Here is a 144,179-nt window from a genome sequence, read left to right as displayed (position 1 = left end):
AAGCAGTAGAAATACTGGGGAAAAAAGAATGGAGGAACTACTCAACGCTCAAACACTCTAATGGATTTGTGATTTCATCAGTTTAATATCCTTCCAGTGGTATAGACCAAAACTTATAGCCTGCCCCTCCTGTGAGACTCTTTTTCATGTCCTTCCATAAGTTCATCAAAGAGGGGCCAACCCAAAATGCTGGAGGACTTCAATTCTTTCAGCAGGCAGCAAGATGGAGCGTTCTGGTTATCCACATGTCATCCCTTACTCTTACCATGTAACTAGCTAATCTTCTTTTGCTGTTAGCTATTTCCATGATCAAATCTTTTACTCTTCATTGCTAATGTGTTGTCTGTACACATCATGTTCCTTTTTATCACCCTCTGTGTGATATATTAATTTTCAATTTTTTGGAAACGTACTTCATATCTTGCCATCATATAACAACACTGACAGATTACTGGAATTTAAAATACAGACCCTCATTTCTGGGAGAATCTTGGGGTCATTTGAGCAATTTTTCAATTTTCTAAAAGCAATCCAGTATGTTTTCCTCTTCCTGTTTAATCTTGGGTCCAACTCATTGTTTATTTTTACTGTGAGTCTCAGAAATGCATATTGATTGACAGGCATTCTATAGGTTACCTGTTTAACTGTATGTCGTAATTTGAACTACTTACCCTGTATTATCCTTGTGTGTGTATATATTATGTCTCCCAAATAGAACACAGTCTCCTTGAGGATAGGAATTGTTTTGACTTTATATTCCTAGTGCTTATTATGGTATCTCGTATATAATAGGTACTTAGTATTTGTTGGACTGAATTGAATAGGAAGACATGGGGTTGGTTGACATTTGGGAAATTATGATTTCTTTTGAATGATCCTAAATTACTGTTGCTACAAAAAGTCCACCTCTTTAACATCAATAATATTCTGGGAACAGGAAGAAGCTATGTCCTGGGGCAAGCTTGAACTTCTTCCTCTGAGTTCCAGACATACGTATTAGGAACAGCTGTAAGCTTCTCTCTCTTCCCCCCTTTCGTCTTCAAGAAGCCACTCAAGTCAAATTTGCATAACTTAGCCCTGCGGGCACAGAGGTAGGGTAATAAGCATTTATTAAACCTTTATTACACGGCAAGCACTGTGCTAAGTGCTGTTGATACAATTGGAAAGCAAAAGGAAAGATAACCCTTGTCCTCAAGGAGCTTAATTCTAATGGGGGAAGACAGCACATAAAAGTTTAGGGGGAGGAGGTGGGGTGAATATTAGTTCCATAGTCACCTAAGAGGATTCTTTCTGTATTTTGTATTGTGAATCTTAGTGGTTAAACAAAAAATGAGAGAAAATATCAAATACCTTAGGGGCATTTTGACCCCCAGAGAGTAAAAGAGTTTTAACATTGTAAACTGAGCCACTGGTATAACAATTGCATTGGTCTGTTCCTTAAGAGAGCTAGCCCAGTGAGGGAACTAGGAACTAATTTCTAGAAATGGAGGACAGCGGCAGGGACTGCTGCATGCTTGCAAAATGAAGCCACAGGGGAGACTGAGGGAGATTAGCAAAGCCTGACCTCCTCCCTCTTTGGAGCTTTACCTGGGAAGGTACTTTGAGTTAAAGGGGCTGCATAAATCCCTAGATAGAGGAAATCAAATTCCACTGGAATGGGGCATCTCTCTTGCCTTTCTTTTGGACTTGGTGTCCTTTACTGAGTAAATAAAACCTGATCTATGTTAGATGCCTTGTGAGCCTGCGGGTTTATAAAGGGAGCTGGTTGGCAAATGCCTGATACCATTTTTTACGGCTCCTATCTGGGTTGAGGCAAATAAGTAAGAAAAGTAAGAAGTCTTGGAAGTATATCCTAGGCCTTTGTTGCCAGATTGTAAGCAAGCCTCTGACACCAGAGTCATACCAGTCTATGCCTGGTGATCCTATAACATTCTGACTCTCACAAAATAGTAGGATCTCAGAAGATTGAAAGGGGCAAATAACCCAGATAGAAAATCAAGATCATCCCCATTCCCTTTTCTGTGAAACTGGCAAAACAAACATTCCATTAGCTCACAGAGTAGACACATGGTAAACATAAATAGATTGTAATATGTTACCAATAATGATGTGTGTGATAAGTAAGAAAAAAAGACATTCTCAGGGGTATATAGAAACAGTGGCCTGGTCATACTGTGAGAGTGAAAGATAGCAAATACAGACCAAGTGCCATATGGGCCCCTGTCCTATCCTCTGTCCCTTCCCAACACCTCCATACTAATGAAGAAGAAGAAGACTTCAAGTGCATTGAGGAAACCCTCTATAGAAGGGAAGATTCTCAGATTTTGTTTTTCCCCAACACTTGGCACAGTGCCTGACACATAGTAAGTGCTTAGTAAATGTTTATTGGTTGATTGAAGAATTGTACAGGATAAGAACTCTTGCAGGCATTTTCTCTATACATGTGGAAGAAGTACCTCTACGATGTATTCATGTATTCATCTAACAAGAATTAAAATAGTGAGCATCTCCTTGTCCGATGGGAGTGAGAGGGAGGGTTGTGAGGATATGAAGGACATTTTTGAGTCTGCACAAGCTAGAGAATCAGGATTATACTGGAGGGTGAGTGGACTAACTGGAAGATGAATTCAAAATGGAGTCTGTGAAAGCAAGAAGAGTCACTGGCCCCAAGGAAGCAAATTGTTTGGAGGTAAGAGAGGGAGGAGTAAAAAGGAGGTAGTGATGGCAGTTGGAGGCATCAATATCACATTTTGACAGGCTCGAGGTTTAGCCACTGGGATGCCCTGATTATATTATAGGAGTGTTACCTATGCCCTCTGTCTTTTTTCTTAATGGGCAGTAGCTGTGGTGTTGGTATCACTGACATTCCCTATTGCCCTTAGGGGACCTGAATTTTTGTTCCAGCTGTGTGCTTCAGTTTCCTCACCTATAAAAAAGAGAAAATTGTAAGTTTACAGTGAAATAATAGGTGATAGTTTAATGAAAGTAAAAGGACCATATGCCTGCAAAGTATTATTTACTCTTTTAAAAAACATAGATTCTTGGGGGCAGGTAGGTGGCACAGTGGATAGAGCACCAGCCCTGGATTCAGGAGGACCTGAATTCAAATCCAGCCTCAGACATATAACACTTACTAGCTGTGTGACCCTGCATAAGTCACTTAACCCCATTGCTTAACCAAAAAAAAAAGTTAAAAAAAAGAAAACATAGATTCTCATTGATATCTTTGTTTTTATATCACCCAAATTTCCCCGTGTGTTCCTCCTAGAGTCATAACTTGTAAGAAATATTTTTTTAAAATTAAAAAATTCAGCAAAATTTATCAATGCACAAAAAAATCTACATTATATGCAAAGTTTCATACCTGTGAACTAATTTCTCTACCTTGTAATATTTACTTTTTTTTTTAAAGACTTTTCATGTTTATTATCTCATTTGATTTTACCAATAGCTAGCATGATGAAACCTGACAAATCCTCATTTCAAAATCCCCTAAATGCAGCCATGGTGTAAAGGAAGAACATGAGCTTTGTAAGCACATCCATAGATAAACAAATTGAGACAAATACAAATCACAACAAAAACAGGTCCTTTTTGTGATACTTGGGGCACAACAAAGCATTAGAACCAAAGGAAGAACAGTATTCTTTCTGCCTGAAACCCATTCCAAAAATGTGTGTTCATGCTCTTTCCTCTTATTTAACCTTTGTCTAAATAAGGTTGTAGTATTTACTTTTAAAAGAATAGACATAATTGCTATGCCTATTTCTTTGCTCATAATCTTAAGTGATAAAAACAATTCCTTTTTTATAACATATATGCTGGCAGAGTACAAATGGGAAAAGGGAAAAATACATTATGTGGATATTATGAGTTTAGGGCATTTTGTTCCAAAGAGAATGAAACAATCCCTATACGGGAAAAGTGGTCCTGTCAGACAAAACCAGCTGGCTCCCCAAGGTCTTAAACTAGACTGTGTTTAGAACATTTTCTAAATCTTTTGTATTTTGGCACAGGAATCACCAGCTTCAGTTGAAAGAAGGTGTTTTTAAAGAACCTAAGACTGTGAACAACACAAGATATAATTGTAAAATAATGTCTGATTTTTTTAACCTAGAAGAACTTGTGCATCCAAATGAGTGTTACATACTGCAAAGTAGTCACTTGGGAGGCCATATACTTATTCCAGTGGTGCTGTAATTCTCCCGGCATTTTTTGGAATGTCTTTCAAGACAGCACATTCTTCTAAATATCCTCTGAGAGGATACTATAGTTTTTTCTTTGGGTAATAGAGAAATTGATAATAGAGACAGGAGGATGTTCAGAGAGAGAGCTATAGGAGCAGACAGGAGCTCACTCTGCTTAGTCTGGGGCCAATTCTCAACAGCCACCCAGTAACCTGATAAGCAATAGTTTTTTACTCCTTTCTGCTACCTGTTGATCAACATAGACCAACAGATCCTTCCTCAATGTTGTCTGCTTTCCCAGGAACACAGTGATAGGACCTGACTTGGACAGGTGTTTTAGAGTCTGATTCAGAAACTCATACAAAAGGTCAGCTAAAGAAACTCTCTACCTGTTCCCCCTCCTCTGTCTACCTGTACATATATACCTCTCTTTATGATACATGCACACATGTATATATGTGTACGTATAGTGTATGTATGCATACATGTATACAACATACCATCTAATACATGGATACATTAATATAAACACATATGTATGTATATATGCATGCATTTATCTGTGTTTATACACACATACACCTCAATATAGAGAGGCAGCTGGTGGCATTGGGACTGGAATCAGGAAGACTTGAGTTCAAATCTGGCCTAAGACACTTACTAGCTATGTGATTGTGACCCTAAGCAAGTCACTTAACTTGTGCCTCAGTTTCCTCAACTGTAAAATGAGGATTTTATAATACCTACCTTGCAGCCTTGCTGTGAGGGATCAAATGAGATAATATTTGAAAAAAAAATGCACTTAGCACAGTATCTGGCACATAGTATACACATAAATGCTAATTTCTCCCCTTCCCCCTATACAAACTGCACAAATCCCTTCCTTGATGATTTAAAGAATTCTCACTCTATAATGACCTCTCACTCCTAGGAAATAAAGATTGAAGAACCAATGACCAAAACCAAGTTTTGAGTGGAGAGATGGCAAATGATGAAAAATGTGGTTCTGTCTGAATCTGCTTTGCAGTCTGCTTTTGGGATGTTCTTCCTTTTTGCTTGCACCTCTTTGCTGGTTAAGCTTTGCTGGTAGTTGGTTTTCTTGACAATGCTTGAAGGTCTGACTAGCTGTTGTAGCAGGTCTGTGCTTCTGGTGCCAAAACAAAGTGCAAGATCCCACCAGTAGTGGCAAATCTTCTTTTGAGGGTGGAATTGACTTTTAGAAAAATTCAACATATATGGAGGAAAGTCTTGGGAAATAAGAGATTGATTCCATTGTAACACATACCCTGGGGTCTCTGGACCTTGCTCTGGGACTGATTATTTTCCTCTTAAGGTTATAGAGGATCTTGATGGTATGAGATGATGGTGATGATTTTTTAATTCTATTGCTTAGGAACTCCCATCAATGTGCTTTCCCTATTATCAGTTGGCATCAGTTAGCCAGTCAAGCTTGATCAGCTTTTAGAAATGGATATTTATTAAGGTGATACAAAAACAATTGGTATAAACATCTTCTTTCTCATAGTCTGTGACACATTATCCTACAAATGCATATACAGCCTAGTAGACCCATAGGATATAAGTTAGTTTAGTGCCTTTGGTTGATTAAATAGATACTTTTCTCACCTGATAAAAGATCAAGGCTAGAATACATATTTTTAGCTACTGTAAGTAAGAGTGAGGTGATTGATTGGTTGCCGTAATAGGCTCTCATTGTTATAACATTTTCGGTAAAAAATAGCATGTATAAAAATGTAAATCAAGCATTCTGGCCACTTTTCTTGCATGATTAATAAACTTCTCCTGAAGATTATTTCAAGAGAGTTCCAGAATATTTTGAATGATGGCAGAATGATTGGAAAAAGTTGTTAATGAGACTGTCTGATTTTCTCTACTAATTATCTGACTACCTTGCATCTTTTCATCAGAAACTTAAATTTTTCTTGAAGTTCTTACTTTTTATCACTTTTGCTTCTTATTTACTCCATCCATTTGAACACCAATTCGTAGCCCCTTTGTAGCCCACTTTTTTTTTTTTTAAAAAAATGAATACAGTCAAGCAAAACAAATGAATACACTGGTCATATCTGAAAATGTATGCCTAATTCTGCATTTGTAATCCATTACCTCTCTCTTGAGATGTGGGAAACATGATTTACAATCATATTTTGAAGTCAAGATAGGTTACTACATTATTCAGAGGTCTGAAATTATTCATTGATTTTTTTCCTTTACATGATGATGGACATCATGTAAATTGTCCCACTGGTTCCTTTACCTACACTTTGCATAAGTTCATATAAATTTCCTTAAGTGTCTCTGAATTCTTAGTATTCTTTATTTCTCATGACAAAATAAAATTCAATAAAATTATATTCATATACCACATTTTGGGTCAGTCATTCTTAAATTGATAATCACCCACTTTCCATTTCTTTGCCATTACAAATACGCTTCTATAAATTCTTCTGTTTGTGAGATCTTTCCTTTTTTTTAAGATAATTTTTTAGTTACACACCTAGTGGTGGTATTTCTGAGTAAATGTGTATATATTTTGTGACTTTTTATTTTAGGTTCCACTCCTTTACTCAAATTCTAAATTGTTTTACTTAATTTTCTCTTTTAATCCCTAGGATTCTTTATGTATATCATCATCTTGTATGCTAACAGAGATAATTTTGCCTCTCCTTTACCAATGTCTATTTCTTCAATCCATTTGTCTTGTTTTATTGCTATATCTAAGATTTCTTGAACATGTTAAATTATAGTGCTTAATAATATTGGAAAGCATTTTTCCTTTATTACATATTGTTTACTGTATTAAGGAAAGTTAACTTTGAATCCTTTTAAAAATAGCATTTTGATATAAATGGGTGATGTATATTATCAAAGACTTTTTGAATCTCCTGACTTGATCATGTGATTTTATAATTTGTTATTAATATAATTTATTAGGTATAAATTCAACATGGTAACAGCAAGTAATATTTTGATAATATTTCTGTAGCCTCTTTGCTAATATTCCATTTGATATTTTTGCATCATTATTCATTAGAGATATTGATCTATAGTTTTCTTTCTTTGTTTCTTCTTTCCTTGGCTTGGGTATCAGGGTCATCTTTATCTATTAGAAAAAACTTGCTAAATTGCCTTCTATCTCATTGTTTGTGAATAATTTGTGCACTTTTGGAGTTAATTGTTCTTTGAATGTTTGATAGAAATAGATGGTATTCAGGCCTTGGTTCATTTTCTTTGGGAGTTCGTACATGACTTCTTTAATTTCTGTTTCCAAGATTAGATTGTCTAAATTATATATTTCTTGTTATGTTAATATGAATGTGCTATGCATTTGTAAATATGCATCTATCTTATTTAATATTTGAGTTTTGTTGCCATATACTTAATCAAAAATTTTCTAAAAAACTTATTTCCTTTTAATCTGGTGTGAATTTCTATTTTTAATTGTTGACTCTAAGGATTTGGTTTTCCTCTTTCATTAGAAAAATCAAATTAGCTAACGGTTTATTCTTTTCTTAGTTTTTTCAAAAAATCAACTTTTGGCTTTATCAACTAATTTGTTTAAAAATTTTGAAATCTTTTCTTTTATTTCTAGAATTTCTGTGTATATTTTTGGGTTTTTTTTACATCTATTGAATTTTCTAGTTTTTTATTTTCATGCTTAATTCACTCATTTCTTCTCTTGTTAACAAAAGTGTTTATGTATATATGCATACATATGTGCACATATACATATATGCATGTATCTATTATGTCTAACACTGTGTTAAATTATATCGTATCATGTTACATTATATTGTTATGTTATATGTTCAACTTATATTGTTGGGGACCATAGTTCTGATTGGAAACCAGTAGTGGGGAGGGGTAGGGCATTAATCTTCCTCCTTGTTCCTGATAGCCAATTCTTTTTCTTTTCTTTTTTCTTTTTTTCTTTTTTGCTAGGCAATGGGGTTATAAGTGACTTGTCCAGGGTCACACAGGTAAGAAGGTGTCAAGTGTCTAAGGTTGGATTTGAACTCAGGTCTTCCTGAATCCAGGGCCAGTGCTCTATCCACTGCGCCACCTAGCTGCCCCACTGATAGCCAATTCTAAACAGCCTGACAGCAACTGGATGCTCCACATTAATTATTTTTCCAAGTATGGCAAAGCAGCAGGCTTCTAATGTACTCTATGATCTCCTAGGTTGACTACTTAGAAGGATAACAATAATTTAGAAGCTTAAACTCTTAGTTTTGTAAGAAATTGTATAGTCATTTGTATATTCACAAACTTCATATATCCACTTAGGCAGGTAGATGGCACAGGGGATGGAGTATTGATTGTGGAGTTAGGAAGTTCGGAGTTCAAATCCAGCCTCAGACACTTAGTAGCTGTGTGATCCTGAACAACTCACTAAGTCTTTATCTGCCTCAGTTTTTTTTTTATCAGTAAAGTGGAGTGAATAATAACACCTGCCTCCCAGAGCTGTTTTGAAGATTAAAGGAGATATTTGCAAAGTGCTTCACAAACTTAATGTGCTATGTAAATACTAGCAATTATATCACCACAGGTGGGTACAGCAGTTCCCAAAATGAATTATCTTAAAATTCCTTGTTGTCAGCTTAGTTCATCACTTCTGGTGTTTGTAACCCATGGAGAAGCAAAAAGAAAATAATTTTTTTTCTCTCCAAAGATCTTACTGACAAGACATAATCACTTTTAACGTTAGTGTTCATCAGCAGGTGGCAGGAATAAAATCCCCATCAACCTAAGATTCAATTCATTATATCAAAAATTATGGCCATAGGGCAGGACTTTCCAACATTTTTTGTTCCTTGAACTCTTTTTGATAACAACAACAAAAATACGTTGTAAAACTCCAAGGGTAGTTTAATATACTACTTGGAGTTAAGAAGATCTGAATTGAAATCTGGCTTCAGAAACTTGCCAGCTGTGTGACTCTGGGCAAGGAAGGAAGGTGTAATGCAGAAGCTTAGCTTCAGGCAGATTCACACCGGATTTGGCCAGACCAAAAAAGGACAGTGGAGCCATAGAGAAGCCATATTACTTTATTTTCCCAGTGGCTGGTTGAGATGAGGAAGTGGAGCATCTGCCCCTACAGAATTCTACCCAATCACTTTATTCTCATGGCAGATGGGGAGAGGAGGAGGAGAATCCACACTTACCAACCAGTGCTTATTTAATATTTAGGGAAACACGCAAAGAAGGCTACAGGCCAACAACAAGCTCCTAAGTGTACATTATCTTTGGTTACATAGTGATGTGTCAGCGGCACAAGTGCAGTGTTAGTGTTTATGGGCCATGGATCCTGGCTGCCAATATCAAAGCAGAGCCATGCCACATACAGAAGGAAACGAGTATTAAATGGCTACTATGTGCAAAGCACTGTGCTAAATGCTTTGCAAATATTATCTCATTTGGTGTTATTATTATACCCATTTTATAGTTGAGGAAACTGAGGCAGACAGAGCTTAGGTGACTTGCTCAGAGTCACACAGTAAGTTTCTAAGACCTGATTTTAACTCAGATCTTCCTAACCAGACTTATTGCTTTATACATTGCATGATCTAGCTGCCTTAAGTCACTTATCATCTATCTTCCTAATTTTCTTCAACTGCAAAATGGAGATAATAATTGCACCTACTTCACAAGGTTATTGTGAAGATCAAATGAAATAATATTTATAAAAGTGTTTAGCTCAGTGCCTGGCACATGTCACTATTGAGTAGTTTCAGTAGTGTCCAACTCTCCGTGACTCCATTTGGGATTTTCTTAATAAAGATACTGGAGTGTTTTGCAGTTTCCTTCTCCAGCTCATTTTGCAGATGAGAAAACTGAGGCAAATAGGCCTAAATGACTTGCCTAGGGTCACATAGCTACTAAGTGTTTGAGGCCAGATTTGAACTCATGAGAATGAATCTTCCTGATTCCAAGCCCAGTGCTATATCCATGTGCACCACTAGCTGCCTTCAGATAGCACATAGTAGACACTTAATAAACGCTTATTTTCTTTCCTTCCCTCTCTTTACTCATAATATTCTTTATAATATTTGCTGCTAAAGCCACCATTAAAGGATTTTTTGCTCAACCTCCTTGGAACATCATTACGAACCTCCAATTGCATCATGAACCACTAAATAGTAGTTTAATTACTGCCTTAGAGGTTCCCAAAACAAACAGAAGAAGAGTTGGGAAAGTTAGAGCAAGAACAATAGTCTTGAATATCAATAGCAAGACCCCTCTATGTGCTGGAGAACTAGAAGTCTTGTTCCCAGTTGGAAATGTAAGGGAATTCACAGTTCTTGTCATTATTCAGAGGAGTGTTTGGAGACCAGAGCTATTCTCTGAGACAGCCTGGCTCTTAAAAACCTTTCTCTCTGCATGTGTGCTGACCTAGCCTACAACTTGGCTTCCCTTGTTAATTTCTTCCCATTGTTGATGCCTGACAGCTGACATTTAAAAAAATACTCCCTCCTGTACTTATCACCTCACCTTTAACATCACTATAATTTCCTTCCCTTGCCTTTTTGTGTGTGTGTGTGTGTGTAACAGAGGAAAGATACTACAAGATTAGATACAAGGATGTTTAGGGTTTATAATTTTATTTATTTTTTGTGGAAGTGGGGGAGATTTTTCTAGCAGGGCTAGTTTCATGGTAAGACAAGGAGGAAGATGCTTATCTGAGAAGTAAAGTCCTCCCTGGCCCAAAACTGTCCCACTACTGGACCAGTCATGTGGTCTAAAGTCCTGCTGTTAGTCATACTTTTGTATAAAGGCCCTACTAGTTCTCATCTATTTACACCCGACATCACATATATGTTCACTAGTTTTTTAATTGAGAAGAGGGTTTCAAGAGAATGGAAATGAGGACAAGTAAATTTTAAGGAGTGGAGTGGAACCAGAGCTCAGGACATCTCTGGAGAATGTGTCAGTGAAAAGAAGGAAATGATGAGTTGCAGGAGTAGAAGACCCTGACTAATCTTAGCAGAGGAAATGGAAGGAAAGCACAAAAGAGTAGAAGTGGGGACCAAAAGTACAGATTGAAAGATTCAAAAGAAAGATTTGGTCCAATCTCCTTTTGTTCTTTACTCATTTTTATTTCCCTGCAGCACTTAGCAGAATATCTCGCACAGAGTAGGCATGCAATAAATATTTGCTGAATGAACGATGTACTTCAAAATATTGTTCCAGTTTCAAGAATTTTCATTTGAGAGTGGAGAGAGGAGGGGAGACAAGGAGAGAGGGGAAGAGAGAATGAGTGAAGAGGAGAGGGGCAGGGAGGAGATATATAGACAAAAACAGAGACAGAGAGACAGACACAGAGACAGAAGAAGATAGAAACAGAGACAGAGATAAAGAAAAAGGGAGAGAGGGGGAGAAATGGGGAAAAGAGAGGAAAAGAGATGGGAGAAGAAAAGCAATAAGAATGGGGAGAGAAGGAGGGAGGGAAAGAAGAAGATAAAGTCAGGGAGAGAGGTGGAGAGAGGAAGAAAAACAGCGAGATAGCAAATAAAGGAGAAAGAAGGAGGAGGGCAAGACAGGGTGAAGGAGGGAAGGAAAAGACAGGGACAGAGAGAAGAATGGAGAGAGACAGAAAAGGAAAAGAGAGGGAGTAAAAGAGATATAGAGAGGAGGAGACAGAAGAAACGAGAAGAAAAGACAAAAGAAAAGAAGAGGAAGAGAGGAAAGTGGAGGAGAGAGAGAAACCACAGCACAAATAGAATAAGAATAATGTTAGGATTCCAAAGTAGCCAACAGGAGAATGAAATAAGTCAAAGTATTCCAGATGATAGTTATTAGGAATAATAGCTCACATTTAGATAATAGTTTACAAAGCACTTTCTTCACATTAACCCTGTGAGGGAGGTATCAAAATTTTCATAATCTCCCTGTTTTAGAGGAGGAAATGGGCTTAAAGTGATTCTGACTTGCCTACAGTTTCAGGGCTAGTAAGTGGCCAAATCTCCCAGTTTTGAAGTCCAACATTCTCCCCACAGACACTGGCAGGAGTGTGTCTCAGACAATTGATAAAAATGTTACTTAACCTTCTTCTGTAAAGATTATTGCTCCATTTGATCAGAAATCAAACTCCATCAGCTCTAGCCTTAGACCATGGATTGAAAATTTTCAGAACTTGAAATTTTTCCAGTACCTTGGTTGACCATTCATTGACTATGATCAGCTATAATAAGGCCCACATGTTTTGCATAAAAAAAAAGAAGCTGCCGCATTTGAACATTTGTTTTTTTCTACCTCTTAACATCTGTTGCTCTGTAGTCTCATTTATTTGGTTACCTGGAAAAAAAAGCACATTTCTTGATCTTCATCAGGTATTTGTAATGCTTAAAGTTTCTTATGGGCCATGAAGCAAAGGTTTTATTGATGGTTTCTGATACTGTTTATTTTATATGTAGCTTCTTAATAACAATCCAAATTTGTATGTGATGCAGTGGACAGAGGCAGTGGAGTTTGAAGACTTGAGTTCTAATTCCAGCTCTGCTCCTAAAAAGCTGTGTTACCATGAGCTTTTCTTTTCAGGGTCTCAGTTTCCTTCCAAGTAGAAGGCTGAGATTGGGCTAGATTACCTTTAAGGTCTTTGTGAAGTCCAGATCCTATGGTCTGCATTTAATGTTTTACTGCTTACAAAGCAGCTCTTTTTTGGATAGCGTTCCTATGAGGCAGGAATTCAAGTTTATTTCCTAACCTGTTGTTGTTCATCCTTCATTTTCAAAGAGGACCAGTTCACAGGACGATGTCTTGACTTCTGTATGCTAAGCACTGCACAAAGCCTGGAATTTGTTCCATTGGAACAAATTATTCTCATTTACCAATTCTACCAGAGGAAGCCTTCACATGCTTGAGGTAGACATACATTCAACTCACTGATGAGTTTGAGGCCTGTTGGTTACCCTCAACTTGGTTTAGCCCATCTGTTGAGATGCTTTTACTGGGATATTGCCAGTTGTCCTGATCTATGTCTTGCCACTGGACTTCAATGACTCTCGAGGAGAGAATGAGGCTGATGCCTTTGCTCATCTCTGCCTCACTTAAATCCGAGTCACTTGCAAGTTCAGACATCACCCTCCTGATGTCATTGGTCCTGTTCGAGAATGAAGGACAAACAACAATTTAGTGGGGTATAGTCACTGTGCATGCTGCATACAGCTTTTTGAAGCCACAGGTTAGAGTTGGTCAAATCAGGTGGACACCAAAGATGGATAAGCAGCCCTGAAAAGAGCTCAGCAAGGCCTCATGTCAGAGGTGCTAGTCTTCCCTGAATACTTGTAAGATCTGTGAAGATCTTAAGTAGAAGACTGTAAGATATAAGTAAGATAGAGATAAAGATCATAGGTCTGGAGCTAGGAAGGATGTTAGAACTCAGCTGGTTTAATTCCTTTATTTTGCAGAGAAAGAAAACTAGTGCTTAGCTCAGTGCCTAGCACACAGTGAAGGCTATTAAAATGTTAGCTATTACTGTTATTATCTTGTCTCCCTATCTTAGCCAGACTGGAACTACAGTGGCCACTCATGGGCCCTATCACACTGCTGATTGGCAGAGGAGCTTTGCCCTGTACCATTTCTGACCTTGGCTGGTTTGCTCCATTTTAGGCAGCCTGACAGATTCCTGCTCTTAGGGGCTCACCATATTTGTGATGGATTTAATTTAGACACCTGATCAGGTTTTAGCCCACTGTAACTCCTGAGCTTGAGCAATCCACCAGCCTTAGCCTCTCCAGTGGCAAGGATTACAAGTATATGTCATCATACCCAGCCTCATAGTTATTTTTACCCCTGAGGAAAGTGCTTTGCAAAACTCAGTCTTACATAAATGTGAATTATTATGGTATCAGGCATGCATGAGGTAGGAGGACACATGTGGGTAGGGTTGGTGATACTGTGGCTAACTACACTACTGATGAGACTCTAGACTTTGTTGCTCATCTGAAACATTCTGTCTCCATTTTGGAGAGAGACAAATCCATCCTTTTGTATGCAAACTTATGGCTCCATCATCAATCCTTCCGACTCTTAAGCCAGTTAGTAAACTGTCTGTCACCCCAGAGCACAGGCCTCTCAGTTAATCATGACCAGAGGAAGACTTCCCAAGCCTCCATGTGTTGTATTAAAACCAGGAAGGTAATATACAGGCTCTTTAAATTAGCTACTCATTGGCCAGCCCTCTCATTATATAGTCATAAATGCAATATGTATATGTATGTATCTATAAAACTACATGTTAGGTAGCATCACACAGTGGATAGAGATTCATATTTAAAGCCATGAAGACCTGGGCCTCCAACACATACTGTCAGTGTGATTTTGGGCCAGTCACAATTGACAACTTTCTAAGCTGTAGAGAAGATGCTGTTAGGAAGTTACAAAAGGAATTTCTTCCCCCAGGAGTTTCTTATTCAAATGAAATTACAGGTCTAATCTCTATTCTTACGTACGTGTGTGTATACACACACGTACATAAACAGAACTCATATAATATAATTTTCTTTGCCAAGAAAATCCTAAATGGGGTCATGAAGAGACATGACTAAAATGACTGAACAAAAATGGTGGGAGAGAGGCATGGAATGCTCTATGTGAGAAGCCCCAAGATCAGTTTGGTTGGAATGGAGAATGTATGTGCACATTTTTCTTTTAATTGCAAAAATGCCATCATTTTTGGGGAGATTTGTGCAATGGCTTTTATATGTCCCTTTTAGATTTATGCCTTATATTAGATCTGTTAATTGATTCAATAATTTTTTCAAGGCAATAATAACTAAGGAGAAGTTGAATTATAAATTGATTACTAATTATAGTGATTTGGAGAAGTCTAGAAGACAGCCCTAGTGGCATCCTTTGAATGTGGATGCAGCTAATGTTTTCTATCTTCTCGTATAGGCTATGGTCTCTCTCTAATGGCCCTTGAAAGGCCCCTTGAAAAGGGGTTACTCCAAACATGTATGGATGGATTAACATGTGGAAGGCGATATGACTTAAAGTGGTAATCCAGTCCCCTGCAGCAGCCAGCAACAGTGATCAACTTGTTTTGACCTAAGAGACAGCCTAGAATTTACCTTTTATGATGCTTTGAACTGGAGTCATGTTTGAATAGGAGCAACGCTCACAACATACAACATGTTCTCATTTGACAACTTATTCACAAAAATGAGGCAAACAGATCTGAAGCAGCTAAGATCAATTGCTTTATATTGCTGGCAAACTCAAAACTAATTAATCAGAAATCAATCCTCATAACTGCTTATTTTTCATGATTGATTGTTTCCCCTCCATTGTGAAGGGATATTGTTCTTTTAAGATTCACTTATTTTCTACGTCCCTTAGAAGCCCATGTAGCTAGAAATTGAGGATCTTCTTCAAGTTCACAGAGAAATATCCTTCAGTGCCCTGCTATACAATCTTATTGCTAGGTTTTTTTTTCATATTTTCAAGTCATTTTCCCAACATAATCAAATGATTAGCCATAACCTAATAAGTTGAAATGGTATCTTGAATGAGTACATGCAGAATGTTGTCAAGACAGGAAAATTATCAAGTAAAATTATATTCTTGTAATAAACAAAAACCAACTTTCAAAAATCATTCCTGTGACATCAAAGAGATGGCTTTCATCATTTACAGAACTACTACATAAAAGTCTCCTTTAATGAGAATAGTGCTGCCTGCACCTATTGCTGTGTTTGAAATGATGCTTGATGAATCATATGCAAAGCAGCTTTGAATGGTCACAGTTGTAAAGAACATAATGGGAAGGAGAATTACTTCTATTTCTGAAGATATTGCCTTTCAATTAATTAAGAAACCCCAAATTTCCTATTTTGCATGGCAAATGGATGAAACAATAATTGTAGTTAAAGGTGCTCATGTGGTTGTATATTTAGGTTATATTGTTGAAACTTATGTTAGAAAAGATTTTTTGGTTTTACAAATGGATTGATGGCAACATTACACCAGAAGTTTTTAATGTAATTGATAGATTTTTTGAATGAAAATAACGTCATAAATTTATATTGAACACTTCTCTAGAATAGCTCAGTTGATGTTAAGATGAAATGAAAATCTCCAAGTTCTGGTTAACAAATGTTGACCCTTGTGAAATTGGGATATGTTACATATTTCACAATCACTTGTATCAAGACATATGAGTGAGGAAAAAGGAAAATAATTTATATATACAAAAATATTTATAGCAGCTCTTTTTGTAGTGGCAAAGAATTGGAAATTGAGGGGATGCTCATCAATTGGGGAACCACTGAACAAGTTGTGGCATATGAATGTAGAGTACTATTGTGCTATAAGAAATGACAAAGGGGTTGGTTTCAGAAAAAAAATGTCAAGACCTATATGAATTGATTCAAAGTGAAGTGAAGGGAACTGGGGGATGATCAACTATGAAAGACCTGGCTACTCTGATCAATATAATGATCTAAGATAATGCCAAAGAACTGATGATAACAAAAAATGCTATGTACCTTCAGAGAGAGAAATGATGAGCCCTGAATGCAAACTGAAGCATCATTCATTCTCATTCTCTCTCTCTCTCTCTCTCTCTCTCTCTCTCTCTCTCTCTCTCTCTCTCTTTCTTTCTTTCGCTCCCTTCTTCCCTCCCTCCCTTCTTCCTTCCTTCCTTCTTCCTTCCTTCCTTCCTTCCTTCCTTCCTTCCTTCCTTCCTTCCTTCCTTCCTTCCTTCCTTCCTTCCTTCCTTCCTTCCTTCCTTCCTTCCTTCTTTCTCTTTCATTTGCAATATGGCTAACATGGAAATATGTTTTGTGTGATTTCACATGTATAATTAATATCATATTGTTTGCCTCCTCCATGGGTATGGGAGGTGTGGGGGGCAGGGAAAGAATTTAGATCTCAAAATTTAAAAAATATGTTAAAAATAAATAATTTAGAAAGGAAATATGAGTGAGGAATTACATAGAATTTTCCAAGTTGCTGCAAGAGTAATCAAACTTATAAAAAAACCAACTAGATAATTAAAAGGGAAGATTCTGACAAAATTATGTGACAATATGTGACATAGACACACCTCTCTTTTGGCAAAATAAATTACCTTTCTCATGCCTAGGTATTTTGAAGTCCATTTGAGCTAAAAGAAGAAATTGCCATTTTTCTTCATGGTAATAAAAATGAAGCAAATTCATTTTATAACAAAAAATCCTCTCAAAAGTGTACACATTCAGTGGATAATAGGAAAATTGAGTACTCTAAATAAATCAGCATAAGGTCCTCTAATTCGTGCTCTGATCCAGAAAGATCAAGTGACTCATGAAAAAGTTACAGTTATGCAAAATAAATCTTAGGCTACTAGTCAAGAGATTAGATATTATTAGATATTAGATGAGTCAAGTTCCCAGATATTCCTAAATATGAATGAATAAGAAACTCCCTTGCTAGGGTCAAATGGGATACCTTTGGACTTAACTCCAGAGAGACTACTGCATTAAAAGGTTTAAAGACACATACATATTTGTTAGTCTTTAATCCCTTTTATCATTAATCATGCTGTCAAGTATCTACTCTAGAGAACTCAATTTTGCTCTTTCCAAGCTGTCTCCTCTATTCTGAGTGCATTTCTTCATTCTGCTAGGTCTTTTTCTTGATATTAGCTCAGTTTTACCTTGCAAATGGGTGGATTTGTTTGGTTAGGCTGATTCATGTATTGTTGGCTTTCTGGAATCTGCTTTTTCCAATTCTTAGCCCTTGTTGTAGGAATCTAAGGTCTGCGACCCAGATCTTGTCTCACGTCATAATTATTGTACTTTTTGTAAAACCGTGATGATACATGTCTTTACCTTGAATACCCTATGCAGCTTTAAAGTGATTCATATGTCTCCCTGAAGCTTTTCCTCCTTGCTTCCTTTGTTTGTTCATTCCTTCTTTCCTTTCCTTATTGCTTTTCTTCCCAGATCTGTTATTTTAACAACATAAAAAAATACTCAGCATGGAAAATCCCTCCACAGATTCTGCCTGGCCACTCATCTATGACTTCAAGTTTTAGATAGTTGCTTGTGACACTGGGAGATTGAAGGGCTTGCCTTTGGCCACAAGATTGTAAATGTCGGAGGCAGGGCTTGAATCCTGGTTTTTCTGCATCTAAGGATGGCCTATAACCATGACTTCACAGTAATTTTGAATCTCTGATACCTCTGTATTTTTAATACAATTCAACAAAATTATAAGGCTCCTACTATGTACCAAATACTACTCCAGGTACTGGAAATACAAAGACAAAATGAAAAAAAAAACCCAGTCCCTATTCCTAAGCAGCTTAGGTTTTCTTCCATATACTTCCCTCATTCTAGCTTCTATTACCTTGTGTACATAAAATCTTGGAAATCAAGGGCTGGAAAGGACCTCAGACGTCATCTAGTTTTACTCCCTCATTTTATAGGTGAGGTAAGTTAGGCCCAGAGAGCTTGAGCAACTTGCCTCAGGTCACATGTGTCAGGAAGTTGGATTGGAACCCAGGTTCTCTGACTCTAGAACCAGTATTCTTTTACTATGCTATCTTCATGATGTCCTTCATTTAATGATAAGTTCCTTAAAGACTGGGATCATGGCTTATCACCATACAAATGCTTCATAAATGTTTTCTGAGTTGAATAAAATCCTTATCTATACAAAGATAATGGAACTAAGCAGATCTGGGGTATCTACTGAAAGAAGATGGACTACAAGATAAAACTTTTTAACTCCAAAAACATGGAGGCTTATGATAAATCAATCAGTCAATCAATGAACATCTATTAAGTACTGACTATGTGCCAGGCACACTGCTAAGGCAGTTCCTGCCCTAAAGGAGCTTACAATTTAATGGGGGAGATAACAATGAAAGAAATGAAAGTTTATAAAACTTCAGTGTATTTGAATAAGTGGAATAGGTGGCATTCCAATGTTCACTTCATTCTCTGTTCTATTCATCCATCTCTGGACCTCTTTGCCTTCTCATACTTCAGATGCCTTTGCCTTGTGGCCTTCTCTTATGGGTGGTGAGTCCCTGGCTGGGACATGAAGAGCTCAGGCCATGTTAATTTCACTCCTAACTCCATTCTTTCCTCTCCGGACTTCTCTAGCTCCTTATTAATACCCATAAAGGTATCTTCTTCCTCACCTCCAGCTTTCTAGGACCCTTTTAGTTGTTGTCTTCTTCCATTAGAATATAAATTCCCTGAGGATGGGGACTGTTTGTTTTGCTTGAATTTGTATCTCTCCTCTTAGAGCTGTTTTTCTCTGACTATTTTTTTTTAATTGAAAGAGTTCATGCATTTTCTTTACTCAGGCTGAACAGCACTCATTTCCTGAAAACTAACTGGAATCATAATAATATTTTTTTACTGAACCATGAGTGAACCAATTTTTTGTCCCAAAAAAAGTAAATGAATTTGACCTATAATCAAACCTATGTCTTCCACCAATCTAGTAATAATAGACAAATAGATAGCACTTTTTGTACATAATCTCCAGCCTGGCAATGAGTGCTTAATACTCTCTCTGTCTCTCTGTCTCTCCCTTTTGGCAGCTAGGTAGTACAGTGGATAGACTGCTGGAGGGCCTGGAGTCAGGGAGACTGATCTTTATGAGTTCAAATCCAGTCTCACACTTAGTAGCAGTGTGACCTGGGAAAGTCATGAAACCTGTTTGCCTCAGGTTCCCCTTTTGTAAAATGAGCTGGTAAAGGAAATGGCAAGCCAATCTGGTATCTTTGCTAAGAAAACCCCAAATGGGGTCACAAAGAGTCAGAAATTATTGAAAAACAGTTGAACAATAACTCTCTCTGTCTGTCTTTCACATAGACTTGTTCTCCAAATACCAGTATATCAAAACTAGCTAGTTCCCCTAAGAGAACAAAGTACTGATGTATGTAGGAGATAATAAAATTATGGAAATCATTACTCCACAAAAACTAAGGATAACAACATAGTTTTTAAACATATAAAATGAATCCTCCACAAGGTGCTATTCCAAAGTTTCAGCATAGTGCACACCATGGGCTCTCAAATGTCATGGCAGTAAAATACAAGTGCTTCCAATTTCTATCATGATTGAAAGGCTTAGAACATATTTTCTGGCAACAGAAACTCCTCCTGTCTGAGGACCAGGCTAGCTAAAAATGGAGAGCTTCATAAGCAGTATGCCAGCCACTTAATGATAAAATTTTTGACTATGGCATTCATGAAACAAAGAAAATCAATGAATAAATTAGTCAAAATGGGAAGCATAAGACCTAATCATTTGTTAGGCACTTGACTATGTTCCAGACACTATGCCAAACAATAAGGATACAAAGAAAAAACAGAAAAAAACAGTCTATAACCTTAAGGAGCTTATCTACTAATGGGAAAGACAACATATACATTATTATTAATGAAATAAATACAGAATATGTGGAAAGTTGCCTTAAAGGGGAAGGCACTGAGAAAAGCCTTCCAGAATCGATGGAATTTGAGTTGAGAATTGGAGGAAGCCAGGAATTCTGAGATTTGGAGGTGAGGAAAGAGAATATTCCAGGTACAAGAGTTTGGAGCAACTGTCCACACAGGAAAAACTAAGTGGATGAAGAATACACATTGTCCAAGATAAGCAATTGTAATCTATAGAGTTTGTCTATCCAAATATCTCAGATAAACACTTCAAACAGCTGTGCTCAGAGTTTCACAGAAGGAATATAATAGCTGAAACACTTATCAATTGTTTACTGTGTACCAAGAACTGTGCTAAGTACTTGGTATGCAAATACAAGCAAGCATGATAGCCTTTGCCTTTAAGCAGCTCATATTCTAATGGGGGAGAACCAATATATGCACTGAAAATTGGGGGCAAGTAGGGAAGGAAAGGTACCCATGTGGGGCAAATGTGGCAGAAAAGGAGGAGACAGAATTTGGAGAAAGTGAGGAGAAGCATGGAGAGAGAGTCCCTTAATCCCTTCCAAAAATGGTGGCCATGGGGAAAGAGTCACTGACGAGGATTACTTTCCCAGAGACCTTTTAATATTTCCAAGCTTCTCTCTGAAATGAAAACTCATTCTTTCAATATTAATATTCTTCCCATGTTGTTATATAAGTGAAAGTCATGAAACACTGTAGTGTTCAGAAATTGAAGTCAAGGTGATCTGCAACACAGAAAAACATGGACTCACAAAGGAGAAGCAACATGAAGGATGTCATTAAAATGTATAACTAAAAAAAAGTTATATGGTCATGTATCAAGAGTGATAGATAACCAATGGAAAACCTAATTAGTATCCTCAGGATGTTAGGAGAACTCAAGGAAGCTCAGCATCATATTGGGAGAACACGGACAAGAGAATGACTAGGATGGACACAAAATGATCAGTCCTGATATATGCATCATTGGAGGGAACACACATATCAATGAGTTTACAGATTTGTCTGAGTATTTTTGTAAAGAAATTCATGGATGATAGATCCATAGTGGCTTACTAAATGAGACCAGGAGTTTGGGGGGCTATGTTTCATAGCGTTGAAGTTAAGGTCTAGGAGGACAGCCATGTTTTTCCATAATAATGCTCTTTGTTATGGAATCCAATAAGAGACAAAATGTTGGATTAACTGACCATGGCTCTGAGCCAGTGCAGTGAAAACATTTCTGTCATAGTATTTCTACTTTTGTGGTCCCCATAGTGCCTAGCTTAGTGCTTGGTCCATAATAAGTGAAAGGTCTGTGATTTCATCGCCATAGGGAACTCATGGTGTGGAAACTCCCTTCACCCTCACTGATCTTGATCTGTTTACCAAGTGACACTAGAGAAATTCCAGGGAGTTGTCTGTAGCACCTGTTATAGTCTAGCAATTTCCCCAGGGTCAGAGGATTATAAAAATACAAGATTGAGAGGTGGAAGAAATCTTGGAGTTCATTGAATCTCATCCTTGTGAGGAAGCTGAGACAGTGATCTGCCCAAGATAATACAGTGTTTTGAGGGAGGATTTGAATACCGGTTTTTCTGACTCTAAGCCCAGTGCTGTATCTGCCACTGCTACTGAATCCAGTTTTTTTCCATCTGTGAATTGAGGGTGCTGAACTTAATGATCTCCAAGGTTCCTTCCAGATGCACAGGCATGGAAGGCAGCATCTATAGAGGATAGAGTGCTAGGTACAAAGTCAGGAAGACCTTTTGAATACTACCTCTTATTAGCTGCAAGACCTTGGGTCTTACCTAACCTTTCTGAGATTCAGTTTCTCCATCTGTAAAAGAGAGATAATAACATCTGTGCTGTCTGTCTCACAGAATTATAAGTCTCAAATGAGATTTTACATATATATATGCATACACATATATATATATATATATATGTATATAGTGCTTCCCAAATTTTGAAGTACTTTATAAATATCAGCTATTATTAAATAAGTGTAAAAGCACAGATAGCAATTGTATTGTAGATTGATGAGGACCTGGTGGGGTAAGTAACTTTTGATGGCCTGTGACTCCACTCCTTTAGATTCTTAAGGGTCAGACAGATTATTAATCCTTTAATTTTAACTCCTTTGCAGGGAATGAGTAGAAAGAACTTTCTAGAAAAGATGAGTCAAGATATTTCTAGTTGTTGCAGGGGAAGAGGGGAGGATTGGCTATATAAGGACAAATTTTCCTGATAATTATTTTGAAATGATTCTTTATAGAAGAAAGGATAGTCACTAAGCTTTAATTGGTTTTACAATAAAAAATACTCTGTACTTAACTTGGACACTAATGAGACTCTTATCCTTTCAAAGCTGTTGTCTCTTTGACCCTATTTTTTTTTTTTAAAGAGACCAGGAGTTTACTTTACTCAGGTTACAGAATTTAATTAAGTTAATCAGTTAAAAACAGCTTGAAGGAAACAAAAAGTAAAATGAACAACACTGATTTCCTGAAAGCTGACTAAAACTAAAGTAATATTTTTACTGAACCATAAGTGAACCAAATTTTTTTTCAAAAAATGAACCAATTTGACTTAAAACCATATCTATGTATTCTACCAACTTAATAATAATAATGACAGACAAATTGGGAACACTTTTTGTACATAATGCATTGATATTATAACAAAAACCTTGTGAAATAAAGCACTATAAGCTTTTATTCAATGCTGTCTGTTAAACGTTGCAGGTATTATCATTCTCATTTTGTAGATGGAGAAACTAAGTGAGGTATAATGTCACACAGTAAGTATCCAATACAATTTTCATCTAGGTACTCTGACTTGAGTCAATGTTTTTTCTACTAAGTTTGCTGGATTGAACTGAATTATTGAACCAGAGGAAGTCTGGAACTTCAAAATAAGCTTTGAATGAAAGCCTAAACCTGATGGGCATTTGATTTGATTTGAATCCCTGGGGCACGATCTCTAAATATGTTTATTTTCATCATAGTCTTTCCTTTATTTTTAGCTAGCAATAAGAATGATTGCATATTAGCTTCCAGCAGCTTTGGCAACCACAATTAGTCACACCAGAAACACCAGGAAAAGGTCTAAGTTATATCATTCTGAAGGAAATAAGGAGTCAACACTGTTGAGGGAAGATTAGAGGCCATCAGAGTGGATGTACCACTCCCAGTTAATGACCGGGTTAGTCAATGATCAGAACTCATAACACCTGTTGCATTTTGCTTTTTAAAGAAGAACTTACTGTATATATCTAAGCTTCCAGGTCTTGCATCCCTATTGAAGTATTAAGAGCCCTAATCTTCTATCAATGCAATTAACACTATCCTGGACCCAGGGTACTCAAAGATAGATATGATACAGCTCCTTTTTTATTTTTTATTTTTATTTTTTTGGTTAGGCAATGGGGTTAAATGACTTGCCCAGGGTCACACAGCTAGTAAGTATTATGTGTCTGAGGCCAGATTTGAACTTGGATCTTCCTGACTCCATGGCCAGTACTCTATCCACTGCACCACATAGCTGCCCCTCCTTTTTTATTTTCAAAAACTAGTGTAATTTGTGCTGGTGGTGGGAACAAGGGACAGATACACAAATATAAAGGAATTCGGTGCAAAACAAAGCTCCAGTCTAATCCAATGCAATTTAATCTAATAAGGATATATTAGGTGCCTGCTATGTACATGTTCTATGTTTGGTTGGCATGGAGATTGCAGAGGAAAAGTCAAAACAGTCCCTGCCCACCCAGAAGTCTACATTTGACTGTTTAAAATATATAAAGAGGGTATAAATGTGATTATTTCATCGGGAAGGAGGAGGAAGAGGAGGAGGAGGAGGAGGAGGAGGAGGAGGGAATGAGTACTAACAACATTTTCCCATAGGAATTGATTCTTGAATCAAATTCTCAAATCAAATTCCCATGAATGATCCTTGAATGAAGCCAAGGGTTCTGAAGAAGGAGTGCATTCTTGGTATGGGAAGCAGCCCTTGAAAAGATGCAAAAGTAGGAAATGGAATGCTTAGTTTGGTGAATAGCTTGGTTGAGACACAGACTCTATGAAAAAGAGTATTGTGTAGTTAACCTGGGGAGGAGGCTGGAACCACTTTAGGAAGGGCTTTAAATACAAACCTGAGGTAATAGGGAGCCAATGACATTTATGGAGGAGGGAAGTGACATAGCCAGACTTGTGTTTTAAGAAGATTACTTTGGCAGCTGCATAGAGGGCAGATTGGGAGAAGAGATAGTTTGGAAGCCAGGAGTCCAATAAGGAGGATGCTACAACAGAACTGATGAGATATGGGGAATAATGGAGGTTGTGGTTGTGTGGTTGTGTGTCAAAGGGGACAATGACATCAGGAAGATGATGCCATGAGTTGCAAGTGAATTGTATTTAAGTCAGAAAAGGCTATGTAAATCACCAACCTCACTATATCCTCTAGAGCCATCTGGGTCCAGTGGCCAGGTATAGATTAGAATGACTGGAGATGGCTCAGCTATGAAGAGAGAAGAGTGAAAGATGAATCTCATTGCAACTTGGATGAGTAGAAGAATGGTGGTGCCTTTAACAGAAATGGGGGAATTTGGAGAAGGAGTAAGGTCCAGCAAAATGTTATGAGAAATCTTGAGGAAAAAGAGATTAATTACATATGGTGTAGGGATAAATGAAGGAAGACAGCACCAGAATCAGACCATGAAGAAAGGGGAACTTCAACAGGAAACTGGAAGAGGGCATCCTTTTTTTTTTTTGCCGTGGAAAACTGCATGAGTGAAGAAATAGAGATGGGAGAGGGTGGGACAAGAAGAGATGATAGAGAGTAGTCCATATGATTGGAACATAGAACTTGTGAGGGGGAATAGTATAAAGTAAGGCTGGACAGGTACAGTAAACTAGATTGTGAAAGAACTTGAATGCCATTCTTCATGGTTTGACAGGCAATGGGGAACCACTGAAAGTTTTGAGTAAAGGAGCAACTTGGTCATGAGGTTGTTATGAAGATAAAATGAGATCATATTTGTAAAGTGCTTTGTAAACCTGAAAGCACAATATAAATGCTAGCAATTGTCTTTAAGGATATGGTTGTTAACTTAGGATTTTTGTAAGCTGTAGAAAATGATTTGGTAGAAAATGTATCAAGGGAATATTGTAAACTCCTTAAGCAAAGACTTATTGGCTTTACTTTGCAGAGCGTGGCTCAGAGCTATTTTCTTAGCAGTAGTCAAGGTTTTTGAAAATAAAAAGAATTCCATTAGGAAAATTGAATTCTTATTAATGGTAAAGTCCCATAAGGGTCCTTACTCATGGATTAGTGCCCCCCTTTTTTATTTGAGTTTGATACCACTGCTAATAGACCATAGATTTATGCATTCTGAGTGGACAAAAGAAGGATGAGTGTTCCTAATCCTACATCTGCCATCTCATTTAGCCAATCATTGACCTAGAATGTTTGGAAACTGGAAAACTGAAAATCCCACCACTCACACATATCAAAGCTAGGACCTTTCCTGAATAAAAAAGTAAAAGCTGATGAGCTATCTTTGGTGTGTCCTGCTACTTCTCACACTTCTGGGCACCCATCTGGAGTGCCACTAGAAACATGATTCATTTTGGTGGCATTGCAACCCTGATTAGCCACCTGGGGAGCTGCCGCCTTCTACAATCTGATCTGATGGTGCATTTCTCTGTGTTGTCTAGATAGTTGATCTATTTTGATAGATCAATTTGTGATGTGGACGTAAAGAACCAAAGCAGCCCCACACTCAACTCTCCTGAGACTACTACTGACTGTGAAGAATATTTGTCAATAAACCTCATTGTTATATGTAAGTTCTATGTGTGTTGTTTCCTCCCTGGTAGGGTGAATAACTTACTGTAAAATAATGCATTTAGAGAGCATTTGCTACTAAATATAGAAAATAATGTAGATAGGAAAATCTCAACAATTACTGTGACCTCTAAAATAAAAATAATTCAATATCTGTATTTTTCATTTAATTTTTCTATCCAGATAATCTGATATATTTCTAAAATAAAGATACTACTGCTTCTATTTCTGTTGATTTATATTCAAATGATTTGCATAATGTTTCTACTCTCATTTTTTGGTATTTCCTCATATGAGCAATATATACACATCCACATATGTATGTGTATAAATACATATGAGCATACACGCATACATATTTTCTTATTTTATGAGTATGCATTTTTTGTCTTAAAACAATTTTACTGTTATCTTTTGCTTTGTCACCTTTCCCCCCAATAAATTCCTCTCTATCCCCAACCCCAGAAAATCATCCCTTATAAGAAAAAATTAAAAAAAAGAAAAGTTCAGAAAAACCTAACCTACACAATAAAGGAACTTGACATTCCCAGTGTTCTACCCTCAGTACTTTACTCTTGCAAAGGAGAGGTGCTTCCTTATGTCTTCTCTTTGAAGTTAAGCTTCATTCTTATAATTTCACACCATTTCAGTTATTTTGCTCTTGTTATTTTTATTCTTTACATTATTATCATATTCATTGTGCATATTGTTTTCCTGATTCTGCTTAGTTGACATTACATTAGTTCACATGTCTTCCTATGCTCCTCTGTGTTCATCATATTCACAATTTCTTATAATTCATTAATAAACCATTATGTTCACATTACACATTTTTTTAGCTATTCTCTAACTACTGAACATCAATTTTGCTTCTCATTCTTTCATTCTACAAAAAGGTCATTATTAATATTTTGGAGGGCATATAGGGTATATATTCTCAATATATAATGCTATTTTAACTTGTTTTATCTATTCAATGGCTTTTGAATAAAAACACCCTTCCAGAGCCAAATTCTTCAACTGATAACTGCTCCAGTGTGGCTGAGCTTCTCAACTTTTTCTCTATCCCACTTCCCACTAATGGATTCCTCTAAGCTCTGGCTCACTCATTTATGTTTTCAGTTCTTTTTTTTCCTTTTTGGCTAGGCAATGGGGTTAAGTGACTTGCCCAGGGTCACACAACTGGTAAGTGTTATGTGTCTGAGGCCACATTTGAACTCAGGTCCTCCTGAATCCAGGGCTGGTGCTCTATCCACTGCACCACCTAGCTGCCCATGTTTTCAGTTCTTGTTCCTGGCTCAATCTCTCTCTTTTTTTTTCAAAGTCTCTGGCTCTTTATACCCCCTCACCCCTGAAGCCCCAGGGAAGTAACTTAAAGCTTGGGTTTGGTCTCCAAAAAGAGGGGATGGGGAGTAGAAAGGTACTTAATATTCAATATAAATTAAGGACAAGACAACTATTTATTTCCTTCACAAATAAGAAATGTCTAACACAAGATTCCAATAAGAATTCATCAACAATGGCTTAAGTATTAAGCAGTAATAATTTACTTTCCTGTTTTTAAAAATACGTTTTATTGATATATTTTGTTTTAACATTGCTTAAATCCCCTTCTATCATTCCCCTTTCCCCTACTAGCAAGTGATCACATATAACTAAATTTTCATAATGATAATTATAGCTAGCATTTATATTATACTTTAATATTTGCAAGGCACCCGACATGTCTTATCTCATATGATAAACAAAGCTGTGAGGTAGGTGATATTATTATTCCCAATTTACAGATGAGGAAACTAAAGCTGGGAGAGCTTAAATGATTTGCCCAGAGTGATGTAGTTAGTAAGTGTCTCAGGCAAGATTCGATCTCATATCTTCCTGACTACAAATCTAGCACTATTATTTTATTCTCCCAGGAGATTGATACTTATGATATGAAAACATCAATAAACATTTAAATACCTATCATATGCTAGACACTGTGCTAAGTTCTGGGAATACAAAAAGAGGCAAAAGACAGTTCCTACCTTCAAGGGGCTCAAAATGCAATGGGAGAGACAACAAACAAGTATATATACCTGAGCTATATTCAGGATAAATAGGAAATACTGAAGAGAGAGAAAGTACTACAATTAAGAGAGATTGGGAGAGGCTTCTTATGAAAGATGGGTTTTAGTTGGGGCTTACAGGAATACAGGAAAGCCAGTAGGTATAGGTAAGGAGGAAGAAAATTCTAGGCATGGTAGATAACCAGAGAAAATCCTCAGAGCCAAGAAATGGTATGTCTTTTTCATGGAATAGTAGGGAGGCCAGTACCACTGGATGGAAGAGTATGTGGTGGGAAGTAAGATGTAATAAGACTTAAAAAGTAGAAGGGGGCTAACTTATGAAGGCTTTTGAATGCTAAGTGGAGGATTTTGACATGTTCTGTTGGAGTGCTGAATTGACATTCGACTTCTACCTTGGCTTTGTGCTGTCTAAATAATTCTATCATGGACAACATACTTGTCCATGAATTTGTCCACTTTTTCTGTTTGGCTCCAAGTTTCAAAGGCTTGCCTGGGAATGAACGTCTGGATAGTACAGGAGACACTTTTACCTTTTTTTGAGTTGGATTCATCCTCCTTCTGTGGTCCTTCTTTAAGAAATGCCATAATAATTGCCTGGAGTTACTCTTTATGTGAAACTGACACTAATTGAGATCCCAGGACTTCCTTATATCTTGAACTTATAAGATAATCCCCAAGGCTGTACATATTTATATCAGAATAGTTATTTGGTCACCTATGTTCAGGGAAAGGATGCAAGATCCAGACCAAGCTCACCTAGGCAGGATAAGTAGCCTTTGATAAGTGCTTATAACCACCCTGCTTTCAGTGAGAGAAGGTACCCCTTATATAGAAAGAGAGAGCTACGAGAGAGATCAAGAAGAGAAGATCATGGAAAGGGATGGGTGGGGAAAAGAGAGGGGAGAGAGAGAGTGAGAGAGGGAGCGAGAGACAGAGTGAGAGCAATTCTCTTCATAAAGACACCACCTTACTGTCATCACAGGACTAAGGGACCAAGAAACAAGAGGATTGCTTCATCATCTGCAAACACCCAGAGTCCTAGAGCACTAAGCTACACATAAGGAGCAGGAAGCAACCAGGGTTGCTCTGCACGAGCCCCATAGGACGGCTTTTCCAAGTGCATTCTGACATATGCTATGTGGGTTGAATTCTAATCCAACCTGTGCTACATTGTTATGTCACATTTTACTGATTTCAGTGATTACTGATGAAATCAAATTTCCCTTTTTGGATTAGGATTTCTAGACCCTAGAGATCTGTTGAACTTTAACCCAAAGCTCTCATTTTCCATGTGAATAAACTGAATCCCAGAGAGGTTAAGTCATTTCTCTAAGGTCACCCTGGTAAAATATAGTATAATTCAGGGTGATGATTTGGATGTCTTGTTGGATAAGACACACACATCATGAAGTTTAGTCTACATGAGAATGAGTGGTGTGTCACACAGGACTGAATCAATTATTCTATTAAGGTCTGTATAGATTGTATCTGAATATCATTCTATTCTATTATGAAAAGATATTTGATTAATCTGAGGGGATGGATTCTTTACAAATTCATTTTGGGGATTAATGAATAGCCTTTTTTTCTTCTAAGAAGTGTCTTCAGAAAGTGATGAAGTGTAGGAAGATGAACATGATTCTGGCCTTTCAAGTATATGTAATATACAGAAGACACTTAAATAATGCTACACTTGAAATGGCAATTACTCTTTGGTGATTTTATTCAGTAACAAATACTGTAGAGTGGGTAAAAAGAATATTAATTTCAGCATATTCAATTTGTATTTTCCATGAGCCTTGTTTAATAAGGGATTTTTTATAACTATGAAATATCTCTATCTTCTCTGCTCTGGATAGAGTAATTTTTCTTGTTAATGAGATAATTAGTCAATTATTTTTTCAGCCATTTATATTATTACTGTCTGAGAATAAAAATCATCATCTAGCAAACTGACATCATGAATGGGATCTAAATTTTCTGGCTCCATTTAAATTTAGAAGAAATAAATTTTGACTGAACTAGTGCCAATATTCTTCAGTAAGAATGTGCTAAATGGCACCTCCCACCAGTGTAAAAAGTCAACATGCCTTTTACTTTTTAAAAATGATATTCTAAGGCTATTTTTGTTATTATGTCATCTTCATTTCTTCATGTATCAATCTCTTTTTTCCACTGTCAGAGAACTATCCTTCATAGCAAAGAATTAAAAAAAAGAGAATAAAAGTTCAACAAAACTAACATATCCAAAAAATCTAATGTCATATACAGTGTTCTTCTCCCATAGCTCCCAGCCTGTGCAAAGAAAGTAGAGGAGGTGCCTCTTTATATCTTTTATTTTAGGTCAAACTTAGTCATTATAATTTTATAGCATTCAGTTTCTATCAGTTGGTGTTGCTGTCCTTTTCATGTGCATTGTTGTAGGTATTGTATACAGGATATTGTTTTTCTACTTCTGCTTACTTAACTTGTCATCAGTTTATATAAATCATGCTTTTTCATAAGTATATGCAAGTTGATGAAGGGGAAGACCTTCTAAATCTGCCCCTTTGTCAATGAAAAGCTGTTTTCCAAAAGAAAACAGGTGTTTTAGGTGTTTTGTATTGGCTATTAAAATACTCAGCCATGCACACAAAATAAATGTTTGCATATATTTTAAAACCTTATATAAACACTAGCTATTATTATTTTAGAAGACATTACAACACTTTCCATATTGTTTCTCTCCCCCCACCAACAACAGTTTTATGGGACAAATATTAACATCATTTTCCAGATGAGAAAACAGAGTCAGAGGGGTTAAGTGACTTACCTGAGATACTACAGCTGGGAAGATCACAAGTTTTCAGACTCCCAAGCCTAATACTCATAGCATTACACCAGGCTGTCTCAATAATGAAATAAGGAAAATCATTAATATTTTGGTGGTGCTAAAGGTTTACAAAGTTCTTTCAATTAAATGTAGAAAGGCATTTATTAGGCTAAGCCCCCAGTTTATACAATGCAGAATGACATAGTGAATAGAGAGAGTGGACCTCAGACTCAGGAAAGAAGATCTGGATTCAAGTCCCATCTCTGACATATACTAGCTATGAGACCCTAGGGAAGTCATTAAACCTCTCCCTCTACCAGGCAAATCTTTAAGACTACAATTTCGTTGGTTGGAGAGAAGATCCTTTTTAGTGTGAACTACTTATGTAGATGAAATCATAGGTCTGGCCCCTCCCCCCAAAAGTGCAATACAGTGAGCATTCCCTCCCTTCTCCTTCCTGTCCTCCTCAAAATGTGTAAGGTGCTATGCGAAGTGCTGGGGTTGCAAAATTAGAAAGAAGACATAGTTCTTTCCCTCAAGAAGCTCAGATTTTATAGGGGGAACATTTGTAATATTTGCACAGATAAATACAAAGTAATTTGAAGAAGGAGAAGTCATTGGCAAATAGATCATGAAAGGCTTCTCATTGGAGGTGACACATAAGGTGAACCTTGAATGTGACCGGGGATTATAGGGATTGGAGATGAGGAGAAAGTGCATATCAGGAATGCAGGATGGTCTGTGCAAAGATGTGGTGGTGGAAGATGGAATATAATGCAAAAGAATAGCAAGGAATGTAGTTTGGCTGGGGACCATGGAGTCCTTGAACGGAAATAATGTGAAATGAGTCTGGAAAGGGAGACTATAGAGCCTGACTTTCTTTCCATCAAATTCTTTGCAGTAAGTAATGCAAGTACATTATCCCTATTTTTCCTTTTTTGTACCAGTGAAAAAGTTGAGACTCAGAGAGGTGAATGATTTGCTTATGGCTATAAGTGTTAGAGTCAGGATCTGAGTCCATTTTCTCCAGACTACAAGTTCATTTCACTTATTACTGTCCCAGTTCTCTAGAGCAGGTGTTCTTAAGCTCTGTGTGTGTGTGTGTGTGTGAGGGAGAGAGAGAGAGAGATGGGAACTTTTGGCAGTGTGATAAAGCTTATGGACTCCACAGAAAAAATGTCATTAAAAAAAATCATCATTGAAAGAAATGCCAAACTTCAGTTAGACATAATTTTTTTTCTTATCCAAGTTCATAGACTCTCTAAATTCTATCCACAGACCACTAGGATGTCTTGGGATTCCATGTTAAAAACCCTTGCCCTAAAGAGATTTTTCCGTGTTCCTAGCGCTTGCTACCAGAAAGTTGCTACGGGGCAGCTAGGTGGTGCAGTGGATAGAGCACCGGCCCTGGATTCAGGAGGACCTGAAGTTCAAATCTGGCCTCAGACACATAGCACTTACTAGCTGTGTGACCCTGGCCAAGTCACTTAACCCCATTGCCTACCCCTCCCCCCCAAAAAAAAGAAAGTTGCTACTATTTACTTACTATTCTTCCCTCCATTCCCCTCATTATTTGTTGTATCTCATGAGCGAGGCTATCATTCCCCTCTTTCCTACCAGCTTTTGACATTTGTAGGCAGTGATTTCTCATTTTAAACCCCTATGTTGTTTCACTAAGATCTCTTCTCTTTTTATGATCTCTTTTGGTAATCTGTTCACTAGCCTTCCACCAGACTTGTCAGTTTCCTCCAGATTCCCACCATTTGATGTTTTCCATTTTGTTAATGTCTTCCTAAGCATACCTCTTTGGAATTTTAACTGCTGTTTGCCAATGGACCCATGAGGCTGTACAGTTGATCTCTACTTGTATAATGAGGGAAGGTGCTCAAAATTTAGCCTGCTGTGTACCTTTTTTTTTTTTTTTGGTTTTTTGACTAGGCAATGGGATTAAGTGACTTGCCCAGGGTCACACAGCTAGTAAGTGTTATGTGTCTGAGGCCAGATTTGAACTCAGGTCTTCCTGAATCCAGGGCTGGTGCTCTATCCCCCAGTACCACCTAGCTGCCCCCTGCTGTGTACCTTTGTGACAAACAATATTTATGGGAACTGACAGAGTGACAGCTGATCTAACAAAACTACCCCTGTCCTTTCTTATGAATTGGATCTTGGAGGAACATAAATTCTGTCACTGACTTTAATAGAATATTTGCCAACGGAGGGAAACAATAAATGATCTAACATTTGAAGAATGGACATGTGTACAAGTTCTTATAAATATTTCTTTCTACCTATTTGTCTTAGCTTTTACAAGAGTAGCAGTTTCACTGTGTCATGATCACAGAGGGCTGTATAATGTGAAACCCAGACCCCATATGCCTCTTCTTTTGAGTCATAAATGTTGTCTTTGATACCCTACATGGATCCCACTTCTCACTAAACCTGACAAGAGGATTATTTTCCTTCTGACCTATTGCTGTGTACTTTCCTGTGATTGTTTTTTTTTCCTCTGTATTTTCCTCTATGTAAAATTTACAACTTTCTATTTGGGTTCAATAGCCAAACTGCAGAGGGTAACAGATGGAGAAATGATTGAGTTCAGAAAGGTCCATTTCTGAACATGCCAGATTCTCTGTATTTGTCTTATTCAGGGCACTGAGCATTTATCTAAAAATGTACTTTGTGAGTTATACACTTGAAATGAAGTGGGAATTCAGGAGCTATGAGATGGGGCCCAACTACTATGGGATGGTTGTTGCCAACTGACTTAGATGATTCATTTGTCTGAACATAATAGTAACAACTAAAGTTCAACCAGGCAGCAATAGATAATTAGCATTAGATGAATTAGATTTATACTTAGATGACTATTTCAAGGCTCAATTCCTTTAAAAAATATATTCCACTGATACTTTTTTTAACCCCACCATTACTTCTCAATAATCTCTTCCCCAGTGAAATCCTGTCAAAACAACAACAGCAGCTAAAATGTATGTAGCACTTTAAAGTTTGCAAAACTCTTTTCATAGATTATCTTATTTAATCCTTAATAACAGCCTTGGGAGTTAAGTGCTATTATTATCCCTATTTTACTGTTGAGGAAACTGAGTCTGGAGAGGTGAAGTGACTTGCCCAGAGTCACCTAGCTGATGTCTGAGGCAGGACTCAATTAAGGTATTCCTGATTTCAAGACCAGTACTTTACTATCTACCATGCTACCTTGTTGCCAAAAACCCAGACACACATTAACATTTTAAAAAGTAATTTAAAATTATTATTTTTTAACTTGACATCCATTAGTAGCCAATAGTAAATTCAAGTGTCACATGTATTTAGTGATACATAAAGCTTGTAGGTTTTGAAGACTTGTAAGTCTTTCCTATTATTTGTTAATTTAAGCCCCCATCTGTTTTCCAGCAATCACCAGTGATTAAAACCCTTAGAAAAATCTAAAGGATTTTGAGTTCCTTTGAGAGACAGAAGGGAAGGGGCAGAATGGAAAGCTGTCCTTCCTTTCTACAGAGTGTCTAGATGGACTGGAATCCAGGTGGAAGGAAGAGTCATAGCCAAGAAGCAAGTGGACAAAGCTCTGCGATTTGTGGAAGAGAGAAGAGAGACACCAGCATCTAGTTCAAGACCAAGAATGATTCTTGCAGGTTTCACACCACCGGGGAGACGGGGGTAGTGGCAAATGAAGCACCTCCTACTCTTCTCGCTGAACTTGCCTGTTTTCCATTGGGGATGAGTTCTTCAAGAATTCTAGCTGTAGCACTACTTTAAGTATTTAGTTTCTATTAGCTATTCTCACCTAGTCTTGGGGAGGAAAAACAGTTTATTTCTGTCTCTCCTCTGAGGTACCTCGGTAGCTAAAAAATAAATTTTAAAACATGGCTGACTTCTCTTTTTCTTTTTTAAAATCATGACATTTAGTAGGTGCTTAAAAATACTTCCTCTCTCCCTTCTCCTCCAAATTACTAATACATTGGGTTCATAAACCAGATATCTCCTTAGCCCAGAAAATTGCTGCTGTTTAAGGTAAGTTTGGTCTTTCTCTGAATGTGTGGATCATGCCTCGGTTATTCTTTGGTTCTGCTTTGAACACAATAGAATCTTTTAATGTCAGCAGCAGTGGTGCTGACATATAGACTAATTGGAAGCTTAGTAATTTCTTATAGCCATAACCACTAAAATAAATTAAATTGAACAGATACTATTATTCTTTCACAATGGAGTGTGATAAAATTTCACGGTTTGCTATTACACCAGAAGTACCTAGGCTTGGCCAATGCTTTCATGTTTCTAACATCTATAATCAGGGCATTAGGGTTTTTGTTTTGATTAACAAATGATTATGTGTCATGGTGCCATATTAAATGGGACTTAGTGACCTTGCTTATTTGTCTTCTTTGCTAAGCCTATATTGATTGGTTCTCTCTCTCTCTCTCTCTCTCTCTCTCTCTCTCTCTCTCTCTCTCTCTCTCTCTCTCTCTCTGGCAACTGGGGTTAAGTGACTTGCCCAGGGTCACACAGCTAGTGTCAAATGTTTGGTCTGAGTCCAGATTGGAACTCAGGTCCTCCTGACTTCAGGGCTAGTGCTCTATCCACAGTGCCACCTAGCTGCCCCTTGATTGGTTCTTTTAATCAGTATTGGTACATACACAAGGAATTCTTTTAGACTTCTTTCTCCCTGTCAATCTTTGTGGAATAGTAGATGTCCAGTGAGAACTCTTTGGGTCCACCAAGACTCAAATGTATTGAAAATATTATGTAGTTAGTAAATGTTTATCAAATGATTGAATGAACACATGAAAGTTCGTATCTAACCTTTTAGTTTGTTGGTATTTAGTTTTCTTGTCTATCTTCCTGTTTATAAGACAAAAAATGAGCTAATCAATCATTCAGCAAGCATTTATTAAGGCTTACTCAGTAGCAGGCAGGCAGCTAGGTGGTGATAGAGCACTGGTCTTGGAATTAGGAAGACTCATCTTCCTGAGTTCAGACACTTACTAGATGTGTGACCCTGGACAAGTCCTTTAACCTTGTTTACCTCAGTTTCCTCATCTGTAAAATGAGCTGGAGACAGAAACGGCAAACAACTCTATTATCTTTGCCAAGAAAACTCCAAATAGATTCGCAAAGAATTGGACACAACTCAAATGACCAAACAACAGTGGTAGACACAGTACTAACCACTAAGGATACAAATAAAAACAAAAACAGTTTCCTCCTTCAAGAGTTTACATGCCAGTGCACCAATAGTGAAAACATTCTGTGCCCAGTGAAACAAAGAACCTTCAAAGAATTTGTTATTCAGTCAATTAATCAACACACATCACAACCCTACTATGTGTTCCACATGGTGCTGCTAAGTTTTGTATTTTGATGAAGAATGATAATTAAAAACCAAAATAAAACAAAACACCCATCATCAGCTGCAGAATCATGAGGAATAACTTTTCCTGTTCTATTTAGTAACTGCTTCCTGTCTTTCATTTGACTATGACTGTAGTGCTCAGTCAACTAGAAAATTTCAATTAGTTAGCTTTGCATGGAAAGCAGCGTCTGTGAGTGTGCCATGCCTGACAAAATCTTGTTTTCACTCAATCATTTTCATGATTATGGCATTTATATAAGGTGAGAAGGTTGTGGTTGAAGTAGAAAACTTTCCACACTCCTCTGCCTCTTCCTCATATGGTTGCCTTCAGCAGGGGGTAGAAACTGTCACTTATGAGAGCCACCAAGTTGGGAAAATCTATGTGATTTTTTTCATGTGTGGAAGAACAAGGAGGGTTTCATTTCTCTTAGAAACAAACATGACATCCTATCTCAGCAACCAATAGAATGTGGCATAGAGGAGCCAATGGAGATATTTGCAGGGTCCAGTGGTGATAACTATGCCTCCCTCCCCATTGTGTCTTTATATGAATCCTTACCCTCACCACCATGCTGTTTATGAGTCTGTTGAATCATTACCTATGACCTTCACCCATTAATCCCTCTAGCATACTGGAAGTTCAGGGACTGACAAACTCAGAACTTTCAATTCCTAGTCCATTTGTTGTTCTTCTTCTTCTTCCTTACTAGCTAATTAAAAAGTAAGGAAGACTCTGGAGATGTGTTGTGGTTTCTAACATCAGCATCAGCACCAGCAGCATCAACAGCATTGTTGAACATTATTCAAGTATCAAAAAGCACAAGCGTGTGTGCTGGAAACTGCATAATGAGAACTAGATAGACCTTACATTATGCTCTAGGACATGGGATTCTTAACCTGGGTTCCATGGACCTATGGATAGATTTCAAGGGCATCTGCGAGATTGAATGTGAAAAAGAGTAACTGAAATTTAACATTTCTTTCAATTATTTCAAACCATCATTCTAAGAAGAGGTCCATAGATTTCACCAGATAGCCAAAGGGGTCCATGACACAAAAAGTTAAGAATAACTGTTCTAATTTATAGTCTACTGTTGGAGACATCATAGGATGATAGCATGGCGAGTGGAAAGGGACTTTGGAAATCACTTGACCTCACCTCATTTAACCTTTGTTCTTTGGGATTCTAACATGGTGCAGCAGGAAAAAAGCAATGAATAGGGAGGCAGGAGATCTGGGTTCTGGTCTTGGCTCTGTCACTACTCATATGATAGCATGTAAGCTGTCATCCCTCTGGGTCTAAGTTTCTGTGTCTGTAAAATGATGATTTCTTCTAGTTCTAATATTTTTGGAAAACCTAGGATCATCTTTTCATCTGTGGACCTTTTAATTAGTTTCTAAGTCAAACATTGACATTTTCACAGTGTGAGTGACCATGTCTGATGAGCTGCAGCAAGCTCTCTTGCCATTCAGGAAGTTCCTGAGTATTAATATTCAGATGCCTTCGGGTGACATTTTGCAAGCATTTTGATTAATGTTGCTGAAAATAAACTAATTCCTCAAATCAGCCCAAGACCAGCAAAATGCCTTGGGGTTATGGAAGGGCAAAATATCTAATATATCAGACACCCCTGAGAAGGGAATTTTTCCTCAGAGTCTTCACCTGAATCCCCATTAATCTATTTATAATTTCTAAATAGAAATTTTTAGAAATGAAACGCATACATGATATACACAAGGGAAAGGCAGTTTGGAATTTAGAAAAGCCAAGTGGGGAGCTTCTGGCTGAAATTAAGGATAAAATGACAAATAAGGAGACAAAATCAAGTTGAAGGGGGGAAATAAATTGGACAATTATGTGCTAATGCTACTTACATTTTAGGGGTGATACTGAATGACAGAATGTTGGAGCTGTAAGAGACCTAATAATTAGAGCTGGCCAAGAATGGAATGGGCTGCCTTTAGAGACAGTGGTTTTTCTTTCACTAGGGAGGGCAATCCTGATCATGTACACTCCATGCTGTAGGTTACCTAGCATAGTTCAGGGCAAAAAGAAGTAGATTTGAGTTTGAGGACCCAGCTTCCGGGCTACCCTCAGTAGCACTGCCACTTCTACAAGCTGTGCTTTGGCATTTATAGCTAATGCATGTGCAAGATACACCAGCACACACAATTACACACAATTTTAACCTGAAGAGGGTTAACAGTGGCACCTACTCACACAATGGCTAGAGGGTTGGACCTGGAAGAAGGAAGACTTCCCTCAGATACTAGCTGTGTAAACCTGGGCAAATCTCTTAACCTTTGCCCGCTTCAGTTTTCTCATCTGTAAAATGGGGACAATAATGGCACCTACCTCCCAGGGTTGTTGTGAGGATAAAATGAAATGATATTTGTAAAGCACTTTGCAAATCTTAAAGCACTATGTAAATATTGACTATTTTATGTTTATGTAAAGATGTTTTCTTAAGTAAATCACTTTATTTCTCTGAGCCTCATTTTCCTCACCTGCAAAATGTGAAAGTTGGAGGAAAAGATACCTAAGATTCCTTCCATTTCCAAATCTGGGACCCTGATCTTAAGATTCTGTTCTTTCTCAGAGCCTACTCTAGGCATTCCCTTTTCAAGACAGCCAAGTGAGATGTTAAGGGTAGGCCTAACACTGGTACCCTGTTTATTCAGGTTTAATTTTGGGGCAAAATATGGCACTCATAAGTTACTGAATGGTTAACAAAAAGCGAGTTACTTAGCCCAAACATAGCAAGGATATAGAATGAGGATGCAGTGGTCTTAGCCTCTATAGATGAGGCTCCTTTCATCTCCATATGGAAGAGTGTCTGTTCATCAAGGCAGGGTACATGAACTCCAGTGGTCTTTGGATATCCATCAAGTTAGTGTGACCCTGACTCTGTAGATGGAGCTATTTATGCCTTTAGGTAACCAGGAAGCCACCTCAAATGAGACATGGAGATTAGAAATTGAAAAAAATAAACAACAAAACCCCAAAAACTTGTGTTATAGGAACCCTACCAATTCCTATTTCCCCCCAACAGGAATTAGTTTTCTTTAAAAGGCAAAAAAGCTGTCCAACCTGAGGTCCCCATTGAGGGGAAAATGGGGAGTGGATGGGAAGGAGCTGATCCTATTGCACAAGATTTTTATTTAAATGCTTAATTCTGATAAATGGTATGAAACAAAGGCAAAGACGGGCTGACCACTTGTTGAGATTATAGTAGAGAGGATTCTTGCTTAGAGACAGGGTGGACTAAATAGTTGCTGAGCTCCCTACCAACTCTGAGATTCTGCAATTCCATGACTTTAGAAATTATTTAATTTAATTCCTCATTTTATTTTCTGAACCATGTCCAGAAGGGTTAAATGACCTTCAAAGTCATAGCTGTGGTAAGGGGTGGAGCTGAGACCTGAACCCTGGTCACCTGATTCCTAGTTCAGCAATTTATGCTACATTATCCCATCGTGGGGAAATATTCTAATGTTGATTTATGTCATGGATACACACTCCCATGAGTTCCACTTTTGTTCTCTCCTTCCTTTTGTCTTTCAGTGTGCATAAGCACTCCCTTCTCCCCCGTTATTTTTTTACTTGAGACCAGAAATAATATTAGGAAATGATATTAGTTAAGTTTGGAAAACAATGCTACCTAGAATTTTAGAACTAGAAAGGAAAGGAAATCATTTGTCCAACTCCCTTATTTTTATAGATGGGGAAATTGAGTTCTCTAAGAATGAAATGTTTTCCTCAGTGACATTGTCCTGCACATGCCATTCACAATTATATGCTAACATTGTTTCGGTTACTCTGTGACTGGGCACCAGCATCCAAAACAGTCTGGACGCCCTTAAAAATACTCAATTGAGGTAAGTGGTATGAATGAAAAACTATTTCTTAGTTGTTTACAATAGGCCAAGCGCCATGGTAAGTGCCAGGGATGCAAACAGAAAATTGAGAGAGTCTTAGCTTTCAAGGAACTGACACACTTGTGTTAATCATCACATAGGAGAGTTTAGTTGTAGGATGGCTAGAAAGTCCTGGAAGTACTTAGGGTATTGAAGTTGGGAAGAAGGCAAGGACTAGGGAATCTTTAGGGCAGTGATAAGGCCTGGGAGGCCTATTAGGAGGACAAATAGTAAGGCCCAGAGGACCTCAGGATGCAATGTTATATAAGATATTAAGCCATGATGGCTTTCTGTCTTATTGGAAAGATTGTAGCTAGTGCCCCTCAGCTCATTCAAAAAGTACAAGCAACCATGTCTTCTTTGCGGGATGGGTAGCTTGAATGGGCCCAGCCATTAGTGAGTAGGGAAGGGGCTGAAGGGTTAGAATAGAGCAAAGATTCTGGAATTTCCTCCCACAGTGGTGGGGATGTGAAGGGAGAGTATTGGTACCCAACTAGGAGAGAAGAAGTTAGAAGTAGGTATTGGCAGGAAGACTGGGGAGAAGGGCCCCTGTTGGTGGCTCCTCCAACCAGGCACTCTAATGGGGTCTGAAGAGTCAAGGTGGAAGAGGTTGGATCAGAAAGGCCTCCCTTTCTCTGTACCCCAGATGGGATCTAGGTAGACTGGAAGAGGGGAAAGAAGAAGAGAAAAAGGTCCCTTGCTCACAGTTGTTCTCAGAGTGCATTCCATGGGCTCTGAGTAACCTGGGGTAGGTATGAGAACAAATCTGATTATCATCCCCTCATCACTGCCTTTTCATGATTGTAGATATACGTTGTTTACATGTTGAGAGAGTGGGGTTGGATACAGACTCCCACTTACAGTCCCTCTAGGATAAAGATTCAAACACATCCCTTCTGTATGTTCTCTGAACTTACCATATCTCTCATAGCTTCACTTACTGAGTCCTCTCTTCATTAACACACTACTTGCCCTTTCAAAGTTCCTGTATTTATTCCTCTCTCCACAATATGTTCATGGAGTCCTCTCATTATGAACTCATTGTTCATGTCCTTATTCCTTTAAGCTCCTTATTGCACCATACTCAGGTCACTCTCCAACTTCTGTAACTATCCCCAACCATGATACTCTGATGCCCTTAAGTAGATCCCAGGGATGAGCTGGAAATTCTGTGCCCCTGTAGCATTTGACATCAATGATCTTGAATTTCTAACAGTATCAGATTTAGTGGACTAGCCAAGATTAGAACTCAATTTTCCAGAATGACTCCCAGTCCTGTGCTTTCCACTACATAAAGTGGCATTAAAGCAAGAAGGCTGTTGATGTCTTGGGATGAGATTAGGGAATACTCCCATGCATAACTCTATTTTTCACAGGAGATATCAACACTAAGTACGAATAATGTTATTTACCTAAAATTAAGCTTACTTTCCTGTATTTTCTTATTTTGAACATTCTAAGTGTGCATTTTATATTATATCAATTCAACTCATTTCAGGACAGCAAACAGTTAAGTGCCTAGGATTTACTAGGCCAGCAGTGTCAAACTCAAAATAGAAATGTGGGGCCACTAAACATAAAGATCCCTGTAGACCATGTATTGACATTATCTATGTTTTATTGTATTTTTATTCATTCATTCATTCATTTACTTATTTATTTACTTATTCATTCATTCATTCATTCATTCATTTATTTATTTTGTTAAATATTTCCAGATTGCATTAACAAATATTTTTATTGACATCTTCTGTTTCTTATAACATAGTTAACCCCAGTATCTTTCCCCTTTTGTCTCCCCTCATTCTGTAGAACAAATAGTATATTTTTAAAGAGAAAAAAAAATTGGCATAACTGATTGACACACTGGAAAAGTCCAAAAGTATGTTTAATGGGTAACAACTATGCATCTCCCACCTCCATGCAAGGGTGTCTTTTCATATCTCTTCATTTAATCATGCTTGATCTTTATAATTCTGTTACATTCACTTTTGATTTTTTGGTATATGGCAATACTCAGTGTTGGAGGGATTGATCTTAAACTTCTGACAGTACCAAATTTAGTGGAAGAACCAGGTTCAGAATCCAATTTTCCAGAATGATTTCCAGTCCTGTGCTTTCCACTACATAAAATCACATCAAATCAAGAAGGTTGCTAATGTCTTGGAATAAGGTAAGGGGTTACTCACATAAATTACTCTATTTTTCATAAGAGAATATCACACTAATCACATACTTGGTATAGCTGTGAAATGCTACAGCCATTTTGAGAGCAATTTGTTACACTGCTTTTATCACTTTGTGTCAGTTCATGTAAATCTTCCATGCTTTTCTGCATTCATCACATTTGCCATTTCTTATAGCACCATAATATTTCATTACATTTCAAGTCTTTGATATCACGAAAGCACTATTATAAATATTTTGGTGTATTTGATAACTTTCTTCTTGTTGAGGGTTTCCTTGGAGTCTAAGCACCATAAGGAAGTCTCTGGTTCAATCTATTTGTATTGTAACAAATGCATTAATGCTGTCTATGCAGAAGCTTTTCAGTTTGAAGTAGTCAATGTTGCCTATTTTATCTTTTGCAATTACCTCTATCTTTTCTTGAGTTAAGAATACTTATAGCTGTGAGAGATACCTTTTCTTTTCTAATCTTTTATAGTATGATATTTAATATTAAGGTCATGGATCCATTTAGAATGTATCATGGAATATGGTTTGGTCTAAACTTAATTACTGCCAGACTGCTTTTCAGTTTTCTCAGCAGTTTTTTAAATCAAATGAGGAGTTTTTTTCCTAGGTCATTTATATTGTCCACTTAATCATACAGTGAATTATTGAGTTCTATTGTTTCTGATTCTCCCTTGTCTTGTCTCTTCCATTAATCTATTTCTCTATCTTTTTAACCAATACAAGGTAGTTTTTTTTTTAAATAATCACTGTTTTACTATACAGTTTGAGGTCTGAAAGTACCTACTTCTTTTCATCATTTCAGTTTTTTGTACCTCTTTCCAGAAAAGGTTTCTTTCACTCTCTTCAGTATCCATCTTCTTTTTCTGTCCAAACTTGCACTCTCTGCTTCCTGGTCCCTATAATTATATTAATCTCTGTATTCTTCATGGGGTCATAACTTCCAAGGTATCCATTCTGGGCCCCCCACTTTGACAATTTCTGCCAACTACCTTGGACAGCTTGCCCTGAGGATTTCTCTTTTGTGTGGTGCCTCAATTCCAGAACAAAGCCAATTCTTGCAGGTCACTGAGAAGACATTGTCCCATGATTAGACCACTTCTCCTACAGAATGTTCCTGATCGTGCAGCCCACCACTGATCTATACTTTCCTCTTGGTTACCTTCTTTTTTCTCTTTGTTTCAAAATATCCTGCCTCTGGATTCATGACCTTTCACTCTCTCATTTGCCATTTGTCCATACTATATTCAAATCCTTCTCTCTTTACCAAGATATGAGTGGTCTTTTCAAGTACCAAATCCTCCAGACCACAGCCACTACAAGGTCCCATCTCCCTTCACAGAACATCGTTGTTAACCCATAGGAACTTTTGTTAAAGGAACTTCATCCCACTGCTAAAGTAAGGTTTCCCTCTTTTCCTTTCTCCTTTTGGATCCTTCTTGCCACTTCCTCAACCACTCCCTTGCAAGTTCTCTTCCCAAGATCATCAGGGTGACTTTTCCTTCATTGTGAACCCTTTATTTGACCTATGTACATCACACACTTTCTTCTACTCTTCTACTCCCCCTTTCCCCTTTTATTTACAACCCTTCCCCACCTCTGTTTTGTAATGTTCTCCTAAGGGGAAAAAACAACATTGATTCATCTGTAGACAGAATGTTATTAAATTTATTCTATAATGCCCTAGGCCTACTTCTTCACTATTACCTCCAACTGAATTCTGCCTTTACCCCTTTCTCTTTGTGTACATTTACAAGGAAATCTCTTACTGGTCTCTCTGCTGGCATTCTGTTATTGATGTCCTTGGTTGGTGCATTTGTTCACTCCATTTAAGAAGCAAATCATCTCTTCAGGCTTGATAATATTTCTAAGAATGTTTCAAATGCCCCTTTATTATAGAACATCTATTTTCATATATAGTTCAGGTCATATTTTCAGGGTAGATCATCTTGGGTTGCATCCTGAGCTCCATCGCTCTTCAGAACACATTATTCCCTTCTTTTCTGTGTTTTCTGCTGGGGGAAGAATAGTCTTGTGTTATTTGAATTCTGTTCCCTTTGTATTTGAAGGTCTTTTTCCTGATTGGTTTCAGAACTTATTGTTTCTAAAGTGAATTATTAAATTTTGGAATTATGTATCTTAGAGTTTGCAGCCTTGGGTTTTTCTCTGGAGGTGATCTATGAATTCTTTCAATTGGTATTTCATTCTCTATTTTCAGAAGCTCTGAGCAGTTCTCTTGTATTATTTTCTGCATTGTGGGGTTAAGGTTTTTTTGTCCTTTTTTGTTCTTCTGGGACATTTATGATCCTTGGATTGTCTCTACACATTCTGTCTTTGAGATAAGTATGTTTTGCTTGAACAGTGAGCATATTTTCTTTTAATCTTACTGGTTTTTTTGCTTCTCCTTTTCTAGATTATTCTTCACTTATGCATATTTGCATTCCCAATGTATCGTTCTTTCTTTTGTTTCTTCGTGATCTGCCTTTGTAGATTACAGTTTTTCTATTCTGCCCACTATTTTTGCTGTGTTGGTCATAAATTCTTCTCTCATAATTCTCATTTCTATTTTAAATCATTCAGAAATGGCAGTTGTGATTCCATGTTCTCTTCAAGTTCCACATAGACTTCTGTCTTATCTAATATTGGATTATTTTCCTTTGTTTTGTAGTACTCATAGATGCTATGGGAGAGTTCTAGAAAAGGAGCAGGATAGCAGTATAGGGGTAGCAGGAGGGAGGAGGTTGGGCTAGGAAAGGACAGACTGTTGGACAGAATAAGACTGGGCCAGAAAACTTTAGTTTTTATTTTAGGCTAAAACATCATTTTGTACTTGTAAGTTCCTAGGCCAACTCATAAAAACTTACTTGATCTACCATGTAGTTTCAGGTAACCTCTATTGCCAATGAGTAAGCCTCCCCTATGGTTCTTCTATGGTTCTACCCCATGAAAACTTGCTATTTGTAAGTTAAGCTGTCTGTGAAGTTCTTTCAGGGGGCTGATGTCTATCATAGTTGTTTCTGGGGGTGGTGAGCAAGAAAGGACACCATTTACCAAATATTGCTTAGGACACAGATTTGAAGTTACTATTGATGGGATTTATTCTGTAACAAAATCAACCAAATCCCTGGGGCCATTAGGCTTCTCAAAAGCTATTACCCAGCTGGGGCTGAGGCAGAATCATTCCAATAGGGTCATTTAACACAAGAAGCTGGGCCTATTCAGATCATTACTTTCTCCAATATCATTCAGTGATATATTTGGTTACCAAAGCTCACAATGACATCATACCAACAACTGCAGAAAGACTGGCTTCATTACCCAAAGCATTAAAGCCCCAAGCAGTGTGTATTCTTGGCCAAGCACTTCACCAAGTGAACTAGGCAGGGGCTATTAATGACTTCTAGAGGTGTTGCCCAGCCTGTTTGTTGCTGGAACAGCCTTGGTTTGACTTTCAGCAGCCCTCCCTATTTTCCTGAATGCTCTCTGTGGACTGCTTTTGTTTTGAAAATTAACATGAATTACATACATTGTGTGTTGAGAACTCTGAGACATCACCTGAGCTAATTGAAGACACATGACCAAGCAAACCATTGTTCTCATTACAGGGTAGTAATTTATAAGGAGATGGGGGGGTGGTAAAGCTATTAAGGATTCATAATAAACAAATGCATCCCTTCAAGCAAATCCAGAATTAAATTAAGGATTTACATTAAGTATAAACAGAGTATTTCAACAGAACACTGTGGTCTTTAAATAATACATGATGATTGGACAAATTATTGATTCATTGATCTTGTGTTGGTCAAAGGATATAGCTAATTCACCAGAATGTCTTGTCTATGAAGATACCTATCTGCACTCACTGTTATTTTCCTGAATCAAATTTTGAGTTCATGTTGGGTATCCTTTTTGTATTTTATCAGAATAAAAACTGCTGTGCTTTAGTCTGGGACATGGAATCAAAGCCATGGCTGAGGACACAGATGGCATGCTTATGAAGATGAAGTGAAATTGGTAGAGACAACAAATACAGTAGATGTCAGAGATGGGATCCAAAAGGATCTAGAACTATGGGCTGAATTTTATAGGGTTAAATTTAACAGAGTTAAGTGTAGATTTCTACATTTGGATTTAAAAAATCAAGATTATAAGATAAATGCTATAAAAATCAATGATATATGTATAAATCAATGAAATAAATAAATCTATAAATAATATTTATATCAGCGATATAAATATTGATAAATAAATTCATATGAATAAATATAAATAATGGAGAGTTATAGGTAGTTAATAGTTTCTTTGAAATAGGAGGTCTCAGTGTACTGCAAACTTAATTTGAGTCAATGGTGTGATATGACACCCAATAAAAGTGAATGCAACATTAAGGTGTTTTAAGAGCTGCATGGTGTTACCGAGGGAAGTAATAGCACCCCTGTACTTAGTCCTGCTAAGTACGTGAAGAGAACTGCATTCTATTCATGATGCCACATTTAGGAGGACACTGACAAACTGAAGAATGTGAAGAGAAGGGTGGCCATGCCAAAGAAGGGTTGGTGAAGGAGTCGGGAATTTTAAACCAAGAGGAGAAAATACTTAAAGGAAATATAGTTATCTTCAAGCATTTGAAGACTTCCGTGTGGACAAGGTATAAGTTTTTTTTTTTTAAATGCTCAGCATCACTGAGAAGAACTATGAGCAATGATCAGAAGCTGCAGAGGTAGATTTAGGCTTAGTGCAAGAAAAGCAAACTTCCAGATAATTAGAACAGTCCAAAAGGGGAATGGGCTGCTTCAGGAGGTACTGGTTGGAGCATTGTGGTTACAGGACTCAGGTCCCTCTGAGTGTACTTCTTCCATGTTTTGCCTCTGGGTCATGGGCAGACTTTATGTGCTAAGTTGTCCTGTTGTGTTGTTACAGGTCTTGGCATGGAGGAAACAAAATGTTTGAAGGCTGATTTTTCACTCTCCATCAACCTTCATATATCTAATCAGTTGCCAAGTTTTGACAATTCTGTCTCTATGACATATATTACACCTGTCCCCTTCTCCTTACTCCATTTTGGTTCAGGCTCTTATCACTTCTTGCCTGGATTACTTCAGTAGCAACTTTCCTCTTTGCAGTCTCTCTCCTCTCCAATCCATCCTCTACACAGCTGCCAAAACAGTCTTCTTAAAGCAGAGTTTTGGTGATGTCACCCCTGCTCAAGAATCATAGACTTACACATGTAGAGTTGGAAGGAACCTTAAAGGTCATCTAATCCAATCCTCTCATTTTACTGATGAGGTAACTGGGACCAAGAGAGGCTAGATAACTTGCTCAAGATGACCCACTCACACAAGTAATAAGTGGCAGAGGCAGGATTTTAATCTAGGTTCTTGGATTCCAAATCCATTGCTAAGGCAGCTAGACGGTATCATGGATAGAGTACTAAGAGTAGAGTCAGAAAGACTTGAATTCAAATCTGGATTCATATACTTACTAGCTATATGATCCTGGGGAAGTTATTTAACCTCTGACTTCTTCAGTTTCCTCATTTGTAAAATGAGTATTATAAAAATAGCATCTTCTTCCTAGGGCTGTTGTGAGGATAAAATGAAATAATATCTATAAAGTGCTTTGCAAACCTTAAAGCACTACTTAATTGCTAATTGTCATACAAACTTAACCCCCATTTCTGGGGTTACTTCACCAGCATTAGCAGGCTGGGATGCCAGAGGGCAATGACAACTTGAAGCGGGAAGGGTTCTAATCATGTCACTAATGAACCCTCATTCTGTGTGCTCCCCACTGATTATCAATTAGACATCCAGAGTTAATTAATTTTTAGAAAGAAGCATTTATTAAGCAGGGATGACATGGACAGTTGTTACTGGCAATTAGCTGCATAGAAATGATAATTGAACTTATTGGAGCTGATGAGATTGCCAAATAACATCATATGGAGGAGAAAGAACAGAGAATCTAGGATAGAGCCTTTGGGGCCAGTCACAGCTAGGGAGCATGACATGGGTAAAGAAACAGAAAAGGAGACTAAGGAAGAGTCAGAAAAATAGGAGAACCAGTGTAAGAAAACCTATAGAGGAGAAGATAATAAGCAGTAAGTCCCACAGAGAGATCAAAATAATGAGGATTGAGAAAAGGCCATTGGTTTTTGGCATTTAAGTGATTATTGGTGACCCTGGAGAGAGCCATTCCAGCTGAATGATGAGATCAGAAGCCAGTTTCCCTTGATAGAGTGTAAGCAGGGACTATTCCATTTTTTTGACTTCATATCACCATGCCTAAGACAGTGCTTGGCACATAAGAAATGCCTGCACAATGCTTGTTGGATGGAATTGGAAGTTATATCTTTCAGTAAACCTTTTGAGCTGATCTTGCTTTCCAGGTCCATGTCAATATCCATGCTCACAACATTCTGAAAAATAGATTTAAAAAATGTGAATAAGCTCCTTAACTTGCACAAGCAAACAGTGACCCAGAAAGTGTGAAATCATTTAGCGCTAGTGGGGCAATGGGTCAACTTTTGCCAAGTGTCAAATAATATATGTACTTTGTGCCTTATTAATTCTTATTGCATAAATAAGATTTGTAAATATCCATGAATATGTTAAAAATCATAGACACCCCGTAAAAATACTGAAGAAATTTGGAGAAAGGGCTCTGTTGCCAAGCTCAGCTCACTGTCCATTGTTCCAGTTAAACTCCATCAAATGTGTCTCCTGAGGCTGGCTTGGAGAAAGCTTCTGAACTCCCTGCCAACCACGCTTCATGCTTGGATAGAGAAGCAAGCAATGGAAACTAATCACTCCTAGGATGCAACTGAGAAAATGGCCTTTTGTTTTATTTATCCCACCAAAGTGAGTTCCTGACGAGACAAAACCCCGAGGGTTTTGCATTTAGGCTTAAGTTAGCTAGGTTAGATGTATCCCTTATTCCCAACAGAAGGGACCTCTGCACTTAGTCCAACTGTATTTGAACAAAAATTCCTTCTGCTACGTGAGCAGTAAATGTTCATGCAGGTCTATTACTGAAGGTCTCTAGTGAATAGGAACTCACAACCTTTTAGGTAGCCCACTCCATTTCTGAATAACATCATGAGATTTCTCCTTACATCAAGCTTCATCTATTGCTGCTAGTTCTGGCTTCTGGGGCCAAGTAGAAACATACAGGGTGTCCCAAGAGTGTTAGTGCAGTTTTAATCTATTAAACCTGAGATACCTGCAATATTTCATTGTAACAAGATCTTTTTGGGATCTCAGCTTTGTTATCCAAAACATTAACCTTCAGAGTACCTAATTTGCTAGCTTGGTGAGGTCTTTGGGTGCCATATCTTAGGGGTCATGGATTAAGATAAAGTCAGCTTCTGCACACTACTACCAACACTGTCCTCTACATTCTAATCATTTCAAGTGAGATTGTGTTAGTACCATAGCTAGGGGTAGCAGCAAATGGGTGCAGGCAGTAGGAGAAACATTAAGGTATTGGTAGATGAATTGTTTTGTGACATGTTGTGGGTTTGCTGTTGTGGAGAGATTTAAGAAGGAAGCCCACTGCTGGCAATTAATAGCTTGATTCTATTGTAATTTATAGCAGATTTGGCTCCAGAGTCACTTAGATCCTGGTAGAGTTAGAAGCTTGAGAAGGTTTTGGCTGCACTGGGATTCTCCAGAGCTTTCCCTGACATAGGTGTTTCTCTGTGTGTCTCTCTGAGGGTGCCACTTCTTGGCATCGTGGCCAAGGGAGCAATGTTTTGTGTCTCCGTTCTGCCTTCTACTAAATGTCTGTGTACTGTGGCTGTACTTGCTACCTTCCTGTTGGTTGGAGATCAACTTTTGGGTACAAGGAAGTCTGTGATGATAAGGCCTTCCGCAAGTAGTCAAAGCTGCATCTCTCATATAGAAACCGCCTGAAACTCTGCCTGTTGGCCTCAGGATATACAGCCTCAAATATGATAATTGGTACCCCAATAGAAACTTAGACTGTTCCACTCCCACCAAGGGCTTGTAAGCCAGGAACTATTTCCTAGATCAAGAGTCAATTTATCTGTGTACAGTTGTGAACCCATTGGACCTATCACTTTCTCTTATTGTCTGTAGGATGGTCTTAGAAGAGACTTCTGAGGTATTCTTAGGGTCAAAGGTATGGAATATGAGGACAGAATATAAGCTGATTGATGGCAAGATCTGTCCCATTTTTGCCTTGCATCCCCAATACCTTGCAATGGTGCCTTAATATGATGCTTAATGAATGCTTGTTGATTGATTGATTGATCCTAGTCTTTTTATGGAATTTTAGCTTAACATACAAGTTGGCTAAATTCTTAATATTCTGGAAATCATATATCCAAACATTAACTAGTCAGCTTAATGGCAATACCTGGGAAGACATCAGAACAACCTATCAACCAGTCATTTTTGCATCAAGAGAACCTATATAGGGGATTAGTCAGAGCTTTCAAACGAAAGTGTTAGCTAGTTTGTGTCCCCACATTTCATAAAATGACATAAAATGGGTTCAAAGAAGAACAACTGTGATATTTGTTATCACATTCACGTCTTTATTTCTATTTCAGCTTCTAATAGGGAGTTATCAACTTCTTAAGAAACAAAAACCAAAACCATACCTTGCAATTTGGATTGACTGCTACCAGAACTGAGTCCCGACCCCCGGTAGCCCAAGCTGTAAGACAAAAGGCATAAATGTCCTTCAGGAAGATAAGAAATTGGGAAACCTTCCTTCACATGTTTTGATTATAAAAAACATAACCCACCAAACAGCTGACCCCAAATAACTTTAACTAGTAAAGAAGACAATTATTTCAGTAGGAATTTTATTTTAAAAATATCTAGATATTTAAAAATATCTATTTTAAAAATATCTATGATTCGTATCACTTTCTTGTCTATCTTAAACCATTTCTTTGTCAGTTTTCTGAGTCTTTGCTTGGAGTTAAAGCCCTTCCCAATGTTTTGCTCTTAATTATCATGCCAGTTCAGTTTCAAAGTGCCCCTTGGGCTGTTTATTTATCAGTGACTAGCCATTTTCTCTCAATGTTCACCATAAGCTTCTGGTTCACCAGGGCCCAGCTTTTACAGCTAATTGCAGGGAAGGTCTTAGCTTGCCTTCTTTAATCTCCTTGCTCTTTCTCTGAATTAGTGCTTCCTTTACCTTTATGCTGCATAACAGAAAGAAAAGCAGTTAGTTGGGTTGTCTTGCTGCTAAACGAGAGCTCTCTTTCCATACTTTCCCTGCTACTCATGACTTTTCCCCCTCAACCCCCCCCCCAGCCCCCATTCTCCTTTCTCCAATCACTTTCTACTTATAGGAGCTTAATTTATGCACAACAGGCAGAACCAATCCCAGGTAAGTAACTTGTTTAATAATCTCATCAATGGCTTTTCAGCCTGTAAGCAAACTCAGATACAGAGTTTTCAGAAATTGTTTTCCAGAGGGTCCTTATCCTTTGAATTCAACTGAACACTTAGATTAGGTTTTTGCTTAATTTTCTATTTCATTATGGACTCAACAAACATGAACATTTTAGTATTTAATATGCAAATGAGAGCATATTAGAGAATTGTATATAAAACCATGAATTTCTGCTAGGTATTTTTTTAAAAAAGAAATGATTTTTTTTTTGGGTGAGGCAATCGGAGTTAAGTGACTTGCTCAGGTTTTCGCAGCTAGTAAGTGTCAAGTTTCTGGCTGCATTTGAACCTAGGTTCTCCTGACTTGAAAGCCAGAGCTTTCCACTGAGCTGTCCCAAAAGAAATGACTATTAAATTTAATATGAGAACAAACTTCCTGTTTGTCTTTATTTTCTGAAGTTTGTTCTCTTTTCTTCTATGTATTTTTACTGTTCTATTGATACTTTTCTATTTTTTGCATCTCTATCACTTTTTTTTGTTTGTTTTTGACAACACTCTCACTACCAATTAAAGCCTCTTACTCTTCTGCCCTCTTCTCACAAGGAGCCTTCCTTTGCAATGAGTAAGTACAGGCAAGCAAAGTAAATAATCACATTTGCTATGTTTGACAACATTGATCTTATTCAGCACCTTGTCAGTCATTCCTCTGCCAAAAGATGGCATGCATATTTCGTCATCAGTCTTCTGAAGTCATGATTAATCGTAGATAAGAGTTCTGAAGTCTTTCAAAGTTTTTTTCTTTATACTATTTTCATTGTATGCATTTTCCCCCCAGGTTCTGCTCATTTCATTCTGTATCAATTCATAAAAGTCTTTCCAGTTTTCTGTAAATCCATTTTTTTCCATAATTCCTTATGACACAATAATATTACATTGAATTCGTATATTTTTCAATATTTCCTAATTTATGGTTGCCCATTTTGTGGATACTTTTTTGCTAAAACAAAAGTGTTGCTAAAATATTTTTGCACTTATTGGCATTTTCTATCTCTTTGATTTCTTTGGGGGTAAAAGCCTAGTAGTAGCATCATGGGGCATAGTTTAGTGATAATTTGGGTACAGTTCCAAATTTCTTTCCATAGTGGTAGGCCTAATTTGCAGCTCCACCAAAATATATCATTGTTCATGTTTTCTTAGTGGCCATCCAGAAACGGACATTTTCCATTTTTTCCCCTACTTTTTCAATATGATCTTTGTGAGTAACACCAAATAGTTCTTTTAATTTTAATATGTCTTATTATTAGTGATTTGAAGTATTTTTCCATATAGTTGTTGATAGCTTGCCTTTCTTCATTTAAGAATTACTTATTCATAAATAAAAAAAATTAAAATTAAAAAAAAAAATTGCAGGGCAGCTAGGTGGCACAGTGGATAGAGCACCTGACCTGAAGTCAGGAAGACCTGAGTTCAAATCCGGCTTCAGATGAAACACTTGACACTTACTAGCTGTGTGACCCATGGCAAGTCATTTAACCCCAATTGCCTAAAAATAAAAAAAAATAAAAAAGAATTGCTTTTTCATAGTTATTGACCATTTATCTATTGGAGAATGGCTCTTGTTCTAAAGTATTTGAACTAATCTGTTACATATTTTGGATGTCAGATCTTTATCTGAAGAAAAATTTGCTGCAAAGATTTTTTTTCCCAGTTAACTAATTTCTTTGTAATTCTAACTACATTTATTTTACTTCACAAAAAATTTCATTTTTTCATTTTTTTTTTTTTAGTGAGGCAATTGGGGTTAAATGACTTGCCCAGAGTTACACAGCTAGTAAGTGTTATGTGTCTGATGCCAGATTTGAACTCAGGTACTCCTGACTTCAGGGCTGGTGCTCTATCCACAAAACTTTTCAATTTTATATAGTAAAACTTGCTTATTTTATTTTTTATGGTAATTTCTATCCCTTCTCTGGTCAAGTTTTATGATAGATGTAAAGAAGCATATCCTTTCCCCTCTCTAATTTGCTTATGGTATGACCTTTTGTATTTTGGTCATGTATCTATTTGCAGTTTATTGTGGTATATGGTAAAAGGTGTTGAACTAATCCTAATTTCTTCCAGATTGCTTTTAAGTTCCTCCAACCTCTTTCCATTTTTAAAAATAGAGAATCTATACCCCAGTAGTCAAGGTCTTTGTGTATATTTAACCTGATCTTACTATATTGAAAACAAAGGACAAATAATAACAACAACATCCAATTGCTTCTGGGTCTTGTTTTGCCTAATCTTTTCAACTGATGTTTTTCTATTTCTTAACCAGTTCCAAATGATTGCTTCTGTATAATCTATTTTTCTTTTCTTTTCTTTCTTTCTTTTTTTTTTTTTGGTTAGGCAATGGGGTTAAGTGACTTGCCCAGGGTCACACAGCTAGTAAGTGTTATGTGTCTGAGACTGGATTTGAACTCAGGTCCTCCTGAATCCAGGGCCAGTGCTCTATCCACTGCACCACCTAGCTGCCCCCCATTTCTGTATGGTCTAGTACGAGATTTGTTCTTCTAGGCTCTTACCATTCCTATTTTTACATTATTTTCTTTGATGTTCTTGACCTTTTAATTCCTCAAGACGCTTAAAAAATTTTGTCTAGTTCTATAAAGTAACCCCTTGGTAGTTAAGTTGATATTTCACTAAATCTATTATGTTAGAGAATATTATAATTTTTAATATATTGGCATGACCCAAACATGGTGAATTAGTATCTTTCTAATTATTTGTTTTCCTATATTCCTGGAAAGAGTGTTTTCTAAATATAGTCATATTAATTTCCAATTGTACCTTGCTTGGAATGTGGACTCCCAGATAGTTTACATATTGTTAGTTATTTATAATGATATTAATCACTCCATCTGTTCTTGTTTTGTGAGTAATACATAAAAACAGTAATGTTATTAATGAGTTTATTTTATATTCTGTGACTTTATGGAAGCAATGAATTGTTTCAATCAAGTTTTTAGTTGAATCTCTAGTGTTCCCAAGTAAAATACCATATCAGCAAATAGTAATAATTTATTTTTTCTTTATTCATACTTTCCCCCTGAATTTCTTTGTCTTATATCATTGCAATAGTTTAGCATCCTTAGAATTACATCAAATAATAGTGGTGACAATAAGTATCCTTGCTTAATCCCTGCTCCTTATTAGGAAGGTTGCTATCATTCTTCTAAGACAGATAATATTAGCTTTTTGCTTACATACTGTTTACCAAATTAAGAAAAGGTTTATTTATTTCTTTGCTTCAATTTAAAAAAAACATAAATAAGTATTCTATTGTAGTAAAAGTGTTTCTCATATATTGATAACATGAAATGATATGTATTGTTTTTGTTATTAATATGATCTGTCATATGTGTGGTTTCACTAATGTTAAACCAAGCCTGAATTACTGGTATAAATTCACCTTGGTCATAGTACATAATCTTTTAAATATGCTTCTATACCTCTCTATTAACATTTTGTTCAATATTTTCACATTGATATTCATGAAATATATTCATCTATTGTTTTCTTTCTCTGCTTTTAATTTTATCAAAATATTTTAAATTTTTTTTGAGTATTTAAACATTTCATTAAAATGATCAGTTGTGTAGGCATAAAATTGGGTACAATACTTTCTAAGAGTTTTCTTTATTTCTTCTTCATGTGTTGTGAATTTTATTTTTTGGTTTTGGTTACTTTGGCTTTCTTCTTTTTTTAAAAGTCAAAATAGCTAGCTTATTTTTAAAACTACTTTTGTAAATAGCTCCTAGTTTTATTTATCAATTTCTTTCTTTTTATATTCTCAATTTTGCTTATCTCTTCTTTGATGAGCACAATTTTTATTTTTTATATTTCTTTTGATTTCATATTTTTTCTAGTTTTTAAACTGCTCAAGTCATGGTTCTATTCTTCATCTGTTTTGTGGATTAAAGTGTATAAAGATATACAATTTCCCCTAGGGACTGCTTAGCTCTACCTTCAAAATTTTGATACGTTGAATTATGTCTTTTTCTTTAACAAAATTTTTAAAGGTTTGTTCTTTGACCCTATTATTTAGTTTCCTTCAAATTTAAATCCTTCCTTCAAATGCTTATTATTAGTTATAATTTTATTTCATTGTAGTCAGTAAATTTTGTGCTTAATAGTTTCATTTTTTGTATTTGTTTATTATTTTTATACCTTGCCAATGGCCAGTTTTTGTACCATTTTCTTGTCTGAGATCTTAATTGCTATATTTGTCTTTTTTTGGGGGGGAGGGGAGCGAATTCGCTGGAAACATAATAAAATTTGCTCCAGCCCCTAATTTTAACTCTAGGTAAATTTTTATGTTTCAAGTATATTTCTTGTAAACAACAGATTGATAGATCATGGGTTCTGATTTCTTCTGGTACCTTCATCCATTTTATGGGTAACTTCATCGTCTTACATTCACGGTTATGATTGCTAATTGCGTCTTTCCTTACATAATGTCCTATTATAATTTTTCTCTCTTCTCCCATACTCCTTCTTTACAAGGAAAAAATAATGTGAGGAAAGAAAGGTAACGAGAATGAAAATTAATGACATGTAATTGCAGCAATTTGGGTTTATTTTTGTTTCCCTTCTCTCACCACCTAGACCACATTAGATCACTTGTTCTTATACTTGCTGTCTCTCCTTTTAGCCCCATTTCCCTTCATGTTTAGGCTTCCATAGTTAAAATTTGCTTTGTCCGTGACTCTTTTCTCTCGAAGTTTACCGTTTCATAATTCTTCCACTTCAACTCTCCCTATTTTTCTATTGAATTTAATGTATTTCTATACTTAACTCTCTCTCTCTCTCTCTCTCTCTCTCTCTCTCTCTCTCTCTCTCTCTGTGTGTGTGTGTGTGTGTGTGTGTGTGAATATATGCTGAGGTTTTCTTTGCCAGGTTTGTGAGTTGCTCATTCATTGTGCTTTCATCTCTATGTTTACATATTATACTGTTATGAAAAGTAATATTTTCCTCTATCATCTTCCTCATTTCTTCCCTAACATTCTCCCTTTTCTTTCCTTGTTATTTTCCTTCTTAAAAACAATAAAAGAGAAATGAATCACAACCATTCATTGTCTTTCTTTACTTCTCCTCTGACTCTTGAAGATAGTGGTATGCCAGAGAAACAACTGTTTATTTTCCTATTAGAACATAAGCACTTGATTATAATTTAGTCCCCTCAACTAAATCAAATGTATTTCTTTCTAGATTTCACTTGTCTCCTCTGTTTCTGTTAAAAAAATTCTATTCCACTTTGGTTGGGAATGTTTGAAAGTATTATATCCTATTAAAGATCCATTGTTTTTTTCCACCTTTTAGGACTATATTCAATTTTGCAGTATTATCATTGTTGGTTGTAAGCATTTTTTTGGTGTCTTTTGTGGTCAATAAAAGCAGTACCAATTCCTCTTTCACATGACTTCTTTTTAAATATTTAAAGAATCACATTTCCCCTGCCTACTTATCATCTGCTCTATGCAAACCATTTTCTATTCCTTCAACCAATCCTCATACAGAATGTTCTCCAGTCCTCTCACTTTTGTGATCCTGTCATTCAGCCAGTTCTGAATATACCTAATGTACTGTGACATAGGTTATAGTGGTTCTTTCCATATTATTTATAAGAATTCAAGGAAGATTGTACCAAATACTTTTTAAAAAATAGATTCCTGCTTTCTTTTCTAACTTCACAAAAAAATCTCATTAATGACAAATGCTAGAATTATTTTCAGGGAGCAAAATTATGCTCATGGCCTATAAATGGCAGATTTTACCCCATTCCTTTTCTTTCTTTTTGCTTTTTAAATGTTTTTATTGATATATTCTGTTTCTTACATGATCATAGTTATCCAAATATGCCTCTTCCCTCTCTCAGAGAACCATCCCATATAAGAAATAATATTTTTTAAGAGAGGAAAGAACAATCAGTACAACTGATCAATATATTGAAAAAGTCAAAATGTACAATGCCTAACACTTGTGAACCTTCCACCTCTGTGAAGTGTCAGATTGGGACCATCTCTTCTCACATATCTTTATTCAACTCCTGCTGGACCTTTATAATTTTATTATATTTATTTATAATTTTTGGCATGTAATTATTTTTTCTATTTACATTGTTGTAATTACTGTGTGTGTTATTTTCTTGTCTCTACTTTCTTTACACCAATTTATCTATATTTATGCTTTTCTGTATTCATCACACATATCATTTCTTTTCTCTCCTCTCCTCTCCTCTCTCTCCTCTCCTCTCCTTCCTCTCCTCTCCTCTCCTCTCCTCTCCTCTCCTCTCCTCCTCTCCTCTCCTCTCCTCTCCTCTCCTCTCCTCTCCTTCCTCTCCTCTCCCTCTCTCCTCTCCTCTCCTCTCCTCTCCTCTCCTCTCCTCTCCTCTCCTCTCCTCTCCTCTCCTCTCCTCTCCTCTCCTCTCCTCTCCTCTCCTCTCCTCTCTTCTTCTTTTCTTTTCTTTTCTTTTCTTTTCTTTTCTTTTCTTTTCTTTTTTTCTTTTCTAGAATACATGGGATTGCAATTGGGGTAAGGATGAGGTGCCTGTTCTCTACTATCTTGGTCTCCAACTCCAGGTCAAAGAAATGACTTGTCACCACTTCCTCCTTCAAATAGGGTTTTCTGGCATAGAGGACAAAAGGAAAAGCTTGGGTGGAATGAATACAAAATAAGAAAGGCATAGGCTCAGGATGTAGAGGCTGAGAACACCCATCCCTCTTCTCTCCTCTGATCTCAAAGAACTTACCAATATTCAGAGGTTAGTTTGGGGTGTTTATGTACACGTGTGTATATGCACACACATCATTTCTTACAGCACAGTAATATTCCATTACATTAATGTACCACAATTTGTTTAGCCATTGCCTGGTGGATGAGCATCTACTTTTTTTTCAATTGTTAGCTAACACAAAAAGTGTTATAAATATTTTAGAGTATATGGGGACTTTTTGCTTGTGTATTCCTGAGAGTATAAGCCCAGTAATGGAATCTCTGGTTCAAAGGGTATCGAAATTTTAGTCACCTTATTTGCATAATTCCAAATTTCTTTCCAAGATGGTTTCACATTTAATAGCTCCACCAACAATGTAGTGTGCCTATTATTCCACAATGCCTTAAACATTGAAGACTGCCATTTTTTTTCAGTTTGCAACCCATTCCCTCCTAAAACTGGAAAAGCATTTGCTTTCATCAAATCCTATGGCATCTCTCCTATGTTCCAAGATTTTTCAAAGATCACCAAATGTGGCTCAGTAGCCACATGTCAGTTCTTTCAGTACCCTACAGTGTAGTTTGTCAGAATTTGAAGTATTTGAAGGCAAATATATACAGTTTTGCCTTGTTTCTTGTGTGACTTTTGTCTTTTCATCTCCTTGTAGTGCTGTAAAGCAAACTATGATAGGCATATAGTGTCTCACCCACAAACAGTTCTGAACAGATCTCCTGATCCTTTGGACAGTTACATTAGAGAAGAGTGGAATGATCCTTGGGTGCTTGCTCTTTCACCTTTCTATGAATTAATTCTTCAAACTGATCTGCATTTGATACTTTTTTGACTCCCCTCCCTAACATGTATATATCTATATCTATATCTATATCTATATCTATATCTATATCTATATCTATATCTATATCTATATCTATATCTATATCTATATCTATATCTATATCTATATCTATATCTATATATCTATATCTATATCTATATCTATATCTATATCTATATCTATATCTATATCTATATCTATATCTATATCTATATCTATATCTATATCTATATCTATATCTATATCTATATCTATATCTATATCTATCTATATCTATATCTATATCTATATCTATATCTATATCTATATCTATATCTATATCTATATCTATATCTATATCTATATCTATATCTATATCTATATCTATATCTATATCATTCAAAGCAAGACTAGGAAAAGCCCTTCCTTAGAGTTTAGCTACGCTTAATTTAATATTACAGCATCATGGGTCCTCTGAAAATGCTGAGAACTCTTATCCTGAAGCCCCTTGCTACTTTCCCCTAATTCAGTGTAGGCTACTTCTGACAATCAATTTTGTAAATACAGTCTGAGCATCATTAGTACAGTATTCTATTTATAGATTCCAATAGAAAAATCATTTAATTATGTTTTGTTGTATAAATTACAACAGGAAATCAGGCAGTAGAATCATTCTTTACATGTTAAGTTTACCCATAAACAAATGGGTAAAATCTTTTACATATTCCATAGTGGTGGATGAGGACAGAATCCTCCTATGGAGAACTTACTGAGAGAGGGGAAACTGATCCTCAGTGCATAGGCAGATGGGGTGAGGAAACTGTCAAACACTCTCTTCTAACTTGTTGGCATGTTCTTAGTGGGCAATATGGAGATATATTGAAACCCCTTAAAGCTAGATTTGTCCTGGCTTTGGCTTTGGGTTGTTAGTTAATTCATCATGGAGTCAATGTCCTTCAATGGTAGTTAGAACACTAACGCCTCCTGTTTAATTGATTATAGCCCACAATCTTAGACTGCTTCAGTTTGCATTTTTTACTCATACCTCTTCAGGCACTCCAGGACTCCTCTTTTTCATGCAGTTCCTTCCTTTCCTTCCTTCCATCATTTTCCCAACAATTTTTCCCTCTCTTTTCTTCTTTTTTCCAGTTTGCTCTTCTTGCTACAATCTTTTGTCCAAGTTCAAGTCCCCTAGGTATTCTGATATTCTGAAGCTTTGTCCAAAGGACAGCACTTCCTTTGACTTACTGTACCACTGGAGAGCTCCCATTAAAGGCAAAGACTGCTCTAGTCCAGTTTACAATAGGATTTTCTTGATTTTATTTGTTTAGTATTTTTATTTTTCCCCAGTTACATGTAAAAACAATTTTTAACATTCATTTTTATAACTTTGAGCTCCAAATTCTCCCCCTTCCTCCCTCCCACCCCCCAACTGAGAAGGCAAGCAATCTGATATAGGTTATACATGTGTAGTCATGCAAAACAAATTCATATGGTCACGTTGCAAAAAAAATAGACAAAAAACTCTAGAAAAATAAAGTAAAAAAAGTATGTTTCAATATGTATTCAGATACTATCAATTCTTTCTCTGAAAATGGACAGCATTTTTCATCATAAGTCCTTCAGAGTTGTATTGGATGGTTGTGTTGCTGAGAATAGCTAAATCATTCACAGCTGATCATCTTACAATATTGCTGTTAGTTTCTACATAGTGTATTTCACTTTGCATCAGTCCATGCAAGTCTTTCCAGGTTTTTCTGAGAGCACCCTGTTCATCATTTCTTTTTTTAAATTTTTTTTATCTGTCATTTCTTGTAGTACAATAGTATTCCATCATAATCACATACCATAACTTGTTCAGCCATTTCCTAATTGAAGGGAATCCCCTCAATTTCTAATTCTTTGCCCCCTGAAAAATGCTGTTATAAATATTTTTGTTCATGTAGGTCTTTTTCCTTTTTGTTTTTTTATCTCTTTTGGGATACAGACATAGTAGTGGTATTGCTAGGTCAAAGACCATTGCATGGTCTTATAGCACTTTGGGCATAGTTCCAAATTGCTCTACAGAATGGCTGAATCAGTTCACAACTCCACCAACAGTGCACTAATGTTTCATTTTTTCCACACCCCCTTTAACATTTGTCATTCACCTTTTCTGTCCTATTAGCCAATCTAACAGGTATGAGGTAGTACCTTAGAATTATTTTAATTTGCATTTCTCCAGTCAATAGTGAGTTAGAGAATTTTTTCATATGGCTACAGACAGCTTTGATTACTTCATCTGAACACCAATCATATCTTTTGATCACTTATCAATTAGGGAATGGTTCTTATTTTTATAAATTTGACTCAGTTCTCTATATGTTTGATATATGAGGCCTTTATCAGAGAAACTTGCTTCAGTTTTTTTCACAGCTACTATTGCTAACTGTATTTCCACTGTTTATTCTATTCTCTCACCCCTTTCACCCTGTTTCTTCTCAAAAATGTTTTGCTCCTGACTACCCTCCCTTCTATCACCCTCCCCTTCTCTTATCCCCTTCTCCTCCTACTTTCCTGTAGGGTAAGATAGATTTCTATACCCAATTGCATGCTTATGTTATTCCCTCTTTGAGCCAATTCTGATGAGAGTAAGTTTCATTTACTCCCCCTCACCTCCTCCCTCTTCCCCTGTACTGTAAAAGCTTTTTCTTGCCTCTTTTTTTGTGAGATAATTTACCCCATTCTACCTCTCCCTTTCTCTTTCTCTTGGTACATTCCTCTCACTCCTTAATTTTATTTTTTAGATATCATCCCTTCATATGAAACCCACACCTGTACCCTCTGTCTATATATACTCCTTCTAACTATTCTAATAATGAGAAAAGTTTTATGAGTTAAAAATATCATCTTCACATATAGGAATGTAAACAGTTTAACCGTATTAAGTACCTTATGATTTCCCTTTCCTGTTTACCTTTTTATGCTTCTCTTAGAGTCTTGTATTTGAAAGTCAAATTTTCTATTCAGCTCTGGTCTTTTCATCAAAGATGCTTGAAAGTTTTCTGTATCTCATTGAATGTCCATTTTTTTCCCCCTGAAGAACTATACTCACCTTTGTTGAGTAGGTTATTCTTGGTTGTAATCCTAGTTTTTTTGCCCTCCAGAATATCACATTCCAATTCCTCCAATCCATTAATGTAAAAACTGTTAAATGTTGTGTTATCCTGTGACTCCACTATACTTGAATTGTTTCTTTCTGGTTGCTTGCAATATTTTCTCCTTGACTTGGGAACTATGGAATTTGGCTATAATATTCCTGCAGTTTTCATTTTTGGATCCCTTTCAGGAGGTAATCGGTGGATTCTTTTAATTTTTATTTTACCCTCTGGTTCTAGAGTACCAGGACAATTTTCCTTGATAATTTCTTGAATGGTGATGTCTAGGTTCTTTTTTTGATCATGGCTTTCAGGAAGTCCAATAATTTTAAAATTATCTCTCCTGGATCTGTTTTCTAGGTCAGTTGTTTTTCCAATGAGATATTTCATTTGTCTTCTATTTTTTCCATTTTTTGGTTTTCTTTTATTGTTTCTTGATTTCTCTTAAAGTCATTAGCTTCCATTTGCTCCATTCTAATTTTTAAGGAATTATTTTCTTCAGAGAGCTTTTGGACCTCCTTTTCCATTTACCCAATTCTTCTTTTTAAGTCATTCTTGTCATCATTGGCTTTTTGGACTTCTTTTACCATTTGGCCTAGTCTGTTTTTTAAGGTGTTATTTTCTTTAGTATTTTTTGTGCCTCCATTACCAACTTGTTGACTCATTATTAAAGATTTTCTTGTATCACTCTCATTTATTTTCCCAATTTTTCCTCTACTTCTTTTATTTGAGTTTCAAAGTCCTTTTTGAGCTCTTTCATGGCCTGAGACCAATTCATATTTTTCTTGGAGTCTTTGGATGTAGGAGCTTTGACTTTGTTGCCTGCTTCTGAGGGTATGTTTTGATCTTCCTTGAAACCATTGTAACTTTCTATAGTCAGAGGTTTTTTCTATTGTTTGCTCATTTCCCCAGCCTATTAGTTTGAACTCTTTGTTAAAGTAGGGCTTTGCTTCCAGGGTGGAGAGTGCACTGTCCCAAGCTTTATGAGTTTTGTGCAGCTGTTTTCAGAGATACTTCTAGGGACCTGTACGTTTTCAGTTTTTCCAGGTTGGTATGTTCTAAGGAGAGGTGTTTTCTACTCTCCTGTCCTGTGCTCTGGTCTGTGAGTGACCAAAACACTATTTTCTGCCATGGAACTGTGAGGAGGGTCCCACCTTCGCTGTGGCCACAAGCTGTGCTATGCTAGTGCTCCTCTTCACCCTGGCACTGCCACCCAGTAGTGTGACCTTGATCTGTGCATGGGTAGAGCAACTGAGTCCTGCCTCAGTGCTAGCAAAAAGATCCCTGTAATCTCCCTCTGATCAGTTGTTCAACCCCCTTACAGTCTGTAGGCTGAGAGCTATGGAAGCAGCTGCCACTGCCCATTCAATGGCTCCCAAGGTCTGCTCATCATTTGCTGGGGCCCTGGCTGTGCTGGTACAGCCTGCACTGGGCTGTGCTTTACTCTCATCCAGGTGCAACAGACCTTTCCTGCTGACATTCTAAGTTGTTTTTGTCGTCTGTGGGTTGAGAGGTCTAGAAACCACCACTGTTGCCACTGATTCAGTCCCCTGTGGCCTGCTCTGGGTTTGCTAAAGCCCAGTCTATACTGGCATGGCCTGTGCTGGACTGCACTCCTCCCTTAGCCTGGTGCAACAGACCTTTTCTGTCAATCTTCTAGGTTGTTTTTGGCTGGAAATTTGTTTCACTAGGTCTTTTTGTGGGTTCTGCTGCTCTAGAATTTGTTTAGAGGAATTTTTAAAGGCATTTGGAGGAGTTTGGGGAAGAGCTCAGGTAAGTCCCTGCCTTTACTCCACTATCTTGGATCTGCCTCTATAATAGGATTTTCAGTGGGAAAGGACTTAAGAAATAATTTAGTCCAGCTCCATTATTTTACAGATGGGAAAACTGGGATTCAGAGATTAAATTAGTCAAAAATCCAGAGTTTGAACCCAGATCCTTTCACACCAAATTCAGTGCTCTTTGGTTCAACAACCATTTGTTAAGTATATATGTGCAGAGTATTCTGCAGATTACTTTGCACAATGGTTAAGGTAAGGTCAGACCAAGTCCTTCTCCCCCTCCCCCTTTTTAATCTCTCTGTTTCTTCAATTCAGGTAAGTCCTTTGTATGTGCCATACACTGGGCTCTGAATTAGAAATACAGAGAGAGAAAGAGAGAGAGAGAGAGAGAGAGAGAGAGAGAGAGAGAGAGAGAGAGAGAGAGAGAGAGAGAGAGGCTTTTTACATTTCCTGGAACTATCCATCTCTCATGCTTTACATTATACAAAAGCAGCATTTCCTTTCTCATTTTTCCCCCTACCTCTTACACAAGGAATAGAATGTGAGTAAGAAGGTCCAATAATTCACCCACAAATAGGCAAAAATAGGTTAGATGACAATGACACAAAACTAAAGATCATCTTTCTATTATTTGTTGCATTTATCAAAGAGAATTTTATATTCCCTGGCCTTAAAAAGTAGGTGAAAGGAATGTTTTATATTTTTAAAAATTAAATTAACAGGGGCAGTGGATAGAGTATTGACCCTGGAGTCAGGAGGACCTGAGTTCAAATCCATCCCCAGACACATAATACTTCCTAGCTGTGTGACTCTGAGCAAGTCACTTAACCTCAATTGCCTCACTAAAAAAAATTAAATTAACTTGCTCTGTATTTTTATGTCTTCAATGAATTTATTTTCTGTCAGTGACCCCCTGTCGGGAAGAAGCTTCTCATTTTTCCCCCTCAAAGGTATCCTGGGAGAAAAAAAATGCTCCAAAAATTAATACCAATAATCAGTGTTGCTTTACATGCAGAAGGTGACTTTTACATTTTGGGAGTGAAATACTTTTACAATCAATCTTTGTTAGCCAAGATTTTTTTTTTTTGCTTGATAAGAAGAGAACCAAACATTTCAACTGAAATGAAGTTGTATGGTATCAAACAATGAGTGCATTTGCTTGAGGGAAAATTTGGGTGGACTCACAGGTTTAATGCTAGACTCCCAGAAGTTCATTAATGAGTTCCCCCACCCTCAAAACCTACAGTGTAGACAAAAGCAATACTTCACCACTGAGCAATACCTAACTTTTGCTGAGCCGTATAGTGCAAATGTGTCCAAAGACATTTTCCTCAGTGACTTGGCCAGGAGGATGTTGGACTGTGGGAAGAGAAAGGGTGGAAGTATAGGATGAAGGGGATTGGAGTCAGGGACACACAAAGTAGGGGGAAGGTAAACTTCATTGTCTTAAACTTCATGGGAGGGGGTGGAATTGAAGGGTCTGGTAATGCCAGCACTTTCTGCTCCTTTCCTCCCTCTTCCAGCTGAAGCATCAGTTTGCCACCTATGGAGAAGACCAAATGTTTTATCAACCTTGGTACAGTTATTTTTTCCCCAACTGTTTGCTAAGCAGCAAGAAAATCAGTCTGTTTCTTTTGAGACTAGATCCATTCTTAACATGTTATTCCTCAATCAACTTCAGATGTCCTTGATCTTGGATTCTAGCCTCCAACCCCTACCCACCATTCCATCTCTGACCCTGGGAACCTAGTCTTTTTTATGGATTACTATTCTTTATATCTGGCCCCAGCTCAGACCTGACCATGCCAAGCCATTGCATGTATAAACTTTCCTTGTCCCCTTCCCAATCTAGGTCTGAGAACAATAATCAAACCAACATAGCTGTTCATATAAAGGACATGTCAAGCAATTGATCATTGACTCCAATAAACATCTCTATGACTTTTCTGACCAACCCCTCTCTCTGATTCTCCTGTCCATCATTCCCTTATATTTGTGTCTTCCCCATTAGGGTTGTAAGCTTCTTAAAAGCATAAACTATTTTGTTGGCTTATGTTTGTATCTCCAATGCTTAGCAAAGTGTCTGACACTTAGTAAGCACTTACTAAATAAATGAACTTTTTAGTTCATTAATTAATTCACTCATTCATTCACCTATCATGTTGAATATATGAGAGAATAAATTCAAACCTATAGCTTATTGGCATTCAGGGAAGAATGCATGTATAACTGGGTTATAAGGAATACCTCTCCTGGTTTCAAGGTTAAACAGATCACAAACCATAAAACTTATTTCTGGAAGCCATAATTATTTCCCAAATAATACTGAACTTCAATATTAAGGTAAATAATTTCCTTCTGCATTGCTTGCCTGACCAATTTAAATTGTTCTCAGGCATTATGATACAAATAATAGATGCACTAATGATTCCCTTTGAGTATTCAGCATGCTCTAAATAGGATTTCAAGACTCTATAAATATTAGTCTTCAGAGATAATATACAATAATAGGGATGTCCTCTAGGAATTTTAGTCTTTCAATCTGAAGGAAAATGCTAATTAAAACAACCTCTAAAAGACTGGAACTATTTGTTAAAAGTAAAACACTCCTATAGGAGTGGAATAATTAATAGTTCATTCACCAATTGGCCCTATTTGCTACCAAATAACCCCATATTATGGATATTTAAAGCATCATTTTGGATTTTTCATTCTTTTTTCATTTCTTATAAAAACCTCTTGTTTTTCAAGGTTTGACAGTAATTGAAACATATTTCTGGGAATAGTGAGGGACCTATTGTTACTTAAAATGAGCTTGCAAAAAAGAGGTAATATGCTCCAAATAAAAGGTAAAATGCTCCGCCTCTACTGCCTTTCACCCTGGTCCAGCTCTGCAAAGTTCTAGTTTTAGGTGGGATTTAAATAGATTCTCTAGATATCTGGTGCCCCTTTAAATTGGGTAGGATTTAGAGTCTGAGAAGTCTCCCAAAGTTGTGTTATTTAGGTGATGCTGAATACTACTAAGATGGGTAGGCTTCTGGTTATGATTTTGTCATTTATGACATGGAATATAATTTGGGCCTATCATTTCTGTTTCAGGGGATATAATTTGACTTTCAGTATACCTAAACTTGTATGATAATAAGCCATAAGATTGTGGGATCCCCTTTTAATAATGTTGCAATCCACAATCAAGTGAGAATAATTGATGCTAGAGAAGACAGTGTGCAGAAGAATTTCTTAGTCACTTTGGTACCCACAGAGAGTCTATCTTCATCTGCTCAGACCACTGATGAATTAGACCTCAACATCTATTATTTAGGACACAACTAGAATTCGAAGTATCCTTGATCTTATGTGATAATTTTTTAAGCTTGGATTCTTTCTCAAGGGAGCTCCTACCTGTGACCGGGAAAGCTATTCCAGAAAAATAAGAAGTGTTGACAAAACATAACAATGTCAAATATGGCTTGTAACAACTATTACAAAATGGCTTGTAAGGCACTGATTTTCCCATTGATAACTATGACATTTGAGTTTGCTTCCATAAAACAAAGAAACTTCACTTGAAGAGAGAAACAGAGATGTGAAGGGCTTGAAGGAATTGTAATGGATGATATTGCCTGGAGTACGAATATGGGTAGATTTAACACTTAAGCTAAGAGGCTGGCATTAATCCATGAAGATGTGGTTGTTGTGGCTAATGAGCTCAGCTTGTTAAGAGCATGGTGCTCAAAAGGGAAAGGCTCCATTGCCAGTGGCCTTGTTAGCTTTACTTCATTATTTGGCCATTAGTGTTCCAATCCTACTTGCCTCAGTCTCCTCATCTACAAAATGAGCTGGAGAAGGAAATGACAAATCACTCCACTATTTTTGCCAAGAAAGAGTTGAATATGCCTGAAAAATGACTGAACAAATAACAACCTAATATTTGGGCAGCTAAGTGGCTCAGTGGGTAGAATGCCAGGCCTAGAGGCAAGAAGACTCATCATTCTGAATTCAGATCTGACCTCAGACACTTATTAGCTGTGTGATCCTGGACAAATCACTTACCCCCATTGCCTCACTTACCTCATCTGTAAAATGAGCTGGAAAAGGAAATGGAAAACCATTCTAGTATCTTTGCCAAGAAAGCCCCAAATGGGAGTCACAAAGAGTTGAACATGACTGAAATAGCTATGTAACAACAATGACAACAACAAAAGCTTTTGGAAAATCCATATCATCAGTCATAGGAAGAACTGGGTGAGGGAGTGTTTGGGCCAGTCAGCGTAGAGCTTGTGTTTTGAATGCTAGGTAAGGCAGTGTGGCATAATAGCTAGACAGCTAGTTTGAAAGTTAATAAAAACTAGGTTCAGGTCTTACCAGTCTCATATGACACCTATAGTCAATATGAACCTGCATAAGTTACTTAACCTCTCAAGGCCCTGAGGCAATTCTCTAAACTGTGAAATAGTGGAGAAGGTGGCCATCTCCATTAATAGAGGGTCGAGTTTCTTACACTAATCAAGTCACAGGTCCAGTCCTTATCCTAACTCTAAGGGAGGAATTGTGAGGTTAATCGCTTTTCTCAAGGTCAGGTGTCACCTCAGTAGCAGAGCCAGGAATGAACCATCTCATACACAATCCAAAAAATGCCTCAGGGGCTTTCCCAAAAGAAAGGTTAATGAGAACAGCTGCTGTAGAAGCTGACCTAGCAGGAGGTGAACATATTCATGTAGTTACTGGGGGAATCACAGGTCCTGAAGACTAGACAAAGATTTTAATGACTGAGCTAAGCCAATTTTTGTGTCTTTCCCCAACCTCTTCTGTTTGAAATATTTCTTTTACAACGTGGAAAAATCAGGGTGTCATAAAAACCTAAGGGCAGTTCGAAATTAATTAACATACACCTCGTTCTCCAGCTAACTTGAAGAAAGCAGAAGAGATAGGGGATCTAGTAATTCATTTTTATTTTGCTCCTTGGGTTGACTTGTAGCAAGAAAGATGGCTGTTAAATATTCAGGGAGTTGCAAATGAGTTTATATTAGTAACAATAATAATAGCCAACATCTCTATAATAAAGTTTGCAAAGTATTTTCCATATATTATCTCATTTGATCTCCACAACAACCATGTGAGATAGGCATTATTATTACCCTTATTTTACAGATGAGGAAAACGAGGCTGACAGATGAGGAAACTTGCTGAGGGTCATGTAGCTGGCAAAGTTTGATGTGGAATTAAAATTCAAGACTTTATGATGCCAAGTCCAGTACTCTATTCCCTGTGCCACCTAGCTGTCAATCAAGAAAAAAATCCCAGGTTCATTGAAGTTTACTATAGATCTTTGGCAATATGAAGTGCCAGAGCATCAGCTTTGAGATTTGGTGGAGCCTTTGCCCCATCAGTTCCAGTACTTTCATTTTCATTTTTAGCGTCCATCTTTGGCACAGCATGGAGTGCTGGAATTGGCATCAGGAGAACTGTGTTCAAATTCTGTCTCTGGCACTTATTAGCTATGTGCTCTGGGCAACACACTTAACATCTGTTTTTTCTTTCTCATCTGCAAAATGGGGATAATAATATAAGAACTGCTTGTCCTATAGGGTGATTTTGAGGCTCAAAGGAGAAACTTTGCAAATTGGAAAATGATATTATTGTGGCAGGGGAAAGAATGCTAGAATTAGAGTAAAAAGATCGGGATTTGAGCTCTGCCTTTGAATCTACTGACTGTGTAACTGACAAAAAGGTAGCTTCCTTTTCAAAATCCAAGTTTTCTCATTCTAAAATGGGAGTTAATAATCCTTGAACTATCTAATGCATCTTTATGAAGAACTTTGTTAATCTTAAGGTGCTATATAAGCAAAAGAGTAATTGCAGTTTGGCACTCTTGGTATAGAAGTGTTCGGGCAGGGTCAAAGTTGTCCTGACTGTATTTCTACTTACAAAAATCACATTATTCGTCCTTCCTCTTTTTCTAGGATGATATTTCAATCCTCTGACAGCCATGTTTGGATTACTAGGTACAGGAAGGTAATCATTCATTCATTCAAAAAGCATTTATTAAGCACCTATTACAAACAAGATACTGTATTAAGTGGCTGGGATCTCTACCTAATTCAAAGAACCTAATCATATTAATGAAAATTGCTAGGCCTTCATCTAATAGGTTTTTTATATTTGTTTGTAACAGAAGACTGACCTGTGGGAGCCCACACCTCAGAGCATGCTCACTATTGTGCACCATCTCTTTCCCTGGAAATTTTTGAGTGAGGAGGCTTAAGTATTGTAAGCCTCTAGGTGGGGGAGCCCATCCCTCCCTAGTCACTATGTAGCACTAAATACATGTCTCTTTTGTTTCTTCTCTTTTTGCTATGTTTATTCTTCCCTGGAGCCTATGAAGTGAATGAGTACAGGCATACCTCGTTTTATTGCACTTCACTTTATTTTGCTTTGCAGATAATTGTGTTTTTTACAGATGGAAGGGTTGTGGCAATCCTGTGTTGAACAAGTCCATCAGCGCTATTTTGTCAATAGCCCATGTTCATGTTGTGTCTCTGTGTCACATTTTGTTAATTCTTGCAGTATATCCCAAACTTTTTCATTATGTTTATATGTTATAGCAATCTGTGATCAGTGATCTTTGAAGTTACTATTGTGTTAGGGATCTATACTATTGTGTTAGGGATCTCACTGATGGGTGAAGGCCCCTCTTGGGTGCTGATCTTTGAGCAAAGGTCACCTGGTTTGGTGCTCCATTGTATGGATCTGTAACAGTCTTTAACTCGCCTAGTTATTGTATGGTCATTAGCAGTCTATTCTGGGATTGGAGTCAGATAAGTGCACAGGACATGTATGCACTGTCCTTGAGCACAGCATGAGCTATACGTCATTGTAACTTGAGAAAGAGTTCCTGTTATTTTACTATATAAGTAAGTGCTTTGCTAAAAATAAACAGAGTTGCTTCTGTCTTGTCTCCCGCCTCATCAATGCACATTCGAGACAGAAAAAAATCAAGCTGGTCTTGATTCATCAGGTGATTGGGAAATTCTAGGCCCTAGGTAGGCTCTATAGCCAAGTGAACTAGTTGTGCACAACACTATTGTAATTGTTTTGCCAAGGCTTCAAATTTAATCAATAAATCTTGCATGTGTTCTGACTGCTTCACCAACCAGTCTCTTCCCTCTCCTCAGGCCTCCCTCTTCCTTGAGATGCAACAATATTGAAATTAGGCCAGTGAAGAACCCTACAATGGCCTCAAAGTGTTCAAGTGAAAGGAAAAGTCAATCAATGTAGCAAATGTCATTGTTGTCTTATTTTAAGAAATTGCCACAGTCTGGGGCAGCTAGGTGGATAGTAGATAGAGCACTGGCCCTGAAGTCAGAAGGACCTGAGTTCAAATCTGGCTTCAGACCAAACACTTGACACTTAGTGGCTGTGTGACCTGGGCAAGTCACTTAACCCACTTGCCTAAAAAAAAATAAAATAAAGAAATTGCCACAGTCACCCTAACCTTCAGCAACCACCACTCTGACCAGTCAGCAGCCATCAATATCAAGACAAGACCCTCTTGCCAAAAGCTAAGATGAAAGCATTTTTTTAAGCAATAAAGTATTTTAAAATTGAGTTTGTATGTTTTTAAAGACATGATACTATTGTATACTTAATAGACCATACCGTAGTATAAACATAACTTTGATATGCTCTGGGAAACCAGAGAATTCATGTGACTTGGTTTATTGTGATATTCACTTTGTTATGATGGTCTGTAACTGAACCAACAATACATCTGAGGTATACTTGTATTGATGAGCATTAAAGGATGGAAGAGCCATCAGAGACCCAAGAACTAGTGTCTACAGCAGTTTGCTGGCCACCAGTTCTGATGAGGAGCCAGCCCTGAGGAGCAACCTGTTTGCCTCAGCAGAGCAGACAATAGACCCCCACCGTTACAAATTCGGCCACCACTCGATATTCATTGAGTGTCTACAATGCCCCAAACCTGAGAGGTTAAATAAAATGTAGTCCTTGCCCTCAAGTCGTTTGTAATTTAGCAAGAGTGAGATATTTTTCTCAATCACAGACAGAATGGTGAAATTTGTCTCTTACATTCCAAAATGTCCTTGGGAATAGTTCTCATTCTATTTTACATCTTAACTGAGTAGCAAAGCACACATTCAACTTAGTGTTAGAAGACACCACGATACATGTAGTAGACAAGGCACTTTATTTGAAAGAAGTGGAGAAGGGGATGCAAATAGGGAAATTTTGTTGCTACCTTGTGTTTATATGTACATTTGAATATATACGTAACATGCAAATAAAAATATGCATTAGAAACTGCAATAAAAGGTGCCTTTTTTCTTCTTTTTGTTTATTGACATGTTATATTTGCTGATCATTAAAATTCACAAGGAAAAATGAAATTAAAAAAAAGAATTTATATGAATGGAAAGCAAATTTTTCTCTCAAGGATCACTCCAGAAACCATTGAATACTTTTTTGGACCTGAGCAGCATCCTGCCAATAGCTGATGGGAAGACAGAATGTCTATTTCCTTAATCATTATTGTTCTTATTTTTTTTTCTGAAAAGAAGAATAATCTTTTGACTGGATAGAACAGAACAGAAAAAGGTAGTGGAGAATAGAGTCTGAAAACTGTAGGTAAATTCAATTTATTTCCTGTCAAAATTATAGAATGTGTTGCTATGGGGATGGTTAGTTAGTAAACATCTAGAAAAGGAAGCAATAATCATAGTTAGGGTGGTTTATTAAAAAACTGGTAACATGAGACTAGCCTCATTTTAATTTTTTTCTCCATAGAATGACTAGGCAAATCCATCAGGGGAATGTTGTTATTATAGATTATGCAGATCTCAGCAACAAATTTTCCTTGGTGTACTTGGTGAAGAGATGTTGGCCAGAGTATCATAGTATAGTTAGGCAGATTTAGAACATGAATTGTTCTAATTACCAAATGTAAGAAAATCTCCAGTTGAGTACAGTGGGTTTTGGTCCTTAGCACTGTTTGATATAGTCAAAAACCTAGATGAAAGAATCTGTGCCTTGCTCATCAAGTTTACTGATACAAAACTGGAGAGCATAGTTAACATGTAAGATAGAGTCAGGATACTGAAAAATCTTGATGGGTTCAAATGTTGGACCAAATCTAATGACCTGAAAATTAAAAAGCATAATATTTTGTCCAAAAATGATTTCACCAGTACAAAATTAAGGAGGTATGGCAAGATAACAGTTCATCTGGAAAAAAACATCTGAGGATTTAAATGGACTGAAACTCTGAGACCACAGTGTGACAGGGCTACCAAAAAATTAACATGATGTTAAATCGGATTTAGAGAGGTCTAGTGCCTAGAATAGTAGTGTGAAACTAAAATAGAAACAGATGCTGGAAAACTGCATGTTGACTTAGGAAACCATAATTTAACATTATCTATGTTGTATTGTATTTTTATTTATTTTGTTAAACATTTCCCAATTGCATTTAATCTGGTTTGGGCTTCACTTAGAAGCTTTGTGGAGAGCATGCTGCACAGGTTGCGTTTGGACATATTTGGTCCAGAACAAGTTAGGAGTTAGTCACACTGTACTTTACCCTTGTCAGACTAAGTCTGGAATATTATGTTCATTTCTGGGTGATACATTTTTGGAAGGACATTGATAGGCCAGAGAGTATCCAGAAGAGGATGATCAGGATGGAAAAAAGACTTGAGATCATGTTCCAGAAGGAAGAAATTGAGGTATTTACCGTGGAAGAAGGGAAGACTTAAAAAGTGGAGAGATGGTAAGAAGATAAACTATCTTTAACGATATGAAGGAAAGAAGGATTAGGTTTCTGCTTGGCCTCAGAGGAAAGAAGTATGAGCAATATATTTAAAGTTATCAAGAAGCAAATTTAGGTTCATTGTAAAGAAATATATCCTATCAATGAGATGTATTCAAAGTGGCAAGTGCTATCCCAAGATGTAGTAGTTTTCTCTGCCATGGAGATCTTTAAGCAAAGGCTTGATGACCATTTATTGGGTATATTGTAGTGAGCATTTGGGATCAGACACAGGCTAGACTTCAAAAGAACAGAAGCTAGTAGTGGTCAAGACCATTTAATTTTTTTTAGAGCAGCTTTAGGGAGTGTGTAATTCCCTAAGGTATATAGGCAAGGTAAATTCTTGTAATCAACCTGGAATACAATTCTGTTCTGTTCTGGTAATAGGGCTATACTATATTTTTAATAAATATTCATCAATTTAATTTGTTTTCATGGTTTTTGGTCATATAATTGGCTATAAAATTTCTATCACTTTTATTTCCTCTATGAATTCTCCCCATTTATTTTTAATTTTGATAATTTGGCTTTCTTTTCTCTCATTTTTAAACCAAATTAGTTAATAATCTGTCTATTTCATGTGTCATTGTCAAAAACAAATCAAACAAAAATTATTTTTTTCAACTCTATTCATTCTAATTTTTTAAATCTTTCATTTTCAGGATTTCTGTTTTTGTCACTGGATATTATTAATTTGTTGGCTTTTTAGTTTTTAAAAAAAGTTAAGTGCTTAATTCACTGACCTTTTCCTTCTTTCTTCTTAATGTGTTTAGAGATACAACTTTCTCCCTAAACCTAAAGACTATCTTAGTTGCATCTGACAATTTTGGTTATAGTGCTTAATTGTTATAATTTTCTTTCGTATAATTATTTAGTGCTTCTATGACTTGCCCTTGCATTTACCAAGTCTTTAGAATTAAGTTGTTTAATCTACATTTAACTTAATTCTTTTTTTCATGTTTCTCTTGTTGATAATTTTTTATATAATATGATGGTTTACAAAGGATATGTTTATTTTTCTCTTTCTATATCTGTTTATGAATTATTTTTGTTCTAATGCAGTTATTTTTTGCAAAGATATCATACAATGCACAAAGTATATTCTTCAATATTTTCATGACAATTGTGAAAGTTCTACCCTAATTTTCTAATACTCTGTTCAGATCCTTAATTTCTTTCTTGTTTATCTGTCTTGTTAGATCTGTCTGAACCTGAAAGAGAAAGTAAAAACTCTCATGAGATTATAATTTTAATGTCTAAATTTTCCTTCTGTTCAGTAAGGTTTTTGAGATGCTATTCTATTAATAATCACACAGACACATACACATTTAATACTGATATTGTTTCATTCTCACTGATGCCTTTAAGCACAGTTTAGTCTCCTTGTTTCTCTTAATAATTTCTATTTTTATGTTTCATTATCTGTTATTGCTTTTGATTTTTAGTATTCAGTTGAGACACCATAAATTATGTTGAAACCTTCATTTTCAGTGCATGTGACTCTTTATGTTTTAAACAAGAATAGAGTCAAGACCATTCCATCCTATTTTAGCCTTAATATCTTAACTGGGTTAGAACATATCTTAAATGAATGAATCAATCATAGGCTTTATGTTAAGTGCAAAAAATGAATTGGTGTGACTTTGCACAAGATCATATTTGGATAGGCCAAAGAAATTTGACTCTGCCCCAAGGGTCATCTATTAATTATCAAGTTTGTTGAGAAGAGATTCATTCCAGAAATTGGAGCAAGTATGGCATTCTAGATAAAGCTTCCTGAGAAGGAACCCACTGGAGTGGTATTGAGGGGAGGAGTGGTCTTAGCTTTAGCATCAGTTCTCCTCACCTCCTCTTTGATCAGAAGAAGACTTGCAATCTTTGAAGGACTGGACTTACCATTCCTCCATCAGGACTTTACTAGCATCCTCTGATCAGCCAAGGATAGACTAGATGAAGATTCACTCCTCCATAGTTAGTTCAGCAAAGAAACTACACCAAAGAAAACTTCTTGAGTCTCCCACAAATGGGAGAAAAGAACTTCTAGCAATCAGGAACTATTATTCCCTCACCACATGTGTTCTTAGAGCTTGTATTCTTTTCCCCCTGGGATCTATATGTACTTGTGAGAGAATATCACATGCATTTGGGGAGATGTTTTGTGTTTTGTTAGTACTATAACCTCTATAGTAAATATCCCTTCCTAAATGATTCTCTACTGATGTTCCAGGGATAGGGTTTGGGGGTGGGGGATGTGTTGGAACAGGGAGCACACTGGTAGAAGATTGAGTTGATAGCATTAAAGAATTACTCATTACTACTCAGGACTATCTATTGAACTTGGAGTGGGAGATGTAGCCTGGCTCAGGGGAAGGAAGGAAGAGGACGAGAATAAAATTTTATATAATATCTATTATGTGCCAGGTACTGTGCTCTAGGATCTGAGAGATGTCTGTTGTAGTAGGAGTCAAAATAAAGATCCTTAGGACATATATGGGCTACATGTTTCTTTGTTTATAGCAAATTTGGGGGGGCTTGCTTTCTAATCCATTCTACCCTCTTTCATTTTATGAATTGGTTTATCCTGATTGCATTCATGTTTACAATAAAAAATTTCCCTCATAGCCATGCTGTTAAAATATTTATTGTTTTGAAAGTAATATATATATATGTATTATTTTCAAAACTGTCATATTTTTCTATGCTTTCTTCTAAACTTCCTTTTGTTTTCTCCTGCTCATTATTTTAAAATGTTCCAATGGCCATCTTTTTTGGGTATCACTACTGCTATTGCTCCCTTCCCATTAAAAATCAAGAGAAAGAAAGGAACCTTGTAACACATAAACACAGTCAAGCAAAATGAATCCACATAATCACTATGTCCAAAAATATGTCTCTTTCCTCACCTTGAATCCTTCACCTCTGTCAGGAGATGGGTAACATGCTTCATTATAATTTCTCTGGAGATACAGTTGATTATTACATTAGTCAGAGTTAAGTCTTTTAAAGTTATTTTTCTTTACAATATTGCTGTACTTGAATAAATTGTTTTCCTGGTTCTACTCACTTCACTCTGCATCATTGCCTTTTTTGTAGTTTCTAACTGTACAAAAATATTCCTTTGCATTCATATACCACAGTTTGTTCCTTCATTCCTCAATTGCAAAAAAAAGTGCATTAGAACAAAAATAATTCACAAACAGATGTAGAAAGAGAAAAAATAAACATATCCTTTTTAACCATTATATGATAAAAAAAAATTGTTATCTATGACACTGTCTTAGGTTCCAATTCTTTTCTTTTCTCCCTACCTTTTACTCCTATCTTCAGAATAAGGTATTTTGTTTTCCTTGTGGCTACTCATTCTTGGGTATTATCCTTCCTCTTAATATCTCCTTCCCCCCACAACCTCTGCTTTGCTTTCTTATTGAGTTTGATGAATTTCTAAATGAAACTCTTTACATGTGCATGTGTGCGTGTTCAATGATCATTTGTCCCTTTCAGATAACAGTGACATTGTCTGATACCCAATCTCTCCAACCATGTTGGATACTCTTCTTATCACAAACCTCAATTATGAGAAATAGCAAATTCTAGCCCCCTTTTCTTCCTTTATACACAGTGTATTGCTTTTTTATGTTCCCTTATTTTCCCCTCTTAAAAACCCTAGAACAGAAATAATCTATTCCCATGACATCTGTTTTTCTTATTTGACTCTTCGATATATTCTGAAGACATCAAGATTTTGAAGTAACATTTGTTTCCCACTATTAGAATGCTAGCACTACATCATAATACAGCTTTGTAGTTAGAGCTATTGCTTCACAGTTACCTCAGGAGCCCAAGAGGGGAGTGGCACCTGATAGCCATGAAGTACCCTTATTCCTTGGTCTGAAGTAGAGCAACTGATGATCTAGGAGCAAATATTTGTGTGGAAACCTTCAACCTTCAGCATGAGTTTTTGTATAGTACAATTTAAAGAAGAGAACTACTATTAGCATCCAACATCCTCTCCTCTCCCCACTCATGAGTTTGCATTAAGGTAATTTCAGAGAAAGGATAGCAGTATCCTCCACATTATCTTGAGCCTAGAGTAGGAATAGTTGGGGCCTAGGAGGCCAAGAGCAGTGTTTGACTCTATCCTTAATTCAAACTCTGGAGTCAGATATTTGCCTCTATTCTCAGTTCCAGCTTCCAAACTTTTGCTGTTCTCTCTCTCTCTCTCTCTCTCTCTCTCTCTCTCTCTCTCTCTCTCTCTGTCTCTGTGTCTTTCTCTCTTGTCTTTTTTTCTCTGTCTCTCTCTGCTTTGTTTTTTTTTTCATTCTCCTCAGTTTTTTATCTTTTTGCCTCATTTGGCAAATTTCTCAGTGGTATTAAGATTGTATAGATGAAGCTTGGTTTAGTTAGAATCTTTCTTTCAGCCAGTTATACCTAGAAGAACTTGGGTTACATTTATATGCAGCAGTTTATATACCTTATGTCTTTGTAACAATTTACCAAATGGAAGACAAAGAGTAATGAAAAAGAAATGGCTTCCTAGTTGTTTGCTTTCTATCTCTTGTTTTCATGTAGAGAACCAGAATATTTGAAAAAATAACCTCAGATTTTTAAAGTTTTTATTAGTAGTGGCCTGAGACTCAGATTTCAGGGATTCAGTTTATATATGTATGAAATGAGGAAGTTTAACAATATGATCAATAAAGTCCCTTCCAAATTTCTAGATATTTACCACTAGGAATAGGGAAAACTGACATTTAGTTGACATTTAGTATTCATTTTTAAAATAAATCAGAAAACCAACAAGCAATTAATAAAGTCTTACTAGGTGCCAGGTTGGAAATACAAAGACGGGCAAATATAGTCCCTGTTTTCAAGGAACTTACATTTTAGTGGATGGGGCTGTGTATCTTCCTTCTTGCCTATGAACCTCAGCATTTAAAAATAGAACTCATTTAGATTAAAAAAATCTTTTAATTTATTAGCACAGTTACAACAATTATTTGTTTCTATAATAATCATAATCACACTTTTGAGCTCCATAGGGGTAATGTTATACAGTTATTGGGTATAAATTTAACATGAGAATAAACATACTTGTAATCTTCTCAAAATCATTGTCTCTATATTGAGAAAAACATTAGGGGAATTTGAAAACATGTTTTGTGCTTTTCTCCTTACCTTGAATATTTTATCCAGTTTCGGGTGCCAAGTTTTACAAGTGACATGGACAAGCTAGAGGGCATCCAAAAAAGGGAACATGTGTGTAAGTGTGTGTGTGTGTGTGTGTGTGTGTGTGCACGCACATATGTATGTATAGACACATGGACACACTATTTATCGATCTATCTACAGGTACATATATAATTGGTTAAAGCAATAGAGGAGATTTTTTTGGAGGGGGGAGGGAAATTGAATGTAATAGGTGTTTTCAGGTTTTTGAAAGGTTGTTATAGGGTAAAGGATCAGAATTCTTGAATTCTAGAAATTGGAGCAAATGTGGATTTCCTGCACACACTTGAAGAGTAGCTGAGTGAGGGGAAGGAGAGGTCTTAGCTTTAGTCTCGGGCAGATCTCCTCTCCCTTCTGTCTACATGAGAACTTTTATGTTTTGAAGGGTATGGAGGATAATGAACTATGTATTATTCCATAAAGGTCCTAAATAGCATCTTTGGATCAGGTAGCAGAGGTGACTGCTCTGGGAACCAAAGGTAAATAGGGCACAGCTTCACCATGTTTTTGACAGTCTTCTTGAGTACTCCACAAATGGGAGAAAAGGACAGCAACAAAGAGCTATGAGATATCCCTTTGTTTCATTCTCTCTCTGGGCTTGAGCCAAAATTTCCCTGGACTCTGTGTGTATTTATGGGAGAGTATTTCATAGACTTGGGGGTGGATATTTTGTGTCAATCGTTCTTAGTAAACACTGTTTTCGAAAAATGACTTGAAATTGTCTGGCTAACTTGATTCTTAACTGATAATCTTGGGGGGCAAGCATACCAAAGGGGAATTGAATTGATAGCATTAGAGAATGACCTTTGATCCCTCAGTTATTCCCAGGACCCAGATAAGGAGATGTAGCTAGCCAAACTTTGAAAATCTAAGTGGGATTGAAAGTTGAAATAAGGATTCTGAGAGTTTATAATCATAGATAAGGAAACTGTAGTCTAGAGTGGTTAAATGTTTTGTCCAAGATCATGCCAACAGATGCAGGATTTGAATTCAGGTCCTCTCACTCCAAATCCAGTATTCAGTTCATGTCACTATGGTGCTTCGTGGTTTATTCCAGCAAACCAACGCTATCTCATGATTTCACATTTTGATAGAATGTTTCTTTGGTACCCACAGTTATAAACAGATGTAGAATGGACATAGGTATAGTTGCATGTCGCCTTAAGTGAACATGTCTCATTGCACCACAAATGGCTATTGACTTTCTAATTTTAAAGTCATCAGAGGCTAATAGAGCTTTTAGTTAACTAATTAGTGGCTAGATTATTTTGGTGGAAATAGTATTATTTTTTTTTTTAAAAAACAACAGTACGTTCTTTCATTCTAGTCTTTAACATAAAAGCTCCTGAATGCAGAAAATATTAGTAAAAAAGATTCATGTGATGGATAGTTAACAAATATTCTGAGATGATGGTGGTGAAAATAATGGTGATGATGGTGACAATAATACTAATAGCAGTAGCTTTGCTTCAAAAGGTGGCAATGAATTCTTTCATCAAAAGGTGGAGGAAGCACAAACAAATATTTTGTATCTGATTTTGACCAATAGGGAGGACTTGGTTGCTGGAGTTGAATTAATAGGAACCTTGGGCTGATGTAACCAATCTATTTTAGAACACATAACTGAGATGGTGAGGAAAAATAAACATAGACATGCCCACTATATTTGGGGGAATTAGATTTCAAAGAATAAAAAGAAAGGATATGAAGTATCCCATGGCTCAATATTCTTTCTCTAAAATAAGATTTTATTGATATATTTGTTTTTTTATATCATCATAATTTCCCTTAAGGATCCTTTTTATTTCCCTGTCCCAGAGAGCCATCTCATATGATAGTATTTTTTTAAATAACAAAAGACAAAAAAAAGAAAAAAAAAGCCCAGCATAATTGATCAATATATTAAAAAAATCTGAAAATATATGGAATATGCAACACTTGTGGACCTTCCATTTCTGCAAAGTGGTGGGGTAGGAGTGTCTTCTCACATCTCTTTAAACCATACTTATTCTGTATAATTTTGCAAAATTTGCTTTTGTTTTTTTGTGGTTATTCTTACCATTTACATTGTTATAATTATTTATATATTGTTTTCTTAACTTGATTTGCTTAACTCTGTATCAGTTCATATAGATAATTCCATGCTTCTCTGTGTTCATCATATTTATTATTTATTTATAGCACCATAATATTCCACTACATTTAGCTACCACAAGCTGTTTAGCCACTCCCCAAATGATGGACATCTATTTTGTTTCCAATTCTTTGCTATCACAAAAAATGCTCCTACAAATACTTTGGTGTATATAAGAACTCTCTTCTATCAATGGCATCTTTGGGGTATGAGTTTAGTAATGGAATATCTGGGTCAATGGGTTTAAACATGTTAGTCACTTTATTTGCATAAATCCAAACTGCTCTCTAAATGGTTGTAATGGTTTACACTTTCATCAATAAAATACTTGTGTGCTTATCTTCCCACAACCTCTCTCACAATATTACCAACTTTTATCATTTTTGCCAATTTGTGTGGTGTGAGGTAAAATCTCAGGGTTGTTTTGATCTGCATTTTTATTATTAGTAGTAATTTAGAGCATTCTTTCATGTATTTATGAATAGTTTGTGATTCTTTTGAGATTTATTTATTTAAATATTTTGACTGCTTGTTGAAGGATGGCTTTCAGTCTAATATGTATTTTGTAGTTATTTATAAAGGGGTTTGCCCTTATGTTATTGTCTCTTATTTTGTTATTATATAGAAATTCCATGTACTTTAAGAGTTTGCTTTATAGCTTGCAATTTTGCTGAAGCTATTATCTTAATTTTGAGACAATCAATCTTTGCTGATCACCTAGGATTTTCTACATAAACCGTCATATCAGCAAAAAGGATAATCTTTCTTCTTCGCCTGTCTCTGTGCCTTCAACTTCTTTCTCTTCTCTTACTGATATTGCTATCATTTCCAGAAATATATTAAATAATAGTGGAGGGGGGATGGGGCATCTTTGCTTTACTCCCCTATTTATTGGGAACAGTTCTACTTTATACCTGTTACAGATGATGCTTTTTTAAAAAAGTTAAATACTTTATATTATATTTAAAAAAGGGTCCTTCTCTGCCTATACTTTGTAGTTTTTTTTTTAACATAAATGAGTGTTGTACTTTGTCAAAGGCTTTCCTTTGACCTATTGAACTAATCATGTGATTTTAAATGTTTTTATTTTTGTTTCTAATATGATTAATTGTGTTGATTGTTTTCCTAATGTTAAACCATCTTTGCATCCTTGGTTTAAATCCAACTTGGTCATATTGCTGTTTTGTGTTTGACAGGATTTTATTAAAAAATTTAAATCAATATTTATTAATGATGTAGATTTAGATTTCTTATTATGCTTTATCCTCACCTGGTTTAGCTATTAGTGTTATATATATCTCATAAAAGGAATATTCTAGGGTGCTTTCTTCCTTAATTTTTGAGAATAACTTGTATACTATTGGTACTAATGGTTCTTGAAAAGTTTGGTAGATTTCTCCTGTGAATTCATCAAGACTAAAGATGTTTCTCTTTGGTAGCTCCTTTGTGGCTAGATCTATTTCCTTTTTTGAGATTGGGTTATCTAAGATGTCTATTTTTTCTATTACTTTGGGTATTTTATATTTTTGATAGTATTCTTTCTGTGTTCTTGGTTTTATTAACATTTAGCATAGTAGATACTGATTATGTTTTTTTAAAATTTCTCCTACTTTTGTTGTGATTCCATGCTCTTCATTTACTATTTTATAAATTTTATTTCCCCCCCTCTTTTAAAAAATCAAATTAGATTAAGGACTATCAATTTTGTTAGTATTTTCAGAGAACCTGCTTTCAAATTTCCTTATCATTTCTATAGATTATTTTGATTTCCAATTCATCTGTTTCTCCTCTAATTTTTAATATCTCCTCTTTTCTCCTAATTCTAGGTTAATTTGTTTGTTGGTTTTCTAATTTTTAAAAATGTATATTCAGTTCATTAATACTTATTTTTTGCCTGTTTTGTTAATGTTTGCTTGCAGAGATATGCTATTCCTTCCTGAGGACTGCTTCAGCTATGTGTTCCAGAAATTTTGGTATGTTGTTTCATCATTATAATTTTCTTTCACAATTACTAATTATTTCCTATGATTTGTTATTTGACCCACTTCTTATTAGAGATTTTTATTAAATCTCCATTTGAGTTTCTGTCTTTTGTTTGTGTTCCCTGAACTGATTAATATTTTTCTGCATTATAGGATATGAAGGAAATTGACTAGCAATTTGTTTAGTTTTTTGTTTTCCCTTTTGTATAAGTAACAATGACTACCATGGCACACAACATCCAAAAGTCAAAGTTTTAGGATCTCTGCACTCCAATTCCATTTAACCATTTAACATTCTAATTAGCTTTTAAAAAGTAATATTTACTTCAAATATATAGTGAGAGCAGACATATAAACATTTGCTCTACCACCTGGGGTATATAATCTTTTGTATCTTGAGAGACTAACACAGTATCTTGGCCACAACAAAACACTTAATAAATGTTTGACACTGTGATGTAGTGCAGGACTTCTTAAACTTTTTTCACTTGTGACCCCTTTTTGCCTGAGAAATTTTTACGTGACCCTAAGTATATATGTATGTAAGACAGGTATAAAAATCAAACATTTATTGATAATCATAAAGAAATTAATTTTAAAACAATTCTTTGGTATACATATAATTTTATCATCTATTAAAGGTGAAAGAAAATTTGCATACTCATGGGATAAATATGCTTCTTTATTTCTACATCAAGAATTAAATCTTGGCAGAATATTTGATACTGCAGGATGTAGAATATTTTCAACCTTTTTCAGAATTGATTGATATTTTGATTTTATAATCACCAATTCTGAGAATGCTGCCTCATATAAATACATAGTATGAAATGGCAGAAGTATGTTTAGGGCCATTTCAGAAATTATTGGAAATCTTGTCCTAATCCCAAGCCAAAATTCATTTAACAATTTTTGTAGGAAATTCAAGTTTTAAAACTGTGTTGCTTGAGAACTCGGCAAATTCTTCTTGAACTTTTAATGACAGATGACTGACATTTTTTAAAATTTCAATTGAGTATTGTTTATGAACCCAGCTTAGTTTTTAGAATCAAAATTTGAAGTGAAGTATTTCTGAAACTATGTCTCCAGGCACTTCAGATGATCAATTATAACTCTTACAATTACATCTTTGGGAAGGTTATTTTCAATTATAAAATCATCTGTAGCTGTAAACATTTCGAAAGAACCATTTTCCACCCTATTCTTCCATATGTCAACTTTTTAAATAAAACTTTTAGTTTTATTTTTTAGTGTAAATATGTTGCAATTTTTTCCCTTGAAATGACATGTTTAAATTATTGAGTGTTTCAAACATATCTGACAAATAACACAGTTTTGAAAGCCAGAAGTCATTATGAAAAAAATGAACAAAATCAGATTTCTGTTCAGTCAAAAATATTACTTCATCTTTCAATTTCAATAATCTGTTTAAACTTTGCCCTTTTGAGAGCCACCTTACCTTTGCATATAGTAATAAACTTTTATAATTAAAGCCCATGTCTTTCCAAAGGTTTGAAAACAAACTGTTGTTAAGGGCACAACTTTTAATGTAGTTAATGATTTTGATAGTATTGCAAAGCACAACATCTAACTCTGGTGATATTTTTTTGGCTATGAGTGCCTCTCGATGGATCATGCAGTGAGTAAAAGTGATAACGTTCATTGCCACCAGCTTTAACTTTTGCTACACAACCAACATTCTCTCCCATCATTGCGTCAGCACCATTTGTACAGGTGTCAATGTAATTTTTCCACTCTAAACCTGCATTTGTGAAAAATTCATCAATTTGTGTGCCCTTGTAAAGAGTGACATAACAATAGTTTCTCATGTATGCTTCCTTCATAAACATATCTTACATAAAGTAACATCTGTGCCGTGTTAGAAATATCGGTTGTTTCATCTAACTGAATTGCAAATTTGGGGCTACCCTTAAGTCTGGTATTAAGCTGCCGAAATGGTCACTACTAATTTCAGAAATTCTTTTGGAAACAGTATCATTTGATAAAGGAATTTTATGAATTTCATCCCCATACTTTTTCCCATGAACTATTTCAGACATTTTAATAGCAGCAGGTAACATGATATCTTCTTCTATCATGTAGGGCTTTTTAGTTTTTGCAATTAAATAAGTTTTGTAAGGTGCAAATTGTTGACAGTAACAAATTTCTCAAAACATTGTTTTTCTTTATCTGAAGATTTTAAAAGTCTTTCAAAATATTCCTTTGGTTCATTGCAGTATGCTGCATGCTTGGCATTAAGATGTCATTTTAGTTTGGCTGGTTTCATGCTCTCCACAGCCAAATCTTCATTACAAATTAAGCAAAGAGGTTTTTCCACACCATCATCATTATTAAAAGTAAATCTATATTACAAAAATGATTTGACATATTTTCTTTTTCTTGTCAACTTAGGTGCACTACAACTTGGTAGCAAAGACTCTGTTGCATTTTCATTAACATTTTTACCTCTTGTTTAAATTTAGCCACTTACCATAACCAAAAATATTTTTGTCCTAAAATATAAATAAATATTGCTAATAATTTCTCAAATAAATACTAGCTTTAGTTTATGAAATTATATTTGTTTATGCTTAATTTTAAGAATTGGTGTTCATACCTACATACACATACAGTGGTGATGGTGGAGAAATACTATTAATGGCTTTTGTCTTTACTTGCTGCAGTTAAACACTTATGTTTCTGTAAAAGAAGGCGATAGCAGCAATTTTAAAAATCAAACATTCTGACACTACACAATCCAAAGATATACTAATTTGATATATGCTGAGGAATGATGGTGGAAAAATATTAAAAGTCTTTATTTTTCATAATTAAACCATTATATTTATGTAGGAGAAGAAAACTTTGTATGTACAGTAAAAAACACTGAAATTTATAACATATGGTAGTCTTGAATCTGAGCCAAAATGTTTCTGGCAGCATTCATTGGCGTTGTGGTGTGACGGCATGTACAGTACAAAGTGTGCATGTTGTGTATTGCAATGAACCAAGGGTTGCAACGAAGTCATGCAATGCAACACAGAGAAGTGGTACCAGAAGCACCTCAGATTCATTATGCATTTGATTTTGAATTAATTTTTAGTCATTGCATGTTAAGGAACCTTTTACTGTTGCTAAATTTTTCATGATCCCGACATTCAGTTATGCAACCCCGTATGAGGTTACAACCCACAGTTTAAGAAGCTTTGATGTAGTGAGCAGAATACTAGCCTGGGTGTTAGAAAGTCTTGGTTTCAAGCTCTGACTCATACCTACTGGGTATATGACCCTGGGCAACTAAGACTATAAATTATAGATCAGGTGTCCATATCCATTTGAAGAGAGAGTTAAAGCTTAAAAGTAGGCTCATATCCAGAGTTTCTTCCAAAAAGGAGTATAAAGATACTCAGTGTACAATATAAGTCAAATAGGGGACAGGTAGTTTATTCCTATGCACAAAAGAGGAATACTAAACATAAAAGATAAATAGGGCACATTAACAGAATGATTTAAACAGAATTCAGTAAGTTAAATCATAAGTAGTATTGTAGCCTACTGGAAGGCTAATACTGAAAACTCTTCAAAATGTAAATCAATTTGAAGAACTGCTAATTAGCATTTTATATTGCCCCTTGTTTCAGTGTTTTCTAAATAAATAATGGTATATGCTCCATCTAAAAAGTCATCCTCTGATATAAAAAATTCCTTTGACTGTAGCTAGCCCTAGTGGGCCTCCAGGTCTCTAAATCTCATAACTCATAATTACACCACGAAGCTTAGACGTGGAATGACGTATAATGCTGCACTTAGGAAAGAAAATACAAAACAGAATAGGAAGCTAGTGGTCCAAGCACCAGCTTGTCTAGTTAAGTGCAGTTGTAGAAGTAGTAAGAGGGTGGAGGAAAGAGCACAGACCAATCTCTCATCTCCCACCACGTGGAATCTAGGAACAGAGCATAATCAAAGTAATAGAAGCTGAAGTGGAAGCTTTTAACTCATGTAGACCTTACAACTCTAATTGGGTAGGGGGAAGATCAAGAAACCATTTAGGGCTTTCTACATCATAGCAAAATGCCAAGCCCTTCAGGCAGTATGCCATCACTTTGTCTTTGGCACCAAAAAAGCGCTTAATAAATGCTTGTTAAGTGACTGACTATATGGCTGGAAACAGTTCCCAAAGTATTCATTATAGAACCAAGGAAGACAACTTGAAGTGTGAAAGGGTACCACATTTGTCTCATTCTGTGCAATTGCCATCCATTAATTGCTTTATTGTATATCTACCTTGTCTTCCTCCAGCTAAATCATGAGGAACTTACAGGCATGTTATCTTCTACTTTTAAACTCATTTCAAATGAAGTGTTTATTAAACTCCTAGGCTAAGTTCAAAGCGTGGTACTAGGTGCTGGGCATGAAAAGGCAAAAATGAAAGAAAGGAAGAAAGAAAGATAGGAAGAAAGAAAGAAAGGAAGAAATAGTCCCTGCTCTCAAGTAATCCACTCCACAGAGCTTAGATGGTTATGCACTGTAATAGCTGCTTAATAAATATTGGTTGTTTATTTAACTTACTGAAAAGAAGAGCATAACACAAAACAATCCCCTTTGACCAAGTCGTCCCTTGATGTATAGTTTACATACTTAATAGCATTGAGTCTTCTGTGATTGCATAAATGCTGCTGGGTGGTAAGACGTATCTCATCCTTGTTATTTAGAATCATAGACTCTTAGAGATCATCTTGTCCTATCAGCTCAGTTTAGAAATGAGAATACTGAGGTATAGAGGAGTAACTAATCTTCCCAAAGTCATGCAGTAAGTTACAGAAATAATGGCAAAGTGTATAGTGCTGGACTTTAGAGCCAGAAGATGTGGGCTGAAATCCCATAGAGATTTACTAGCTGTGTGATCATAGGGAAGTTGCTTGACCTATCTGAGCCTTAGTTTCTTCTTCTATCAAATAAAGGGGTTGGATTAGTTTCTTTATAGCTTCAAATTATACCATCTTTGTGGATTAGGATGAAATAGAATTCAAGTCTCTTCATGTCCAGTCTAGCGGAGTGTTTTTCTAACATCCTACAACATCACTTTGAGCATTGTTGTTGTTTCCTTTGATGACACAGGAGAAATTGGTGTTACTCTTCGATGGTGTTGTGACATGTATATATCTTTATATACGGCTTGGGTAAAGATTTGTTTTTTCAGCCTGCATGGCTTTTAACGACTAACCAAAATTGATTAAATAACAAGAAAAAGCCCAGAAAGGAGAGAAAAAGAGTTTCCAACAATTTTGTCTATAAATTAGATGTCACTAAAAACAATGGCATAACAATAACAAATAATCTGAAAAAGTAAAAACAAAATCAGCCCCTTTCACAATGTCATGTCTTATCTCCTCCAACAAAATATTTACAATGCTCAGACCAGAAAGACAAGTCTGTGCAGTAATTCTTAATTTGAACTAATTCCGGGGTGTGAGTTCCATATTGTTTATTTCACTTGAGTGTTTTTATAACAATGGATTGAACTGCATAAAAGAAGGCAAATAATGCATAGTTTCTTTTGAGAACATTTTGCATCAACCCTTACATTTCCAGGTTTAAAGTTCCATCATGCGTACAGTGCCAGAGATGTAGCCATGAATCCCAGCACCTAGGGTAGATTTACTTGACTATGTTGGGATGATTGGGAGAAAGGGTTTGTGTGGGATAAGGAATGATTACTCCTGGGTGTGACTAACGTGGATTGAAGGTGTGAGAATCAAGGATGTTGGGGAACTAGGAGACTAGACTCCTCAAAGGAACACACGGTGGGGTGGGGAAAAAACTGAATCAGATCCCAAACTTATTGGGGAGGAGGGAGAGTGACCTATTGGTCCATACATGACAGTAACAAAAATATGTCCAGGATGGAGCAAACTCTAAAGAAAGAAAGATGTTGCTGAGTGATAGGGGAAGAGGAAGAATTTGAAAGGTATAGTGGGGAAGAGCAATTATTCCTCCTCCTGGTCCTGTATGTCAGAGAAATGTTAGAGAAGAAGCTGTCAATCTTGAGGAGTATACCAAGAGAGGCGATGTCTTGTGGAGAAATCTGAGAAAACAGAATATTGCAGGAATAAGTTAGGAAGATATCTAGGATGAAGGGGAATTTATTGACAATGTAATTGGGCACAAGCGGAAAGGAAGGCAAAGAAGGACCAGGAAATGGGAAGACTAGGTCTGAATTTATTGTGGAGGGGAGAGGAAGGAGGCAGTGGCTGACACATGTTGCCTTCACCAGTGAGCACCATACTGATACTAACTGTTGCTGATGTTAGCACGATGGAGACAATCTGCCTTGAGTGGGAAGGGGAGCCTTAGGTTGGCAGCCCAGACATGTGTCCTGTGCTCTGAGATTGTGAAGGATGAATTTCACCTTCTTAGATACTGGCACCCAGTTCAAAGCCTTATCCACCCTGTGCCAGTTCTGGTCTGCAAAGTGGCTCTGTAAGGGTAGAGAGTGAGGTGGATACCTTAGCCCCTAAGCATACCCCAAATCACTACTGTAGCTTTTGGAAATGGTTCAATATTTTGAAGTCAAAATCTTAGTAGTTATTTTTTTTAATCTGCCTTAAAAAATCCTCTAGTATTCTAATAGTCTGAAATCCATAGGGAAGTTTACTTACAAAATAATAGCTAGCATTTATAATGTGTTTTTATAAATATTTCATTTTATACTTGCAACATCCTGGGGAGGGAGATGCTATTATTATCCTTATGTTACTGATGAGAAAACTTAGACAGATGGAGGTGAAGTGACTTGACACAGCTAGTAAGTATCTGAGGCCAGATTTGAACTCAGGTCTTCCTGCCTCCAGATCCAACGCTCTATCTACTGTACTACCTAGATGCTTCTAAAAACATAAAAAGGATTCTGAAGCATTTTCATGCAATACAGTGTTACACACAGAACTTGGAAATAGAAGATCTGGGTTTGAGTTCCATTGCCACCACTTGCTAGCTGTATCATCTTGGAAAAGTAATTTAAATTCTCAAAACCTTTGTTGTTTTATCTGTAAAATGGACACATACTACCTGCCTGAAAGAGCTAACCCTATCAGCTCTCAGCAGCTATTTGGTGAATGTATACACATTTGGATTTTGACTTCTAAATGATATATGATTTGACTCTGTTCTAAGGACAGCAAGATGCTCTCTGGTCAAAAGGTCCTTTAAAACCATTTGGGTGGTTCCTCCCCTTGGTTCTAATTCTTCTTTACAATATGGATAATGTGAAAATATGTTTAATATGAATGTATATATAGAGCTTATATCAGATTGCATGCTGTCTTGGAGAGGGGGGAGGGAGGGAAGAGGAGAGAATTAAAACTCAAAATCTTATGAGGAGTAGCTAGGTGGCACAGTGGAAAGAGCACTGGCCCTGAAGTCAGGAGGACCTGAGTTCAAATCTGGCCTCAGACCAAACATGACACTTACTAACTGTGTGACCCTGGGCAAGTCACTTAACACCAATTGCCTGAGAGAGAGAGAGAGAGAGAGAGAGAGAGAGAGAGAGAGAGAGAGAGAGAGAGGACAGGATAAAAAAAGAGAGAAGGATAAACCGAAGAAAATAAGATGAAGGGAAATATACAGTTAGTAATCAGAACTGTATATGTGAATGTGATAAGCTTACTCATGAAACAGAGGCAGATAGCAGAATGGATTAGAAACAATACATTGTTGGGGTAGCTAGGTGGTACAGTGGGTAGAGCACTACTGGATTCAGGAGGACCTGAGTTCAAATCCGGCCTCAGACACATAACACTTACTAGCTGTGTGACCCTGGGCAAGTCACCTAATCCCATTGCCTAGCCATAAAAAAAAATCTTATGGAAGTGAATGTTGAAAGCTAAAAATAAATACTTTTTAAAAAAGGAACATTGTGAGGTATGTATAACCTATATCAAATTGCTTGCCTTCTCAGTGAAGGGGGCAGAGAAGGAGGGAGAAATTTGGAACTCAAAATTTTAAATACAAATATTAAAAATTGTTTTTTCATGTAATTGGGGACAAATAAAATAATAAGTAAATAATTTTTTTAAAAAAGCATTTATGTAGGATGGTCTCATCCTATTAACAGTTATGCTATAAGATATAAGACACTGAAGTTACCTTCACGTTCTCCCTATGCTTCTTAAATTCTCTGTGCAGACTGTAGGGTACAAAGAAAGGGCAAAAGGAGGAATGATGTAAAAAAGAAGGTCAGCTTACAGAATTTCAGTTTTGTAAATGCAATGTAAATTTCTGAAGCATAATGGGATTTGACAGCTGCCTTCTATAGACTTCCTGGTCTTTTGAAAAGAAATGGATGAATTTGGTTTTTGAGCTGTACTCTAAAATTTCCAGGGAGAAAACATCCCCTGAGCTCTCAGCATTAATATTCTCTCATAACACATAAATGCACTGCACATTTCATATTTCTGGAATAAGAGAAAATGGGGCCATTTTCTTCAAATGTTTTATGGCATCATGCCTGAGAAGAGACAGCCAATTTCAATCATTAAGGGAAAATTAATGGAATTGTTAATGGAAAATGGAAGATTGCAGCTTTCAGCAACATGTTAGACAAGTGCATTTAAACATTTTAAAAGTGGATTTTCCCCATAGGATCTCTTATGTCTTACTTCCAACTTGTCAGTGCCTTTAATTTATTCCAGCTGCTCCTTATTAGTTTTCCATTTTTTTTTCAAGCTATGCATTGTGGATACAGATTGATTTAGCAAAATATGCTTTGGGCTGTGCATCCTAGAAAATCTAGGCTGTAAACCCAGCTCTAATGCTTGATAGTTACTTGACATTGAGGAGGTCACAATCTCTGGGTCTCAGTTTTCTCATCTGTAAAATGAATAAGATGAATGAAATCATCCTTAAGGGCCTTTTTAGCTCTGAAATGGTGCACAGGTATGGAGTGGACTCAAAGATTAAGAAAGCTAGAAATGTGACTAGGCAGGCTATAGACAATGAACCACACTTCCCTGTACCCTGGCCTTAGTTATTGTGTTTGTCTAAATTTATTTGCATTGTAGCTGAAAATCATTCTGAGTCTTCCCATCCCCCCAATGCTGCAAGAGAAAATTCCCACATGGTTCTATGGCACAGCTCACCTGAAATGAGTTTGAGGGCATGACATCCCAACTTGGGGAATTAAACAGGTTGCCACACAGACTTTCTAGCACTAAGCTATACATAGGAAGAGGTGTCTGACAGGGATGCAAGTCTTGGAGATCAGGAAATAAGGTTCAAAAAATAAATTTAAGCTTGAAGGCACTAGTTGGCTTAAGAGTGAGCTGCTATATACTGTCTCGAGGATCAAATACAACCCCTGCCCTTTTTTTTTGAATCTCTATACCTTTGTAAAGGCTGTCAACCATGCCTGGAACACACTGTCCTCACTTCTGCCCTTTAGAATGCAATTTCCTTCAAAACTCAGCTCAAAAACTGTCTCTTTCATAAGCTTTTCCCTGAAAACACCATCTTCCCCAACCAGCAGTGCCTCTATGCCAAAGTTACCTAGTATTTATTTTGTGTATACTTTGTTTATATGTATGTTGTTGTTGTTCAGTTGTTTCAATCATGTCCAACTCTTTGTGACCCAATTTTGGTTTTTCTCAGCAAAGATACTAGAGTGGTTTGCCATTTCCTTCTACAGTTCATTTTACAGATGAGGATACTGAGGCAAAGAGGGTTAAGTGACCTGTCACAGAGCTAGTATCTGAGGCCAGATTTGAATTCAGGTTTTCCTGACTCCAGTCCCAGGGCTATCCATTGGCCACCTAGTTGCCTCTGTGTGTGTGTGTGTGTGTGTGTGTGTGTGTGTGTGTGTGTGTATTAGATGTGTATATATACAATATAGGTATATGTGTATAAATACACAATTTAATGGAGATGTTTAGTCCTTGTTCACACCTAGGTCATATCTCTGCTTGATTGATCGTTCATATCCAACATAGATATCAGGACATAATATTGTTTTGTTATCTACTTTAAATGGAGTGGGATAGATAATTAATTTTATTCAGTTTGCTCCTGCCCTTATAAACATCAATCATTCTAAGTGCATCACACTTTGTTCTAGTTACACTTGTCTGACCTTTACTTTCTTCAGGCATAACATTAGTTTCTCTATTAACAATCTAACATCTCTCATGACCTTATGCCATTCTGATTCTGTTAATGGATAACCCTCATTATTCATTTTCACTATAGTTACTCAAGTGTGGGGATCATTGCTAGAGAAAATTAGAAGTAGTGGTTGAGTCTACCACAAATTCACATGATCTAATATAAGCTAGCCTCCTACTGTTGCACTATAATAATTTTATTTCTTGAATTTTGGTGCTCCCCTCTATTTCTTCAGTTTCAACCCTTTGCTATAAGGTTTGCAATTTCACCACTCATTACCTTCTCTCTTTTGACAATTCTTTTTCCCATTTCTTATATGTAGATGTCTCCAAAGTGAAGTATCATCATATTATAGAAAGAATACTGCTTCTGGAGTCAGACTGGGATGACATTTCAAATCCTTCCTCTGATGCTTAATAATATCTCTGGGTCTCAGTTTACCTATCTATAAAATGAGGAAGTTGATCCAGATGGCCTCTGAGGTCTTTCAAACTCTAGATCAGGGCTTCCAAAACTTATTTGGCCTACCACCTCCTTTTTAAAAAAAATTACTCGGTGCTCTGCCCCCCGAAAGTTTACTTTCTTTAGCCCTTTAACAGTATGTTTGAAATTTGCGTCATTTAAAAAATATAATTAAAAAAAGACACATCTTAAGTTTAATCATTTATTGTAAATTTATGGTCTTTTCCTCCATTAAATTTGGATGATGCAGTATTGCATCATGTAACCATAAAGTACCATATTATAAACAAGTCATTACATGCCCATATCCTTGCTGATGCATGCTGGACTTCCTGACAATGCAAGAAAGACACTTTCATCTGCCAACACTGGCTTGTTAAGACATGTTGGTGGACTTGACCACTGATCAGTTATAACTTGCATTTTATGTGTTTATTTGGAAAATAATGTAATAATCACTGTGACTTTAACTCTGTTACATAATAGATGAAACATGTATGAATGGTTTATCAAGATATTCTCATCTTCTCTTCTTTCCTTATGCTTCCACTGCCCCCTTATTTTTATTCACTATCCCCAATTGGACCAGAGGCTGCTACCAGCCCCCTGGATTGTTCCAGTGCTCCTGAGTATTCAGTATCACTCACCATGGGAACCTAAAATCTAGAGATCTGTGATTCTATTCAAATAAGGTTCTGTTTTGGTACATTTTTCTTTTCTTTTCAGTATCATCCTTAATCACCTCACACATTTCTGTGATTTTAGCAATCAGTGCTATTTAGTGATTACCAAGCCTATGGCTTCAGCCCTGACTTCTTCCCAGAGATTAGACCCATCACTTTCACTTAAGTGTCACATACATATATGTAATTTGCATAGTCATAGTAGTTAAACCCATGTGGGTTGATGAAGTTATCAGAGAAAATATATAGAGGGAGAAGAGAAGAAGGTTCAGGAAAGGATCTTGGGAAATACCCTTATGGTATAGATGATGAGTTAGCAAAGAATTCTTAGAAGGAGCAGTCAGACATATAGACATACAGACAAACCAGGAGAAAGTATGAAACTTTCCTTATTCCCTAAAACTGGAAATGAGCTCTTCCTCTTATCTCTCACACTATCTTTCCTCCCACCTATCACGTAAGCAGATAATCTATTTTGTGTCATAGTTATTTGTGTACTGTTAATCTCTCATGTAGATTATAAACTTCTTGACAGCAAAGCCTCTTCCTGGCTTTTTTATCCTCTAGATACCTTAGCAAAGTACTTTGCATTCAGTAGGAATTTAATACATGCTTGTTGATTTGAAGGGTAGTAGAGTTTTGGAGCTACTATCCCAACCCCCACTTGCATTAAGATTAAGAGACTCCGTTTAACTCAAGGTTAAATTAGCAGGGGAAACCCCTTAATTGAATCAAGAAGATAGAAGTTTAAGTACGTTATTCAGGGCTCTAATTGGGGTATTGGGGTATTGGGGGATGACCTAACTCTGTATCTCATAAAGCCCAATCAATGTACTTTTACCCATGATTATCAGTTGATAATAATTAGCCAGACTTTTTTACAGTTTTCACAAAATATCTTCCAAAAAGTTTTTGACACACTTCTCTCACCAAGTGGACTCACATCCAGTCTATGTCAGGGAGGTAACTTACAGCGTCAAATGACTACAAGTCCTTTTCTCCCCTTTGTGGACTACCCAGAAAGTCTTTCTTGTGCATGTTGTAGCTTTTCTATAGGGCTTCTTGTAAAGTTTTGGATCTGCTCAATCTTTTCTTGGTTCCTAATTCAGATACTGCCACCACCAATTACTGTCCCAGGGAAGCTAATGAAAAAGTCCAAATTCTCTGACTCTCCAAATTTTAATAATGTCCTGCTCTAGCCAAGGGAGGAGAGGAGAGGAGACCAAGGTCAAGGCTGAGGTGCTCTCCTTCCCTCTCACTGAAGTGATGATCCCTTCTTAACCTTTGGCCCAAACTACTTTCTCCTGGCTTGCCACTCAGCTCTTAGATTCTGAACTAGCTCTGTTTTTTTTTTTAAATTTTTTTCGAACAAGCCTCCCAAGGCATGAGCAAATCTCTCAACCAATGTGAACAAACTTCCTCTTAATATCACTTCCATTCATCCAATAGCTTTTAAAGGATTTTCACATTCAGCCTAAAGTCTTTGATTAGAAAGACCTGTTAAAGCCTTATTGACACTTCTGATTAGATTGATTCAATCATGAGTTTTCACTTGGTAAAGGCACCTGAGCTACAGCATCTTATCACTTATTTTAGATAGGCTGGGCTGATTTGATTTACAGACTTATTGACCACGTACGCTTACAAAGTAAAATTATTCTTGATATAGCTCCTGGTGCTCTGCCTGGACATCAACAAATTTCAGTACGAGAATTTTATTTTTAAGTACTTACTTCACATTCATTGCTCTTTGTTTTTAGCTGGGTTTTTAGTGTTTTTCTGTGTTCTAGCTTATTTATTAGCATTAAATCTTTTATTATATCCTTCTTAGTGTGTCAGTCTTGCTTTCAGAACTTGATTTTAGTCACTAAAAACTAAGGGGTATCCCAAGACTCTCTTCTTTAAATCCTCCTGCTTATTTGTCCTCTAATCTGATTATCACAGAAAGAGAAAAGAGCTAGCCAGACAAAACATTATCCTGCTAATCTCCAACAGACCCACACTGAGGCGTTTTTTTGATCCATCATTGTACTAAAGAACAAAGAAATTACCATACTCACATAAATAGATTAGGCTGCTGCTAAGTGGATAAATTCAATCCTTAGGATAGAGGTAAAAAATCTTGAGGTACCCCTAAGAGGCCAAATAGAGTTATGTTTAGCTATTGATGTTAGAAGTGCCTATGAAATAATCTTACTTTGCAGTTGTCATGACCACCCAGGCTGTTACAATTTAAGATAAGATCGAAAATAAGATAGAACTAAGGCACAATTCTGAAAACATGTTTTTATTAATACTGGGGCATAGAAAGTATCTAGCGAGGCACTGTATCTACTTTAGCTAAAACAGCAGGATAATTCTTGACTCCTAATGGCAATCTTATGTAATAACTTATTGGTGCTGGGCCGTGGGAGTCTGGGGTGTTTACCCTCTCCTATTGACTTCTCCCTAGTGCTAAGACCACATAATTGGAATTTGTTCTCGCTTTAGGGAAATTGCCCTTTGAAGAGTTGGGGTCTGGTTCTAAACATTAAACCATGGTACCTTTTAGTGTGAATGTTCAATAGGCATTTCATCATTACTTCCACTCTGAAAAATTCCCTCAAGGTTCAAGTGTTCTTGGAAAGTCAACTCAGGACTTGGACCCATCCTTCTGTTGGTAGTCATCTCTGAGAAGTGCTGTGGTAACTGCAAGAGCTAACGCTTTTTACTTACAAGGTTACCTCCCAATCTGGAAATGTCAATCTCAGTATCTTGGTTTGGTCATCTATGCTCAAGGAGAGAAAAAACAAAGCAAAAGAGGCAGCTTGAAGCCCAGGCTCATCTAGGCAGTACACGTATCTACTGAAATGTAAGAGCAATTTTTGCTGTGGAGGAGACAGAGGAACAGAGAGAGAGGGAGGCAGAGAGAGAGAGAGAGAGAGAGAGAGAGAGAGAGAGAGAGAGAGAGAGAGAGAGAGAGACAGAGAGAGACAGAGATAAAGAGACAGAGACAGAGAGAGAAAGAAGGAAGGGGGAATCAAGAAAAGAGGAAGAGAAGAGAAGAGAGAGGAGAGGAGGCAAGGGGAAGGGATGAGATGAGATGGGGAGGAGAGGAGAGGAGAGGAGAGGATATGGAGTTCCACTCCATACATCTTAGATATCAAAAGGAAAGGGAGAGTGAAAATTGTCCCTCCCTTTAAAGTACCCTGATGATAATGAAGATGACAACTACTACTAATACTATTAGTACTACTGCTACTACTACTACTACTACTACTACTACTACTACTACAACAACTGCTATTGCAATCCCCCTTTTATATCTCTGTCATTATAGAGACCAACAGATTGTTGTGTCATTCCAAAGTACAAACCTCTTGAGCACAGAGTCCCACACGTGGTTCCCCAGAAATAGTTGTGTCCTTCCAAACTAGAAAGATTTTAACATCAGGCATGGTAATAGACTGTATGTCACTTGTTCAAGGACCAGCCTAGCTAAGCTTATAGAGGCTCTTCCTTCTGCTAGCAGTAGGGTGATCAACTTCTTAATTTATTTTTTATTGTGGCAATCCTCAAAGATAATTTACCAAATTATATAGAGAGGTTTCTATCTGCGTTGGTGGAGGCAGGACCCACACTAACGAAATCATAAATTCTTGAAATATCAAAGCTTGAGCAATAAAAAAATCAGGCTGACAGATTTTGAAAAAAGAAAGGAACACAAGATTAAGAAACTCCATGTTTAATTAGCAAGGAAAATCCCTCAATTAATCAAGAGGATAGAAGTTCAACAAAGTTATTCAAAATTCCCTTGAAGAAAACTGGTTTGATTCCTTTGAGTTTGTCTTTCATAGAGCAATTGGCCTCCATGACCAGATTAAATACTCTAAGAAGTAGGCTGTTAAATAAAAAGGTAATTCAAATATATCTATCACCTTGAAATTTCTAAAACCAATCTCAGTTCAATGGCTAATCTACTGAGGACAATAATTGGACAAATATGTAGTCTAACAGAGCATGTCAAGCCTATTGGAGAACAAGCCATTTCCTTTTTTTTCTTTGTATCCCCAGTGCCTAGTAGAATGTGCAAGAAATCCCTCGACTTTTATAGATAGCACCCCTCCACATCTCATCTTGCGCAATTTTAACACCTTTCTTTTTATAAAATCCGTAAAAATTTCACCCAATGCATGGCAAGCCTTCCTTCCTCTGATTCTTTTGGACTTGAGGTTACCTTTGAAATCCCTAGGTTGCCTATCTGTCTCTTGTTCTTGGGAGATAGCACAATGTAGTATAAAAAGCATACTTGAATTGTGAGAGACATGGGTTGGGATACCACCTCTGACACTTATTAGTTGTGTGGTTCTTGGCAAATCACTGTATGCCTCAGATTCTTTATCTGTAAAATGGAGATAACATGTAGTTAATGGGTAGAATTTATATAGTCCTTTAAGGTTTGCAAAGTCTTTTACAAATATTTCATTCTATCCTAACAACAATCCTGGGAGGTAGGTGCTATTATTACTCCAATTTACAGTTGGAGGTAGTCAGTGTTTAAGTGACTTGCTGAGATTCACATAGTGAGTATTTAAAGTGGGATTTGAATGTGAATCTTCCTGACTTCTAATCTACGACTCTATCCACTGTACCACCTAATTGTGTCTTAATAATAATAACACTATATACACATGTAAATGCTGTATATTACATATTTCATATGTACAAAATTGTAACAATATAGGATATTGTATATTACTATAAATCATGTATTATGGTATTATATATACTATATTATTGTATGATATGCACATATTATTTTTATAATTTACATAGAATATATTTCATAGAATTATTATGAGGATAAATGAGATCACATATATAAAGCAATTTGCACATGTTGAAGTATGATATAAATTCATTGCCATTACTTCATAACTGACCCATCTCCTGGTCATATAGCCACATATACACATTTATATTTGGTCTGGATCTGTTGACATTGTCAGTCTAGATTTTGGGCAAAGAAATTCTTTCTACCAAAGCAGATAAGCAACATTTTTGTGGCTTATATATTTAGAAGGTTGTCTGGGGGCACTAAGAGGTTAAATGAATTGCCCACAGTCACACAACTAAAAGCAGGAGAGCATGCAGAAGAGCATAGCCAGGATGGTGAAGAGTTCTGAGCTTCTCATTTGAGAATCATTTTAAGGAATTGGTAATATTTAACTTAAAGAAAAGAAATATCAGTGATAACATTTAAATTGTTAAAATTTTACTTTATTTTTGGTTTATTAGATAAAACAAGCATTTCCATGACATAATATAATAAAAATAAGATTGCACGTGAAACTGCAGATCTATTATGATTTGTAATAATATTTTGGGAAAAAACATTATGTGCTTGTCTACAGAGTAGGTAAGAGGTGGAAGTTATAACAAGGCTAATTTAAGTTTGAAGTAAGAAAAACAATTCGAATAATCAAAGAATTCTAAAAATAAAATGGATTGCCTTAGATGGTATGGTAAGCTATCATTGGGGATCTTCAAGGAAATGATGGATGATTACTTTTTGGGTATGTTGGAGTGAGGATTCTTTCTCCAATATGGTTTGGGGGAAGTAGCTGCTGAGATCCTTTCCAGATCTGAGTCAATGAATCTGTCAGATGCAAATCCAGGTAAAGTTTGGTAGTTGCTGTCGTCTTCTTGGCTACTTCCATTTTTTAGGGGGAGGTTAATAATATTATTTATAATATTTTTATTATTTTAAAATCTGGGAAAATCAATCCTTGAGTGCTTTTAAAATTGTATCACCTTGGGCAGCTAGGTGACACAGCGGATAGAGCACTAGCCCTGAAGTCAGGAGGACCTGAGTTCAAATCAGGCCTCAGACCAAACACTTAACACTTACTAGCTGTGTGACCCTGGGCAAATCACTTAACCCCAATTGCCTAAAAAATAAAAATTGTATCACCTTTAGCTGGTATATTTATTTGGTCAGTTATAGCTATGCAATTACAGATATCATTTATCTCCTAAAACACATGTCCAGTTTTTTATATAGCACTTAGAATCCAAATATGGTGATCCTAATGGCATGGGTGATGAAAATAATCACTATAGAAACATTGACAAATCTATTCCATTCCATATCTATTTGTTATACTCTTTCTAGTTCCATGTATAAATCTTCTTGAGGTAATCTGACTTTATTGAATTTTATTTCAGGAGTTCTGCAGGTTCATTTTCTCCTCTACTGATTGCTTACTTGCATGATATAATTCACATTCTCCTTCATTTTGCAAAACATTTTACAAATGAACTTTAAACTGGTATCATCCTTGACTATCATATCTCTTTTCTTGGCAAGGAGATCAAGTACTTGCTTTCTGATGTGGTTTCCAGGCTCTTTTGGCCTCTTTTTTATGGTGACTTTTTAAATACTTTAAATTGAAGCAATAGTGATAGGTCAATATCTTTTATCAGTTTTTTTTGTGAATTGATTATTTCAAATATATTGAGTTAGAAGTGTTGTAATTATGTATAGTATTACTTCATCTTGTCCTCTCTTTTGGTACTTTTTTAACTTTTTCCTAAATAGTGTTTTCACTAAATGTGGAAAGCTGATTCAGAAATGACTCCTATATCACTAACATTTTATTTCCTGTCTAAACTATTGTCAATTTTCTTCTTTTTTCAAATGATCATGGCCAACAATTGTCATGTTTCTTGCTTTTTGACTCTCTTAAAGAACTATTCATGATACAGGTATACCTCAGAGATATTGTATGTTTGGTTCCAGACCACCTCAATAAAGCAAATACCATAATAAAGCGAGGCACATGAGTGTTTTTGGTTTCCTGGTGCATGTTTACACTATACTATAGTCTATTCAATATGCAGTAGTATCACATCTAAAGATGTACTTACCTTAATTAAAAATACTTTATTGCTCAAAGAAATGCTACTTTTCATCTGAGCCTTCAGATGAGTCATAATCTTTTTCTACTGGTGTAGGGTCTTGCCTCCATGTTGATGACTGCTGACTGATTAGGGTGGTGGTTGGTTAAGGTTGGGGGGGGAGCTATCATAAACAATTACATCAAAGATCACTAATCACAGATGATCGTAACAGATATAATAATAATGAAAAAGTTTGTAACATTGTGAGAATGACCAGAATGTGACACAGAGACATGATGTTAGCACACGCTGTTGGAAAGCTGGTCCCAACATACTTGACTGATGCAGGATTGCCATAAAACTTCAATTTGTAAAAAAAAGAAAATAGTATTTATCAAGCAAGATAAAGCAAAGTGCAATAACATGAGGTATTCCTGTATATAGACATGAATCTCCTGAGTATTCTACTAGATATATCTACTTTAATTTGTTGTAGATTCATTATTTATTTAGTGTAGGAAGCTCCTGATGAAAAAACTCCCTCCACAAATGCAGATGTGCAACTATTTTAAAATTTACCGTCTTAGAAAGCTCTCTTTGATAACAAGAGGCTAAGTGACTTTCAGGTTTTGCCCCTGAGATATATTGATTGTGTGACTCTGGGCAAGTGTTATTATTGCATTGTTATCATATTTTCTAACTTTTTTATTAACTTCCCCTATATCTACTTTTATATCAAGTTGTATGCTAATTTAGTTAGGAGTATCTTTGTTAATTTTTAAAGTAGTTTCTCTTTTCTTTCATTATCTTTACCTGTCTCCCTTCCTTTTCCACTCCAAAGCTTCCTGGAATGCCCAGAAGGTTGAAATTGAGCTAGGCCAAGCAGACTGCTCTCTCTATTCTCTATCCCAGGTTGTTCAGACCCCATTACTAATCTTCCTATTAATGTTCCATTCCTACCTCTTTCGGGAGGGAACCTGGAATCTTTCTAGTGGTTGGCTTATGAGTAGCTAGGAAGACTCTGACATTTTGGAGAAGGAAGAATCCCCAGGATTGTTTCAGTTTTTGCATGGTATGGTGAAAAGTGCAAAGGAATCTGAATTTTTCAAGTACTGTGGTTTTCACTCTAATGTTTATTAACAGTGCGATTCTGAGCTAGTTGTCTGTAAAATGGGGATAATCCTTGGACTACTGACCCCACAGTAAGCTATTGTGAGGAAAGTGCCTTGCACCCCTCAATGATCCATGTGAATTTGAGTTATTATTGTTATTACTATTATTACCTGAAAATACATGTTCCAACCAAAGAAAGAATTATGAAGTTTGAATGCATATCGAAGCGCACTATTTGCTATTTTTTTCTTCTGTTGTGTTTTGTTTCCTCTTTCTGGTGGTTCCTCCTATTGATTCTAATTCTTACTTACAACATCACAATGTGAAAATGTTTGATAGGAATGTATATGTATAGCCTATATCAGATTGCATGCCATCTAGGGAAGGGAGGTTGGGAGGGAGGGAAGAAAAATTTAAAACTCAAAAGCTTATGGAACTGATTGTTGATAAAATACATTAATTAAAAATAAAGTACATGTTCCAAGTTATAGGGATTGCTCCACTGAAAATGTGGAGTTAATTAAATAAAATCCTATTTTCATATTAATATTAGGCCAAGAAGAATGAAGAAAATGCATAAGCATCCTTGTATAATCCTCATATAGAGTATCTAAGACTTAGTGGTTATTGTATTAATTGAAAAAATTAAAATTCTAGCAGCAACCACACTGATAGTCATGTCCAGCTCTTCCTATTCACCTCACGTTTTTAGCGTTTACATAAAAGCATCAAAGTATTGTTGATCTGTCCCATTAAAGTTGTCCTCTGACTCCAATGATTTTATCAATTCTCAGATGTTGAGCTTTCTTTTCTCTCACCTGTTCACATTTATATTTAGTTATAGTTCCTTGGGAGCCCCATCTAAACACATCTGCAAGTACTTTTCTCTTGCTGATAGCATTTAAAAGATTTTATTCGCTATGATTTCCATCCTGTGTTGATTTTGCTTCATCCTGCTCCCTGCCCCTCTGGGATGCCCTATCGACTCTTACCTCCTGGTGAGCAGGAAGAACTGCAGCTGAGAAGGTAATGATGTTGTGAGTCGACCAGCTGACAGGCAGAAAGTGTGGGCCAGGAGGAGGCCCATGGTACTTAATCCCTCACAGCTGTGACTTTCATTCATGGAATCAATGTGACATAACAAGAGAGGAAGACTGGCATGGGGATCTAGGTTCCATTACAGACTTGACCACTTTAGGTAGACCACTTTAGGGATAAGCACCATGCTAGACACCAGAAGAACTGAGTTCTACTACCAGTAGTCAGTTGAACTACTGACTTTAATTCTGGGCTTCAATTTTGTCATCTGTCTTTAAGGCCCCTCCCAGCTCTGAAATTTTAGGACCCTCACCTTTTTAAAGTATCTTATTTCCTCCTTTCCAGTAGAGAGAGGTCTGGGCCTGGAGTTAGGAAGCCCTGAGTTCAAATCTGGCCTCAGACAATTACTAGCTGTATGACCCTGGGCAAGTCACTTAATCCTGTTTGTCTCAGTTTCCTCATCTGTAAAATGAGCTGGAGAATGAAATGGCAAACCACGCCAGTATCTCTGCCAAAAAGAAAAAAAACCCAAATGAGGTCCCAAAGAGTCAGAACAACTAAGTCTTTTAGGGATCCTGGCACAGTGAACAAACAATAATAATGATACCTAATGTTTATGTAGCACTTTAAACTTTGCAGAGTGCTTTACTTGTGTTATCTCATTTGATTCCCACAACAACCCTGTGAAGTAAGATAATTATTATCCCCATTTTGTAGATGGGGAAACTGAAGGTAAGAGAGGTTAAGTGACTTGTCTGGGTTCACGTAGGTAGTAAATGTTTGGGGAAAGATTTGAACTCAGGTCCTCCTGACTCCAAGTCCAGTATTCTTATCACTGTATCTTCTATCTTTTGTATATTTACCTTCGGAATAGATAAATATTTGCTAGAATCATATAGTAAGAGTATATCATATTGGAGGGGAGCAAGACTGTAAATCTAACTTGGTCTTATGATGGACAGAGTTAAATCACAAAGAGGCAGCTGTCCAGGGTACATCCTTGGGGATGGGGCATTTGAGATAAGGAAGGGAGGTGATGTGAGTTAGGCGACAACTTTGTTGATTTAATGTCACACAAGAGAATTTCTGGTCATAAAATCCAGGAACATCAATTTTCTTTCTGCTCTTCTTTTTACCCTGCTTCCTAGTCTGACACTTAATCTGGATCAATTCTTTTGGTTAAGCTGCTTATCATGCTCTTCCCATTTATCGTTGGCAATAAACTGACTTGGGTGCAGAAAGCACCCAATATGTCAATAGTCTGTTCTGCACAGAAGATTTATGGCATATAACCTGGGGTTCAGAGACAGGCTTAGGTAGAATTATGCCTTCAGCACATCCAGTTTTCAAGCCCATTTGGCGTCCTTTCTTTCCTTCAGTGCTAAGGCCCTTCTCCCCTTTGGCTTGCTCCATGTTCCTGACCTCTCTGTAATGGTGTCTCTGACCATTTCCCTCCACCCCTTGTTTCCTATATGATGAATCAGAAGAGAAGACATTTAATAGAGCTGAGAAATTCAAAGGGGCAGAGGTCGTGGATTGAGAGAGGATTGCTAAACTACAGAGAAAGAATCATCACAAGTTAGAAAAATGAAAAATCAAGGCAATGATTGAGAGTGATTTCTCAGGAGGAGGAATGCCCTTCAATAATCACAGAGTATTTGTACTTGTTGCATGATGGGGGGAAAGATTGAATTTTGGGTATGGAAATAATTTGGATTCAGGAGATCTGGAAGGAATTGGGCTAAGTGCAAAGGGGCATAGAGAGAAAAGGTGTTTGCATGCATCATGGGAAGAAAGTTTATTATTGGTGAAAACTTATCTGTTTTCTTTTCATACTTTAATCCAGGACACCTTAGATATGAGTAGACTATTTTTATAAAGATTTTTGTAGAAATGAAAAGATAGGTAAAATATTATAAGTAATGATAGTCCTAATTTATATAGTACTTTAAGGTTTGTCAATCATTACATCCTTTTTTTGTAGTTGTAATGTCCTTTCTTATATTTGATAGTCTCTCCTTTTTCAGATATCCTGATGATTTATTCTTCAGTGCCCTCAAAACTGCCTTGCCTTCCTCATATTCCTCCTTTCTGCATACCTGTCATAGTTCAGTCTCTCCTTCCATCTCTATTTGTGCCATTTCTAATTCCTTATGCTGATATACAGGACAGTGATGTTAGCATACAAACGAGGTGGGTTTGCTCTCATAGATCAAGAGAATAATATTTTTTAAAATAAAAATTTTGGAAATTTTTTACATTGGAATTTTTATCTATTTCTAGCTCCCCCCCTGCTACTTATTGCATTCTAAGGTGATACTACTGATAACAAACTATCATCTCTCTCTGTAAAATCTTAGAAATAAATTTATATTCTAAGTGTTACCTTTGATTGTCTTATCTCTACTTGTCAAGGAGATTGTGTGTTTGCTAACTATAGTGGATTCTAGGCTACTTTGATCTTTTCATTTGGATGATTAATTTTTACTGTATAAGTTAAGTTCCTTTAGGAAATGGTCATATTCTGTTTTGGTATCTCTTCTTTTATCTATTTCTCATCTTTTGGTGTTCACAGCTTCTTTAAGTAGGACAGCTTGGAGCTGCCTCAAATGCATCCAGTATCTTCTCATTTCAAATAAATTCTTTAGTAAATTCTAATTTGTCATTGATTTTGACTTTCACTTTCAAGTTGATGGTGGTTTAACTAAACACATAATTGATTTGAAAATAACTCTGATTTTCCTAATCAGCCATTTAAATTTTTTTTGATGGTGCTATCTTCAATGCCTCGTGAATGTCCCTCTTCCTTGAAGAAAATCTTCATGATGTATAGGCATCAGGATTCTGTGTAGCCTATAAAACTTTGGCTTCTTTTGCATTTTAACTCTTTTTTTTTTTTGCTTTTTGGCTAGGCAATGGGGTTAAGTGACTTGCCCAGGGTCACACAGGTAGTGTGAAGTTTCTGAAGCTGGATTTGAATTCAGGACTTCCTGACTCCAAGGCTTGAGCTCTATTCACTGTGTCACCTAGCTGCCTCTGCTTTTTAACTCTTGAGCCTTTTCTTCCCACTTCTCTCCCTTATGCCCACCTTTCACATCAAAGTCATAGAGTATTAAAATATATGCTGATTTGATTTGGGGCTTTTATTATACTCTTTCTCGAATTCTCCTGCTGCCTTATTCTTTGCAACAGATATTGGTGAATAAACTGCAATGAATTTCATGATGGTCTATTTAAAAATGCTTACTGTGGGTGGGAGATGTGACCCATGAGAGTGTTACAATGTTGGCACTCTTTCCTTCCCTGTGCTTAGGGAAAGGACCTGTCTGGATCTGCAGCTGTGGCTACCACTTACTGCACCTGGTGCTGCTGGCCTTTTAGTTTCTTCAAACTTGGCCTGAAGCCTTTGCTTAAAAACAAATGAACAAACAGAACCCAATACCCTACTCCTTCATGCCATTTACCTAATTTTTTGATCAGGCAGCCCTGACACTCTACCAGTTGGCAACCATGCTACATTATTTGATGAGGTATTTGAATCCTTGGAGGGTGCTTGTAATCTGTCTTCCTTGCTTGCAGATGCTCTATTTTAGGGGACAAATTGGTGGTTTGAGTACCAACTATCATCTACCACCACATATATATATATATATATATATATATATATATTTCTACCTATATATGTTGCTTTGCAATGAACATCACTGAAATGCTATTGGATGTATCAGTTGGGTGACCATGGACAGGTAAAGTCACTTCTCTGGGTCTCTGTTTCCTCATCTGTAAAATGAAGGAGTTGGATGATTTGGACTGTCAAAGTAATTTTTAATTTTAAAATCCTATGATACTTGTAACATTCACTAGTCCCATGCCCTATTCTCCCAGGACACTAACAGATGATCCTGACAGCAGCTAATTTATTTATCAGCTAATTTGATTGTCAGTACTAAGCCTTTTTTAATGTATTACCCCCTAGGTACAGTCCTAGGACCTCAGAATTAGAAAGGCTATGTTACTTAATTCACCAATTTTTCTCTTTAATCTCTGAGAGAAAGCAAAAGGCAATGTGTTGTAGTAGATATGGTAATGTGTTTAAAACTAGAAGACCTGTGCTTGAACCTGAGCTCTATATCATTTACTACATATATGACCCTAGAAAAATTACTTAATCCCTAGTTTCTTCATCTAAAAAAAGGGACTAAATTCTATCTACTTTATGGTACCTTCCTGTTTTGAATCTTTTGATTGGAACACTTCCAGTGATAGGAAACTCACTACTACATGAAGTAGTATTCTATTTCTGAATTTTAGGAAGTATTTTCTAATTAGTATCAAAATCTGCACCTCCATAGCTCCCTCAACTTCCTTTCCTTCCTGTACCCCACAGTGCATTTCTCTTGCCCTCTCTTTTCATTCTTTTCTTAAGGCCATCAAGACATAGCAGAACAACTTCCAGGCTTCTACTCCTTCTATGACCCTTGAGGAAGATAGGGTTCAGAGTGGGCTCATGTATCATTTCCCGATATTTGGATATTTTGAATATAGATTTATCCTTGCTTAGTTCCTTATCATTGTTCATTCATGTTTACCTTTTTATGTTTCTCTTCACTCCTGTTTGAACTCCAAAGTCTCTACCCAGCTCTAGTCTTTTCATCATGAATGCTTAGAAATCCTGCATTTCATTAAAGGTCCATTTTCCCCTCTATTGCTTCATACTTATTTTTTCTGGGTAAGTTATTCTTGGCTGTAAGCTCATATCCTTGGCCTTTTAGAATATTTGGTGGTGGCTGCACAATGATGTGATCCTAACTATATAGCTCTTAAGAACTAGAATTATTTCTTTCTGACTGATTGGAATATTTTTTCTTTGACCGAAATATTCCTGGGAATTTTCATTTTGGGGTTCCTGTCTGTAGATGACTGGTGAATTTTTTCTATTTCCACTTTCCCTTCTGGTTCTTAGAGTTCTGGACAATTTTCTTTTAAAATTTCTTGAAATGGGATGTCAACACTCTTTTTTTCTGGTTGTGACATTCAGATAATCCAGTGATTTTTAATTATTTTCTCCCCATAGGAATTAACCTACCCTGTTACTGCAAGATTCTGAAGTTCCTCCTTTCTCAATATACTACTCAGAGCCTCTCTCCCTGGGAAAATCACTTCCCTCTCCCAACCTGTATTCATGTCCCCTTCTCACTTCACCCTAGATCTGTGATCTAGAACTGGGTAGTGGGTAACATTGCTGCAAGTTTGCATATGTCCCTATCATGATGCTTTGGTATGGTTCTAGTGGTCTTCTGGTATGGATCTAAAACTTCTTGCCCTGGTGCACATCCTCTTTCTGGGCATGAGTGCTCCACATAGGGTGTTACTGGCCCAACCTTGTTGTCTGCCTATTCAGAACTAGGCTGGACAAATGACTCATTGTGACTTTTTTTTTTCATTTCCCCATCAAGATTTGGTCTGGCCTATTTTCCAAATCTGTTTGGAAGAGTTTTGTGGAGGGGAACTTGCTCTACTGCCTTCTACCACTCTGCCATCTTGGCTCTGCTTCTTAACATAGTATTTAATTTCATTCATACAACAATATACCACAATTTCTACATCCATTCCCCAAATGACTGACATTCTCTTCATTTCCAATTTTGTTACACCATAAAAAGTATTGATGTGAATATTTGGGTATATATAAGACTTGAGTTCTTTGGAAGATATAGATCCAGTTGTCATAAGCAGATTCAAGAACCATAACAGAGAGAGGCAACATAACAGAGTGCATAGAGAGCTAGCAGAAAAACAAAAAATAAATGGGTTCAAATTCTGCCTCTGACATATACTATCTATGAAACCCTGAGCAAGTTACTTAACATCTCAGTTATTTAGGCAACTTTCTAACACTTTAAGTTGAAGAGAAGGTGCTGATCTTCCTTATTAAATGATGTTTCCTCACATGGGAGTTACATGTATTATATCCCTTACCCCTTGGTCCCTTCCCTTCCTCTGACTGGAAAGGGTGGAGGGTGGATATCAGAGAGCTCCTCACAGATCCTCTATTTCAATTTGGGGTCCTGGGCAGAAGCCTCATCATTTCTCACCTAGTTGTGTTACTTTATCATGCTCCCATGCCAGGTACTTACCTCTTTCTCTATCCCAGCCCACTTCTCAGCTTTTCAAAATGTGTTGTCTTGAAGAGCAGTGACTGTCTTTTTCCCTTCATTGTATTCCCAGTGCTTAGTGTTCTGCACATAATATGAACTTAATAAATGTTTTTTGACTAACTGATATAACAATGAAATTGAAAGTCCAGTACCTATTAAAATATTGGATAAAGGAAGTCTGGGTACAAAGTCCTGTAGTGTGCCACTAGAGGCTTTAATCCAGATTGACTTCAATGCTCAAAGGATCAATAATCTTGTGGATTCTCTGTCTACCAGTGCATAGCACAACCTCTCTGTAAATTAGTAGATAGGTCTCTGAGAGTTGTAACCAAAAAGAATTAATCACTCTATAGCCAGCCAGGTGATGAATATCATTGAACTTAGCTGGCCTGTCCCTGTATAACAGACATCAAGTCCATCCTTGGGCCCATTCTCACTCAAAAAATAAGTATTTATTGTGTTGCTCTAGGTACCACTGTAGGTTGAGGGTACAAAGACAAAATCAAAATAGCACTTGACTTTAAGAAACTTATAATTTTTCTAGTGAAAACAACATGTGTATTTGTAGGTCTATACAAAATGGATTTAAGGCAATTTTTTCAGGGAATGGCACTAGTAGTTGGAAAGGATTCATTGTAGAACATGGTTCTTTAGCTCAACTTTGAAGGAATTAGGGATTCCAAGATGCAGAGTTGAAGAGGAAACACATTATAAGGAGGTGAATAGTCAATATGGGGGAATAGAGATGAGAGATGAATGTCATATATGAAGAACATTAAAAAGGCCAGTTTGGGTAGACTATAGTATACATGAAGATGAATGTACAGTAACGATAGAATGGTAGATTAGAGCCAGGTTGAAAGACTTTAGATGTCAAACAGAGGAGTTTATATTTGATCCTTTAATAGTGAGCCAAGTTTATTGAGTAGAAGAGTGACATGGTCAGATGGCATTTGTATGGAAGATGGATTAGAGTGGGGAAAGACTTGAGGCAGGGAGACCAATTAGGAGGCTATTGAAATAGTCCAGATGATAAGGCTTTGCACTAGGGTAGTGATCATATAAATGGAAAGAAGGAAATAGAGGAAAGGTTTCTGTGGATATGGAAATGATAAGAATTGGCATATGATTGGATATATGGAATAAAGGACACTGAAGAGTTGAGGATGACACCAAGGTTAAAAACCCAGATGGATGGAAGAATGGTACTGTCTTTTATAGAAATATAGAACTTTGGAAGAAGAATGAGTATTTGGAAAGAGACAGAGAATTTCAGTCTTGGGGACATCCAAAGAGAAGTCACAGAGATAGGAGATAGAGGGTAATGCACAAAGAATAGCAGATGGGCCAATGTAGCTACATTATAGAATATGTGGAAAGGAGTGAAGTGTAAGAAGAATAGAAAGGTAGATAGGGGCCAGATTACAAAACACTTTAAATGTCAAACAGAAGCTTGTATTTATTCTTGGAAATAAAAGGTAGCCACTGGAAGTTATTGAGGAGAGGGTAATATAATCAGACTTACACTTTTAGGAAAATCACTTTGGTAGCTAAATACCAGACTGATTGAAGAAGGGAGAGATCAGAAGCAAGGAGACAAATTAGAGGCTACTGTAATACTCGTAGTGAGAGGTGACGAGGACCTGCATTAATGGTAGTTATGTGAGTGCAGAGAAGACTATAGGTACAAAGATGTTTTGAAGTAGAAATGACAAGATTTTGCAACGGATTGAACATATGGAGTGAATTAGAGTGAGATGTTGAGGAATGGTTAGGTTGTTCACGCTTTATCCCCTGAATTCTACTTTTGGAACTCTATCCTAAGGACATAATGTCTTCAAAAAAAGATCTGGATACACAAAAATATTAATAGCAACATAATTTGTGATAATCCCAAACTCTAAATAACATAGGTGCTTAGTTATTGGGAAATGGCTAAGCCAACCCTGGTAGATAAGTGTAATGTATTACTGCACCACAAAGACGATGAATACAAAGAATTCAGAGTCAAGAAAGTAGAGCCCAAAGAACAACCTATATAATAAGCAAAACAATGTAAATGAGGTAAACACAAAAAGACAATAAAACTCTTGTTAAATACAATGGAGAATTTTAGTATCAAATTACCAAATTTAAAAGACATATTTCTCCTTTCCGGTAGCAATTGATCATCTGTTTTCTCAAGGAACAGTACTTTGTAAATGAGTCTGGGAGTTTGTTGAGAAGCATATACTGCTTCAAAACAAAACATATCTAAAATTTTTAAAAAATAAACTTGTTATGTACTTTCCTACTATTTAATCTCCTATTCTGGATTTCAATTCCCTCATAAAAATTTTATTTTACTTTTCCCCACCTGGAGATTTATTTTTGATGGAAAAAGGTAGAAACCATAAAAAGCTGAGCAGTTGGGCTTTTTCTTAACCATCACCATTACACCATTTATGCCAAACAACAGGCCCATGCTTTTCTTTTTTTTCTTGCAAGGATAGTTGTAACCTTATTGTTCTAAACATAATTAACAACCAAGGAAAATAAAAAAGTCCCACTCCATTTTGTTGTTCTTCACTTTTTTCATCTGCCTCAGACACTCTAGGTTTTTTGCCTTTTTGACACTATCATTAAAAGATTGTGTCATCTTTGTATTCATCCTAAATTATAATTTGCATGTGTCCTAAAATTCAAGTTTATTAGAGAATTCCTTGTGATGCCTGATTGGTCTTTATCAAAGCCTTTCCATCTTCTGCACTGGGATTTATTTGTATTTTTTAGAGCCTAATTCTCTTGAGCCACTTTCCCTTTTACAGTTTCAGGTAGTGGAATCTTTTCTCTGCATTTTTAAAAATCCTAAGATAGTCTGATCACTTTAAAGCAAAGGCACTGATTTTTCCTTTCTGATGAGAATAGATCCTGAGTATCAGTACCTCTTGTTTCTTACTTAACTTTCAAGGAGATAAAATTGTCAGCAAGGCAATTGCAGGATTTATCAGTCACCCCAATAAAACATATATACATTTTAGTGGTGTCCTTTGGGGAGACAAAGAACTTTAAACCCAATTAGATACTCTAAAGGTGATCACATCAAACACTGTGACAGGATGGGTTCAGATGGGAAGGACTTTGAATATTCCTGAAGTCACACACTGGAAATGACCACCTATTTCATTTATGGATAAGGCTGGCCTTAATCCATAATGTGGTTCATAGGCTACATATGGCTACATATGATTGTTTTGTGTCTTATTTTAATATGAGACAGGCCTTCCTAGGCATATGTACACTTAACATCTCTTTGTGTGGATCATTTCTCCTCCTCCCCACTTCAGTCCTCTATGCTCTACCTGGAATAGAAGGCAACTCCTGGCTTTGTGAAAGTCATCTAATTACTTTCTACATGAGTGGCTATAGTTTTTTTTAAAAAAACTATCCAGGCAGTCATTGGTCTTTGTGTTAGATAATTTCATTATGTTGTGAGGAAATAATTTTTCTGTCATTCACCTAGGTTACCTATTTTAAAAGACATGACACAAATACTTGTATACCCTGGTGGTTTCCTAGAATACAGCCAGACCACTCTAATTAGAAGAGATGTGGCTGGGAATTTTCCCTCATTTCCATCTTGGTTCTAGATCTACATTCCTTTAACTTATTAATACCTCATAGCTACCGCAACTTATAAAGAAAAGCAGAAGATACATTGTTTGGGCACTCTGAGTGAAATAATGAAAGGCTGCCAACCTAAAAATATCTCCTTCATTAGCCAATGACTAAAACTTCACTATTAGAGATTTACTACTTTATATTTTGGAAGCTTTTTGTCACTAAGCAACCCACATTAAAAAGCAAATATCCCTGGGAGGAGAATAGCACAGATAGATAGAATCTCAGAGTTGGAAGAGATGTTTAAATTTACCTAGTTCAACTCCCTCACTGTGAAGATGAGGAAACCTAGGGTTAGAGAGGGCTAGGTGAATTGCTTAGTCAAGATCATTAAGAGAAGGAATAGAACCAGGACCCAGGGTCTCAACTCCCAGTCTAGTATTCTTTGAACTATAACTCAGTGACTCAAGGCTTTATTCCAGCCAACGTCATAAGGTATTCAGATATGTTCCAAACCTGACCCTTAGCTAAGAGTTTGACCCTGAAGGGACCTTAAACAGGTATCTAAGAGAGGCTTAGAGAGAAGTAGGAGGTGTTGAAAATAAAGGTTGGGAGATAAAGTTCACTAACTTCACAGTTGTACTTGTTATCTATTCTGGGTTTGTGCAGTGAATAAGCCTTTCAGGCCAAGGGCAAGTTTGTGAGGAGCTGAGGAATTATCTTCAAAGAGTATATAGTCAGTCAGCCAGTCAATAAGCATTCATTAAATGCCCACTATGTACTAAGTGCTGGGGATACAAAGAAAGGCAAAAGACAGTCCCTGCTCTGGAGGAGCTAATACTGTAATGAGGGAGATGAATGTAAATAAATATGTACAAGCAAGCTACATACAGCACAAATGGGAAAGAATTAACAAAAGGAAGGCATTAGAATTAAGAGGGATTGGACTTCCTGTAGAAGGTGAGATTTTAGCTAGGACTTGAAGGAAGCCAGGGAAACTAGGAGGTAGAGATGAGAAGGGAGAGCATTCTAGGCATGAAGGACAGCCAAAGAAAATGCCTAGAGCTGAGAGATGAAGTATTTTGTTTGGGAAATAACAAGGAGGTCAGTGTCACTTAAGGCTTTTTAGAGGTGGATAACGTAAGGGGTAAGAAGACTGGAAAGTTGGGGAAGGATCTAGTTTATAAAGGGCTTTGAATACCAAATAAAGAATTTTGTATTTGATCATGGAGGTGATAGGGAACCACTGGAGTTTATTGAGGAAGGGGGTGATGTGATTGGCTGGTGCTTTTGGAAAATCAATCTGGTGATTTAATGGAGAATGGATTGGAGTGGGGAAAGACTTATGGCAAGCAGGCCAATCAGCAGACTATTGTAATAGTTCAGGAATGAAGAGATGAAAGCCTGTACTAGGTTGGTGGGTGGTACCAGAGGAAAGAAGGCAGTGTTGAATATCCTCTCAACCTAATTTCCTATTTCTTTAACTTACTCATTTCCCACCTTCTATTCCCAATCTACTCCTCCACTTCACCTCAGCTACACACAGATGGCTATTCCCTTTGATCTTGATGTAAACTATATTTGTTCCACTTCCATGTTCATAAACTCTGAAATTCCTTTATCTTATCATACTCTTTTATCATTCCATTTCCCTTTATGCCTTAGGGGGTTGTAACCCCCTAATCCTGTTCTTCATTCTCAGTGTTACTTCTAATTCCTTCACCTCTCAGTTCTTTCTCATGCCATTATCCATACACTGGTATGCCCTCTTCCCTTCTCCTTTTTGATCCCTTAGTGAACCAATTCAATCTTATGCTATCCTTTTCTTTCAAGTCCCTTGTACGTTTATTTTCCCCTGTCAAGCCCCAACCATGTATTATTCCTACTATCTGTTGCCTTTGCTTTTTTTCACAAGCTACTGAAAGAAGCTGGAGAAAATAATGAAATCATATCGACTAGGTCTGCTATGAATTTATATTACATAATTACAAATGGGCAATCCTTTTATTCTTCCCTAATTGATTCACTAACCCACTTACGATGTTAACTTTCCCAAATCTTTTCATTATTCTTTAAACTTGCTAAGGCTTCTCTCCTCTCTTCCCCACACTCTGCCATCATTTCATCTGAGAACCATGTCTCATTTCACTGAAAATATTGAGGGCATTTGTGAAAGTGCCCTCTTCTCCCTTCCTCATCTCATATCACTCAGATACCTTCCACCACTAACTCCTCCTTCACCCCTGTAATGCAGGAAGAGGTGAATCTTTTCCTTGCCAAAGCAAATATTTCTACACATACAAGTGATCCTATTTCATCCTCTCTTCTCAAGCAGATTGATCCTTGTATCATCCCCACTGTCTCACTAACCTGTAATCTCTCCTGGTCTATTGGTTATTTCTCTGCTACCTACAAACACACTCATGTCTTTCTCTTTCTTTTCTTAAAAAAAAAACACCCTCACTTGATCTGTCACTGTTTTCCTGCTATATCTGTCCTCCCTTTCATGGCTGAACTATAAGAATGTCATGTACAACTGGTGCTTCCACTTCTTTTCCTTTCACTCTCTTCTTAACTCTTTACAGTCTGACTTCTGGCCTTTATTCAGTTGAGCTACTCTCTCCAAAGTTACCAATGATCTTGTTAGGATCCCTATGCCAAGACCACCCCTCTCTTTTCACTCCTCTCTTTTTACTATTAGGAGACATCCTGTTTTCCAGAGCTAAGGCCCAGCAAGCAAGATGTGCCCTGAGCTTGGCATAACAACAATCCTTTGTGTTCACCCTCTGGATGAACTTTGCTGCAGCTAAATCACAAAATTGGCTGAAGACAGACCTAGGTGGTCCCTGGGGGTAGACAAGCACCTGCAGGAAACATGTTCTGGTCATGAACCCCTCCTATGAATAGACTTTTTCCATTAGGCAAACTTGCCTCATTGTTGCTGTTACCCCTAACTGCCTGGCTCTTTGTCTAGCCATGACTATATGTATCAAGGTTTAACCTCACTGCTTTGTATCTGCTTGTTCCTAGAGCAGACTCCAGCATGTGGGTCTAGTTTTTGTTCTCCAATGGAATAAAGAATGCTTTTTGCTTACAACCACTATTAACTCTTTGGTTTTATTTTATTTTATTTCATTTGTCAGAGTTTAACAGATGGTATATAACCTCTGTGAACTCTTTGGTAGTTTCAGAGTAACAGCCTCTGAGGCTCTTTGCTTGTTTATTTTCTGGGTTTGACAATTTCTTAAATGCCAAGTTGAATTCTCTCTTCAGCCTTTAACACTATCAATCACTCTCTTTTCTTTGATTCACTCTTTAGTCTAGGTTTTTATGACACTGTTCTCTTCTGGTCCCCTTTCTATCTGTCTGACTACTCCTTCTCAGACTCTTTGGGTTGATTTTCATCTAGGCTCCATTTGATAAATAAGGGTATCTTCCAAGGCTCTATTCTGAGCTACTTTTTCTTCTCTCTTTATACTATTTCATTTGATTATCTTATCAGCTTTCAGGTATTCAGTTACCATCTCTAGGCAGATGATTCTCAGATCTATTTATCCAGCCCTAAACTGTCTCTTGACCTCAATCTCACACCTCCAGTTACCTAAGGATATATAGAATTGGATGCCTCATAGAAATCTTGAACTCAATATGTTCACCATTGAACTTATTATCTTTCCCCTCAAACTCTTCCTTCTTCCTAACTTCATATTATTGCTGAAGGTACCACCATTATCCCAGTCACCCAGGCTTGTGACCTAGGTATCATTTTTGATTCTTCATTCTCATTTTACATACCCCATCAGTTGCCAAATCCTTTTCTACTTTTGTGACATCTCTCATATACACCCTTTTCTGTCTTCTGACACCATCACCACCATGGTGCAGGCCCTCATCACTTCACTTCTAGATTATTGCAATAACCTTTTGGTTGTCCCCCTTGCTTCAAGTTTCTCTCCATTCCAGTTAATTTTCTACTCAGCTATCAAAGTGATTTTCTTAAAGTCTAGGTTGAAACATGTCGCTCATATTCAATAAACTAAAGGCTTTCTATCACCTTCAGGATCAATTATAATATCTTCCATATGAGAGTCAAAACTCTTTATATTCTGTCACTTCCTACTTGTCCAGTCTTCTTGTGCCTTACTCCTATCCACATACTCTATGGTTCAGTTACATTGGCTTTGTTCTTGTTCCTAGTACAAGAAATACCATTTCTTAACTCTAGGCATTTTCACTGACTCCTTTATTGATGTAATGCTCTCTCTCTCTCTTCATCTCTACCTCCTGCTTTTCTTCAAGTCTCAACTAACACCCTATTTTCTGCAAGAAACCTTTCTCTGTCTTTAATATCAGTGTCTTTCTTCTCATATTATTTTCAGTTTATCCTATACACATCTTATTTGTACAGAATTGTTGGCATGTTGTCCCCACCACCATTATAGTGTTACTTCTTTGAGAGAAGGGACTAATTTCATCTGTAGTGCTTAACACAGTGCTTGGCACATAGCAGATGCTTAATAAATGCTTTTTGATTTTAGTTGACCTAATTTTTTTTGAATAGCAGAAGCTGGTTCATGCCTAAAAATATGAAATTTACAACACTGTAGGTATGTTTAATATAAAGCACAAAAGTTACTATGGTGTGTTTTTTAAAAACATTATTTATTTTATTCTGACCTTAAGAAGCAAGCATTTCCATAACAGCAGAACAGAAAAAAAAGATGATTGTATGTGAAACTGAAAATTTTGTGAAATTATGTTCAACTTGCTATTTCTTTTAAATATACAATAAAGTTGTCATGTAACTTTCTTTTTTCCCCCTTTTTTCTCACCGTGTCCTAGAAATGGCTACCATTAGACACAAAATGTGTGTATGTATATATACATATATATATGTATATATATATATATACACACCACACACACACACACACACACATATATACATGATATGTATATATGTAAAACCATTCTATCCATACTTCTATTTATCAGTTTTTTCTCAGATGAATATCTTTAACTAAGTTAAATAGTGATACAATCTTGGGCAGGGCCTCTGTGTTCTAAAGTAGCATCTTAAAGTAGCTTACTGGCATTGTAATAGCCTCTTCCCCTTGGTAGCAGCTGTGCTGGCTTCACAAACAAACAACATGGTACTAATTTTTTGGCAATGGGATGGGGAATTGGATGTGAGTTGGTTTCATATTAGTGTTTTCAGATTCTAATCAGGCAGTATCCATACCTATTTTAGAAGGATCTAGAAAGGAAGGAGAAAGCAAGTATAAATGGGAGTGGGAATCACTAGCTAGTAAGTGTCTGAGGCCAGTTTTGAACTCAGGAAGAGTTTTCTAACTCCAGGCTCAGTGTTCTATCCACTGTGCCACCTAGCTGCCCTTTGTTAAAGTGCACTTGTGTTTTATATTTAACATATTTTTGTGTATATGGGGGAAAAATCCTACATTTGATCCATATTTGTACACTGAGTGCCTTTTTAAAAAAATCCCCCCTCCCTTTTGGGGAGGTCCAAGATATGAGGCACAAGTAAAGTAAAAACTTCTGGTATGTGGGAGAGGGAAGAAACTTAATGAATCAGAGTGTGAAAACAGGGGATTTAAATCTTCTCTTAGAGGCAGGTTCTCCCAGGACTGAACCTGTTTCAAACTGTATGCCTGAGTACAGAACATGAATTAGACACAATGCCCCTAGCCCCTGTGGTGACTCAGTAGCATCTCCTCAAGATTAGAAATGGACCCAGGAATTAGAGCTTATATGTACCCAGTCTTGGGAGCAGCCACTTAAAATAAATTCATGAATGCTATCTTTCAATTCAATTTGATAAACATTCATTGAGTGCCTCCTATGTGTCAGATACTCTGCTGAGTGCTGGGGATACAAATAATAATAATAATAATAATAAAGACAGTTCCTGCCCTAGAAGAGTTTACAATCTAATAGGCAAAGACTATACACAAAAGGAAGCTGGAAAGTTGGTAGGGGGGAGCAGAGCTAAGGGAGACCTTAGGGGGTATCTTGTTCCATGGGGTTCAGACCAAGCAGAGGTGAAGATGGAAAATGGAGTGAGCTGGAAAGTTCAGGTGCTGCCCTCTATAAATGTAAGCTTTTGGTGGAATTTTGTGCTCCACCCTCTTCCTGCCATGGCTTAAAGCTCGCTACACAGGAGGCTTCCTGGAGAAGTCCAAGGTTGCACCTTTTTCCTACTCTTTCCCAGTCTTGTTTTGGAAACTTCACTCCCAGGTTCACCGTGAAAGGTTTAATTAGTTGACCAATTACCCTTCCCTTGGTGTGCCTGCCTCCTGTTCCCTTGAGTGTCCCCACTCAAACCTCGAGATTTCCTCTTTGGAGACATTGCCCTTAAACACACCAAATAAAAGGGCTTATTGTTTTCAGAATTGACCATTGTCTAATTCTTCAGCTGTCTTTTCAGAACTGAACAACAAACCACTATGCTTTCCTCTGAGTCTTCTCGAGAGTATCTAGCCAAAGTTCTTGGGATCATTTTGACATCTTTTTGACAATCAGCAGGTAAATAATATGTACAAAAATCCAAATGCTTCCTGGTATAATCTAAGTACTTACTAAATTTGATCCCAATTCTGATATTTCTTTTTTAGTCTGCATTTTTGCTTTCCTGTCTTTTTAGATCATACAATTTTATTTGTTTTTACCCATGCATTCTTTTATGTCAGTCACTAATCAGACTTCCTAGCCCTGGTTTTAAAATAACTCAGCATCAAGGAATTGCTTATTCACATTTTTACTGACTACTTTTAGGAGTACCAACATGTTATTTCTCATGGAAAAGGTAGACATAAAGTCTGTTACAAATAATTTGCATGTTGTAAATTATGGAATTTTAAAGTCAGGAGGGCCCCGAAATATCATATGGAATTCCTCCTTAAAAGTCATTATTTGTTCTTAATTTAAATATTTTCAGTAATAGAGAGGTTACTATCTACCAAGGCAGCCCATTCTGTGAGGATGGGCAAGTCATTTAACCTCTATTTGCTTCAATTTCCTCAACTGTAAAATGGGGATAATAATAGTACCTACTTCCCTTGGTGGTTGTGAAGATCAAATAATGTATTTGTAAAGCACTTAACACAGTGGTTAGAATATGGTAGGAACTTAATAAGTCCTTCCTTTCTTCCTTCTTTCCTTCCTTCCTTCCTTCCTTCCTTCCTTCCTTCCTTCCTTCCTCCCTTCCTTCCTTCCCTCCTTCCTTCCTTCCTTTCCTTCTTCCTTCTTTCCTTCCTTCCTTCCTTCCCTCCCTCCCTCCCTCCATCCCTTTTCCTTCCTTCCTTCCTTTCTTCCTTCCTCCCTCCCTCCCTCCCTTCCTTCCTTTATCCTTCCTTCTGTTCCCTCCTTCTGTTCCTTCCTTCCTTCTTTCCTTCCTTTCTCCTTCCTTCCTCCCTCTCTCCTTCCTTCCTCCCTCACTATATTTCATTTCAACTCATTTTCATATAACATAATTTCTTGTTCTCATTCCATCTTTATTAAACCTTTGAGTAAATAAACCCATAGCTTATCAATATTCCCTTTAAAATGTGGTCTCAAGAACTGTGAAAAATACTCTAGATGTGTTCTAGTTTATTCAGAGTACAATGAAAATGTCACCTTTCCTATTCTGACCATCTTTTGTAAATATTTTAAAGAAATTCCTGCATTAAGTGGGAGCTTGGATTGGAAGACCTTGAGAGAAACAATTATTAATAACCAGTGATTTAGGGAGCTCCAGAGTCCCCTCCCCCCCCTTTACTGATAATGAGATTGGATTCAGACCACACCCAGGTGGGAAGCCATTGTGCTCTATTCTTAGGTTTTCCTGGAGATAAATTCTTTGAATAGATTACCCAAGGCTGAGGGGTAAATGACATAATTAAAGTTCATTTGAATAGGTTCATCCTCTCACTGTAATATTCATTCTCTCATTAATTGTTAACCAATTAGAGTTGATTGCCACCTCCCCCAGACACCCCTCTTCTAATGGGCATATAAGTTGTAAGTCCGCCGCCATGATTTTCTTTGGTCTAAGAGAGAGATGGCCAAATGACCATCTTTTTATTAATAAAAATGGTGGCATTATTACTAATGATGTCTCTTGAACTTTTTAAATGTCACTTCAAGGTCCCTTTTAGTTCTATGACTTAAATATCTTTTCCTTTTTAACTCTTTCGCCACTTTCTGCTTACATTCTAGCCATTGTCCTCAGCTTCCAAGTGTACAGGATACACAAGGCCAAGACACCTCCATTCTGTGAGAACTGATTATTAATAACTAATAACTTGGGGGGAGATTCAGAGCTCTCCTTTTCTTCTAAAGTCATTTAAAAGTTTAGTCTGAAGGACATTACTGATTATGAGATTTTATTGACTCTCCCTTGGGATCTTGGTCAGATCCCACAAAATCTTTCAAGGAAGCCCACTGTGTTCTACTCAAGCTTGGGTGGAGACAGATCCTTTTGTCCTGAGTATAGAGATATTTTCAACTTGATGTCTCTCTTAGTTCCTGATCAAACACTTAAGGATATATAAACTGTGAGTCCCACCACCATGTTTGTTTTTGGTCTAAGAGAGATGGCCAAATGACCATTCTTTTGTTAATAACTTGCTGGCTTTATTAATAAAATGATTAAATTGCCCAGAAACTATATCTCTCAAACATTTTGAAACATCACAATTCATAACTTCTCAAACACTTTCTGTTATTCTTACCATTTGAAGCAAAACTCAACTTGTTCTGGACTTAAGCCTCCCAGATAATATTCTTAAAGGAACAAATTCCTTTGAATTGGTTCTTAGTTCTTGTATTCATTTTCATCTCTAATGTCAGGTTGGAAGGCACAGAGAATCTTCCATGAAAGGATGAGATACAGGTTAGGTCAATGGCAGAGAGGAATATGTCAATAGAAAGGATTTTGGCAAATCCATGTTGCTGGTGATGGGGATGGTTTAGACCTACAGGGAGAACAAGGCCTGAATGAAGTAGAATAGGCACCTCAAATGGAGGTGTACTAAAATGAAAACAGGTGCCAAAATTGAAAGGGTCTCCAAACACAAAATGGGTAAGATCAGTAAACCATCTACTCTCCAAAGGAGTGCTTATGGCCTGAGAATGAAGGTTTCCTTTAGTTGCCACTATCATCTTATAGTAGTCTGGTGGATACTGATGATGTTGTGAATGGGGAGTGTACATGTACCAGATGTTCTGTACTAAAAAAATTTTGCAATTAGGCTTAAAAGGAGAAAATTAGCCTTTATTCATCTCTGAGTTAATCATTGCTGTTACATATTTGAAAAACCACCTGGTATTTGCAGTATAATTAATGATGTTATGACTCCTTCTTAGCACTTTAAAATAACATTCAGTGTATAAGCCTCAAATGTTTAAGTTAAGCAAGTGAGACAGTCCTATTTATTACCAGAAAGTACATTTTATTTGCATGCCTTTTGCAATCCAATGATAAACTGGGCTTATATGTGAAAATATTCCCTCTACCAAATGAACTCTGTTCTTTTCCCTTAATGGAGTTGTCTTATCTAGCCCTAGCACAGTTCTGAGCACATAGATCTCTACAAATATTTGTTGAATTCTCAATTTTTACTTACTTGAAATATAATACTATAAGTACAAATCCTTAAAATAATGGAAATTATGTTACCAGCAAAAGCCCATTCAAGTCAAAATAATGTAAGTTAAATCTACTTTCTTCATCAAAACAACATTGAAATAGAAGCTATGTACTGCATTGACACCTAAAATTTTATAAAAGAAATGACCACAAGCACAATATTTTAACTACAAATGATATGCATGTAAGCAATAATGAATGTCTAGAAGCTTTCTAATGTGTATGCAAATCAATTAAGGATGGCAATTTAATTACCATTGATGTTGATTTGTATTTTCTGCTGTCTCACACAATAATAAAATCTTAGAATAGGAAAGGGGCCACTTAGTTTACCTGAATAGAAATTTCTGTAACATTTTAAACAACCGAGCATTCAGCATTTGCTTGATCGATGCTCCATTATGGCTCCAGGCAGCCCATTCTAACTCTTCCAAAGCTATAATTATTGTGAATTTTCCTTACATTGAGCCTAAATTTTCTTCCCTGCAGCTTCAGTCAATGAATCAGTTAATATTCTTTTATTAAACCTACTATGGTATCATGTGTTGTGCTAAGCAGTGAAGATAGAAAGATAAAAATGAAACAATCCCTACCTCAAGGAGTTTATATTCAAAATGAAGGAACAATACATATAAAAGTACATTTAGAATATATCCAGAATTAATATGAAACAGAGAAGGCAGATACAAATATCTAGAAAGATCGAAAAGTCTTCCTACAGAAGATTACACTTAAGTTTTGAAGGAAACCATGGATTTCAATAGATGAAGATTAGAAGGAAGTACATTGTGGGCATAGAAGACAGTCTACAAAGTCACAGAGATGAGAGATTATGTGTCATATGTGAGAGACAGCATGGCTAGACTGGAAAGTACATGGAGAGGAGTAATACTGAAGAAAACCATAAATGGAAGAAGGGGACAAGTTTTCTTTTACTATTGGACGGTTGTGATGGAATACTACTGTGCTATAAGAAATGGTGAGCTCAGCGATCTTGGAAAAACATGCATAGATTTGTATGAAATAATGAAGAGCAAAAGGAGCAGAATCAAGAGAACATTGTATACAGTAATAGTAATATTATTTTAAGAACTGAGTGAATAAGTCAAGAAAAAGAACTGATAATTAGAAGTATGTATAGAATGATTTTACATATATATACATATTTGTTTCTAATGGTAGCCATCTTTAGTGGGAGTCGGGGAGGGAAGAAAAAGAAAGGAAGAAAAAATTTACATGATAACTTTATTATATATTTAAAAAGAATAGTAAGTTGCACATAATAGATTTGCAGTTTCACGCCCAATCATCTTTTTTTTTTTTAAAAAAATTATCCTCTGTTATGGAAATGTTTGTTTTATTCAACAAATTAAACTAAATAAAAATTTAAACAAATTAAATGTTATAAAGGAAGCTGCTGGAGTTTATTAAAGAAGGAGTTGTGGGGGAAATAAGAACCATAATCATTTCATGACATTTTGACGGACAAATAATGTAGAAATATCTGAACCACTGGTGGCATAATATCAGAAAGTCTCCAACCTTATGTAAGGACACGGCAAAACATATAATGATTACTGCTATCCTTGGATAAGAGACTTTGTAGTTTTGTCTGAAAGGATTTTTTTTACAGTTGTTACAGTATTTGGTCTTTTCCCCTTTTCTTCTGCCCTTGAACAGGCAACACTTTCTTATTCTGATGATGAATTCTGCCACTCGAATTCTAGCTATTTCCCATTTCTCCCTTAACTGATCCCTCTCTTTCTCTACCTGTCCTCTTGTGAAATCCCTTATTTTTTTTTCTTTTTAGCCTAAATTGCGATAGAATGCTGCTGATTGGTTGTGTACACTAAGCAGACCCGAAAGGATATAAAACTATGGTTGTACCCTAGGAATCTGAATTTGTTATCTGAACAATCTGAAATTGTTATCAAGAGCAGATTCCTTGTAATGCTCATAAATCATTTTACTTTCAGTTTGGTTTCCTATCTTTGACCAGAGTTACTGAACTCCTCTGGATGGATATGAACTCTCCCAAGAGGCTGAGAGAATTCCCTTACAGAGGTGACATGGTCACATCTTTGTTTTAAGAAATTCACTTTGGCACCTGTATAGAGGACAGACTAGAGTAGGAAGAGACTCAAAATAGGGAGACCAAATAGGAGGTTACTATAACAGGCCAGTTGAGAGGTGATGAGATCCAATAAGTGGAGAGAGGGTGTGTATGGGAGAGATAATATAGAGTTTAACAATATTTGGTAACCGATTATATTATGTGGGGTAAGAATGAGGACTCAAGGATGAAAGAAATAGAAAGGTGCTTAATAAATAGAAAAGTGCTCAATAAATTGTTTTCCATTGATTGAGGAACAGTTTAGCAGGAATCAGTGGGATTGTATCATAGTGGATACAGATCCATCAGCCTTAGGTGATCATTTCTCTGGCTGAATTCAGGTAGGAAGAAGATAAAAGTCAATAAATCTCATTTCTCATATTGTCCTTTCAATGGGAGGGTCAGTAGGCTATTAAGATCCCTATGTCTAGGGGCAGCTAGATGGTGCACTGGATACAGCACTGGCCCTGAAGTCAGGAGAAACTGAGTTCAAATATGGCCTCAGACCAAACACTTGACACTTACTAGCTGTGTGACCCTGGGCAAGTCACTTAACCCCAATTGCCTTAAAAAAAAGGTCTCTATGTCTAATTGTTAGAGCAGCTAGGTGGTGCAGTGGATAGAGTGAGGGGCCTAGAGTCAGGAAGATTAATCTTCCTGGGTTCAAATGTGGTCTCAGACACTTACTAGCTCTGTGACCCTGGGCAAGTCATTTAACCCTGTTTGCTTCAGTTACTTCTTATATTAAAGTGAGCTGGAGAGGGAAAGGCCAAACCACTCCAGTATCTTTGCCAAGAAAATCCCAAATGGGGTCACAAAGAGTAGAGAATAATACTACCCAATTTTTAGAGCACTCGAAGTCCCATCAACCTCTGCAGAATCAAAGGTTCTGCATACATCAATGCATTTGTTACAGAATTATTTTACAATCTGTTTAAACATTTATGGGTTATAGGACCTCTTTACCTGATCAAGGTAAAAAGATTCCTGCAGAAAGAGGTTGTATGCTAGAATCAAGTCACTAGCATTGAACCTACCACAATTTATGCAACTTCTGTTGGGCTTGCTTATTGTGTAAATAATGCACAGAAAAGTACTCAGATGTTGGCTTCATGACAAGTTGAAGCAAGGGAATCCCAAACATGGAACCATTTGGGAATTTTCTAAGAGTGGGAGGGTAGAGGTGATGCTTCCAGGGTTCAGTAATACTACACTGCCTCCCCATTGGAACCATAACCAAATTAGCTTTGTCATTCTTTGCTCCTGTCAATCTACACCTCTATGGCTCCATTAACCATCCAGTTACTTTTCAAACCAAAATACCCCTCCCTGACACCATTCCTCTCTATATGTTGCCTCTCTTAGTAGAATGTAGGATATTTAAAGAGACTTAATTGTTTTTGTATTTGTATTGCCAATGCCTATTAACACAGTGCTTGACATATAGTTAAGTACTTAACTAATGCTTTCTAATTAATTAATTCAACTTCAAAGTGTATGGCTGTGAACAAGTGGCAAATCAAAACAATAAATGGACTAGCTTATTGCCTAGTGATGCATTGGCTCTTTTTAAAATTTATTTTAAGCCCCCCAATTTATTTATTTATTTTTAGTTTTCAACACTCACTTCCACAAGATTTTGAGTTCCAAATATTCTCCCTATCCCTCCCCTCCTCCCACCCCATGATGGGCTGCATTCTGATTCTCCCTTCACCCAATCTGTTCTCACTTCTATTCCCCCCCTCATCCCTTCTATTTTCTTATAGGGTAAGAGAGATTTCTATGCCCTTTTGCCTGTGTATCTTATTTCCCAGTTGCATGCAGGAACAACTTCTTTTTTTTAAATAAATTTATTTATTTTCAGTTTTCAATATTTACTTCCACAAGATTTTGAGTTCCAAATTTTCACTACCCCTCCCCCCTCCCCACCCAAGATGGCATGCATTCTGAATATCCCTTCCCCTAGTCTGCTCTCTCTTCTGTCTCTTCTCCCCTTCTCTTCTCCCCTTCTCCTTCTATTTTTCTGTAGGGCAGGACAGAATTCTGTACCCCATTTCCTGCATTTCTTATTTCCCATAGCATGTGAAAATGTTTTTTTAAACATATGTTTTTAAAACTTTAGGTTTCAAATTTTCTCCTTCCTCCCTCCCCACCCACCCTCATTGAAAAGGCAAGCAACTCAATATAGGTTATACATGTGCAGTTATGCAAAACACTTCCATAGTAGACATGTTGTGAAAAACTAACTCTATTTCCCTTAATCCTATCCTGCCCTCCCATTTATTCTATTCTTTCTTTTGACCCTGTCCCTCCTCAGAAGTATTTGCTTCTGATTATCCCCTTTCCCAATCTGCCCTCCTCTCTATCCCCCTGCTCTCTTGTCCCCTTCTCCCCCTATTTTCCTGTAGGGTAAGACAGATTTCCATACCCAATTGAATGTGTATGTTATTCCCTCCTTAAGCCAAATCCTATGAGAATAAGATTCACTCATTCCCTCTCACCTTCCCCATTTCCCCTCCACTGTAAGAGACTTTTCTTTTTTTTTTTTTTTGTGAGATAATTTACCCCATTCTACCTCTCCCTTTCTTCTTCTCCAAGTATAATCCTCTCTCATCCCTTAATTTTATTCTCCAGATATGACCCCTTAATCTTCAACTCACCCTGTGCCCTCTATCTATCTATCTATCTATCTATATACTATACATATAATTTTTTCCTCCAACTACCCTAATACTGACAAAGGTCTCATGAGTTATAAATATCATCTTTCCATGCAGGAATGTAAACAGTTCAATCTTAATAAGTCTCTTATGATTTCTCTTTCCTGTTTACCTCTTCATGTTCCACTTGAGTCCTGTATTTGAAAGTCAAATTTTCTATTCAGCTCTGGTCTTTTCATCAAGAATGCTTGAAAGTCCTCTATTTCACTGAATGACCATTTTTTCCCCTGAAGGATTATACTCAGTTTTGCTGGGTAGGTGATTCTTGGTTGTAATCCTATCTCCTTTGCCCTCGGAATATTATATTCCATGCCCTGCGGTCCTTTAATGTAGAAGCTGCTAAATCTTGTGTTATCCTGATTGTGTTTCCACAGTACTTGAATTGTTTCCTTCTGGCAGCTTGTAATATTTTCTCCTTGACCTGGGAACTCTGGAATTTGGCTACAATATTCCTGGGAGTTTTCCTTTGGGGATCTCTTTCAGGAGGAGATCTGTGGATTCTTTCAATTTCTATTTTGCCCTCTGGTTCTAATATATCAGGGCAGTTTTCCTTGATAATTTCTTGAAAGATGATGTCTAGGCTCTTTTTTTGATCATGGCTTTCAGATAGTCCAATAATTTTTAAATTCTCTCTCCTGGATCTATTTTCCAGGTCAGTTGTTTTTCCAATGAGATATTTCACATTGTTTTTTTTTTCATTCTTTTGGATTTGTTTTACAGTGTCTTGATTTCTCATAAAGTCACTAGCTTCCAATTGCTCTATTCTAATTTTTAAGGAAGTATTTTCTTCAGTAATCTTTTGGACTTCCTTTTCCATTTGGCCAATTTTTCTTTTTAGGGCATTTTTCTCCTCATTGGCTTTTTGGACCTCTTTTGCCATTTGGGTTAGGCTATTTTTTAAGGTGTTATTTTCTTCAGTATTTTTTTGGGTCTCCTTTAGCAAGCTGTTGACTTTTTTCATGATTTTCTTGCATCACTCTCATTTCTCTTCCCAGTTTTTCCTCTACTTCTTACTTGCTTCTCAAAATCCCTTTTGAGCTCTTTCAAGGCCTGGGACTGATTCATATTTTTCTTGGAGGCTTTGGATGTAGGAGCTTTGACTTTGTTGTCTTCTTCTGGTTGTATATTTTGATCTTCTTTTTCACCAAAGTAAGATAATATAGTCTGACTCTTTTTGTGCTGCTTGCTCATGATCCGGCCAATTACTTGAGTTTTAAACTCTTTGTTAAGGTAAGAGGCTTCCAATGTGGAGAATGTACTGTCCCAAGCTTCAGGGGTTTGTACAGCTGTTTTCAGAGATACTTGTAGGGACCTGTAAATTTTCAGTTCTTCCAAGGTGGTATGATAAGGGGAGGTGTTTACTCCTTTCCTGGCCTGTGACCACAAGTACTTCTTTCTGTCCTGTAACTGTGAGGAAGGGTTCCTCTCCACAGCAACTGCAAGCTCCACCATGCCAGCACTTCTCCTCACCTCAGCACAGCTGCCCAGAACTGTGGCCCAGATCCAAACACGGGCAAAGCAAAGAGATTCCTGCAATATCCCTCGGATAGCCAGTGGATTCCCCCTCAGTCTGTGGGCTGGAAGCTGGGAAGCAGCTGCCCCCCCCCCGGGCCACACTGGAAGCTGCCTTCCTTCTCAGCACTGACAGAAACAGACTTTTCCACTGACCTTCTAAGTTGTCTTTGGCATTGGTGGATTGAGGAGTCGGGAAACCTCCACAGCTGCCCAAGATTCAGTCCTCTGAGGCCTGCTCCAGGTTTGCTGTGGCCTGCGTGCCCACGCCACGCTGGGCTCCCAGCCCGGCGCGATACACCTTTCTGATCAATCATCCAGGTTGTCTTGGGCTGGAAATTTGTTTCACTCTGTCTTTTTGTGGGTTCTGCTGCTTCAGAATTTGTTTAGAGCCATTTTTTTTAATGAATATTTGGAGAGGTTTGGAGGAGAGCTCAAGCAAGTCACTGCTTTGACTCCACGCTCTTGGCTCCACCCCCTAAATTGTCTTTGGCATTTGTGGTTGAAAAGTCTGGAAACTGCCACAATTCCCCTTGATTCAGTGCCCTGAGGCCTGCTCCAGGTTTGCCGAGGTCCAGTCTTTGCCTATGTGTGCCCCATTGAACTGTGTTCCTCTCCCAACCTGGCCCAACAGACCTTTCCTGTTGACTATCCAGGTTATCTTGGGCTGGAAATTTGTTTCATTCTGTCTTTTTTGTGGGTTCTGCTGCTCTAGAATTTGTTTACAGTCATTTTTTACAAGTATTTGGAGGGGTTTGGGGGAGAGCTCAAGTGAGTCCCTGCTTTTACTCCTCCATCTTGGCTCTGCCTCATTGGCTCTTTTTTAAGATGTCTAAAATTAGTACCAACAGCTCCTATATTTGGGGAGGGGTGCTGTTCAATTTTTTAAAATAGTAAAGCAGGTTCTATTCCTCTGCTCCTTCACACCTCACACCTACAAGCCTAGACAATTCTGTCTTCCTTAGGGCTGCCCAACTCTCTGTTTCCACATATCGCTTACCAGCCCATTCTTTCCACTTTTAGTGGCATTAAGTCTTATAGACAGGCTCATGAAATTGCACTCTTTCTTTAGAAAGAAAGTCCTTTAGGAATCAGCCCTACATATACCTTTATTCTCTTGGATAAGTTTAAACTAGGGTTGAAAGTGGGTAAACAGATTTCACAATAGACTTCTGAGAAGCCAAATGAATTTTCTAGGAATCTAAAAGAAGTACACTTAAAAAACAAATCTGTTAGCTTGACCTCATTTTCATTAGTGCTTTTTTATGTTGCTCAGGCAATGCCTTTTTTTCAGATCATTTTGATATTTTACATTATGTTCAATTGTAATCCATACTCAGAAATGCTCTAGATGGAGCTTTTAGGACCAAATGGAACCTCAGCACTCTCTGGAACATTCAGTCCAAGTCCACATTCCAGGCTTTGTATTCACTGAGAAAATGGTACAGTACAGTAAAGGTAATTCATCAGCCTATGTCTATTTGACTGTACAAGAGAAAGTCTTTGTTCAACTAAACTTAAAACGGTAGTGGCTAAGATTTAGATGAGAAAAATTGCTTGAGAATGAAGGTTATTAAACACTGGCAAGGTTGGGGAAGGGTATAAAAGGACTTTTTCCCCCCTCTACAGGTCTTTAAAATTATGAGAGGGATATTTCCTCTATTTTATTAAAGTTGTGAGCTGACAATCTTGCTGGATAAGCAGCCAGTTCTGGAAACTGGTGTGACTAGAAAGCAAAGAGACCTTATTTGACATTATAAAGTAACCTTACTATTTTTTGGTTGCAATGTGGACACCTGCTCATTAATTGAACAAACATAATGTCTACTATTTGCAGAGTTCTGGGGAAAATATAGAGATAAAGAAATAAGACCCTTGCTTTCATGAAACTTCACAATCTAGCAAGAGAGCCACAAAGAAGACACAAATAGTTGTGGTATAGGAAAACAGGTAAATTTGGAATCATCTTTAAGCAAAAGCTGGGTAACCATTTGTTGAATACATTATAGACAGGATTCTTATTTGGGTATGGGTTGGGCTAGATGGCCTTGGAGATCCTTTCCAATTATGAGATTCACTAAGATAGTGAAAACCAGTTTGACTGTATAGCCCCAGCCCCGAAGGATGCGTATATGCTAATGCTAATAAATCTGGAGATGATGCATTATCTCCCTTCCCCAGCCCCTTCCCACTTACTTGCATGGTGTAGTTAAGGGTGCATCCTGGGTCCTCATTATGCTCATATCAGTGGTCCATGTTATCCCTACTATTTCCCCAAATAATGATAAGGTAGTCTCCTATTAGTGCCACATTGGCTCTTTATCAAAAATTTCTATGTAAGTTTGAGCTCTGAGGGACTTTGGGCCTAAATGCAGAGGCTGGATACCACTGCATGTCTGAAGTCACTCCATTGTGTGCTGTCTGAAGCTACATACCAGTGTTATTTTCTCTTGACATCTGTTCTTTTCCTACCCTTGTGAGTAGCAATAAAGTTTTGTTAACTGCTATCCCTGTGTGGCACTACTGTTCATCCAAACCATTCCCTCTCCTTTTGCACTGCACTGCCTTTTGGAAGTCTCACACTGAAGACTTATAAGCATTTCCAGGTCAACATATTCAAAAGAAAACTCATTATTCTTTTTCCAAAATCCAAGTCTCATCTAAAACTTACTTATTTCTGTTATGGGTATCACTATGCTCCCAGTCACAGAACTAACAACTTCGGTGGTATCACCACAGCTCCTCACTCTCACTCACCCCACACACTTAATCCATTATCAAATGGTATTGCTTCTACCTTCATAATATCTTTCATGTTCATCCCTTTTCTCTTATTCACAGAGCCATCATTCTATCGTGCTCTCACTTCTCACCTGAACTATTGCACCAGCTTTCTATTTGGTTTCTCTGCCTCAAGGCTCTCCCTACTCCAATTCATTTTCCACCCAGCTGCCAAAATGATTTTCCTAAAGTATCACCTTCCTACTCAATGAAACTTAGTGACTTCTCATTTTCTCTAGAATCAGATATAAAGTCCTCTGTTGGCATTTAAAGCTCTTTATAATTTAGCCCCTTCTTTCCATTTCCATATTCTTATGAATTACTCCCCGCCACATGGTCTATGATTCCGCTATATTCACCTACTTTAAATTCCTTGTACATGGCATTCTACCTCCTGTCTCTTTACCATTTCACTCACTGGAGTGCCCTTTGTCTAGTATGCTTTCCTTCCTGACATCTACTTCATAGTTTCTCTGTCTTTCTAAAAGATGCAGCTCTAAATTCTATCTCTTATAGGAGAATTTCTCATTCCCTTCCCTACCTCAACTGCTTCTGCTGGTGCCTTCTCCTCTAAGATTATCTTACAACTATTATTTACACATCATGTATGAGCCTAGTTATTTTCATGTTGTTTTCCCCATTATAATGAAGTATCCTTGAGGGTAGGACTATTTTTGTCTCTCTTTATATCCCCAGTGCTTAGCAGAGTGTCTGGAACATAGTACATTTTTAATAAATGTTTATTGACTGAATAATTAATGCTTTCAAATAGTCACAGGCCAAGAAAAGGCAACTGATAAAATACCAATAATTACTAACTCCCATGAACTCATATTCAAAAGGGAGAGACAATATGTGTGAAGCAGTTTGGGTTGAGTTTTGAAAGACACCAAAGATCCTAAGATATGAAGAGTTAGCATTCCAGCAGAAAAAGTCAGTGAAAAGGCATGAAGATGAGACATTGAATGTCCTGTGTGAGGAAAATAAAAAAGGGCCAGTATGGTTTGACTGGAGAATGCATAAGAGCATTAATGTGTAATGATATGAGTAAGATAGGAAGGGAACAGGCTGTGAAGAGTTTTTAATTCTAGACAGAGCAGTTTGCATTTGATCCTAGAGGTAATAAGGGACCATGGGGTTTATTGAGTGTTAGCTAAATAAAATCCAAGCTCTAGAATATCAGTCCAAGATGTAACCAAGTAAACAACCAATGAGATAATATTTATAAATTATTAAAGCACTCAGCATAGTACCTGGCACTTAGTAGGGGCCATATAATTGCTTATTCCTTTCCTCTCCCCTTCCTTTCCCTTCTAGGGAGTAATGGCAACACATGCTGGGCACCTAGCTCCCTGGAGACTTGGAACAAAGACAGAAAACCCTGTCAATGGAGTTCTGTGGTACAAGGTAGGAAACTTGTGAAGGCTGGTGTTTCTTTCCTCTTTTTTAGTTCCTCCTAATGAATAACAATGTTTCTAAGAGCATTAGATCTTAGACAAGAACTTAAGGATAGACTAGCCTGAAAACCAATTTTCATTCCAGCTCAATGACCTCCATTAGAATGTGAGATACATAAGGACAGGAAGTGTTTACTTTTTTTCTTTGTATTTTAAACACTGGGTCATAGTGCCTGAAACATAGGGGCCTGTTTTTTGTAGCTCCCTGTCCATTGATTTATCTGAGACTGTGCTACCCCAGGATCAAACCACACATTCCTCCATCCTAATAGCACATACAAATCAGAAAGGTCCCTTAGTGTAACCCTATTCTTCAGATGAGACAACTGTAGTGATTATAGATAGTTACTCCTGATTTGGGCCAGGACACACACAGCTCATAGTTCCAGCCCACCAGTCACTGCATTGGGAGGGGAGGTGTTCCTTGGTGGCCTTGAGGCTGCAAATCCAAGATCTTTGCCAATGTGTTAAACGCTCAATTTTCTAGAGAACCTTCCTCAGCCCATTCAGGGTGAAAGTGGTTACTGTAAATACACAAATTAAAAATAAAACATGTATGAAGAAAGACTACCTGAATCTAGAGAAAACTGATAAATAGAAGTATGTATAGAATAATTTTACATACACACACCTATTTGTGTCTAATGGTAGCCATTTCTGGGGGGGAGGAAAGAAAAAAAGAAATTTACATGAAAACTTTTGTATGTATGGAATAAATAACAAGTTGTAAGTTGTACATGGTAGATTTGCAATTTCAAGTGCAATTATCTTTTTTTAAAATTGTACTGTGTAATGGCAATGCTTGTTTTGTTCCATGTATTGAAAATAAATATGGCCCTTATGGTTGGTCACCTTGTTCCACTGCCCAGGCAAGTGGGATCACTGCCCATATCTAAACAATGCTTAATGGGACGAGCTACACTCCAGTGTGCCTTTTATTGTATCCAGATATCTGAATTCTTCATGAACTCTCTGAACCAGTATCATGGCCTACAGTTGTGGTCAGAACCACAATGAATGCTGTGGTTGTTGGTAAAACCTAATGGAAAAGAGGTGGATTGGGGAGCTCATAAGGTAATAAAGATGCTAGGGACTATCTGTCATATTTCCCTGCTTAGGGCAAGAGTTAATCCTAGAGTATAGAGTGATCCTGTTCCTATAGGTGGTGCTTAAGTAGCCTCAGCAAGAAGGTTTGAGGAGTATGTGGGCTTTTGAAATTTTTATTTAATTTTTAATTTAGGGAATAAAACATTTTAATTTAGGGAATAAAACAAACTTCCATAACAAAGTATAGTCAGATAGACTGTGACACTATCCTAACATCCTGCCTCATTCACTTACTACCTGTAAGACCTTGGGCAAATCACTTAACTTCTCTAACCCTCAGTTTTCTCATCTCTAAAATGAGGAGTTGAACTTGATAGCTTCTAAGGTCCCTTCCAGCCCTAAGTCTATGATTCTATTTTGGGAAGCTAATATCAGCTGATGCAATGCAATCAACTGTCCAAGGTTGTTCAGTGATAGGGCAGAGGTACCAGTAATACTATATGTCATTTAGAAATCAGAACAGTCACTTCTAAAGCAATGATTAGGCACTCTCATCCGGACTGCCAGAATCATGGGTTCCTTTCATTTCTCACAGTGACACAGTAAGTATCATTGTTAGATGATAGACCAATGTTTCTAGAAAACAAACACACAGACCTCCATAACCATATATTTTTTCTTTTTCCTATTTGAGAAAGAGGAGATGAAATAAAATTTAAAATCCATTTCCCTACATTGGTTGTGATAGATCTACAAATGTGATCCCTGCTGTGAAACCTGATTTCACCAAATCCCAGTGTGTAGAGGGCAGGATTAAAGGAAGGAGATAATATGTAGCAAGAACTCCTTGTTGACTGTGTCTATGTGTTCAGTAGCAGAAGCAGCATATTTCTGACTGTAATTTTTGGCCAAACCTATCAGAAGTTTCTTGACATCAGCCGCTCTTATCATTGATCTGGGAAAACTAAGCACTGACCACCCTCCTCTGGTGACAGAAGATGGTAGGTACAGTTGAATGTCATTGTCAGAATGTGCTGGAATGTTCTGCCACTGGTGGTGCCAAGCTTTTATTCTAAATTAATTCAGTTGCCTATCTTTCTTGGCTCTCTCAAGCTCTGCTTTCCAGTGGTGTTATTTGGCTACTTTTAGAGAAAAAATTGCTTTCTATTTTTTAAGGTTTTTTTTTTTGTTGGCTAGGCAATCGGCTTAAGTGACTTGCCTAGGGTCATATAGTTGGTAAGTCTCAGTGTCAAGTGTCTGAGACTGGATTTGAATTCAGGTCCTCCTGACTCCAGGGGCGGTACTCTATCCACTGTGCCACTTAGCTGCCCCTATGTTTTTTTTAAAGGTCATTTTAAAATGTAATTCTAAATTCACATATTATTCTATGATTTTTCCATGGCATCTTTAAGTGAGAGGGAGCACAGTTCTCTCTATGTAAGATTAGTAATCAATAGTGAGGTGTCAGTTTCACACCTCCAACTCTTCCTCTATTCATCTCAAACCAAGAGAGTCAGGGTGAACATTTTATAGAAGGGAGGGGCAAAAGACCTGTGTAACCTTTGGAAATTCATTTAACCTTTCTTGGTCTCAATTTCCTCTTCCTAAAATGTAAAAGTTGGACTGAATGGCTTCTAAAGTCCCTTCCAGCTCTAAAACTATGACCCTATATTTGTAAGCTAATATCAGCTCCCTGTTAGGGAGGATCAGTAGAAGGCCATGACTGCATAGCCTCAAACAAACAACCTTGTCTAAATGTATTAACTAAAATTAACTAAAAGCCTTGAAGTAATTTGCTTTCTTTAGGTTTTAAGGATTAGGCATACTCCTAGATTCTGAATGATCTGCTGAGTAGTATTAAGCTTGAGAATTCATAACTAGGTAAGGAATAAGAGAAAAGTCTGGAACCTTCAAGAGATATCAGAAATGGACGAGACTAGTGTTAACAGGATTTTAAATATAATCTGGTCTCTAACCTGTGAATACCCAGAGCCGCACAAAGCAGGCCTAGAGACAGGAGTGCCAGGAGACAAGTAACAAGCTTAATTAATCAATTTCAGAGTGAAGAATGCTCTCTGTGCTGGAGTAAAGGCACTGGTTATATCTTTGTATGTAAATCACAAGTAGTACGATGGGAGGGAGGTGGATTACAAACAATCATTTCCAGGGCCTGAGTGGTTTCCCACAACAAACCCACAAGTCTACAGTACAGGTGTTATGGAGTTCTGTGAAAACAGTATTGTTTCAAGTCTTTGGGGATCATTACTTGGTAGGGTGCCAGATTAGAGTTCTATGATGGGGACAGGTTCTACAATCTTTGATTTACTTTACTTAATGTATGCAGGCATAGGAATGTAGTGATTGTGAAAGACTGTCAAAGGTTTGATCATGTCAAGCTGAATTGCAAATCTCTGACACCTAAGCCAGAGTCTCTTGAGAGATCTGAATTATTAGTATATGAATTACATATATCATATCAATGAATATGAAAATCATAATTCACTTCATATTCTCTCCTTTTGGTCAAAGACCAGAAAGCCCTTGAAGACTGATAAGGAACATTCATCTGAAACATGATTTTGATTTTATGTATGAATAAGTGAGTTACAAGTTGAATAAAGAAGAAAAAACATCAGGCTAGGAAGAAATTTGGTATAAAAGGACAAAGAAGGACATAGTTACCATATAACAGGGGGAAAAACTCCCTTAGTTTTGTTTTGATTCCAATCATGAGTCATATCTGACAGTCAATTATGTAGTTATAGAGTGTTAAAAGCAAGGCTCAGGATTAACCAGGTGAAAATTTTGCTTTTCTAGAAAGGAAATAACACAATGGGGAAATAGAGTCAGGAAGATCTTACCCTGGCCATATCCTAGGCTGTTGTCACAACCTTTCCCAGAACAGATATCCACCTTAGCTGTCCTGAGACTGCTGCGCATGCCATTTTCTATTACTGGCTTTGTGACAATTCAGACAATCATCCTGGTAACCAAAATTCAAAACAAGTTACAGTCCCTGGAATTTTTACCTTCAATAGCAAAATTTCATTAATCACAATTTAGGGAGATAAGTACGATGTAAAAGTGAAAGGGAAAAATGCTACTTCCATGAACATTGAGATTGAAAGGACAGTAGCAAGAAGAAAAAAAAGGTTTAGTTTATAGGAGCAATTGCAAACCTCAGCCTACATACCATTTCTTGGGTTGGTGGTCTACATCTGCTGTCATTTGCTTCTCAGCCTGGGGGTTTGGGGAACAGCTGTCCATCTCTGATGTCAGCTGCTTCAGACTTCTTTTAATTTTTAAAGTGACATTACCAGTAGGTTCCACAATCCAGGTGGGCAGTACTGCCCTTTTGAGATGTGACAGGTGGATCCAGGACTCCACTCCCTGGAGTTTGGCTGCAGTGGGGGTGGGAAGCAGGATTTCCAAGGGACCTTTCCACTATGGCTCCAAGGAGTGTTTTCAGAGATGGTGTTTCCAGTAGACCCAGTCATGGGGCTGGATCAGGGGCTGAGTCTCAGTCAAATTTCTAAAGAATGGGATTGTGAGATGAGTTGGTAAGTCTCTGATATTTTCTTTCTTCTTTTATAATTATTTCTTTTTAGTTTTCCACATTCACTTCCATAAGATTTTGAATTTTAAATTTTGTCCTCCTCCCTCTCCTCCCTTCTCCTCAAAACAGTGTGAAATCTGACATAGGCTTCACTTATACATTCATATTAAGCACGTTTTCACATTGGCCATGATGTATAGAAGAATTAGAAGAAATGGAAGGAATCATGAGAAAGAAGACATAATAAAGAAAGTAAAACAACAAAAGAACAAGAGAGCAAATAGTATGCTTCCATCTGCATTCAGACTCCATAATTCTTTCTCTGGATGTGGATAACATTTTCCATCATGAGTCTTTTGGAGTTGTCTTAGATCCTTACATTGCTGAGAAGAGCTAAGTCTATCAGTCATTGCACAACGTGGTTTTAACTGCGTACAATGTTCTTCTGGTTCTGCTCATTTCACTCAGCATCAGTTCATATAAGTCTTTCCAGGTTTTTCTGAAGTCCTCATGCTCATCATTTCTTATAGCACAATAGTGTTCCATTATATTCATATACCACAACTTGATCAGCCATTCCCCAATTGATAGGTATCCCCCTCAATTTCCAATTCTTTACCCACCACAAAAAGAGCTGCTATAAATAATTTTGTACATGTGGGTCCTTTCCTCATTTTAATGATCTCTTTGGGATACAGACCTAGAAGTGGTATTGCTGGGTCAAACTAAGGCTAAATGAAGGGCTTTGGGCCAAGGGATACCTAGTTCCTCAGAGAATTTAGCAAGGGAGGTTTTAAGTATCCCATTAACTCTTTCAACCATTCCTAATGACTTGGTGTGATAGGCACAGTGAGTAATTAGCCAGAATGAAAGCAGCTTAGTTAATGAAGGTCCTGTGACATGGGAGCCTCTATCACTGTATTTCCATAAGAACCCCTCATAGCGGAATGATTTTTTTCTAAAGGATTTTTGCTATTCCAGAGGGATGGCCCCTTTAATTAAAAAAAATCAAACTGGCAAGGAGAGACCCTCAGGGTTGTTTCTGGCCAAATGAGAAACAATTATATTCACTTTGAGCTTTTAGGGCCCAAAAGCGGTGATTGAGCAGTGACCTAGTTGGCCTATCAATGAGAGCTAGAGTGAATTGGATTTCAGACCTGGTCTTGAAAAAAGAAACCTAGCCAGTAAACCTTACAATATTAAAGTAGATTTCAGCCATCAAAATTGACCTTCCTTTGGGTGGAGTAACCTCAGGTAAGGACATGACATCCCATGTAGAGAGAAGAGAGGAGAGGAGAGGAAAGGAGAAGCTGAGTTGCCCAACTGGAACTGACCAGTTGGGTCTCCATTGGGCAGCTTGGACTACTCATGGGTTGTGGTTTGTCCTTTGCTCTTGAAGAGGATCATGGCATCAGGAAGATGATGCTATGATTTGCAAGTGAATTGGATGTCCCCCTCCCAGTTTGATTTTTTTTTTTTATTAAAGCCGCCATCCCTTGGCTCATTTCTTAAACAGCCCTAATCACTGAATGGGCATTGCCCCAGTCAAAGTGAGAACTGGAAAGACCTCAGCTTAAAAAGACCAGGGTCTCCTACTGCATCCTGATCTATATGTGACCACTGGACCCAGATGGTTCTGGAGGAGAAAGTGAGGTTGGTGACTGCACTGCCCGCCCTCACTGTAATCCAATTCACTTGCATGTTATGGCATCATCTTCCTGATGTCATGGTCCTCTTCAAGAACAAAGGACAAACCACAACCTTTTTAGTAGTTTGAGCTGCTCAGAGATGAATAAATGAAATGAGAGAGAATAGTTGGGGAAACCTAAAGTTGTTGAGTGTTGGAGGGCTGACTTCAAAGAATCAAAGGACTTCTGAGCTTTTGAGGGAAAGAGTCAAAGCTCAGGTACAGATTCCTTTAGAAGGTGATAAAGGGGCAGGCAATCCCTCAAAAGTCAGGGATCCAGAGATGACAACAGCCTGCCAGATGAAGGAAAGCGTGGAACTGATGCTTGGTGTGGGGTACAGGGAACTGAATGATAGCTTAAAGATAGGATGAGTCTAGACAAAGGCAGGAGGCAGAGAGATGATGTCCCAGGAACTTTGCATTCCTAGTTTACAAAGTGGAGTTTGTTCCTAGATATGTTATGGCTTCTTGCTGTGAAGCCATTAAAGACGTATGCAGCATCCCAAACAGAAATATCTTGGGAAGGGGAACAAAGGGGGAGGTCATTAACATGAAGAGAAGGGCCAGCTCTTCCTTCAGTATTGTAATATCTGAGGAGAAAGTGGGGTTGATGTTGAGGTGATGTATAGTATGAAGTGTATGATAACTATTTGGTTAGATTCATTGCTGAGAGGGATGGGGGAGGGTGGCATAACTGTCTTGGGGAAAGATGTGGAACAAACAATGAGAGGAATGAGGTAGAGAATCAATCAGTAAGAGGAATGGTGTGCTGTAGTGAGGCCTAAGTTGAGATAATATAACAGAGATGTGTAATGGACTCAGTCTGCATGGTTTGTGACTTCATCTATGTTCAGCAGCACTTTTTAGGAGCGGAGAAAGCAGAAATGTTAGGGGTTTCAAAAGAATAAGCAAGACAAAAATAAAAACAGAAGAAAAAGGGTAAGGGACTCAGGGGTAGAAGACAGTAGTACAAAGCTAAATGGATTACCTCTCAGGGTGAGATTTTAGTAGGGCAGTAAGAGGTCAGAACAAGAGAGATATGCCTGGGAAAGCAGGCAGGATTGGAGGGCCTGGATGTTGCAGTGAAGATGAAAAATGGGTTTTTGGTGAGTGATACATGGAGAGATGGAAAGATAGTAGGTTATGGTCATATAAAGGAAGGCCATATTTGAGGGGAAACACTCATAGATGATGGTGAGATCAAGGGAATAGTCATTCCTATATGTGACAGTGGAGTGAAGGTGCAGATCATGAGAGCTAAAGAGGTTGATGAACTTGGAATTAAGGGAATTTGAGTGGAGATAAGGCTATCATCACTTGGTTGCCTTCCTCATTTTACTAAGCTGAAAATTAAGATCTAAGAATATTAAATGACTTATCCAAAGTTATACAGCTAAAGAGTAGAAAAACTGAGACCAAAACTCACACCTGCCACCTTTCTATTACAACAAAGTGAAAACAACGTTGGTGGTGCTCCTACTTTGGTACTGAGGAACTGAAATACTCCAAAGAATAAAATATATATGGCTTCAAGTATCAGATGGTTTTCCTATTGAGAAAACATTTTAAAAAAGAAATTCATTAAGCTACTGTTTAATTCTGAACTCTTACAGTTCAGAAAACAAAGCTAAGGAATGCCATTTTAAAAATACTTGATTTTTTTCTATTTCACTGATTTTTAAGTGGTGTCATGCCATGATATTTTTCCTCTGGCAGTCCAAGCAACCACAAGCTATTATCATCACAAATCAGAAAACTGCAAATAGCTGCCATACTATTGAATAGGGGCAACAGCAGTCATTAAGCTGCAGAATTAGTCACCTTCAAATGTAGTATGTATCAGAGCCATGCTACTCAGTTAATTTTTTTTTTCATGTTAGTTACACATCTGTGTGGATGTATAAAGAAAGTACATTTAATTATGCAAAAATATCTGTGATGTGGTCTATGATACATAAGATAATATGAAGCCAATTCACAAAAAAGTTTCTTAAATGTTTATGTAAGTTTCTTCATAATAAATCTTTGAGAAAAATAGTATATTCTCCTAATTTTACAGAAAATTAGGGTTTAGAGATGACTAGTTTATATATAACATATATACTATGTTACTATATAATAGTATAATAATCTCTATTATTAGAGATAATGCTGTGCTAGCATCATAAAATCATAAATTTAAAAGAGAAGGGGATCTTATAAGCCATATAATCCAATCCACTCATTTTACAATTGAGGTAGTGGAGATCCAGAGTGGTTAAGGGATTTTCCCAAGGTGACACAGAAATGTAGCAGAGATTTAAACCCAGGTATTCTGGCTGCAAATCAAGTGCTCTTCCCATTGCATTTCATTGCAACTCCTGATTCCAAACTCCAGAATATCTTCCACCCACCATTCTTCCTCTTGCACAGGTGAAGGTTTCTAAAAACCTTCAGCAATATCATTGTATATACCTTTGACTGTGGCCACTGAGTCAGGGCAACCCTCCCATTTAGTATGGAAGGAAGACAACTAGATGGTAGCACAAGCAAACAGAAGGAATCAGTTGCTGCAATTAGGGAGAAATAGGAAACAACCATTAATGAGGAGAAAGACAAAAAAGTGAGTCTGAAGGATTAATTGAGGAAGAATTCAGGAAACAGTTTACATACCTAGTAAGAGGATTGATATAATAATGATAGTTGTCAATTATCCAGATGCTTTTGAAGACTCTGTCTTTATCAAAAGAAGAGCATCTAAAATTGTTATTGACTTATAATAATGATAATTTTATTCTTTGAAAAGTGGAGAAACCAGTGAAGGAGACTACTATTCTGGATCCAATTCTCACCAATAAAAGTAGACTGGTTAGTAAAGCAAATTTTAAGGACTTTAAAGAAAGTGTAGTTAGGATTTCCCTAAGATTCTACAGGTTAAATAATGCTGAGATGTGTGGAAAATTCTCCAGAAGGAGATTCACAATAGGGAAAAAGAAATAATTCCAATGAGGAGGAAAATGTATGTACTTATATCCTAATTTATATTATATTTAACTGAGTAGATATCATATTCTAATTCCTATGCTAAAGTCTCATTGTGGTGAGGATCCTGAATTTTAAAAGGTCATGCCAGCAAAACATGAATGCTGGAAGACCAAATAAAGCTAGAAAAGTGTGATGTTTGAATCTAGAGATAGAATATATGTTTTTTCTTTGAGAATCAGCTTTGCTAAGTATGGAGAACCATTGCAGTAGAAGGTTGGCCATAATGCCTCATCAACCTGTGGAACCCTGCTCTGGCACATTCCCAGACCACCTATATGGAGGCACCCGTGTAGAAGATGGCCAGCATCTGCTTTTGGGAGACCACATGCATTCTCCTACCACATGGGTGCAAGTAGCCCCTCTCCATTGACTACATGGCTAAAAAAGACTGAGCCTTTAAAACTACCAGATTGAAGCAGTCTTGTTCTCTCTTTTCTGATGGCATCTAGGGATGAAGGTCTTCTTTACCTGCAGAGTGGGTTTCATGAACCAAGCTGGGTAGCAGGAAGTACCTTTCCTCTTTATGCCCTGTGGTCCCAAGAAAAGGGACTAAACTGAGGTCAGAGTTGAACTTGGGATCTCCTGATGCCAAAGCCAGAGCTCTGTCCACTGCACCACCTAGCTGTCCCAAGTGGAGGGATTCTTAACCTTTCTTGTGGCAGCCTGGTGAAGCCTATGAATCTCCAGAATAATGGTTTTAAATGTATAATA

The 144,179-nt window shown here is 37.0% G+C and overlaps 1 long non-coding RNA gene across 1 annotated transcript; it reads left to right on the top strand.

Moving 5' to 3' along the window:
* Positions 1-78,359: 78,359 nt before the first annotated feature.
* Positions 78,360-134,099, top strand: LOC110200911 (uncharacterized). Its single transcript, XR_002322336.2, has 3 exons — positions 78,360-78,528; positions 83,769-83,822; positions 134,015-134,099. It is a non-coding gene; the product is annotated as an uncharacterized LOC110200911 (long non-coding RNA).
* The last annotated feature ends 10,080 nt before the right edge of the window (positions 134,100-144,179 follow it).

This window comes from Phascolarctos cinereus, unplaced genomic scaffold (assembly GCF_003287225.1).
Source record: "Phascolarctos cinereus isolate Bilbo 61053 unplaced genomic scaffold, phaCin_HiC Scaffold_5;HRSCAF=322, whole genome shotgun sequence".
In the NCBI taxonomy this organism is placed as follows: domain Eukaryota; kingdom Metazoa; phylum Chordata; class Mammalia; order Diprotodontia; family Phascolarctidae; genus Phascolarctos; species Phascolarctos cinereus.
Note: the sequence above shows the minus strand (reverse complement) of the source record. Positions and strands in the feature narration are given on the sequence as shown.